Source organism: Rattus norvegicus, chromosome 1, assembly GCF_021556685.1.
Source record: "Rattus norvegicus strain SHRSP/BbbUtx chromosome 1, alternate assembly SHRSP_T2T, whole genome shotgun sequence".
Lineage (NCBI taxonomy): Eukaryota > Metazoa > Chordata > Mammalia > Rodentia > Muridae > Rattus > Rattus norvegicus.
Window position 1 is genome coordinate 112,306,853 of NC_141534.1, and position 144,179 is coordinate 112,451,031.

General features: G+C 40.6%; 2 protein-coding genes and 1 pseudogene across 7 annotated transcripts in view; all 3 read left to right on the plus strand.

Annotated features, from left to right (window-relative positions):
* The first annotated feature begins 9,289 nt into the window (after positions 1-9,289).
* On the plus strand, positions 9,290-108,391 carry Ano5 (anoctamin 5). 6 transcript variants are annotated; one of them, NM_001432248.1, is given in 22 exon segments: positions 10,330-10,560; positions 17,195-17,238; positions 31,918-31,971; positions 35,958-35,999; positions 38,065-38,178; positions 54,845-54,913; positions 55,142-55,426; positions 61,446-61,559; positions 64,360-64,472; positions 74,064-74,198; positions 74,865-74,970; positions 75,121-75,181; positions 83,903-84,054; positions 86,194-86,268; positions 88,165-88,387; positions 89,968-90,137; positions 92,874-92,971; positions 96,649-96,779; positions 98,219-98,424; positions 100,480-100,658; positions 102,482-102,587; positions 105,288-108,391. In NM_001432248.1, coding segments are annotated over 22 exon segments (2,712 nt in total). In that variant the 5' UTR covers positions 10,330-10,544; the 3' UTR covers positions 105,507-108,391.
* Csde1-ps1 (cold shock domain containing E1, pseudogene 1) lies at positions 51,606-52,920 on the plus strand (annotated as a pseudogene).
* Positions 108,392-135,181: 26,790 nt separating the features above from the next.
* Slc17a6 (solute carrier family 17 member 6) overlaps positions 135,182-144,179 on the plus strand; it is a 40,054-nt gene continuing 31,056 nt past the window's right edge. The window contains 3 exon segments of the mRNA NM_053427.1: positions 135,182-135,729; positions 138,460-138,712; positions 140,056-140,174. Of these exon segments, the coding sequence (NP_445879.1) occupies positions 135,644-135,729; positions 138,460-138,712; positions 140,056-140,174 (458 nt within the window). The 5' untranslated portion in view covers positions 135,182-135,643.

Sequence of the window (144,179 nt, forward strand, 5' to 3'; positions counted from 1 at the left end):
TGTTATTACTAGAAATTGTAAAATACAGTATCAGACAAATACACATTTATTGCATTGACTGTATGTAGCATTGGATCAGGTTTATAATAAAATGGAGATAAAAAAAAACATGGTGAGAGTATTGGTGTGGAAATACTTGCTTTTCTTTAGAAAGCAATTTGGTCTCTTCGTTTTGGGTCTTTGTTTTGTTTTGTTTTTTAAGGAAAAAGGAAGATGTGAAGTTGGGGTGGACCTGGGAGGGCTTAGGGGGAAAATTTTGGAGTTGAACATAAACAAAGCATATTATATGAATGTCCCAGAGAATAAAACATTATATTAAAGTAGAAAGATGACCCTTTATAATCATATCTGCATTAAATTTACACATAATATGATTGTAAAGATTTTCTTAAAACTTCATAGTCCTGAAGAACAAAGGCTATTTTATAATTTTATTGTATCTTACAGCTTGATTATAAAGTAATAGTAAAGTTAATTTGATCTTGTAAACAAAAGGAAGCTATGCGCTCAGCTTTCTCCCTTCTTACTATCATCTACTTGCTAACAATGTGTCCTTTATATTCTTGTTGCCCTGGATCATAAGAGAAGCAATGGATGGATGAACTGAAGTCCACCGATGCTGTTTCTTACTTTGAGCCTCTATCCTCTGCTTTGGATCCCAGGAGTCACTTACAGACATCCCCATTGTGTTCTTGATATGCCCTGCTCCTTTTTAACGACTTTAAGTAGCTACATTACTGAAAAGGACTTTTTTGTATGAGATAATTACAGCTGATTATGAAAGTAGCTTAATGGAAAGGCTAAAGTAAAGATCTTTGTGTGTTTGTTAGTGTATTATAAAGTGACTCCAAATAGAAACCTATTTCCTGCCTTTTTTTTTTTACAATGTTTAAAAGATTTCAGGGTGTTGGTAATGGCGTGTATTTACTCATTTTGTGTCTGTGTCTGTGTTTGTGTGGAAGAGGTATACATACACAGTGCGTGCATTCTTTCCTTTCCCTGTGTGGTTCTGAGGGCTTGAACTCGGGCCATGGGGCTGGGCGGCAAGCGCCTTTACGAGATGAGCCATCTCATGTGCCTTGATGTTTTTGAAAATAAAAACATCTGCAATCCAATGTATAAAATAAATATCCATGATTTACTGGTACAAATAAATCATGGGATGGATGATTCAGCAACAAGAGACGATTTTCCTATGCAGAAGAATTCTCAATAACTTATGTAGTTAATTAGTCTTGAGGAGGTGGAACATGGCTTCTGAGACCAAGGTTAGGCTATGTATTTTAACTTTCTTCCAAGCACTATGAAAAATGTGGAATTAAAGCAGCTGTGACCCTCACAGGATTAAGCTACTAGCATTCTCTTGTATAAGTGGAGAGGAGGTTAGTAGGTGATAGATGAAGCCCTTACCCTCCCCCACAAGTATTTAAGCAAAGAAAGGAGGGAGAGACACAGGGCATATATTTGTAGACTATTGCCCTTCTTTTTTTCTAAACAACAAAGCAAAAATTATGTTCATATTTTCAAAGCCTCAGAGATAAACATCCCCACAATCATACCAAGTAAAGCCTTGGCACACAGAGGTGTCTGAACTCATCTTGGCACCTGGAGGGCACTCATGCATGACAATTTCAATCACTCATAGCAAATTCTCCCTCCCTGTCTCTCTCTGCCTTTCCTTATGGACCCCACCTTCCTACCATCATCCTTTATTTTTTCTCGTCTGATCTGATAGTCTGAGCATCTTTATAAGAGTCAAATTTACCCCCACAATAGTAAAGTATGGTTTTTACAAGCACGCCTCTGAGCCAATTTTAAGCATCTTATCTATAAAATGGGAACAACACTAAAAGTGAGGCCTTTCTCATATTTCACACCCTTATAGAACGGTTAAGACAGACAGCAAAAGGCTTTAAGCTGTGCTTCCTAGAGACACTCATGACAGCCATTCTGCCTGTAGATGTTGCCAAGGAAGTATGGAGGTCCTTGATGGGATGATTGGGTTACCATCTAGAGGCGTTGATCAGTTTTGCTCTCTCTCCTTCAGCTAAAGAATTTAAAGTGGGGAGGGGAGTGGAGGGGGAGTGGAAGGGGGTGAGGGGGGTTGTTCAGCCCAACAGGTAGTGCTGGAGAAGCCGTGAACACAGCAAACAGGAGCAGAAAGAATCAACATTTGAAAAAATGATTTTATTGGGGTTGAGGATGCAGCCGGCTCACAGAGAAAAAGACCCCACACATAGATCAAAGATGCAAGAGGAAAGCCAGCTTCTTCCTGAGGTCTAGGGTTTGCCTTTGTGGTTGTTGTTTGCTTGTTTTAAGTCTTTGAAGGGTTTTCCTCCCCTAATTTAGGGTTGGTCAGCTTGAAAAAAGACAGAATGGCTAATTAACCTACAATTACTTCATACATGGCTGATTAACCCACAATTATTTCACACATATCTCCTGAGAGGGCCTTGAACTTGCTGAGCCAGTGCATCCGCATGGTGGTGCTACTGAATGGAGCAAAGGCCCGAAGGCCTGTGTTTTGAGCCGCTAACCTTTTGTCTCAGGTCAGGAGGGCTTAGGAGAAGCCAGTCAATTTGGGTGTTGGCCATCTTTATTATCTAGTCATGGTCCTTTCCCTGTCCATCTGTCTACCGGGGACTTTTAACACTTCGCTCTCTACTGGAGTGGAATTACAATTACTATGTTGATGTTAGAGTTTTAACTTTCCGTAACCCTCTTTACCTCCTCCTTAGAAAGAGCATCATGATCACTGAGGAAGAGCTGAGGAAACTAAGGCATGGGGAGATTTCCACCTCAATGAGGATGATAAAACTATTCAATGGCAGAGTCTTGAGTTAAACTCTACCCACAAAAAGAAAAAGTGGGTGGGGCTTTCTTTTTTTCTTGGTTCCTCAGGCCTTGCATTGTCCAGTAGTTAAATATAATCATATAAAATTGGTATGCAATGAGTCAAAATTAGTCAAATTTGTTGGAGCAGAGAATGAAGGAATGGCCTCACCTAGGGATCTATCCCATTTGCAGACACCAAACCCAGACTCAAAAAATAAATAAATAAATAAATAAATAAATAAATAAATAAATAAATAAATAAATGGAAAAACAAAGAAAAGACAGATTTGTTAAATTTGGTAATTATCTGCAAAGTTCAACAAGTATGTAGAATTATGTTTGCAGAGGTCATCAAAACTCTTGTTATTTTCTTTGTTTGGTTGGTTTTGTTTGATTTTTTGAGGGGAGGGGAACAATTTTATTAGAGTTTAAAAAGAAAATCCCAAGGCATGCAAAGTGTAAATCCTGGCAGCTTCTGGGAGGAGGTGTGAAACCAAATATATTTCTGTTTCCTAAAACTGATGTATCCTGCCAACCGTGTTTTTTAACCTATGCTGAACTTGTAACCCCATGAAGTATAGTCTGAACACCTGTGATGACTCCCTTCCACAGGATGTGCTGGTGTACTTATGCCCCTTCAAGAAGCCTTGAACCTTGAGTCCCCCACTTATCTGTCTAGGTGCTAATGGCCAATTATCTCAACAGCTGTTTTCTATCAACGCTAATCTTCCCCACAGAAGGGACCTCAAAAGTCAGTGAGGGGCTGCTCTCTGAATCTCCAACTTAGGTGGGGGTTGGGAGTTAGACATCTGGCCAGGCCCTTGTACACTTCTAAATACAGCTTGCTGTACTCAGACAGCAATGGGAATGGTTTTGCTCACATCAAACAGAGGAAGATGAAGAGAAGGAAGAGAAAAATCTATGACATTCACAAACAGTCCTATGGTGAAAGGGGGATTAACAAGTGCAAATATCGTCATAGGCAAAGGAGAAAGCCCAAAGTGTCTGAGAATGTATGCTGAGGCTTTGGTAAGTATTCAAAAGAGGGAAAAAAGATAAAAACAGTTAAAAGGAAAATTTAAGCTTTCCTTTGTAATCTAGAAAAGAAGGTAGGTTTAACCATTAGCATGAGTGCAGCCCCAAACATGGAAGGCACTTGAAGGCTTCCAGGAAAAGATGGATGCCCTGTTTCACCACAGAGATAGTCATTTATTCCTCCCATCTCTTAAGCTTGGCTTACAGTGAATCAGCCTCCCTGTGAAGTGGTTTCTTAGGCGAGTGATTAGCAGGCCCAACTAGGTCAACTCTTCTGTCTTTCTGAAGTATGGAATGCCAAGTCTCCAATCAGACCAGAGAAGTAGCTTCTCTATAGTGGTCTTCAAGCGTTCACCAAGGATACCGAAATACTTTTTCCTCTGAGAGGTAACACTGTAATTGTTTAGGAGACGGGCTGAAACTGAAGAATAGACATCACCTATTTTCAATTTGAAAACTCCACAGGCCTATTCAGTGCTAAAGCTGTTCCCCTGACAAATTTGGATCTAGACTGGAGTCGCGCTCTCATCCTCATGTCTAGCCTCCAGGTACGATGTCATTTAGGAGGGCATAAGAAACCAGAGCTCCTCAGAAACTTTTGTCCCTATTCCTTGTTTTTTTTTTACCCATCTATTTATTTTCCCAAACTCACAACATTTTGCTCTTATTAACACTAATTTGGATAAAATACCAATGACAGTCAGGATTTCACCATGTCTTCTGTGCTCTTGGGTGATGACTATCTTGTTAGGTCATTAAGCAGAAACTTTGAGGAAGGAAGAGGAGGCAAAACACTGGAGGGAGTCCCCTGACTGGTGACTGACTTTTCAACATGGTGCCCTGTGCTTGTTGTGCTGGGAAACAGCAAGTGGCTGGCTGAAATTATTGCAAAGGGGGCGTACTGTGGCAGGAATTGTTATCTTTGTTCTTATTGGCTAAAAGTTCTCCCCGCCCATGCAAGTAAGGGTATGTAGCCCCCCGACCTGAGATCAAGCTTGTAGAAGTGTCTGGCATCACAGAAGTAGATACGGATGAGTTCAGAGTAGAAGCAGATTGTACTGATGTTAAAGCCTCTCTCTTCACTGTCTTTGAAGATGTCTGTTTTAGGACAAGTCTGGATTAGAGCTCTGCCCTCTTTGTCAAGTGACTATATAATTCAGTCAGGTGGTCTCCTGTTCTCATGTTGGGTGGGCTCCTGTTCTCTATGAGAGACCATGTTTTTTTTACAAAGAACAATATGGTCAAAGGGACTAGATAAAGAATTTGATTAGCAACAATTCTCTCCTTAAAGTATGGAATTTCTGGGTTCGGTCCCCAGCTCCGAAAAAAAAAGAAAAAAGAAAAAGAAGAAGAAAAAAAGTATGGAATTTCAAGCCACAGCTGACTCAATTACAAGTGTGCCCAACATTTGGAGAAATCAAACATGTTCCTGACACTTTAGATGCCCCTGGAAAATTCCACTGAGTAGAACACACATGTGAAGATTTATTTAGGATAGATAAACCCTAGACAGCCACTGAATAACTAAGCTCTTTAATTTCACTTATTTGCTGTCATTTACTGAAATTGCATATAAATTATAAACCTTGAAAATGGGATAACTTTAAACATATTTTATAAGTATTCTAATCAATTTCATTATACATGAAATATAAGTTTTCACTAACTTAAAGCTGCTACATTTTCTTCAAGGTTGATGTTTTTGAAACTCAAGTTTCAAGAACACATTTGGGATTTTAATAGTAACTGTATTTGGGGAAAGAGAATTGGCTAACAGTTTATTTGAATCCAAGCATGAGGTCATCTCTTGATGGGCATTTACTGTTTCTCTGAGGCTCTAACTACATTGCCACAGTACTAATCACTTGAATGCTGAGTTAATGACACACCAATCAATATGACAGTCCACTGTACAATAAGAATTGGTTCCAATATTCTAAGCAGTGTTTGCCTTGATACTTTTATGTGTCATGTACTTAACTTTTTAAGTTCGGAGTCCTTTGGATTTGTACCATGGGTGGTGGAAGCAGGACATACTGACAAAATCAATCATCTTCCAAAAATAAAGGTATTAGGAGTAAAAAGTTACAGCATCTCCTCGATAATAGCAAATGCAACAGAATGAAGACATCCTATGTTTTATTCATTTTTAAATGTGTACACACATGGGTGCAGGTACCCACCCTCCCTAAAAAAAAAAAAAATAAAATAAAACAGAATAGAGCTTTAGAGCTCTTGGAACTGGAGGAACATGTTGGGGTCTGGAATCACCACTCAAACCATACAAACACTGATGTCAGTTAAGCAAGAATAGTTTACTGAATGTACAACTAAACACTGGTTGTCCAAATTCACAAGAAGGAAAAACCTAATTGTGGCACCAGTCTGTCCTCAGGGCAGGCTTTTTATATGCAAAACAGGTTCAAAAGTTAGAAGGCAAGCAGTGAAGTGGTTGAACATTTTTGGCTAACTAGACAAAGTTTTATCAGCTATCCTTTAAGCTGATTGGTCCCGAGTAAGTTAAGGGCTGGTGGAGTGGGGAGTCTCAGAACATTGAGATAACAGGTTACAAGTGATTCAGTCATAGCTTTTTGTCTTATTGGTAACTTCTCTAGTGTCAGCTATGGATAATTACTTCTGGGACGTAGAGTCTGAGACCTGAATTTGATTTCACCTTATGAGCAAAATGGAGTCTGAATATAAAATGGCTACAGTTACCTTAAAAGAATAGGGACTCAACATTACAGATGGTTATGAGCCATCTGACATTAACGCTGGAAACGGAACTTAAGTCCTCTTCATGAGCAGTAAGAACTCTTAACCACCAGACTGCCCAGACAACTCAGATAAGATAAGGCATAAATTATGGTTTTAACTCACAGAACAACCTCATGACAGATAGATTGTTTTCTTCCTCTTATGGGTAATGGAGCTGCCACTCAGAAAGGTTAAGTGGCACAAAGACTTACAGGTAGTTTGTCATTGGCTCCACTGAACCATAAATTGTTGGGACCTCTGTAATCATTTTCATTAGAAGAAGAAAGAAAGTCAACCAGCAGAGATTAAACAGCTGCAGAAATGTGGGAGCAAGGTTGACCCCAGGGTGCTTTCCAAAGTGCCCACTGCCACTTCAAACTAGATGAAATCATTGTTAATAAACAACAAGTGAGGCATTTTAAGAAAAATGACAAGAAAAAAATCATTAGTCTAGATAGACTTTTTGAAATTTTTTGTTTTTATAACTTTAAAAAAATTGTAATTTTCAAGTTTTTGACAAAACCAGAATGGATTGTTTTTGTTAAATTTCAAACCCAAATCTGGGACAAATGGCTAAGGCCTATTTAACATGTCAAAGAGGACCTGGCCTTGAGGTTCTCCCAGCATCCCTCAGTCTCTGTTACAGGGAATGCCTGGTATACTGGCCCTCTACACTGAGTTCTTTGGCCCAGAGCCTGGGCTGTTCTTCCCTATAAAATCCAGACATTTTGGTTAACAGCTCTTTTTGTATCTCTGGCTTCCTGGCCACTGCACCCCTTCCCCTTCTCTCTTCTCCCCCTCCCCTTTCCTCTCCCCTCTCCCCTTCTCCCCACACCACCCAGCTCACGCTGGTCATGTCTACTCTGGATTCTCCTAGGTGTCTCTGCCTCTGGCTACTCTCTACCTAAATAAACGTTCTCCTTCACCATATCTAGGAGCAGTCATGTCCTATCTTTTCCTTTCCTTTTATTTCTTTTTATTTTCCATTCCATTCTTCCTCTAAACAGTGATGTTAAGATGATGACTTGAGCCAATAGGCTCTCCTGAACCTAGTTTCTTTCTTTTTTTAAAAACAAAACAAAACAAATCCTCCCTTCACAGCATTGTAAATCTGCAGAGCTCCTTTAGCCTTCCTGCAGGGCTCCAATTCTGAAATGTATTTTGAGGATGCACTGGTAACTTTAGCCTGGACTTCTCCAGTCACAGAGCCTGAGATGAGACCCACTGAAAGAAGACTGGTGAGATAAATCAGAACCGGGGAGGATCAGACAGGACCAGAGAGAAAGCTGATGGAAGAGCATGCTGTGGACTGGGGCTAGTTACTGGCCACCCTGGACTTCCAAGTACTCAGGTACTGCTGATTGTACCACGCTCCCTTGGTCCCCACACTCAAGGGTCAGCCTGTAACTCCTATCCCAACTACCAAGGGGTCTTAGAAGTTGTTCTTGGTTACCGCCCTACATTCAGTTCCTTGTCCATGAGATGATCTGGGATCCCTTTCCTGAAGTAGGTGGAGCTTTCATAGCAGCTCTCTACTTTATTTCCATTTGCTTTGTCTTTTCTGCTATGATGGAGAAAACCCTACCAGCTCATTGAAAGCCTGTCTTCTCCCAGTGGCTTTTTCTCAGGGTGGTTTATCTTAGGAAAATAAATTGATAGGACAAATAACAACAACATGGTGTAAAGGTCAACCTTGAGTGACAGCTTGACTGGATTTAGAATTACCTGTGGGTGTTTCTGGACCAATGTTGCCAGAGTTAACGGAAGCTTGCCAAGGATGTCAGTGAAGAAGAATTTAACCATTCTGTAGGAGTTATAATTACAGGCAAGCACATCTATCGTTCACCTGATGCACCTCCACTCTTTAGATACAATATGATTTCAAAATACATCCAGGAGAGAATTGTTCCTCACTCTTGAATCACTTGGCCACATGGTGTGCGAGAATTCAGTGGGAAAAATAATATCTCAACAGCGTAAAGAAGCAGCGACCGCAGGTGCATAGCAAAACCATAGCAGTCCTGGAATCTCTAAAAGGTGATTCTTGGTTTCAGGACGTTCCCGAGAAACATGCAGCAGCCACGCCACCAAGACGCGCCAAGTTTTCTTTGATCAACTGCTTAATTCTCAAATGATCCCCAATCTAGCCCTAGACAGTGTCATGACCCCTGTACTTGATAGGTGTTCTGCTCAGGTGTCCAACCACCTCACCTTCAGTCTATCACTCAACAATTAACCCTTCAGCAATTCCTATCTCCTAATTACTGTGTGGTTCCCAGCATGCTCATGGAGTGCTTCCCGCATACCCTAGAAGGTACTATTCTCATCGAATGTAAAAGATGTTTCTTACCCATTCACAATTATAGGCTATTTCCATTTCCACTATCACATGCATCATGAGTATACATGAAACTATCTCATATATTCAACTTTGAAGGAACAGAGACTGACTCTTAATTTTGGCCCCGGTGTCTACCCCATTGTAAAAAAATGCTCCTAATTCATCATCCAGGAAGTGTACATTAAACAACTAATAAAAACCAAAAAAAAAAAAAAAAAAAAACAAGCCAAGAGTCTTCTGGAACCCTGGAGAAGACCTACGTCACGCTCAAGTTCTTAAAGGGAGAGAGATGCTTTAAGGGAAGTGGATTTTATTATCACCGGACAGAAAATAACCCCCAACTGGGAAGAAGGTTTTGTCCTAGCTGGCTTCACTTTGAGTGGAGGGCCAGGCAATCCAGGGGAACCAGACTTACTAGTAGGCTGAGGCTGCCTACCAGAGGGGATGTGAGGAAAAAGGTTGGAAATGGTGAACTGTGGGTACCTGCCTTGAGTGGGTAGACCGGTTGAAACAGGAAGCTCTAAGCCTGTTAGGTATGGAGCTGGGGAATCAAGAGGGAAGGAAGCCTGGAGACTCCGAGGAATCCGCCAGGGCTGGGGTTCCTAGGAATGCTGATATGGTACAAGAACCAGAAGTTCCAGAAGATGTAGCTGTGGGGGGAGCCCCTGAAGAGGCCACAAGGAGGGTGGAGGGGCCTGGAGTCTCCCCGAATGTGCACATATTAAGTGACCCAGAGGGGGCAAGAAGAGTCTTCAGGTATGTAGACAGTGGGAAAATCTCTGAGGAGGACCAAATGGAAAACGCGGAGGAGAGAAGAGAAACAGTGGAGACAATACTGCAAGTCCAGGAGTCCGAAACTGGGGAGGAATCTGAGGTGTCTGAAAAGATCAGTGAGGAGATCCCTGAGGGGAGCTCACCAGCAAGGCCAAAGAAGAGGAAGTATGGCCAGCACAGCCTGGAGGAGCAACTGGGCTGGCAGCAAGATCAGAGAAGGGATTTAGGCCAGCCTAGCCAGGGTGAGGAGCAGTACTTAGAGCCCAGTGTGGAGGGGACAGAGCAGGGCTCTCACTCAAAGACAATGAAGCCCAAGAGTTTAACTGCCAGTCTGCTGAAACGCCGCAAGAGTCAGGGCAAGTACCGCCTGGAGAGGAAGCCCAGCTTGCTGAACCGACCTGAGTCTTCAGCTCCGGGCACCTTGTCCTCGGCTCCTGGCCCGTCCATGGCGCCTCGCCAGTCCCTGACACCTCTCCCGTCCCTGGCACTTCGCTCGACCCTAGCTCACCGCGCGGACTTTGCTTTACGCTCCTCCCAGCCTCCCCGGGTGTCACTACCGTTTCGGGCGTCTGTGGTGCCTCCGGTGCCTCTGGGTCTGGAGTCGCACAATTCGGGCACCTTGAGGAAGGAGAGCTCCGGCTACATACTGGAGTCGGATCAGAAAAGCAGGCGGCAGACCATACGCTTCAGCCTCCTCCCCAAGTCATCTCGCCGCCTGTCACAGCGGTCCGCAGGCACCTGTGTCTCGCTCATCAGTGCTTACAACGAGCTGGCAAAGCTGGGCGACCCCGACCTGCTGGAGATGGTGGAGCAGGAAGGTAAGACGGCAGGCTGGCGCTGAGCAGGCGCTTGAACCTTCTTCGCGCGGGGTTTCTGGAGGACGTTGGCAGCTGTAGGTTTCTGTCCCGGGAAAGTTCTTAGTGTGGTGAGACCCGCGCTGCGCCATTCCTGCCAGGCAGGCGATGGGTGACATTCTGTGCCCCGCGATGCATCTGCGCTCCAGGGACCTGCAACCTGTGACTCCCTAGGATTTCCCGGCACCTGTCTCAGACCCTACTGACCCCGAATAATTAGCCTGGTGTGGGTCCCTGGGTCGGGAATTCTGCTCCTGAAAGGTGGATTTTTCCAAGGATAGCCTGAACAGATGGACAGATGGCGACCCTCCAGTTAGGAGCTGGCCCTGAGGTCTTCCTGTCAGCACTTTATAGACCTTCAGACATGTTTTGATGTGGTGATTATGGGGTCAGCTCTTGGGGACACTGTTTATGGTGTGTGTGTGTGTGTGTGTGTGTGTGTGTGTGTGTGTGTGTGTGTGTGCATGCGTGCAATATAGCTTTAAGGTTTGCACTGATCTATATTCTGTCTACTTAACATAGTTTAGTTAAAACTCCCCACCCCCAACATACAGTCTTCCTGCTGGATTTCAAGCCTCAGTTCTCTTAGTGATTCTGGGCATGGAGGGTGTTTGCCTCACCCCAGCTCCTGTTATTTAGATATAAATGGTATTTGGGAATTGGAAAAGGGGAAGGTAAGATCTTCCACTTTGTACCCCAGACAAGCATTGAATTCAAGGCAGAACTTCTATCTTGGACTGAGCACTGAGGTTAGAAGCATGAGCCCCTGGCTCCGTTAAAATAAAAAATCACCGGAGGAATCAAGTGTAGTCTTACTATTCAGCCTTAAAGGAACCAAGAATGTCATTGTCTCCCCCCCCCCTTTATTTTTCTTTTTGAAACAGAGCCTCACACTGTACACTAGGCTGGCCTCAAGCACACAGAAATCTTCCTGCCTCTGCTTCCTAAGTGTTAGGATTTGTGGCTTGGGCCACTATCATGCTTCACTTCTCTCTTCCCTTTTAAAAACGGCTTTTTATTGAAACATATCTGCATCCAATGAAAGTCAGCAGCTAAGTGTAAAGTGATTGGTTTCTGTGTACTAACAAAGTTTTGTGACCATCTCTATAGGGTCATTTTACATCATCTTCCTCATGTCCGTTAATAGTCCTCCATGTAGCCATTCTCCACTTTTAGCCACAGGCAGCTGCACCTTTTGTCTCTGTAGATTTCCTTAGCTCAGATATTGAAGAAAGTAGAGCCACAAAGTTCATGGTCTGTTGGAACTGGCTTCTGTCTTGGCATGTTCTGAAGTTCAGTCACATATCGCACCATCCCTTTTATTTGACATGTATGTATGCCATAGCCATCTACTTCTCAAACCCTGGCCGTAAAGTGGATTTCCCACCTTGAACAATACAGCAATGAGCATTCATTTGAAAGTTATTGTTTAAACACTGGTTTTCAATTTTCTTTATCACAGAATATCATGAAACACAAAGTCACTCTGCATTGAATACTTTACAAAGTGACCTCAGTGTTTTCTAAGCATCTGTCCAGTTTTTGATCTAGTGGCTTCTATTTCTTCTTTGAAAGAAATATAAAGCATATATATTTATATATTGATATTTTCTGAGTAATAAAGAAAATATTTCATTGCATCCACATGGAGACAAACTATTTGCAGTTTTCAGGCATCTGCATCTCAATGCAATTAAGCCTCAGGGTGGGCCTAATTACTAGAAACTATTTGGTTACTAACCCTTTGGCATGAGGACAAGTGTAGCTTCTGTCTCCCCAGGAATTTCAGAACATTCCTGAAACTAATCTCTTTTCATGGCAGATGCCATTGCGATGTGTTTGCTCATGTAATCACTGCTACTCCTCCGAATTGGATGGCAGAGGGAGAAATTGATGGGAAGACTGGTTTCTGCATCCCGTCCATATCTCTGGACCTGAAAGCATGGCATTCCAGAAAGCAGGGACTTGGCAGGAGAGATCCCTGGACAACTTTTGTAACTAGAAGTAAAATCAGAATGTCCCCTGATTTGCTGTACTGGCGTGACTGCCGACTTGTTTTAGTTTCTTTTTTATTGTTATGAAGAGACACCACAGCCAAGGTAATTTACACAAGAAAATGTTTACTGGGGCTTACAGTTTGGGGGAAGGGTGTTAGAGTCCATGGTTATCAGAGGAGGAAACATGTTAATAAACATGACACTGGAGCAGGAGCTGAGAGCTCACATCCTGACGCCCCCCCCCAACTTAATGCAGAGAGAGGGGGAAGAGGAAGGAGAGAGCTAAATGGAAACAATGGTGTGATCTTTTGAAGCCTCAGAGTTCAGGCCTAATAGCATACTTCTCCCAACAGGGCTACGGGTCTTTAATCCTTCCCAAACAGTTCCACGAAACTGTCAACAAGTATTCAAGTATATGAGCCTGCGGGGGCCATTCTTAGCTCAACTCTCACACTGTTGTTTATGCTTCTGTGACGGCTGTTGACAAGCTGGAGATAGGGGAATGTGGGGGCGGGGGCAATGAAGTAGATTATAAGTTTAGCACCGGAAATGGAAGTTTTAAAAGTTGAATGTAAAGTCATACTTTTATAACTACATTAAATGGCATTTCTAATCAGACCACCTGCCCCTTAGTCATGAGGATATTTGAGCTCTCATGCAGTGGTTCCTGTTCTCAACAGGAATACATTCTAAGGAATCTCGCCTTAGGTCATTTCAAGAGTCCGAGTGCTAGAGCTTCCTCCTGCACACCAGGGCACATTACAAAGATGAGAGCGCTAGCCTGTCTATGGACTGATATTAACGGGAACACTATTTATGACGGCACATGGCTGTGTTTTATTTTGTGATGCTGGTAAGAGTGTAATGAGAGATGACCTCTTGGCAAACGCAGGGACTATTTTGGGCACTAGTTTTGCAAGAGTGCGTGTTCTTGGTAGGGTGATTGCCATGAAAACTGGTAGCTCATTCCGTGCTGGCTTTAGCTTGTGGCATATAAATGGTGATTCTCTTTGGTGGATAGTACCACTCTTCATATCTCTGGTTTCTCATCTATAGCAAGTCACCAGTGGTGGAGGAATCCCAAAGAGCTAATTTGTAGCTGGCTCCAAGCTTGGTCTCCTCAGGCCCCTTGGTTGGTTTTGTTTTTTGGTTTGTCCGTCTGTCTTTCTTTCTTTCTTTCTCTCAAAAGATTTATTTTTGTTTATTTTCAAATGTCTTTTTGGATTTCTTTATTTTACTTTATATGTATGAGTGCTGTGCCTGTGTGTATGCGTACCACATGCTTACATGACGCCTGCCCTCAGTAACCAGAAGAGGGCATTGTATCCCCTGGTACTGGCACTAGAGATGGTTGTGAACATCCATGTGAGTGCTAGGAATGGAACCTGATCCTCTACAAGAGCAATACATACTCTCAACTGAAGACCCGTCTCTCCAGCTCCTTATTTTTATCTTTATTCATGTGTCTGTGTAACTGCCATGTGTGTGCAGGTGCCTGGAGAGTTCAGAAAAGGGCCTTGGATTCCTGGGAGTTGGGATAACAAGCATTGATGAGCTGCCTGATATGGGTGCTGGGAATGGATCCTTGGTCCACTGGAAGAGCACTGTTCACTTTGAATCCCTGAGCCCTCAAGCCCTCATTACAGCCCCAGTTCTCTTCTTTGGTATGTAAGTTAGTCTGAGATGTGAGCATTTGTGTGTGAGACAGTACTGAGTCAGCTAGGCTGAGCAAGTTGTGGCAGTTCAATTCTCCTTTCCAGCTTTGCTCCAGACTACTACCTCATGAGGACTTTTCTGGGTGTTTAATCCTCTTCTGAGTAGAAATATCGAGAAGGATAGGTTTCTTATCTAACACACACAGACACACACACACACATGGTTCACCCCAGGGAAGGAAAGGCCAGAGATTAAAGGTTAAAGTGTGAGAGGAGGATAGCAGGGTTCATGGGAGGCTAGGGAACTTCTAATATCTTTTGTCAGAACTTTGAAATCCATTGTGTCAAGTTTAGATTAGTGTTTGAATGTGTTTATTCTGCCCTGTTGAGTGTTAAACAAAGCAAAAGAAGCAGATGAAGGAAGGTTTCCTGTTTGGAGTACTCACCTTTCTCTTCTTAAAAATAGACCCTAAAGTGCTCTGTGGCTCTTGATTAGGATGTGTAACAACTCTGTGATAAGGGTTCAATTGGTATATTGTATTGTCCTTTGCTGTATTTATGACCATCTTTGCCATAAATACATAAATAAAGAAAAGAAAACCTTCCTGAGCTGGTGTTCCCTGGTACAGTGACTTGAGAGATAAACACATATTGCTGACAGTCTTGAGTCTGACCTCTTATCTTAATACTTGTTCATTGATTTTGTGTTGCTTTAATGAAATGTCTGATAGTGGTATTTTTGAGGAGGAGAGTGGTATTTAGCTTATGGGTTTGGAGCTGAAGACTGAAACGTGCAGCTTGGAGGCTTTGTGACTATGTCACATGTGATTGTGACAGATATTATTGCAGAAATGTATGTCACAGAACATTTTATGGTAAGAGACAATGCCAGAAAGACTTGTGGGCATGATGCTCCCTTATTCTGACAGCTCGTTCTGCTAAGGGATGACTGAGACCCCTCTAGATTTAAATTAACTATTTTAGAATTAAACATAACTATTTAGAATTAAAATAACCCCAAATGTGATGCCTGAAATGGCCCCGTTAAGTGTGACTAGGCTCTTACCTTTCCCTCTCAATATCACTACACTAGGAGCCAGACGTCCAGCATGTGGAACGCTGAAAGATACACTCAAGGTACATCCAAAACATAACACAATGTCAGGTTAGACTAATCATACTTCGTTTCACTCACAAATACAATGAGAACTGCTTAGGGGACATTGTTGAATTTTGAGCTACTTTTTGAGGCAGTATTTACTGGTAAAACCCTTGCAGCATGAATACATGTATGTTATATGCCTTTCAAAGCTCTTTTGATTTCTGTTCTTTTTTTTTTTTGCATGAAAAAGTCCACACTTAGGAAATCTAAATGACACAGCCGTCATTGGTTAATTGTCATAATATGCTTGTAAGTGTGAAAGTTAAGTGCCCTTAAGAGCACCTCCCACAAAACAAAGATAAGAACATGAAAATAATCATCAAACTTTCATTCTGTCACTGAAATTTAACCCAAAAATTTTATACAGATTTGGAGAAAAATGAATTAGGAATATAGCATACCTTACTGATAGCGACAACATCCACAAGGATCTTATACACACACACACACACACACACACACACACACACACACACACACACATCCGTTCATTTAACGCTCTCACATCTTAGGAGATAGAAATGGCATGACATTATTGATGTATCAGCTGATGGCTTTGTGTTCATGCTGTTCTCTTGCAAGGGAAGCTATGGATGTTGAGTTTGTTTGCCACAATGCATGACATCCCTGAGTATATATACACCCACCATTTACTTGTAAGGAATACATTGTGAAGGACAAGTGGGAACCTGCAAGTGCAACTAATACTAAAGCCTGTTATCTTTTCATGTCATGCATACACTTTTAATTTCTAAATTAGTCAGTAGAAGAGATGCACATTTATAACTAACAATAAAGAATAACTATCACCACATACTGAAATAAAGCTGTGTGAATGTGGACTGTCTCTTTCCCTCATAATGTTTAATGCTATTGTTCTCAGCCTTCTAAGAGTATAAACACCATTGACTTGCACAACCAGAGAAGATATTGGATCTTCCTAAGTCACTGTCAACTGTGGGGTTTTATGAGTTGTACTGTTTCCTGAATTGTGGAAAATCCACAAAGCTGGTACTTTTATATTTTCTACATTACCAGAATATATGCCAATGCTTCCTGAGGTTATGTTTGTTGGAGATGGTCTGTAAGTAGAAACAACATTTTATATCATTCCTATGGGGTGATTTATCCAAAAACATATTGTTGTATAGGAAGTTTTTGACTTGAGAGACATTTCTCTGTGTATTTTCAAGTTGAAGTCCTTAGAGATTAAGAATCAATTCCACATGTAACAATCTTCAGTGGCAGCAACTTCCTGTGAATGTGTGTACATCTTACTAAACACCTGACCATTATAAGGTTATCTGGGTGCTTAGAGCGTGATTTTGTGTGCTGCAAAAGTTAAGCATCTGGTAAATACAGAAAATAATATGATCACACACACACACACATACACACACACACATACACACACACACAAATATATATAGACAGAGAGAGAGAGAGAGAGAGAGAGAGAGAGAGAGAGAGAGAGAGCACATAAGTAAATGTCCATGGTTCTCACCAGATGATCTTTTGGAGGAGTTTGGCTCTGGCTTGATGAATGTGTTAATCAGAGTTACATTTGCTTCTTAGTGACTGACATTATGATTTTTATTATCATCAGTTTTTTAGAGAGAAACATAACAGACTTTGGAGGCTGATTTAAAAAGATTAGTTCATGGAAGCTCTTATAGTATTCTTTTTCTTTTAATTTTGTTGGTTTCTTAAATGCCTGTTTATTCCTCTGTAGAGTTTTAAACAAGACCAGTCAGCATGATAGATTTTTTTCTTATTTCTTCTAGGCTTAAAAGTTAAAGAAATAGACTATGCTCTCCAAAGGAGTGAGGTAAGTTGAATGTTTGTGTATTAGCTTCATGATATACATAAAGTGTAAAAGATCAAGTCAAGTTTAGCACCTCAGACCTGTAGCTTCCTCAGATTCTCGATATCTGCTCAGATAATATACTGTCCTCTCTGTTCTCTGACTTGCTCATCTCATATTGTAAGACAAATTACATGCCTCATTTACTATTGGATATAAGATGAAGTTTCTTTTGCAGTAGGTGATTAATCCTACCCAAAATGCCCTGTGGCAATGGCTTGCTTTCCTTACTACCTGCCCCAATGTTCTGAGTTCCCAAATGAAAGACACACACACACACACACACACACACACACACACACACACACACACGGCCTTCTATTTAAATATGCTTTAAACATCTCACTGACTGGGCCATTCCTAAACTTCCATGTTGCTAACACCACCAACTCTGATACATCTGTGTTATTACTTACTATAAATCTGTATTACATCTTTGCTACCCTAGATCCAATTGGGGGGGGGGGTCCTGAGGCCCCTCTTCCTTGGCTCTTACATGATTAGTATGCTCTCTCTTCTACAGCTCTCAAGCCTGGATTTTATTCCTTTCCCAGCATGGCAATTCAGCTCCTTCTTCTCTCTCATTCCCCTTGCCTACAAATCCTAAAGTCATGCCTCTGTTTTTTTACCCAGCCATTGGTCACCAACAACTTCATTTACCAATCAGAACCAACTAAGGGCAGGGACCCTTAGCATCTTACATGTGGATTCCCGTGCAATTTTGGCAACTCAAATAATATAATGCAAGCATTAGACCAAATCCATAACATTTCTCCCCTTTTGTTCATTAAAAAGGCCCTTTCTCTGAGATACACAAGTAACATGGTTATAACAGTTATGTAAACTGTAAAGTATGATATACACTAAAAATATCCAGTCCATATATTTTGTCAATTTAGGTACAATATTCTAACTCTTATCCTAACTTAAAAGGGTTTACAATTCTATACCTGAATTATGTTTTGATTTTTTTACTCCCATTTCCATGAGGAAATAATCCTTTCAAATTGATCGATTTCCTTAATGCTTAACCACTTCAGTTTAATTATGAGATTATAACTAGTCTTCAACACCATCAGAGATTTGAGGATGAATTAAATATTACCTGAATATATGAGAAGCACAAAATCATAGCTTCCAAAACTTGAACAATTTGCAGAAACAGCTGAGTACCTTATTCCTAAAAGCATCTGCCTTCAGCATTCTGCCCCAGAACCATCTAACAGACCTTTAAAAATGCAGGAATGATGAAGGACTAGCTTACTTAACTCTGTCTTGGCAGAGCTAAGCTGTCAACTATCCACATCATGGTGTGTCCTTTCCTGGACAGTACTTTTTGTTTGTAGATAAATTAGGGCAATTCTTGCTCAGTGACTACCTTGCCACAACTGGAGCAACTCTATATGGAGGTTATGATGCTCAATATCTTCTTGGAAACATGAAGTAGGTACTGTCAGGAGCAGACAGGTCCTAGTCAAAATCTAATAATAATGAAAGGATTATAAATGCCATATTTTGTGGATTTCTGATGCTTGTGAAAACTACTATCCATATAAAGTGAATCTGAACTATTAAACCTTGACTAGTCTTAGCTATTTCTCTTTGAATAATATTGAAAACATTTTGTTATAATTAAATCAGAATCTAATGTAACCAATGCAAGAAATTATAACTTCGGGGTATTTCAAGTTGACAACTTCAAGGTTGTTGTGCTCTGCCAGATGATCACAGACATACAAAGGGCCACAGCACTGCAGGGTACGTGGAAGACAGAACCCAACTGTACTGAAGACCCCGTGAAACTAAATGACATTCAGAACTGAATAAGAAACAAACAACAGAACAACTATTCAGATCCAGGTCTAATTGCAAAGCACATATACATACCTCAGTGGATGCATAACCTGGCTTAAGAGGTTAAAAGAATCTAGAAAGGACAACCCAAATCCTTTGGGGGACTCTTAGAAGTGCAGACAAGCCTGAGAGTTGAGAGGAGACAACTACTTCTGCTCACATTCCTGGCCCAAGAGGAACCTGCCTAGTGCCCTCTGTGCCCTCTAGATACAGGAATCTAGGAGCAGTCAGGTTCCTAGTCAGGAGGTTTCTGCCTGCACCTAGAGCTGAACCAGTCCAACAGTTCTCTGCACCCAGATTTTTTTGTAAGTAAGCAAGTCTACAGGAGTGCTGACACCGAGGCCACTGTCAGAGACAGCGAGACAAGCTAACACCAGAAACAACCTGATGACAAGAGGCAAGTGCAGGAACCAATGCAAAAGAAACCAAGACTAGTCTTGGCATCATCAGAGCCCAGTTCTCCCATCAAAGCAAGTACTGGATATCCAAACACACTGGAAAAGCAAGATTTGGATTTAAAAATCACATCTCATGATGATCATAAAGGACTTTAAAAAGGACATAAATAGCTCTCTTAAAGAAATACAGGACAACACAGATAAACAAGTACAAACCGTTAAAGAAGAAACACAAAAATCCCTTAAATACTCACAGGAAAACACAACCAAACAGGTGAAGGAATTGAACAAAACCATCCAAGATTTAGAGATGGAAGTAGAAACAATAAGGAAATCACAAAGGGAAACAACCTGGAAATAGAAAAATCTAGGAAAGAGATCAGTAGTCATAGACACAAACATCACCAACAGAATACAAGAAATAGAAGAGAGAATCTCAAGAGCAGAAGATACAATAGAAGACATTGAAACAAAAAACAAAGATAGAAGTTTTGGAAAAGCAAAAACTTCTAACCCAAAACATCCAGGAAATCCAGGACAAAATGAGAAGGTCAAACCTAAGGATAATAAATATAGAAGTGAATGAAGACTCCTAAGCTTAACGAGCCAATAAATGTCTTCAACAAAAATATAAAAGAAAACTTCCCTAACCTAAAGAAAGAGATGTCCACTAAAACACAAGAACCTACAGAACTCAAAATAGATTGGACCAGGAAGAAATTCCTTCTATCATATAATAGTAAAAACACCAATACACACACACAAAAACAACACATATTATGAACAGTAAAGGGGAAAAGGTCAAGTAACATATAAAGGCAGACCTATCGGAATTACACCAGACTTCACACCAGAGACTCTGAATGCCAGAAGATCCTGGGCAGATATTATCAGACCCTAAGAGAACACATCAAAACAATCATCCATTATGATCAAGTAGGCTTCATCCCAGGGATACAGGGATGGTTCAATATACAGAAATCCCTCAAAGTAATCTACTATGTAAACAAATTCAAAGAAGAAAAACCACATGATCATCTCATTAGATGCTGAGAAAGCATTTGACAAAAGTCAATACCCCTTCATGTTAAAAGTCTTGGAAAGATCAGGAATTCAAGACTCATACCTAAACATAGTAAAAGCAATATACAGCAAATCAATAGTTAAAATCAAACTAAATGGAAAGAAACTTGAAGCAATCCCACTAAAATCAGGGACGAGACAAGGTTGACCACTCTCTCCCTACTTATTCAATATAATACTTGAAGTCTTAGCCATAGCAATCAAACAACAAAAGGAGGTCAAAGGGATACAAATTGGAAAAGAAGAAGTCAAAATATCACTATTTGCAGATGATATGATAGTATACTTAAGTGACTTAAACCTGATAAACAACTTCAGCAAAGTGGCTGGGTATAAAATTAACTCAAACAAACCAGTAGCCTTCTTCTACTCAAAGGATAAACAGGCTGAGAAAGAAAGTATGGAAACGACACCTTTCACAATAGTCACAAATAACATAAAATACCTTGGTGTGACTCTAACCAAGCAAGTGAAAGATCTGTATGACAAGAACTTCAAGTCTCTGAAGAAGGAAATTGAAGAAGATCTCAGCAGATGGAAAGATTTCCAATGTTCATGAATTGACGGATTAATACAGTAAAAATGGCCATTTTGGAAAAAGCAACTTACATATTCAATGCAATCCCCATCAAAATTCTAATTCCATTCTTCATAGAGATAGAAAGAACACTTGCAAATTCATTTGGAATAATAAAAACCCAGGATAGTAGAAACTATCCTCTACAATAAAAGAACTTCTGGGGGAATCACCGTTCCTGACTTCAAGCTGTATTACAGAGCAATAATGAAAAAATTGCATGGTATTGGTACAGAGACAGGCAGGTAGATCAATGGGATAGAATTGAAGACCCAGAAATGAACCCACACACCTATCATCACTTGATTTTTGACAAAGGATCTGCATGTAGAAGAAGGCAAATCAACCAATTCTTCTGCTCTGTACAAAGCTTAAGTCCAAGTGGATCAAGGACCTCCACATAAAACCAGATACACTTAAACTAAAGGAAGAAAAAGTGGGGAAGAGCCTCAAGCACATGGACACTGGGGAAAATTTCCTGAACAAAACACCAATGGCTTATGCTCTAAAATCAACAAATGGGACCTCATAAAACTGGAAACTTTTGTAAAACAATGGACACTTTCATTAGGACAAAACTACAACCAACAGATTGAGAAAAGATCTTAACCAATCCTATATCCGATAGAGGGCTAGTATCCAATATATACTCAAGAAGTTAGGATCCAGAGAGCTAAATAACCCTATTAAGAATGGTGTACAGAGCTAAACAAAGAATTCACAGCTGAGGAGTATCAAATGGCTGAGAAGCACAGAAAGAAATGTTCAACATCCTTAGTCATCAGGGAAATGCAAACCATAAAAACCCCCTGAGATTCCACCTCACACCAGTCAGAATGACTAAGATCAAAAACACAGATGACAACAGATACTGGCGTGGATGTGGAGAAAGAGGAATACTCCTCCATTGTTGGTGGGATTGCAAGCTGGTACAACCTCTCTGTAAATCAATCTTGAGGTTCCTCAGAAAATTGGACATTTTACTACATGAAGACCCAGCCATACCACTCATGGGCATATACCCAGATGATGCTTCAACACACAACAAAGACACATACTCTACTATGTTCATAGTAGCTTTATTTATAGTAGCCAGAAGCTGGAAAGAACTCAGATGTCCCTCAAAAAAGGAATGGATACAGAAACATGTACATGTGGTACATCTGTACAGTGGAGTACTACTCAGCTATCAAAAACAATGACTTCATGAAATTCATAGACAAATGTAATGAACTAGAAAACATCATCCTGAGTGAGGTAACTCAATCACAAAAAATACACATGGTATGCACTAAGTGGATATTAGCCCAAATGCTCTAATTACCCAAGACACAATCCATAGACCACATGAAGCTCAAGAAGAAAGCTGGCCAAAGTGTGGATGCTTCAGTCTTTCTTAAAAGAGGGAACAAAAATATTCATAGGAATATGAAGACAAAGTTTTGAGCAGAGACTTAAGGAATGGCCATTCAGAGCCTGCCCCACCTGGGGATCAAGCCCATATATATACAGTCACCAAACCTAGACAATATTGACTAAGCCAAGAAGTGCATGCTGACAGGAGCCTGATATAGCTGTCTCCTGAGAGGCTCAGCCAGAGCATGTCAGATACAGAGGTGAATGTTAACAGCAAACCACTGACCTTAGAACTGGCTCCCATTGGAGAAGTTCGAGAATGGATTGAAGGAGCTGAAGGGGCTTATAACCCCATAAGAACAATAATGCCAACCAACCAGTGCTCCCAGGGACTAAACCACTACCTAAAGAGCACACATGGACAGACCCATGGCTCCAGTTGCATATGTAGCAGAGGATGGCCATGTTGGGCACCAATGGGAGGAGAAACTCTTGTTCTGCCAAGACTGGACCCTCCAATGTATGGGAATGTCAGGACAGGGAGGTAGGCAAGGGGGTGGTTGGGGAGGGGCAACACTCTTCTAGAAGAAGGGGCAGGGGATGAGATAAGGGGTTGATAGGAAACTGGGAAAGGGAATAACATTTAAAATATAAATAAAAAATATCCAATTTTAAAAAATAAAGGAAATGTTATAAAAAAGAAATTATAACTTCAATTTTATATCAAATATAAAGACTTCTACCAATATAAGATTTTGGGTATACAATGCTTTAAGAATAATTTTAGTAATCTATCCCATATATTTTATTTCTTATAATATTACTCTTATCTTCCTTTCTCCCCCTTCAACCTCCTTCTTTTTATCTATGAAAGAAAGGATAGAGAAGAGGAAGGGGAAGACAGAAATCTCCAAGTCTGAGCTCTCTATTTAGTTTCTTCCTTGTTCAAAATTATGAGCATTTCCAAATTTTCCCTTAAGATGACAATCTATCTGAAATTTACAAACAACCATAACCAGATGCTCAAACCCAAGAAATCGGGATGACTAATCGTTATGGCTTCTTACTGCTGAATTGGGGCTATGAGTTATTTTTTAAGGAGTGAGGCAGGGTAGGAAAATTGGAGCAAAAATAGTTAGACTTAAGAATGCTAGTTTTATCATGTATTATCCAGTCTCTGTGTGCCTAGAAGGCTCATAGCTTGACTGAAGTTCTGACTGGATCTGTCTGAAAGGCTGGATGAAGTGAGTTTATCAGGAATCAGCAGGTGTTCCTGAAGCTGTTCTAGAATCAAGTCTCTGGAAATAGCATCTTCAGGAGGCAGGGAGCTGGAACAGCTGGTCGTTTCAGTGTCCCAAACATGAATCTTGTCAGAGCTGCACATTCTGCAATGTATGAATCTTACATCCAAAATTTTAGTACTATTTAGATATTCATATAGATTGCATGAAGTGCAAAGTTCAGACGAAGATGAAATTTTTGGCTTCTTGTTTGATCAGCTGTCGTTTTTTATGGGTTAATTTGATCAATAATCAATTGTAATAAATCTTTATTCATGCCATGTAAAGGATGGCATAATGAATCTTAAGAATTCCATAACCAACAAGATTTATTGTCTAATTTTAGCTGAAGCTTTTGCTAGTGACATTTTTATGTCTAAGTCAGATACATTACTGTTCCCATGTGGAGGAATCAGCAAATCACGTTGCCTGTCTTGTTTGATCTTCTCCGATTTTTCTTTTCTGCCTTTAGCCAAGATCTTCAGGGGGTCTTCCCTACCATATCTGACTCATATTACTTTGAAATAGATACAAAGCTTTTTTTTCTCTCCTATTAACACAAATACAGAGTCTCTCCCCTGAAATAGCATGTCTTTGTTCCAGCAACCAAAACCATCAAAAGTAAAGACTGACTCAGTTGAGCAGCCCCCTTTCTCTTTAGGCCTGTTCTATTTGTCCTTTTTCCCAGAGGATTTTTAATACCATAACCACCAAACTTATAACCACACATATTTTGATAATTAAAACAATTCAAAGCAATTAAAGCCATCTAAACAATTATTATCCATTGAGACAGTACTCCTTCACTATCCCCTGCCTTGTTCTTACATGATTAAGTCTTAAGGAATTCAAAGCCTAAATTTCTCCTATCTGTCCTGACCAACATGAAATCAAAAGGCCTCAACTTATTTATTCACCTACATATACTTAATTTCTGTCTTCTGTGGATATTAATATCTTTGTGAATATATATGGACATATATGTATATTCACCTTTCTCTTTATAAGAGTTTATTAATATAAAGCCATCTAAACAATTATTACTATCCACTGAAACAGTGCCCCTTCACTAACCTCTGCCTTGTTCTTGCACAATTAATAGTGAGATTAAGGCCTAAATTTATTTATTCATCTATATATCCCTAAATTCTCCCTGTGTGTGTATACACACATATATGTATACATATATTACATGTACACATATATTATAAATATCCACTATATAACTTGAATTAGCATCCTTTCAATTAAATTCCCTTCTACTTACAGAATAAGCTTATTTCCAGGCTACTAACTTGTCATATCAGGCTAAGCAGTCCCAGAATTCCCGTGGAGCTTATGTTCAAAGAGCCAGCTGCCTGCCCTGGCATAGACTTTCTCAAATTTCCTTTAAAGCATTATTCTCCCTTCTATCCTTAAAAACAAATCAATCAATTTTCATTCATTCTCCCCTCTTTCCTTAAAACAATGCAAGCTCCTTTATTCCTATCTTATTCAGACCTGATCTCTTCAGTCTGTTTTATCTCAGAAGGAGTTTTCAGCATCTGTGACTCAAGCCCAGCTCAATCCTTAGCCCACCACCCACATCCCTGGGTTGACCTGGGTGTGTCCTAGTCTCAAGCCACAAATCGCAGAATTATACATGCCAGTTCCACACACCTTTTGTTCTAGTTCCAAACCTGTGAGACTTGGGGAGGAACCACAGGGCTCAGCTCATCTTGGCTTGGCTGAGAAACCGACTTGCTCCATCTCCTAATCTTACAGCATGTCATGTACTGTCCATTTGGGAATTTCCAATTAATTTTTATTTTTTAGATCCAATTGGTAAGATATAATTGCCCATTTAAACATACAAAGCCAGGTACCATCCATCCCTTAGGAACATTGATAACAACCTGTAAATACACAGAGCAGAATCTTAACATCACCTGCCATGGCTTCTCCCCTCTCTCCTCTCTCCTGTCTCCCTTTCTTTCTGTCTCCTCCTCTTCCTTCAAACTTCTCTCCCACCCATCCTTCCTTCTCCTCCAATGACAGGCCTCCTTCTAGCCTGTACCTGCCCCTCACCTGTTCTTTACAAATTCAATGGAGAGGTGGTTCTGGTGAAGTCACCTGATTCCTGAGCATGTGACTAGGCAGCTGTCCTTGGGGCAGTGGAATTAGCATCAAAATACAGATAACTTCAGGGCAAACCACATTTCCGTCTTTTTGTCCAGTTAAAAAGCCTTTTCACTTATATATAAATTACGTACAATTATTACCATTCTACAATTTATAAAGCATATGATATTTTCAACACCTAGTCCATCACTATATCAGTTAAACAGAACCTTTAGTTATTCATTCCAGCTTAAGAAAGGCTTAAAATCTATATTATATCTTGACTAGCTTGTATACTATCTGATAACTATCCAATACAATATGTATATTCAGAGTTATACAGCCTGATAGGCTATGAGATTATAATCAGTCTTCAACCCCGTCAGAAATCTGGGAAATGACCAAATATCTATACACATAGGAAGCCTAACACGGCTTCCAGAACTGAGAGGTTGTAGAGACAAATCTCCTGTATCACAGTCCCCTGTTAGCAACATGTGAGCGCAAGTATTCAGCCTTCTGGCCCAAAATCAACTGACAGACTCTTGAAATGCAGATTTTGAAGGGCTGATCACTCTGTCTTGGCAGAGTTTATCAGTCAACTATTCTGCATAATGTGTCCTTTTCTGGACAGTATTAGTCTGCAGATGAAACAGGCAGTTTTGTCTAGTGGCTGCCTAGCCACAAGTATTGCCTCATCTGGAGGTAGAGATGTTCAAATTCTTCATTAAATTCACCAAAGGGGAACTGTTAGGAGCAGATATGTCTCAACAAAAGATAAATAACTTTAAATCTCAAATTTTGTGGATTTCTGACGTTTTTGAAAACCATCCACCTATATAAGACAATCTGTACTGTTGTCTTTATATCTTAATAATATCTTGAAAGTTCTCTCACAAACTCAGAGCCACGACTTTGCTATTTGAACCTTAACTCACAGATGTAATCAAATCAGAAGTTTGTAATGACAACAATAGAAGGACTGACTCTAAACCTTGTACATTTAAACTTTTTTGACAAAGAAATTCTATACCAAAACAATGATTTAAGCTTAGTTACCAAATGAGATTATGACTGTACAATTCAATCTAGCTAACTCCTCCCTGTTAAATTACAACCATTTCTAAATTCCTCATAAAAACAACTTTAGAATAACCACTTTTAGCCCTCCCAAAGTCCAGGGAATTGGGGCGACGACTCCTCCATAACTTCTTCAAGCTATACATGGGCGTTGAAGATATCCTTAGGGGAAAGGGTTAGGAAGAATGAACTGCTGTAGCAGGATGTGTCCTGACTGGACCCAGCTGAATGTCCTTGAGACCAGGAATCCAAGTAGGCACACTCTGCAAAATACAACTCTCAAGACAAAAGTTTAGAATCGAGATATCTTTTCGTTTGATTCTCTTGAATAAAATTTTCAGGGAGTCTACCTCTATCAAATCTGATCATTATGACTCTGTGAGGTTTCCAGAGCCTAATCACACTTTTTAAAAACACAAAGACAAAATCTTTCTCCCAAAATACTGTGTTCCTTAGTCTGAAACCAGAAAAGCTTGTATCTCGCACTCTCTCCCAGAGTAATAATATAACCATAAAACTCAAAGTCACACCCATTATGAAGATTAAACATTTTTTTTAAAAAGGAAGCAAGCTAAACAATGAGCCTGATAGGCTTTTGTACTCTATGATAGCAGGAAATGAACCCAAAATTCCCGTGGAGCCCAAGTTAAGAGACTTTGAGCTTCCTGTTGTGGTTATCAAAAGTAACCACAAACCCTCACTAGCCTGCATCGAGAGCCATATGGCTTTAGCAGGGTAATTCATGAGACAAACCAAATACTTTCTATCAATTAGGAAATCTAACTAGGATTCCAACCCAAAATTCCCGTGGAGCCCACGTTAAAAAGAATATGAGTATTCTGAAAGACTTTCTAAACAACTTTCTTTAAAAAGCAGCTTTTAATCTCTAACTCTCTCAATTGCCATTACTTATTACACAGCAGGGGACTGACAGCCTGCTGGGCCAGGCTACTTCCCCTTTTCTTTGTTTGAATTTCCGCCCTTAAGATACCACATGACTTAACATGGTGCTGGCCTCTTCTTACTTAGAAAATAAAAACTTTCTCTCAACTCTTAGGATTACTAGTGGATTCTTGCCCAACATTGATTCGCCATCTGTTATTGTAAAAATATAAAAATAAAAAAGTAACGGTGTCTTTTACCCTGCTAGGTCTGCACCGCGGTACCCCAAGATATCTGCTAGATATCTTGGCAGAAACACATCCCAGCCCCACACTTTCCTACACTCAAACCCTCACATAAAAGAACACACAACACAATAATCTTAGATCCAATTGGTAAGATATAATTGCCCACTTAAACATACAAAGCCCGGTACCATCCATCCCTTAGGAACATTGATAACAACCTGTAAATACACAGAGCAGAATCTTAACATCACCTGCCATGGCTTCTCCCCTCTCTCCTCTCTCCTGTCTCCCTTTCTCTCCTAATTAATTTTTAATAGTAAGTTCAAGCCTAACAAATTGGATGCTACTTGTTGCAGTAGGCAATTAATACTACTCAAATTGCCTCAGCAGCAGCAATGCTCTGAGTTCCTGAATGAAAGACACACACACACACACACACACACACACACACACACACACACACACACACACACACACACTTCTATTTTAATATGCTTTAAATAACTCAATGGTTGGGCCATTCCCAAACTTTCACCTTGCTAACGCCTCCCGTCCAATATTCCTGAGTTATTACTTAACTAAAATCCATATTCCACCTTTGCTACCCTAGACCCAATTTGGGGGAGGAGGCTGAGGGATGCTCTTCCTCAGCTTTTGTGTCATTTGTATGTTCTCTCTTCTGCAGCTCTCAAGCCTGGATTTTATTCCTTTCCCAGCATAGTGATATTTGTCCTTCTTTTCTCTTGGTCCCCTTGTCCTCAAGTCCTAAAGTCCCACCTTTATCTCCCTGCCCAGTCATTGGCCTCTGGTACCTTAATTTACCAGTTAGAACCAATTAGGGACAGAGACCTTCAGCATCTTACATGTGAATTCTCATGTAATTCTGGGAACCTAAATAACATAATGCAAGTGTTAGAGCAAATCCACAAGAAGTTTCTATCAAGAAAACTGTAGGGCAATGCCAAGGCATCGAGGTTGGATTAGGTGGATGGGAGTGGGAGCATCCTCATAGAAGCAGAGGGAGGGGGAGGGGATATGGGAGAGGAGGGGAAAGGGATAACATTTGAAATGTAAATAAATAAAATATCCAAGAAAAACAAAATTCAAAAATAAATAAATAAACAAACAAATAAATAAATTGTTTGGCCATTGGTCAATTGATTGATTTAAGAGTCCCACAAGTTCTAAAGTTACTTTAAAAACTAAACAGTGAGCAACAAGAAAATATGGTCTTATTAGAGAGCAAGCATAAGTTTGAACTGATCTTGAGGTTTCCTGTACAATAACTTTAATTGTGCTGATATTCGATCTGCAGGGCAATAACTTTCAACCAGTCATGGTGGGGATGTATAATGCTGCTTTGTGTATGACATCTGCTTATGTAATAGTTGTTCATATGGAATATGTTCCTATCAAGGGCTATGTATGGTTCACATGACTCTAGAGGGAGGAAAATTGCTGAACTAAAACAATGAAATCAAATATAGTTGGTCTCTGAATCTGCGAGTCCCAAATTTGTGTAGTCAGTCAACAGCACTTTGGAGGGAGGAAACATGACATTGTCCTACAATGGCATGTTATATACTTATTTGTTATATCCAAATGCATATGGATGGAATTACACAAAGCCAGAAGAGTATACTAGTGCTTCATATGTTTGGAGCCTTCAGTCTCTATGGTGACTTGTGGATTCTGTGAATGAATGAGGCTGCATGTTGTTACTTGTAGAAGTTTGTGAGATCCACCCACTTAGTACTGTTGTTCCTCTTTGTACCACTTTACTTGGTTGCTCAGTAACTGGACTCTGTGAAGAAGGCACACAACATATGAATGGCATGTCCCTGTTGAGGGAAACATAGGCTTGACCATAGTAAGAATTCTTATGCATAACAGGTCTTTGACAAGGGAAACATTGAGATACTCAGCAAAGAGTTGTAAAAAGAGAAAGAAAGAAATTATAGCAGTTTCTGTTTCAAGGAGAAGACATAAATGTAGGTTTGAGGGCCCAGTCAGAACAAGCTATCTTTTTCCTAAGGTGGAAAATAGTCAAGTTCCCTGCCACGTTCTCTTGAGAACACTACTGCGTGGTTCCTTCAGTTGTTTCATGGTTAGCACAACCAAGCTTTGTGTGTGATGATAGAGTGCAAGTGTTACAGGGCCCTGGCTCAAGGAAGGACAAATTAAATTCCTTTGTTATTTGCATGGTGAAAATGTAGCTTCAACATTTATTTATTTATTTATTTATTTACAATTTTTAAAAAGTTCCTTTTGTTTCTATTAAAGTGTGTGTGTGTGTGTGTGTGTGTGTGTGTGTGTGTGTGTGTGTGTTTCAGGTGCCCATGGAGGCCAGAAAAAAGTGTAGGAGCTACAGGTGATGCTCAGAACCAAACTCAGGTCATCCAAAATAACAGCAATCACTCTTTACCTCAGATATCAATCTATCTATCTATCTATCTATCTGTCTGTCTGTCTGTCTGTCTGTCTGTCTGTCTGTCTGTCTGTCTATCTATCATCTATCTATGTATCATCTATCTATCATCTACCTATCAATCATCTATCTATCCTCATCTATCTATCTATCATCTATCTACCTATCTATCATCTGTCTATCTATCATCTATCATCTATCATCTGTCTATCTATCATCTATCATCTATCTATCATCTATCTATCTATGTCTCAGTCATATTTGTGGAGACTGACATTTTGGAATTGTCTGATAGGTTAGTTTTATTTGACATCGTGTTCTATTTTGATGAGCACGTTTGATTCATCAGTGGAACTTAAGTCAGATGAAGTAGTTTGAGTACACCTGTGCTCAGCACCACCTTCATCCTCACTAAGAAGGCAGAGAGGTTGAAGTTTCTAGCACATTCCACTGTGTAAGCTCTTCAGCCTAAAGGATATTCTGGAAAGCTCCTGAAGTATCCTTAATCCATCATTACTGTTTCTCAAGACTGATTTGCCTAGAACCCACCAGTCATTGTGAGATGTTGGATGTGATGCTCCCAAAAGGAGATAACTGAGTATCTTATGTGATATGGACCTCAGATCATTTTCATTAGGTGGAGCCATTCCTGATACCATTCCCAGAAATTCAGAAAATGAGCAGGTGAGACCTTAGTAGCCAGTTCTGTAGTGTGTGGCTCACTGAATAACAAGTGGATTGGAAGCCCATGTTCAAGAGAGAAGAAATGCTTTAGTTGCTAGTAGCTTGTATATATCATATAAATGCAGGGATTTTTCTTCAATTGTTTATTTTTTTTAAAAAAATGGTATGTCATCTCCAAAGCTACAGATTTTAGTAATTTCAAGCCAATGCCAAGAAGCATGAAATATCTAGTCAATGATGTGTATTCCATGTTGGTTCTGTTCAGAGACCTTACGATACCAGATGTCCTGGTCACTTTACTGTAGTATAGAAGTTTTTAACCATTTCACCTGTTGCAGATTGCCCTGTGACTTAGTAAAACTTTCTTTAGAACTCCCTCTCTGTCCCTTTTCCTTTCTCTATCTCTCCCCTCTCTTTTCTTCTTCCCCTCCTCACACAGACACACGCACAGATACACACATGTATGCATGCATGCATATCATACACGGAACTTCAAGTACCATTTCAGACGGGGAGATGGAGTTCAGGTTTCTTGGCTTCATGGTGTAGTAGTCTAGAGAAAGAATCTTGCTGTTCTCGCTTTGGAGACATCAGTGATATGATTGCTCTAGTTGAGCCATCCTTAACAGTACTGTATCTCCCTCTCCCTCACCCTGCCTTTTACTATTGACAGAGCCTGGGCGGCAAAGAGACCAGCTTCCTCATCCCTGAAGACTCACAGCCACTGGTAAGCAGTGAATTGTACTTCTCTTCTTTGGCAGACAGACCCAAGTGACCTTCCATGGCCTGAACTGGGGATACTGTTACCTACATCTCAGGTTCCTCAGTTTGGTGTCTGAGAATGCATTACTTTTGAAAAAAAATTTGCTTATTTAATAAAAATATTACATCAGACATGGTAATGAGAATGGCGTATAGAAGTTGCATTTAAAGAATTGCCAGTTTTGCTGAGGCTTCTTCAAGATTCCTCTGTGCTTATGAGGAGACTCCTAGACTTGAACCCTCAGCCTTCTTACTCCATTACAATATGCTTCACTATGAATTCACGATTAAGAAGAATCATAATTTAAACTTAGAAATTAAACTTGGATCTAATTCACAACTTATTAAACTTTAAGTTTTATTAAGTTTAGATTTTTTTTATTTGAGTAAATAACGTTACTGTTTGGAGAGACAGGAAATGGAGTTCGAGTGTCTTCATTTTCCTCTGACATTGTCTTTGAGGGTCCACGGTTGTGTTTAACAGCCATGTCTACTCTGTGTCTCTCTGTTGAGACAACTCTGAGTATCTTTCTCATATCCAGTGGCCTCTAAGGTTGATATTGGCCTTTTCACTGTGTAGAATGCACCTCAGTTGTGCAATTCCTAATGTGTTATTTCTTATGACTCAAATTGGAGATGGAGGAAAGAGAAAGTGTCACTTGATTTGCATCATGTCCTGGGCCAATTGTTAAGCTTTAGCCTTGATTATTAGCTTAAAATAAGTTTTACTGTAGTAGTCTCTGGGTCGTTAATCAGTGTATGTGTAAGGATGAAGGGTCGTCTTTAATCTTAACAGTAGATGATAGTAATTTTTTTAAATGTCAATAACAGTTCCAGAAATAGCACCCATGGGGCATTTAGAAAAATGTTCTACCATTAAGCCACATTCCCCTTCCCTGGAATTTGTCTGTGGGAGACCTTTTTCTTTCTTTCCTTTCCCTCCTTCTGCATTACCTCCAAGATGTTTATTTTATGTCTTGTGTCATAAACTCAGTAGTACTCTATTCTGTTGCATTAGAGAATTGTTTTAGTGAAGTCTCTATAACTTGGACACACCCTGTTGTATTTTCTTTTATTTTTAGTATTTTTTTATTTTTAATACTACAGGATATTGTTCATCTTGTACATTTCCTGCTTAAGCTCTAGAATGAAACACTTCTCTAAAGAACTGTTGTTTTCATTACAACTGATTATCTCATAGTTAAATCTGTATCTGTCGAGATCCTTTTAGTCATATTCAAGAAAGAATAATTTGCAGAGCATTTGTACAGAGTGCCATAAATGTGGGAGAGTCTCAACAGCCTTGAATCCAGTACTGCCCATGGAACTAGGGAATGGGGAGAGAGGAGTACTGTTTCTGAAATCCAAAAGGAGAAAATCAAGTACATAAGACCTCTTGAATTTGAACATAGAAAGGTGGGCAGGCTTGGAGAAAAGTATTCTGGTTTTTGGTTTATTTTATTTTTCTAAAATAACTGTAAAATATCTTTAAATTCCAGTTTCCCTTCGTTTTTCTTTAACATACCTTTTGTATTCTATTTAAGCAATATTTTCTTGCATCCATGTAAGGGACAACTTTTCCGATTTTATTCAGCAAAACAGCATTTATTTGTGTTTAGTCTATGATCCATCTGGGGTCAACTTTCATCACCTCAGAGAACCTGAGGCTCACCACACCACCCGTAACTATTCTCATGTCTCTTAGTGAATCTGTAGTCAATCCAGGGAAATCATCTATGAATAACAGTAGTCCTCAGATCTCACTAGAGATCAGGAAAATCAAAGTACAGAGGGAAATAACTTCAGAGCAGCAGAAGAATGTGGTTTAAGCAATGACTGATATCCACCATGCACCAATGAGTTAAGAGCAGTTACTCCTCTCTGCACACATCAATGTTCATTACATCCAAAAACAGCCAGCCATTGAAATGCAAAGCGAAGCAGTCTGTTAACCATGCTTCTATCAAGACACATAGCAAACCCCAAGGTTATCATTATGAGTATGAGAACCTTGCCTACCTAGCAGCATGGTGTGCTGACATACACCCGTAATCCCAGGTCTTAGTTTCACGCAGTCTTAGGGTATGCTGGCATGAAACACCATAACACAAAAGAAAAGTTAAAGCGGAAAGGGTTTATTTGGCTTACACTTCCATAGCAATGTTCATCATCAAAGGATATCAGGACAGGGACTCTTACAGGGAAGGGACCTGGAGGCAGGAGTCAATTGATGCAGAGATTATGGAGAGGTCCTACTTGCTCAGCCTGCTTCCTTATAGAATGCAGGACCACCAGCCTGGAAGTGGCATCATCCACAATGGGCTGGGTCCTCCCCTATCGGTCATTAATTAAGAAAATACTCGATAGGCTTGCCTACAGCCCGGTCTTAGGGAGTCTCAGTTAAGGTTCCATCACTTCAGGTAACTCCCTAGCTTATGTCAACTTGACGTAGTAACACTGGCCTGCACACACACCAGCATCACTAGATGCTTAGGCCTTACCAGCATTGAAGCAAACTTCCTGTGAGTTGCTGAGTTCCTTTAATGATAATTTATGTGATCATTTACCCTTTCATTTTTATCAAATATGAGTGATGCGGGCCTTTTGATGCCATAGGTTTGATTTTTTTTTCTTAAAGTCTTATCTCTGAAAAGATTAAATAGAGGGGCTTCTGCCTGCTAAGCAAATGCTGAACCAGAGATCTCTTTCAGATACTTTTCAAACTTCCTGATAACTCCAGGTCACTTCCTTAGTGTCTTAAATGGTAACAAAAGATTGAAGACAATTCATTATTTCAGTACTTGAATGATATGTCCTTCCCCACCCCCAAACTCCTTGGCATTTGGGGAAGTTGGATAATATTTAAAATTAAGCCCTGTGAAAACTTTTTCTTTCTTGCTCTTTTGTAGACAGTCTTGCTTTGTGTCCTGGATGGTTTGGAATACTCAGTCCTCCTGCCTCAGCCCTGCTGGGATTATGGATGTGTGTCAGCACACCATGCTGCTATGCAAATTTCCCATACTATCAGTCACCCATAATGATAACCTTGAGGTTGTCTATGTGTCTTCTTTTTTTTTTTTTTTTTTTTGGAGCTGGGGACCGAACCCAGGGGCTTGCACTTGCTAGGCAAGCGCTCTACCACTGAGCTAAATCCCCAACCCCGGCTATGTGTCTTAATAGAAGCATGTTTGACAGACTGCTTCCCTTTGCATTTCTGTTATTATTGAATTTTGTTCCCCATGTGTTTTCTCCCTCATCTTAATTCTAAATGTATTTTAACAGTTGACTTTATAAAGGATTTATAAGATGAAGTTTTTTTTTCTTTTTCATCCCTTTTCTTCCAAGTTCTTTCCCTTCCTTCGTGTTTGATTCCTCTGCTAGACAACTTTCAATGTTGTATACACATATTGAAGGTCCGTGTTGTACAAGGGTTAGCATTGTCAGTCCTTGAAGGATGAAGGGGTTCATGGGACAAACATAAGTAGAAGTGGAAAGTTTTCCAGGTTCCCTGAAGCACAGCAGCAGTGGGTAAGATGTCAGAGAAACTCACCGGACGCAGGCCACCTTAGGGCAGGCATCTACACTGCCTGTTTTAATGTCATAGTGATTTGAAATAGTTAATGCTGGGCTTATTGTGTTTAGTAATAGCCTGGTATTAAGGCAATGTCAGTATTTCTCTGAGTCAGTAGCGTCTTAGCATCACTGCCTGCTCTAGTTTGACCTCCACACCATGAAGCCAGGGCTTGCTATGATAAAACTCCTTCTGGTAGGTGGTGATCATACCTCAAGGAAGCAAACCCCTCCTCTAAGGGAACAGCAGCCTTGCTCTGAGGCTGAAATGTCTCAGCATAGCCATCCACCACAGAGCATAGCTTGTTCATTCATGGATCTGTGTATTAGAATCTTGAACCCTGAGCAGGAGTTGGTGACTCTCCATCGGTTGCTTCACAGCCCGAGAAGCGGTTCAATTTGTTCCTGAGGAGGCGTCTTATGGTAAAACAGCACTGGCTGCTGATGCTTATGCCTGAATGTCTTTCCTCACAGCTTGAGGGGTTTCTGTACCACGAATGTTATCCACACTGGGGGATTTGCTCACTAATTCCAAGTGCCCGGGCAGTTGGCATTTAACCATGGTGATTCTCATTCTGTTTCACGTGATGAGTCTATTTCCTAAAAACATGCGTGCAAACTTATGTACGCACGACAATGTAAATAGATTCAGAGGCTCTGAACCACTAGGAATGTAAGTCATAGTAAGTTAGATGCCACCCATGTATTGCTTTGTAGCAACTAGGCTTCTCATGCATCATATACATTATATACATACACATCACATGCATATACATGTGTTTTCTTCATATCATGATTTCAGTAAAAATCAAAACATGGTGTATTTCAATAACATCCAGATGTCTGTAACAAAAGTGAATGGAGTTTTCTGCACCATTTTGCACAGATCAATTTCTGTTAAGAATCAGAGACTGGAGCTGGAAAGATGTGTCCATATTTAAAAGAATTGGTGACTCTTCCAGAGGACCTAGTTTGATATCTGCAACGCTTGGTGGCTCACAACCATCTGTAATTCTAGTCCTAAGAGAATCCTAGGGTTAGCTTTTGTAAACTGTCCTAAAATCATCAATGATTTCTTTTAAAGGTTCTATGGTACAAAACACGGTTGTTGCAGAACTAGAGAAGCATGGGTGTTATTTCATTTTCTGACTTTTTCCTTTGATTATATGCAGGCTAATTATGTCTCTCTAGCCAACAGGCTTCCATACATTTTGGTAGATTTTATCAACTATGTTAATTTTGTAAGGATATACAATAGTGGTAGTGATTATTTTATTTATTTTCCTTTCATAAAAACTGGTTTATAGTCAAAGTATAGCAGCTTGACTTTTTTCAGATTTTTTTTACAACCCTTAAAAAAGAGAGAAGACTGTGGGTCTTTTTCTGAGTTGGAGTATCCTGACAAGTAGTCTGATCTCCCTAGATATTTTCATCTCTGTCTACATTTTCCCACTTTTCTCCTCACATGCCTTGAAAGCCTCTTCCTCCTCCACCATAGTTGGCCAGAAACCCAGAGGTAAATAGCATCACTGTGTTGACAGACCACACACCATGTACGAGATTTCTGTCCTGTTTGTGCTGGCTGAGCACCATCTGTCCTTTTTATGGGGATGCTCAGCTGTGCTGGCAGGTGCAGGTCAGCACAGGGATGGCAGAAGATGCAGGTAACCTGCTAGGAAGAATCCAGAGTGACCTAGCTCCCGGCCGCAGGAAGCAGCTGGGAGACAACCCAGTGATATCACTAACCAACCATTACATGACGCCATGCTCACACAGGGCTGTTCTAAGTACAAAGTATTACACCTTTCATATCAGTGGTGAGGAATACAGTATCAAATGTGAAGTCTCTTTTCCCCCTGCAATGCTCAGTATGTTATATTGAGAAAATCCATAGAACTATAAAGAAAACGTGGGTTGTCACTCACTTGAGACACTGATGACAGACACTTGTCGGACTTAGCCATGGTGAGGTCAGCTGGCCGACTACCTGCTTCTGCTTCTTCTTTTGACCATTGTAACCACTAACAGTTTGTGTTCATACAAACAGACTCCATTACTCGGCATGCAACTAGTTGTGCCCTGGAAAGAAGTGTGTGATAATGGAGAATACTAATTAGTGCTGTGTTTTATTAAAACCGCATCTTTCTGCCTGAATGTGTGTTTTTAGTTTCAGTGTATAAGTGTGTTCATCTTACAATTTGGCATAGCTGCAGCATTTGTACAACAGCCCATGGTTATTTTGTTTAACCATGCAATCACTCTGTCTCCTTTAGTCCCTCCTGACTATGTATCATTTAATCCTCTGTGGGATTTTACTTTGTAAAGGGGCCCAATTTCTGTTATGACTTGCGCTGACTTTCTATGTTAAGTGTGGGGAGAAAAAAAAAAAAGATGTGGTGGACCAATTCTAGCTAACTGCCTTTGTGTTTCCGCTCTTGGAGAATAAAAAGTGCCGTGAAATCTTGTCATGTGTGTGTGTCTTCTGCAGTTTCAGAGGAGCGAACAAAGCAAAGACTCAGTCTTCTTCAGAGATGGAATCCGGCAGATTGACTTCGTCCTGTCCTACGTGGAAGATGTAAAGAAAGACGGAGAGCTGAAGGCAGTGAGTGTTGGTCTGAGAGACGTGGGGACATAACAAGATGACTATGCTAGAGACAGAGTTGGCTAAGAGCATCCTGACCGCACAGCCTGAAGTTAACATTTGTCTTCTGAATGCTTTGGAGATGATGCCAGTGACAAGTTCTTTCTCCTCCCCTCCCCTTTCTTCTTTCCCACCCTTTACGCCCTTCTCTCCCACTTCTCTCCCCACGCGACTGATCTCTACCTCATACACCATGCTTTAGATATCAGGTGTGATCCCACAAATAGAAAGTATATCTCTGAATCTGGTCCGGGGCTTCCAGCCTTTAATTCAGTTCCGCATGTGCTGGCGTTCCCCCAACCATAAAAAGACCTTGTTACTACTTCCTAACTGTAGTTTTGCTATTGTTATGAACTGTCATGTAACTATGTAATATTCAGGGCACCTGACATGGCACCTCCTTAGGGGAGTTACAGCCCACAGGTTGAGAACAGCTGATCTAGTGCATGCTGTTGCCACCTTCAGAGTGTTCAGCAAATCTAGTGAAAAACAGCCTTTGTGCCAAGCTCTCTCTAATCCTGACTCCCCCGCTCATTACTTTCTCTCTTTATTATTTTTGCTTTACTTCCTCTAAGACCACAAGGTAGGTTCCCATTCCATCCTCAGGGGCCCAGAATGCCAGTGAAGTGTGAGCAGTGCCCAGTAAGGAGCCGCTGTTTGAAAGAGTGAATGAGGGAGTTGATCTACACGTGTAAGGATTTATGCGTGTGCACATATGTGTGCAGGTGTTTGTTCACAGGCTGAACTGTTACACAGATAATAACTTGAAAACTGAATGTTATCTATGAAGCTGAACGTCCTTAGTTTGTACCTGTCTACCTTGTTCCAGTAACTATCCACTAACACCTCTAAATTCATAGACAGCAGCCATCTTTTTATCTCTTCCTATCTTCTGTGGATGTTCCACCCACACCAGACCCTTCCTTGAGGATTTTGCTTCTCATTGTCCTCTTCCTTTTAAGGAGGGGCAGTACAGGCTGAGTACTTTGTTGACTTTACTCTTCCTTTCTTGTTTCTAAAATGCCCGAGTATAGAATATCATCAAATTGGCCTTGTCATTTATTCAACCCCAGTTCTTCTTGTCTCTTCTACCCTTAGCCCTGACTCACCCTCACATCACTCTCTCTTCTCCTTTCTGCTCTCTCGTCACTGCTCCTTTCTGATGACCTGTGAGCACAGCACATGTGTAAGTGCTCAAATCTTTCTTGCCCATACCCTTTTTTTGTTTAATCACATACAAACCAGAAAAGATACATATACTATATTGCCATAATTTTCCTTTCTTATTTTCTCCCCCTTTTCTTCCTCCCTCCCTCCCTCATTTCCTTCTCTCCTTCCTTCTGTAAAATGTTTCCATTAGCATATATTGGTTATAGCAACTGAGGCATTCTATACATGCTTCGATCATGTACCATGTTTCCTTCTCTGTCTTGCACAACTTTAATGTTTACCCCCTTTACTTTCACGGCCCTCTCCAACTCCACAGGCAATACTTGTTTTGTTAGTCTGGCTTCTTTCCCTTAACATGCTAATTGATATCCAGTTATTTTCATGCAAAGGCCATAATTTCACTCTTCCCCATTTTGTATAGACCACATTTTTTTTCCCAGAGGCCAACTCTGACAATGAATTCAGGCATCCAAGGAGGAGACGTGGGGTCAGTGACTAAAGTAAATCAGGCACACACTCAGACATACCTGGTGGATAAAGAAAGCGTCCAACAACTATATCTGTTCTCCCACAGCTCATGTACCCCAGTAAAATCTTCCAAGCAGTATAAAAATCACAATATGGCTACATTTTAATTTTATTTAAGTGATTGATTACATGTCCATTTCCCCCAAATTATACTTATTGCCAAAAACCAGTTTAATTAAAACAAACTCTTTGTGTACTACACGCAAAGGTCCATGCACCCTACCCTAACCACAGTGTTCATCTCTACATATAAAGGAATAGCCAAATCTTAGTTCCTGTCTTGCTTGACTAACATATTAGTCAGGGTTCTCTAGAGTATCAGAACTTACAGAATGAATCTATTTTTCTATATACAGAGAAAAGGGATTTATTAGAATCACTTACAGGCTAGGATCGAACTAACTCTGTAAGGGTCCATGATTGATACCCCAAACTCAAATAGTATAAATGCAAAGAGTGTTTTATTCTGCAGAAGCCCAGAATGGTGGGGTCTCCCATTACCAAAATAGAGAGACCTAGAAGTGAGCTCACAGGCCCGATTTAAAATGCATTAGGAGGATTCTAGATTAGGTGGCCTGTATCTTAATCTTTTGAGTCCTTCTCTAGGGACATTCCAGAACCATTACTGGGATGTAGGGGCCGGAAACTGTTGCTGGGGAAGTCTGGAAACTGCTGCTGGGGAAGTCTGGAAACTGCTGCTGACCCACTGTCCTTGTCTCAGGCCAGGTGGCAGGGCAGCTTCTGATGGCAGGGCAGTTTCTGACTCGATGTCTGAAGTCCTGGGTTTTTTTCTAGTAACTGACTAATCTGGGCTTGATTGGGCTTGTCCAATTCTTAGAGACAGTCTCCTGAACTGCCAATTTGAAGCCTTTCATGGAATCAGCTTAACCTCAACTCAACAATGTCAGTCTATGAATGGGAATCCTAAGAATTCAGAAGTTGTTCAGTCCACAAAGTTTGGATGTCCCAGTTGGTTTTAAGTAGACACTGGAACTCAGAAAAAGTAGGCTCTTCTGAGTAGCAAGGAATGACTTGCTAGCCAGGCCAGAGCAAGCAGGCAAAAAGCAAAATTTTCCTCCTTCCATGTCCTTACATAGGCTGCTAGCAGAAGGTAGAGCCCAGATGAGAGTTGTGTCTTTCTGACTCAACAGTGATATCAAAGGTGTGTGTCTTCCCACCTGAGAGGTCTGAACTAGAAATGGATTCACTCACTTCAAACGGAGAAAAACCAAAACAAACTGTCTTACTGGTGTTTTGTACATTTCTGGATTGCAGTTCATTCCTGTTTCATCAAGTTAAAAACCAAAAAGCCATCACAACTAGTCGGCATTTGGTGGAGTTAGTTCTCTTCTCTGCCCTGTGCCATCTTTTCTTTCTTTCTGGAACTCGATATCCTCAAGAATATTCTACCCTTTCGCTAGCTTCTCCTTATCTATCTGTCTTTCTCCTTTGTCCTTTGCGATGACTTTGACATGAGGCACAGTTCTCAACCTCTTCTTCCTCTTCCTTTTCTTCCTCCTCCTCCTTCCTTTTTCCCTTAACTTAGGTTGGCTGCTTTGACAGTAACATTTTTGTCTCACAGCTTTAAATCAGCAACCTTCCTTCCTAGTCCATAATTCTCTCCAAGAGTACATAACTCAGTGAGTATCCACATCTCAGTGTGAACTTTACCAACGTCTAAAACCTAAGAGTTACACCATTACACTGCGCCCCCCAAAGCCTGACTCATCTCTAAATGTACTCACCCATAGTTATTCACCATAAATTCTAACAACTACAAAAAGGATAGAGTCGGATGGAGAAGCTAAGAACATGTGCTGCCCTTGCAGAAAACCTGAATTCAGTTCAACACAGGAGTCATTGCACAACTGCCTGTCACTCCAGTGCACTGCTGCCCTCTGCAGGCCTCTGCGCTGACCTATACAAACACAAGTACACAACATAAATATTTCAGCATATGTCAATAGTAAGTTACATGGAAACTGGACATACACTATTATTCATTGTTTATTTTAAAGATCTATTGGAAGAAACCCTTTCACACCTAAGATTTTTTTCCCTCACCTAAAGTTTCTATTCTGTTTTTCATTTACTTTCCATCTCATGTGAACAACCACCGTTGCACATCTCTTATTTCCAGTTGCACATTTAAAATGTATTTCTTAACCTTATATCCCAATCTCAGCCCCACTTCCCTCCCTTCCTCCCAGTCCCATCCTCACATACTCTTCCTCAAACTACCCCCGTCCTCCTTAGAGAAGAGGAAGCCCCCATGGTTAACAACCCACCCTAGCACATAAAGTTGCATCAAGACTGAACACGTCCTCTTTCACTGAGGCCAGGTAAGACAGCCCAGCTAGGGGAATGGGGTTCAAAGGGAGGCAATAGAGTCAGAGGTAGCCCCAGATCCAATTGTTAGGGGACCCACACGAAGAACAAGTTACATATCTACTACTAGTATGTAGGGGCCTGTAACCAGCGCAAGTATATCTTTCATTACTCATAAGTCCTAACTTTGCAATAGATTGACTGAAATACTTTTATCATTAACTATAAGACAGTGAAACTTAATGTTTCTTTCCATATTGTGTTAATTTTAAAATTATGTGAGTTCATAGTTATATGAGTGCATAACTGATAAAAATCATCGATTTATTTTAAAATATGACAAGAAAAGCCATAACATGAGAAGTGAGTATATAATAAATGTATTGGTTGTTGACGTACAGGCGCTTAGTAATGTTTTCTTCATTTTTGGGTGAGTACAATCATTCCTAGAACCAAAGGGTTCAGGTTCAATCATGTTCTTTTATTCTTATGATTTTGGTGCAAAGTAAGGTGATTTGTATCAAGAGGTTGGAGATATTGAATTACAGATTTATTGAAACTCCTGAGTTTTATGAAAAATAAAAACAGGAAAGAAATAAGTGGACAGGTGGCCCAGTGGTTAAGAGCACAGGTTGCTCTTGCACAGACCCTCAGATTGGTTCCCACTGCACACATGTGACTCACGACTGTCCATAATTCTAGCTCCAAGAGATCAAATGGCATTGCACACATGTGGTGTACTGACACACATGCAGGCAAGACATTCATAAACATAAAATAAAAATGAATGAAATTTTTAGCATGTCTAAAATAATTTCATTAATTACAAACCATTAATGTTTAAAATAATGCTTAATGGTCTGCCATTCATTTTTAACTCTGCTGTCAGTTCGGCAGAACTCTGGGGATTTATTATTCTTTAACTTGCACTTTGCGACTAAAGACTAATTCACACTGTTGGTGCTGAATAAAGCATTTTAAATTATCCTCTATTACTACTGTGTTCTTTAATTTGTAGGATGTCTTTTTTCTTTTTCTTTTCTTTTTTCTTTTTTTCCCCCATCTTTATTAAATTGGGTATTTCTTATTTACACTTCAAATGTTATTCCCTTTCCCGGTTTCTAGGCCAACATCCCCCTAACCCCTCCTGCTCCCCTTCTCGATGGGTGTTCCCCTCTCCACCCTCCCCCCATTACCGTCCTCCTCCTAAGAATCCCGTTCACTGGGGGTCCAGCCTTGGCAGGACCAAGGGCTTCCCCTTCCACTGGTGCTCTTACTAGGATATTCATTGCTACCTATGAGGTTGGAGTCCAGGGTCAGTCCATGTATAGTCTTTGGGTAGTGGCTTAATCCCTGGAAGCTCTGGTTGGTTGGCATTGTTTTTCATACGGGGCCTCAAGCCCCTTCAGCTCTTTCATTCCTTCCTCTGATTCTTTAAACAGGGGCCCCATTCTCAGTTCAGTGGTTTGCTACTGGCTTTTGCCTATGTATTTGCTGTATTCTGGCTGTGTCTCTCAGGAGAGATCTACATCCGGTTCCTGTCGGCCTGCACTTCTTTGCTTCATCCATCTTATCTACTTTGGTGGCTGTATATGTATGGGCCACATGTGGGGCAGGCTCTGAATGGGCGTTCCTTCAGCCTTTGTTCTAAACTTTGTCCCCCTATTCCCTCCCAAGGGTATTCTTGTCCCCCTTTTAAAGAAGGAGTGAAGCATTCACATTTTGGTCATCCTTCTTGAGTTTCACCTGTTCTATGCATCTAGGGTAATTTAAGAATTTGGGCTAATAGCCACTTATCAATGAGGGCATACCATGTGTGTTTTTCTGTGATTGGGTTACCTCACTCAGGATATTTTCCAGTTCCATGCATTTGCCTATGAATTTCATAAAGTCATTGTTTTTGATAGCTGAGTAGTATTCCATTGTGTAGATGTACCATATTTTCTGTATCCATTCCTCTGTTGAAGGGCATCTGGGTTCTTTCCAGCTTCTGGCTATTATAAATAAGCCTGCTATGAACATAGTGGAGCATGTGTCTTTGTTATATGTTGGGCCATCTTTTGGGTATATGTCCAAGAGAGGTATAGCTGGGTCCTCAGGTAGTTCAATGTCCAATTTTCTGAGGAACCTCCAGACTGATTTCCAGAATGGTTGTACTAGTCTGCAATCCCACCAACAATGGAGGAGTGTTCCTCTTTCTCCACATCCTCGCCAGCATCTGTTGTCACCTGAGTTTTTGATCTTAGCCATTCTCACTGGTGTGAGGTGAAATCTCAGGGTTGTTTTGATTTGCATTTCCCTTATGACTAAAGATGTTGAACATTTCTTTAGGTGTTTCTCAGCCATTTGGCATTCCTCAGCTATGAATTCTTTGTTTAGCTCTGAACCCCATTTTTTTTCGGAGCTGGGGACCGAACCCAGGGCCTTGCGGTTGCTAGGCAAGCGCTCTACCACTGAGCTAAATCCCCAACCCCTGAACCCCATTTTTAATAGGGTTATTTGTCTCCCTGCGGTCTAACTTCTTGAGTTCTTTGTATTTTGGATATAAACCCTCTATCTGTTGTAGGATTGGTAAAGATCTTTTCCCGATCTTTTGGTCACCATTTTATCCTAACAACAGTGTCCTTTGCTTTACAGAAGCTTTGTAGTTTTATGAGATCCCGTTTGTTGATTCTTGATCTTAGAGCATAAGCCATTGGTGTTTTGTTCAGGAAATTTTCTCCAGTGCCCATGTGTTCAAGATGCTTCCCCACATTTTCTTCTATTAGTTTGAGTGTATCTGATTTGATGTGGAGATTCTTGATTCACTTGAACTTAAGCTTTGTAGAGGGTGATAAGAATGGATCAATCTGCATTCTTCTACATGTTGACCTCCAGTTGAACCAGCACCATTTTCTGAAAATGCTATCTTTTTTCCATTGGATGGTTTTGGCTTCTTTGTCAAAAATCAAGTGACCTCCTGGTTGCTGCTGCCCCAGAGAGCTCGTGGGCAGCACCCCGTGAGAGAACTTGAGCCTCGGGACCACAGGTAAGACCAACTTTTCTGCTGCAAGAAACCTGCCTGGTGAACTCGGGACACACAGAGGCAGAATTCCTCTAGGACCAGGCACTTCCTGTGTTTACCTGGAGCCCCAAACCCACGGATCCCGGCCCGCAGCAGCTCTCTGCTCCCAGACCCCGTGGGAGAGAGACCTCACCGCCTGATCAGGTGGGCACTCCTGAGGCTGCAGAGCGGAAGAGACCACCAACACTACCCACCCCTGCCCACATCCCTGGCCCAAGAGGAAACTGTATAAGGCCTCTGGGTTCCTGTGGGGGAGGGCCCAGGAGTGGCAGGACCCCTGAGCCTGAGACACCGCCGGAACCTGAAGGAAACAGACCGGATAAACAGTTCTCTGCACCCAAATCCCGTGGGAGGGAGAGCTAAACCTTCAGAGAGGCAGACACGCCTGGGAAACCAGAAGAGACTGCACCCTGCACACATCTTGGACGCCAGAGGAAAACACCAAACACCATCTAGAACCCTGGTGCATGGAAGCTCCCGGAAAGGGCAGCACAGATCTTCCTTGTTGCTGCTGCAGCAGAGAGCTCATGGGCAGCACCCCGAGAGTGAACTTGAGCCTCGGGACCACAGGTAAGAGCAACTTTTCTGCTGCAAGAAAGCTGCCTGGTGAACTCAAGACACAGGCCCACAGGAACAACTGAAGACCTGTAGAGAGGAAAAACTACACGCCCGAAAGCAGAACACTCTGTCCCATAACTGGCTGAAAGAAAACAGGAAAACAGGTCTACAGCACTCCTGACACACAGGCTTATAGGACAGTCTAACCACTGTCAGAAATAGCAGAACAAAGTAACACTAGAGATAATCTGATGGCGAGAGGCAAGCGCAGGAACCCAAGCAACAGAAACCAAGACTACATGGCATCATCGGAGCCCAATTCTCCCACCAAAGCAAACACGGAATATCCAAACACACCAGAAAAGCAAGATCTAGTTTCAAAATCATATTTGATCATGATGCTGGAGGACTTCAAGAAAGACGTGAAGAACTCCCTTAGAGAACAAGTAGAAGCCTACAGAGAGGAATCACAAAAATCCCTGAAAGAATTACAGGAAAACACAATCAAACAGGTGAAGGAATTGAAAATGGAAATAGAAACAATAAAGAAAGCACAAAGGGAGGCAACACTGGATATAGAAAACCAAAGGAAGAGGCAAGGAGCTTTAATACAAGCATCACCAACAGAATACAAGACATAGAAGAGAGAATCTCAGCAGCAGAAGTTTCCATAGAAATCATCTACACAACTGTCAAAGATAATGTAAAACAGAAAAAGCTACTGGTCCAAGACATACAGAAAATCTAGGACACAATGAGAAGATCAAACCTAAGGATGATAGGTATAGAAGAAAGTGAAGACTCCCAACTCAAAGGACCAGTAAATATCTTCAACAAAATCATAGAAGAAAACTTCCCTAACCTAAAAAAAGAGATACCCATAGGCATACAAGAAGCCTACAGAACTCCAAATAGATTGGACCAGAAAAGAAACACCTCCCGTCACATAATAGTCAAAACACCAAACGCACAAAATGAAGAAAGAATATTAAAAGCAGTAAGGGAAAAAGGTCAAGTAACATATAAAGGCAGACCTATCAGAATCACACCAGACTTTTCGCCAGAAACTATGAAGGCCAGAAGATCCTGGACTGATGTCATACAGACCCTAAGAGAACACAAATGCCAGCCCAGGTTACTGTATCCTGCAAAACTCTCAATTAACATAGATGGAGAAACCAAGATATTCCATGACAAAACAAATTTACACAATATCTTTCTACAAATCCAGCACTACAAAGGATAATAAATGTTAAAGCCCAACATAAGGAGGCAAGCTATACCCTAGAAGAAGCAAGAAACTAATCGTCTTGGCAACAAAACAAAGAGAAGAAAAGCACACAAACATAACCTCACATCCAAATATGAATATAACAGGAAGCAATAATCACTATTCCTTAATATCTCTCAACATCAATGGCCTCAACTCCCCAATAAAAAGAAATAGATTAACAAACTGTATATGCAACGAGGACCCTGCATTCTGCTGCCTACAGGAAACACACCTCAGAGACAAAGACAGACACTACCTCAGAGTAAAAGGCTGGAAAACAACTTTCCAAGCAAATGGTCTGAAGAAGCAAGCTGGAGTAGCCATTCTAATATCGAATAAAATCAATTTTCAACTAAAAGTCATCAAAAAAGATAAGGAAGGACACTTCATATTCAACAAAGGAAAAATCCACCAAGATGAAATCTCAATCCTAAATATCTGTGCCCCAAATACAAGGGCACCTACATACGTAAAAGAAACCTTACTAAAGTTCAAAACACACATTGCACCTCACACAATAATAGTAGGAGATTTCAACACCCCACTCTCATCAATGGACAGATCATGGAAACAGAAATTAAACAGAGACACAGGGAGACTAAGAGAAGTCATATATCAAATGGATTTAACAGATATTTATAGAACATTCTATCCTAAAGCAAAAGGATATACCTTCTTCTCAGCTCCTCATGGTACTTTCTCCAAAATTGACCATATAATTGGTCAAAAAACGGGCCTCAACATGTACAGAAAGATAGAAATGATCCCATGTGTGCTCTCAGACAACCACGGCCTAAAACTGGTCTTCAAGAACAATAAGGGAAGAATGCCCACATACACGTGGAAATTGAACAATGCTCTATTCAATGATAACCTGGTCAAGGAAGAAATAAAGAAAGAAATTAAAGACTTTTTAGAATTTAATGAAAATGAAGGTACAACATACCCAAACTTATGGGACACAATGAAAGCTGTGCTAAGAGGAAAACTCATAGCGCTGAGTGCCTGCAGAAAGAAACAGGAAAGAGCATATGTCAGCAGCTTGACAGCACACCTAAAAGCTCTAGAACAAAAAGAAGCAAATACACCCAGGAGGAGTAGAAGGCAGGAAATAATCAAACTCAGAGCTGGAATCAACCAAGTAGAAACAAAAAGGACCATAGAAAGAATCAATAGAACCAAAAGTTGGTTCTTTGAGAAAATCAACAAGATAGATAAACCCTTAGCCAGACTAACGAGAGGACACAGAGAGTGTGTCCAAATTAACAAAATCAGAAATGAAAAGGGAGACATAACTACAGATTCAGAGGAAATTCAAAAAATCATTAGATCTTACCATAAAAGCCTATATTCACCAAAACTTGAAAATCTGCAGGAAATGGACAATTTCCTAGACAGATACCAGGTACCGAAGTTAAATCAGGAACAGATAAACCAGTTAAACAACCCCATAACTCCTAAGGAAGAAGTCAAAATATCACTATTTGCAGATGATATGATAGTATATTCAAGTGATCCCAAAAGTTACACCAGAGAGCTACTAAAGCTGATAAACAACTTCAGCAAAGTGGCTGGGTATAAAATTAACTCAAATAAATCAGTAGCCTTCCTCTACACAAAAGAGAAACAAGCCGAGAAAGAAATTAGGGAAACAACACCCTTCATAATAGACCCAAATAATATAAAGTACCTTGGTGTGACTTTAACCAAGCAAGTAAAAGATTTGTACAATAAGAACTTCAAGACTCTGAAGAAAGAAATTGAAGAAGACCTCAGAAGATAGAAAGATCTCCCATGCTCATGGATTGGCAGGATTAATATAGTAAAAATGGCCATTTACCAAAAGCGATCTACAGATTCAATGCAATCCCCATCAAAATACCAATCCAATTCTTCAAAGAGCTAGACAGAACAATTTGCAAATTCATCTGGAATAACAAAAAACCCAGGATAGCTAAAACTATCCTCAACAATAAAAGGACTTCAGGGGGAATCACTATCCCTGAACTCAAGCAGTATTACAGAGCAATAGTGATAAAAACTGCATGGTATTGGTACAGAGAGAGACAGATAGACCAATGGAACAGAATTGAAGACCCAGAAATGAACCCACACACCTATGGGCACTTGATTTTTGACAAAGGAGCCAAAACAATCGATGTAAAAAAAGATAGCATTTTCAGCAAATGGTGCTGGTTCAACTGGAGGTCAACATGTAGAAGAATGCAGATCGATCCATGCTTATCACCCTGTACAAAGCTTAAGTCCAAGTGGATCAAGGACCTCCATATCAAACCAGACACACTCAAACTAATAGAAGAAAAACTAGGGAAGCATCCAGAACACATGGGCACTGGAAAAAAATTTCCTGAACAAAACACCAATGGCTTATGCTCTAAGATCAAGAATCGACAAATGGGATCTCATAAAACTGCAAAGCTTCTGTAAGGCAAAGGACTCTGTGGTTAGGACAAAACGGCAACCAACAGATTGGGAAAAGATCTTTACCAATCCTACAACAGATAGAGGCCTTATATCCAAAATATACAAAGAACTCAAGAAGTTAGACCGCAGGGAGAAAAATAACCCTATTAAAAAATGGGGCTCAGAGGTGATCAAAGAATTCACAGCTGAGGAATGCTGAATGGCCGAGAAACACCTAAAGAAATGTTCAATATCTTTAGTTATAAGGGAAATGCAAATCAAAACAACCCTGAGATTTCACCTCACATCAGTGAGAATGGCTAAGATCAAAAACTCATGTGACAGCAGATGCTGGAGAGGATGTGGAGAAAGAGGAACACTCCTCTATTGTTGGTGGGGTTGCAGACTGATACAACCATTCTGGAAATCAGTCTGGAGGTTCCTCAGAAAATTGGACATTGAACTGCCTGAAGATCCAGCTGTATCTCTCTTGGGCATATACCCAAAAGATGCCCCAACATATAAAAAAGACACGTGCTCCACTATGTTCATCGCAGCCTTATTTATAATAGCTAGAAGCTGGAAAGAACCCAGATGCCCTTCAACAGAGGAATGGATACAGAAAATGTGGTACGTCTACACAATGGAATATTACTCAGCTATCAAAAACAATGACTTTATGAAATTTGTAGGCAAATGGTTGGAACTGGAAAATATCATCCTGAGTGAGGTAACCCAATCACAGAAAAACACACATGGTATGCACTCATTGATAAGTGGCTATTAGCCCAAATGCTTGAATTACCCTATATGCCTAGAACAAATGAAACTCAAGACGGATGATCAAAATGTGAATGCTTCACTCTTCTTTAAAAGGGGAACAAGAATACCCGTGGCAGGGAATAGAGAGGCAAAGATTAAAACAGACACAGAAGGAACACCCATTCAGAGCCTGCCCCACATGTGGCCCATACATATACAGCCATCCAATTAGACAAGATAGATGAAGCAAAGAAGTGCAGGCCGACAGGAGCCAGATGTAGATCGCTCCTGAGAGACACAGCCAGAATACAGCAAATACAGAGGGGAATGCCAGCAGCAAACCACTAAACTGAGAATAGGACCCCCGTTGAAGGCATCAGAGAAAGAACTGGAAGAACTTCAAGGGGCTCGAGACCCCATATGTACAACAATGCCAAGCAACCAGAGCTTCCAGGGACTAAGCCACTACCTAAAGACTACATGGACTGACCCTGGACTCTGACCTCATAGGTAGCAATGAATATCCTAGTAAGAACAGCAGTGGAAGGGGAAGCCCTGGGTCCTGCTAAGACTGAACCCCCAGTGAACTAGATTGTTGTGGGGAGGGCGGCAATGGGGGGGATGATGGGGATGGGAACACCCATACAGAAGGGGAGGGGGAGGGATTAGGGGCATGTTTGCCCGGAAACCGGGAAAGGGAATAAAACTCGAAATGTATATAAGAAATACTCAAGTTAATAAAAAAATTATTGAAATAAAAAAAAAGAAATGTAGTTAAGTAAAGATTGCTGAGGGGAAGGGTGTTCACAATCACAGACCCTTTTATGTTAGCATTAGACGTGGAAAGGTCATATGTGGCAGTTAGTCTCTGCTACTTTGTGGATTCTATTTATTTCCTACCCTTGATCTCTCTAGTTTCACCTCCTATCACTAGATAGGAGAGAAAGAATAATAGAGAAGAAAGGAGAGAGAGAGAGAGAGAGAGAGAGAGAGACAGAGAGAGAGAGAGAGACAGAGACAGAGAGAGACAGAGAGACAGAGAGACAGAGAGACAGAGAGAGACAGAGAGACTATGGCTATTATCAAACCACAAACTTTCCAAGAAACAACAACCATCCACCATGTCTCCTGCCTCTCAAGGCTCTTGAATTTATGTACTCTCTGAAAAGTTCCCAGAATTGGAAAAGTCACACAATTATAGAAAGTATCTGCAGCTTGTACAACCATGCTTCTTCTAGAGCATGAGGCAAAGCATAGATATTGTGGACAGCCTGAAACAACCCCACACCCCTATCCATGGAATTAAAACAAAAGACTTGTTCTTACAATATTAGGATTAAAAAACTTCCCAAGGACATGGTTTTATTCCATTCCCATTCAGATCATCATTTCCTGGGCACCATAGAAACAGAAGCCACTTTTTCCAATCCTAAAATGACAAGCCCAAATAAAGGCCAAGACAAGGAGGCAGAAGATGGTATTATTGCTTATGATGACTGTGGGGTGAAACTGACTATTGCTTTTCAAGCCAAGGATGTGGAAGGATCTACTTCTCCTCAAATAGGAGATAAGGTTGAATTTGGTATTAGTGACAAACAGAGAGATGGACAGCAGATAGCAACTTGTGTGAAACTGAGATCATGATCCTAACTCCAACAGGCTCTTGGGTTTTGTGGCAACTCTGAAAGATAATTTTGGATTTCTTGAAATAGTTAATCATGATAAGGAAATATTTTTCCATTATAGTGAGTTCTCTCATGATGTTAATCACCTGGACCTGGGAGACATGGCTTGTCCAATGGCAAAGGCAACAAAGTCAGTGCTAAGAACCTAAAACAAAGCTCACTCAGTGAATGGATTACTGAGGAAGCTAATCATACCGCCTACCCTGGTGAAGTCATTTGTCCTCTGAGAGGTGTTGATGCGTCACAGATTTAGTACCAAGGAATAACTGAGATTGTGGAGGAGGGGGATATGAAGGGTGAAGTGCATCCTTTTGGTGTAGTTGGTATGGCTGACAAAGGGGATTGCCTGCAGAAAGGGGAGAGTATCAAGTTCCAGTTGTGTGCACAAACTATGGCCTACAACATCACACCTCTTCATAGGGATACTGTGGAGTGTGTGAAAGACCAGTTTGACTTTATTAACTATGAAGTAGGAGATAGCCAGAAGCTCTTTTTCCATGTAAAGTTCAGGATGGCATTGAGCTACAGGCAAGAGATGAGGTGGAATTCTCTCTGATCCTTACTGAGTGCTCTGGGAAATGCAGAACCTGGGATATTTGGTGAGTCTGTGAAGACCCCAAAGCTCCTTGACCTGATTGGTTGGTCAGTTGCTTAAAGAACATCTCCCTGGATGATGCCAGTGCTACACATTTAATGGTTCTTCATCCACCAAAGGGACCAGATAGCTCAATGGGACTTGGGGCAGAAAGAAAGATCTGTCAAACTGGCGTCTTTGACTAATCACATCCACAGAACACATCATTAATACACTATGGTCAAGTTGAGGGGATTCTGGTGAAGGGTTCTGAATATCTTCCTCTTCATCCCTCCCAAAATGTGGAATACTTATTCTATTGAACTAATACACAAGTTTTAACACCTTCTTCTTGTCATGGTTAAAGAAAAAAATAAATAAATGTAAGAAACCATTTTAAAATTATGCACAGTTGCAGCCTAGAAAACTTAAGGTAGCGCCTTATAGTGTCGATTCAGGAGCTTCATTTGGTGCATTTAATGCAAATGGTAATTGATAATTCCACTTGGTCTGTGTAGGTGAGCAACATAGACTGTTACTTTGTTGACCCTATGAAATTGTGCATACTAGTCAGTGTATACTCTACCTTCATGACTTAACATCCAGCTGCATTCTTTTCCTTCTTCTCCCCTCTGTTCATTATGCTTTAATTCTGAGGACCATATGAAGGTAGAATATATTACCTTCAAACGTGGCAAAAATTGATATAGTGAATGGTTTTCTTAAGTTGATGGCCAAATGTTAAAATGTTATTTTCGTCTCATTTATAAATCTTGTCACAATCCACTTTATGAAGTTTGATTACAATTCAGTAAAAATTATCTTCCAGAGTAGGAGAGTAGGTTTTTTTTTCTTCCTGGGATGGGGTAAATAACTTTACTAGTATTATTAGTATGTATGATGCAGAACTTCATGCAAATGAAGTGTGCCAGCAGTGTGATAATTGAAACACACTCAAACAAAAGATGAATGCACAAAATTGCTTCTAGAACCCAGTTTCTTTTACTGATTTTAAAAACAAAATGAAAATTAATAAAAAAGTTGTGCCTGAAATGAGTCCTGTTTTTGCTAGTTTGTTTGTTTGTTGTTTGTTGTTTGTTCATAAGTAACCCTGTTTCCAGTGCCTGTTGAATACATGCACGTAGTCTCTGGTGTAGCTTCTGTTCAACTTTGCATCATGCAATGGATTGGCCTGATTTCTCAGCCTTCCTCTTGAATTGGCCCTAAACAGGGTTCCCGGCAAGTAGAGTGAAGACTTTTTGTCTAAAGGTGACAAGGGTCAGCTCAGGGGTTGTGGCCATTGTTGCTTGAGGTTTGGAACTCTGGGTAAAGAGATTGTTGATCTTTGTAAACACACAACCTTTTTCCTTTCTCCGGTTTTATGTTAATGGTGAACTGATTTTTGAGGAAAAGAAAAAACCAAAATTCCAGAATTCTCAAAAATGTCCCTACAGACACACTAAAGTGATTCATTATAAAATTTGCCAGAACCTCAAGGTCAAGGTACATATTAATCATAAGTGACTAAGAACAGCCTAGTGAAGCCGTTTGTAGTTCAGACCACCTCCTGAAAGTTTTCACATTTGAATCACAATGACAGCTGGAAGAAGTTTTGCCCATCAATGTTTTGTCTCAATCCTACAGTAATTAGTATTTGCAGTCATGACCTGTATTTAATCTTAACCTTTCTTTAAGTGAAAGCCCACTTGTTATTCAAGAGCAAAAGCTGTGATGAGGTTCAGGCCTGTAATGGCATTAGCATTAATCTTGGTGTGTGTGTGTGTGTGTGTGTGTGTGTGTGTGTGTGTGTGTGTGTGTGTGTGTGTGTGTGTGCGCTTGTCTGGCCACAAGGTCTTCTCATACTTTTAAATCATTCAGTAAAACTGAACATATCTTCAAATAGAGCCTGTGTTTTAGAGACTTGGTATTTTGGATTTCCAGAGTTTTGTCAATTATGCTATAAGTCAAAAGCAGTCCATGGCCTGAAGTAGAAATGTCTTGTAGGGTACTTTTATAAACAACTATAGAAGGTCCTAGAACCCTCTGGAAGCACAACAATGTATCCTCACTCTGCCTATCCCTTACTAAGCCATCACCAAGGTTAGCCAGACCTGTCAGTTAACATAGTGTTGGACTGGCACTATGCTACCAGCAAACACAAAGGGCGGGGCCTGCATTGCCAACTAACACAGAAGGTCAGGCTGGCACTTTCCACTGACACAGAACACCAGAATCACCCTCTTCATTTGTTTCCACTGCAGGAAAGAAGACAAACGTTTGAACAAAATCTCAGAAAAACAGGTCTTGAGTTGGAAATAGAAGACAAAATGGTAATTGTAGTTGATAAATTGTTCAAGGATCTTATTTTAAGTGGGTTTTTCTCCTACCTGTGTATTTGGTTGGAAGGATGTTGGGTTTGGAGCATTACAAATGGAATAAATTGAAATTTTATTTTCATTTTTGAAGTTTCATGAGATTTGCCAAAATTTTTCATTTTTGAGATTTTATAAGATTTGTCTTCTTTAATCATTTCTTTCACTCTGTCTCTTCCTATGCAGAATTCTGAAGATGGGAAAACCTATTTTGTGAAGATCCACGCTCCGTGGGAAGTCCTGGTCACTTATGCTGAAGTGCTGGGAATCAAGATGCCTATTAAGTTGAGTGACATCCCACGGCCAAAGTACTCACCCCTGTCTTACATGCTTGGACCTGTGAAGCTCCCATTGGGCGTGAAGTACCCCAAACCTGAGTATTTCACTGCCCAGTTCAGCAGACATCGTCAGGAGCTCTTCCTCATCGAAGATGAGGCCACTTTCTTTCCATCCTCAACAAGGAACAGAATTGTAAGTAGTGAAGGCCATAGGCACCCCTCTCCATGTATAGTGGGTATGACTCTGGTCTTTGGGTTTGTACATGCTCAATGCTAAGCATTGGGGCTCTTCCTAGGCATAATATAATTATCTGATAGTACCTTGCTTGACTGAAAGCCTGTTAGAGCTACCTTTAACTTGTTAAGCTCTCTACTTCTTGTTTAAGAACAGGTTGCCGATTGTAAAAACAGTAGTGCAAGAAGCATTACCTAATCTCAGAACAGCCTCTCACTGACAGCTCAAAGTTTTGAGTTTTATATCACCATTGTAATTAAATTTCATGATCTTAAAATTGGGTTTTATAAGTTTAAAGTCAGAGGATATTGATCACTTTAATTCAGTTTGAATATTTTATTTTCTTTAAATGTAGATAGACATCAAGGAATCTCAAACATTTTCTTCCCTATTAATATCATCTTCAGCCCTATCAGTTTATTTCTTCTCCATCTAGGATTTGTAAATTGCTGACCAAAAACTCCACAAGCTCTTGTTTCCTTGTGTTAGGTTGGAAGAAAACATATATTTCTTATATTACCCAGAGAATTCGGGGAATTCATCTGTAGGAAACTTTGAATGGGTTTTAATACACAGCAAATGTTCAGTCAGAATTAGCTGTCATTATTATTGGTCATCTGACTTCAGAAGAAAAAAAATGGTCCCATATTGGTCTTGCACTTTGAAACCTCCGTGTGTTTGTTTTTACTAATTCCACCATCTGGTTTCCAACCACTCCAGACATGTTCTCCACACATTATCCCTTTGTAAGTAGAAGAGATGAATTATCTACTTTGTGGTTCTTAAGCCAATTTTTTTATCTAAATTCACAGAAAGAGTGAGCAAAATGTAGGTTCTATAACTTTGGCACAAAAATATGAAAAAAATGTTTTGCCTTCCCACCGAGATTAAATGATAAATACCAGTATATCAGACACCTTTTGGGGAATAAGAGACCCACTGCTACATCAGGCCTGTTTACAAGCTGTAATGCTGCTGTTTCCTAAATCACACAACTTCTCTGGAAGCAGAGATCTTGCTACTCTTCTGTGCTGACAAGAAATGAGGATGCTGCCCATCAGCAGAGTGCCAGCCTATCACATACAAAGCCCTGGATTTGGCCTTCATCCCACCTTCCAAAAAGCAGTGACCCTTAAGATAGACCAGGATGCTGATCAGCATAGGGAGGTCATTGCTATTTCATCTCATCCATTGCTTCTTTGTCACATCGTAAACCTTGCCAGTGTGTTTTCTAAGGTATAAAAAGCATCATGCTCACTATTTAGAAGATGGATGTAGAAGGAGTCCCTTCCTTCCAGTCTGATCCAGAACATTTTAAACTGGGTATGAACTTAATGGCGAAAATAACAGAGCACACACTTTGAAGCAACTTCCCAAACACCACTCACTCCAAACTTCATAGCATGAACTTATACATGCAAACATGTGATACATATATATAATGTCCAATCTAGAATTTCTGCATGACATATATGTATACACACACTAAATACATAGGTGAATGCCAGCAGAAAACCACTGAACTGAGAATGGGACCTCCGTTGAAGGAATCAGAGAAAGGACTGAAAGAGCTTGAAGGGGCTCGAGACCCCATATGAACAACAATGCCAAGCAACCAGAGCTTCCAGGGACTAAGCCACTACCTAAAGACTATACATGGACTGACCCTGGACTCTGACCTCATAGGTAGCAATGAATATCCTAGTAAGAGCACCATTGGAAGGGGAAGCCCTGGGTCCTGCTAAGACTGAACCCCCAGTAAACGTGATTGTTGGTGGAAGAGTGGTAATGGGGGGGAGGATAGGGAGGGGTTAGGGGGATGTTGGCCTGGAAACTGGGAAATGGAATAACAATTGAAATGTAAATAAGAAATGCCCAAGTTAATAAAGATGGAGAAAAAAATACACAATCAATGTTGACAGTTTGACTATGGAGATATTATCCAGAAAGAATGTTGAATGAAATTTATTTTTACTTATGTTTTTGATATTTGAACATCTTAATGCTTGAATTTATTTTAAATTTTATTATACAACAAATAGTTTTGAAACAAAATAAAAAAAGAAACAGGAGAGAGTTTTTAACATGAGTGAAATGCATTTAGCCATCCCTATGGGTGGAAAATGTATACATCAGCCTGAGTTTTAAAATGAATGTTTGATTAATGAATCTGCACTGAGAAAGAAACAGATAGGAAATTTTGTTTCACCTTGGTTGTAAGGCTTGCCACAAAGGCAGAGCTTGTTCTCAGAACACACTCAAAGGGAGAGCTCCAGCCTCCTTTCCATCTGTGGTGGGTACACTCTATTGCTGACCTACAGGTTTGCACCAGTTGACTTTGACTCACAGGCACCAAGTTTCTTGATTATTACTGGAACCCTATCTAGAGAGGAGCTCTATAGACAGCATTTTTCCAGCTGTAGACACCTCGTTTCTATTTCTATGTATCTTTAATGCGTCTGTTAGAATCTTTTACAAACATCACAAATAGACCTGTGTAAGACAGTGAACTTGCTGGCCCTAGTGCTCCAAACTTGAGATTCTAGCCCTTCAAAGGCTGCAGAAGATTGTCATAAGTTCTAGACCAACCTGGACTACACAAGAAATCCCAGGCAAGCCTAAGCAATCAAGTTAAGGTCCTATATCAAAAATAAATAGGTAAATAAATAAAACATCATAACAATAATCATACACCAAAAAAATGGAGAAGCAGAGAATACTAGATATATTTTGACCCTTAACTAGCATTTCCCCATCTCTCTGGCATTCCCTAGGCCCCTCTTCCCTGAGACAAAACACCATGGGAATTGGCCCCGGCATACAATGGTCACAGTGACCTCTGTGTGATCAATCAGAGTCCCTCAAATTTGAATCAAAAGACAGAAGTGAGAAAGCCTTATAAGAAAGTTATCCACTTGGACTTAAGCTTGGTACAGGGCAGTAAGAATGGACTGACATGTTGACCTCCAGTTGAACCAGCACCATTTGTTGAAAATGCTGTCTTTTTTCCACTGGATGGTTTTCGCTCCTTTGTCAAAGATTAAGTGAACAAAGGTGTGTGGTTTCACTTTTTGGTCTTCAATTCTATTCCACTGATCTACCTACCTGTCTCTATGCCAGTATCATACAGTTTTTTTTATCACTATTGCTCTGTAATACTTCTTGAGGTCAGGCATGGTGATTCCCCCAGAAGTTCTTTTATGGTTGAGGATAGGTTTTGCTATCCTGTTTTTTTTTTTGTTATTCCAAATGAATTTGCAAATTGCTCTTTCTAACTCTATGATGAACTGAGTTGGAATTTTGATGGGGATTGCATTGAATCTGTAGATTACTTTGGGCAAAATGGCCATTTTTTATATACAGCCCCCAAAACTAGATAATATTGATGAAGTCAAGAAATACAGCCCCCAAAACTAGATAATATTGATGAAGTCAAGAAATGCACGCTGACAGAAGCTTGATATAGCTGTCTCCTGAGAGGCTCAGCCAGAGCATGTCAAATACAGAGGCAAATGCTAGCAGCAAACCATTGACCTGAGAATGGGGTCCCCTTTGGTGGAATGAGAGAAAGGATTGAAGGAACAAAAGGGGCTTGCAACCCTATAAGAACAACAATACCAACCAACCAGAGCTCCCAGGGACTAAACCACTACCCAAAGAGTACACATGGACTGACCCATGGCTCCAGCTGCATATGTAGCACAGGATGGCCTTCTTTGGCACCAATGGGAGGAGAAACCCTTGGTCCTGCCAAAGCTGGACACTCCCCACCCATGCAGGGGAATGACAGGGTGGGAAGGGTGTGTGGTTGGGGAGGGGGAGCGCCCTCATAGAAGAAGGGGAGGGAGGTGGGATAGGAGACTAATGGCCGGGAAACCAGGAAAGGAAATAACATTTGAAATGTAAATTAAAAATATCCTATTGAAAGAAAAAAGGTATGTGAAATGCTGCGAATGGCTAGAAACTAAGCCACCTGTGCCAGTCAGTCAAACGCTCATGATTCTTTCAGAAAGTTGGAAGTGTATTGTAGTTGACATACATCCATTAAGCTGTCCTGTCAGCCTTGTTGCTGAACATTTCATGTATAGAAAATCAAACCTAACACAGAGATAGACTCTTCCCTCAGTCTATGAACCCAGAGCAGGGGGAAGCTGCTGCAGAAGAGCTTGAAGCCTGTGAAGATGGCGTCTTGAGGGTTACGGGAAGAAGGTGTCCCCTGTACACCTTCCCCACATGGGAGAAGAAGCAGCTTTTCACATAGAAGCTGCAGCTTGATGCCCAGTAGATCTGGATGAGGGGACACATTGATGAGAGCATCCAACAGTTACAAGAGGCTCACCTGGGTTTTTGTTTAGACTTCTGTTCCTCTCAAAGGAGAAGAAATTTGTAAGCGAGCCTTTTCTTAAAGAATGTCTTCAGAAAAGAAAAGTATGATAATGGGTTCCTTTATGGCATGGGAGAAAGTTCAGTTCTTTTGGACCTGTGAGCTGATGTTCATGTTTCTCACTTTGTCATGACTTTATAGGAACAGGCCAGTATGCTCCGTACACATTCCTGGTTTGCCTCATGAATGGTTAGCAAAGCTGTATCACCTGTCAGAACTAGCGTGATGGCTAATTCTACACACCTGATTGTGTTTCTCCACCCCCCCCCCCGCACAGGAATCTGACCATAGGCTACTCTGATCCCTAGTGAATAGAAGCGTGCGTGGCAGCTCCTCATTGCACAGAAACCCCCTGGACATTCCTTTCCTCTCCCTACCAGGAAACAGTCCTCGCTGCCTTCCCAATAGGTGCAGATCTGTCTAGGTTCATATGACATTGTCCTGGCTGCCTGCCCCCCACAATAATCTTTCTGAATAATGTCATTCATAGCCAAGTCCAGGTTTCTTTGACAATATGATGTATAACTTGCTACCACTCTACTGCATATCCCAATATATGTTAGATTAGATTTTCTACTTTGTTAGTGCCCAAGGCAGAGTTCTTACCTTGGTGACTGTTTCCTAAGGTAATAATTCAGATCACATGAAACACGTTTTTTTATCATTGATTCATAATCATCAAGTTATGTTAGCAGGGCTGAATATTAAGTGCCCTTAAGACAGATGGCCAGAGTGGATGAGGACAAAAGACAATCTCCACCATAGGCAGAGAGTCTTCGAGAGATGAAATACAGAAGAAGATGGCTGGGCAGTGTGTCTAACGCAATGTCTGGAGGACCAAATTTAGCAAGCTGGAAAAGTAGACATTCGGAAAAGCTGCTGGAGGGCAGAGCAGAATAGATTGATTAAAAGTACAATCACAGGGAACACCAAAGAGGAGTGGGTAGAGGTGACAGGAAAGCAGGAGAAGACACACAACCAACTTAAGTTAATAAATGTAGCAAGTTAATGTGAGACCAAAGGCATATATATCACCAGAGTGATTGGCTGAAGACATATCAATAGTAGCCTTACCACATATCAGTTTGGGCCCCCATTTCTCTGTTAGTAATGGTACTTGAAATGCTTGTTCTAGTAAAGAGTCATGGGACACAAGATTCTCAAAGAACTCTGAGACAAAAAGAAGAAAAATAAATGATAATTTATCCAACCGTGGCCTCCAGTAAGGCAATGGGGTATGGTCAGAATCTACAGATGAAAAGTACCTGCCAATTCTATATGAGTCTTCAACCTATATCTTCTTGCAGTCCCAAAATACAAGCATTCTCCAGTAGTCAGAACCCACATCCATTCAGAATAGATGCTGTTCTCTTTTGGTTTTCATAGTGTGGAAAAGCATGAAATTCCACGAGGTGCTGAGGTCTCTTTATCCTTAGCTTATAGGTCTGGTGAGCTGAGTCCCTGCATTCTTGCCTCACAGAGTTGATGCACAGAGGTCCATGCCTATTTACCTTGCAGGTTTACCGTATTCTGTCCCTGCATTCGTACCTCATAGAGTTAATGTACTGAAGTCCATGTATACTTACCCCGCAGGTTTACTATATTCTGTCACGATGCCCTTTTGGAGAAGAAGAGGGAAAGAAAAAGATTGGGATTGAAAGACTGCTGAACACGAACACTTATTTATCTGCCTACCCGCTCCATGATGTGCGTATCAGAGACCTCATAATACAGGGCCCATTTCCTCTCACAGTCAGAGATTGCCTCCCTGGGGGTGGAATAATTATCTACTTTCTTTCCATTTTCTTGTGAATTACTTAATTCTCCTTTGCAATGGGAAAATTTCCAGATTCCCTTCCAGCCTGAGAACTGCAAGGCTAAGGTACACTCAAGGACTCTTCATTTCTTTCTTTTATCATTTTTCTTTTTCTTTTCTGTTTTCTTTTATGTAACTGACACAGGAAAAGCCTGTATTTAAGATTATGGGAAATTAATTGCTCATAGGAAGCAATGTACAGGTTAGAACACCTTGCCTGCTATCACATGACTGGTTACCAGCAAAGAACTTGTCCTAGTACACAAGACAGATAAAAACATATTTTGATGATCTAGCATGAACGTCCCTTTTTGTTTGCACCTTTAAAGCCCCCAACATGTCATAGCCAGGTAGATCTGATTCCAGGACAGCCTGGAACAGAGAAGGGGTGGGAGTAGACAGGATACAATTACACTGATAAAAGAATTAGAAAATCATCTTCAGCACAGTCAATTACTACAAGGCCATTCAAGGATATTCTCACATGGCCCCCATTCTTGATCTGTAAAATAGACTTCACCTACTTCAGCTTCACTAATCCTAAGGTTGGATACAGGGAAGCCTGGTCACTACATTTTCAGCTTGGAATCATTCAGCTCACGAGCTTCTTTCTCATAGTTTTCAACCTGTGCTTGTGTCCAAGGCAGCAACATGGCTGGGCAATGGGGACCTGCTGGGGTGGGTGAGCCGCCCAGCCCAGGACAGAAAGCCACACCAACATTTCAAATGGAATCTGTTTAACAGTCAATTATATTTGCACATTATATTTTCTTTAGGGTCAATTTCAAAAACAGGGTGGCATATTACTCAGAAATTTTATCATGTCTTTTCTTGTTGATTGTGAATTTTTTAAAGAATAAATGCACTCATTTATCCACCAAATGGAGGACACATGGAAAGCATTTTGCAGGGTATTACTTTCCCACAACAATGAATCCAAGCTCAGAGGTCATGGATTCCCTAGAAACAAGGCACAATGGGTGCTGAGGATGTCAGTCATTAAAAGTATTTTTACCAACAACCAAAACTCCAAAGATTTTTTTTGGAGGGGGATTGATAACTTACTGTACAGAAATATGGAGCCCTATTTGTTTCTCAGAGAAGTGACTGGATGTTGAGTCCAGTTGAGTCCAGTTAGTCAAACCTGAAAACGGCTTGGCTACCTGGGGCTTTCTGGAGAAACACTTGCATTTCAGTGGTTAAGTGCATTCCACTTCCCTGCAGCTTAGTGGTAGCAATCATGGGATTGGAGATGTCTATTCACTGCATTGAGACCATCATTTGGATGGCATTGCTCCTGTTTCAACAGCACTCTGTCCTAGCTGTAAAAGACTTATATATGATTTGTTTTCTGCAAGAAACGCATCTCTCAGTGCAGAGAAGAAACAAATGTTTCCATTGGAACAAATGGGAAGCCCTTTTCTCTATTTTTGAGTGCTGACGGTTTGACAGTTACACTGCTGAAGTGATGTTTTATCTATTTTTATTTTATTGACAATAGGTTTTTATACACTATATTCTGATTATGGCTTCCTCTCCCCAAAGTCCTCTGACATCCTTCCTATCTCTCCTCCCATCTGAGTCCCCAGCCTTTCCATCTCTTGAATTAGGAGTGATTTTTAAAAGCCTGTAGCCAAACCTCACATGGCTTAAACTGCAACGGACCAATCAGTACTGTGAACTATGACTTTAAGATGGTCCTGCAAGAATGACGGTGACCTGTTTCTTGTAGGTCACAGTACCAATTTCATATAAGAACTTCCCCCTTTCAAGTGGCACGTGATCCTTTAGTGAAAGGGTAGAGAAGGATATTCTTTAATACCTCCACCCCAAGCTGTCCACAGTCTTCATCCTGTGGATGAAGAACTGTGTGAGGATTACAGATTCAAGGCACTGATTAGTGGGCTGATAGCAAAGAAGGATCTGGTTAGGTTAGTACACATTTTGCTAGGCATTCCTAGCCACTCTTTCATTACAGAGGTGACTTTTTGTCTTCTGTAAAGTGATCTTTTGAAGACTGAGGATCTTTGATCATATATTTACCTGTAGGGTAGCCTCCTACTCTGGTCCCAGGGTATTTTCATCTGAACATCCAGACTCTCAGCACAGTCTTCGTAATTCACTGGGAATGAATGGCACCAAGTTGTCTTTAGAGGGAGTGGGCCTTCACCATCTTTGATATCTGTTTTGAATGAACATTTTAAAGTGATGAATTTTCTTTTATGTGTTTTTTTTTTAAACTAGTGTTTTAAGCCCAACCCAAGTGCTACCCTGAGGACACTGTCTTTAAGTTTTATTTCTCAAACGACAGTCATGTTGCCTACAGAACAACAAAAAGCTTGAGTTAGCATGATATAAAATGTCATAACTCACCATAATTTTCATTTGCACTGAACGAGAAGCTGAGTACTCGCTCCTCACTGCCTTAGAAGTTTTCATGTTCACATGATTTTTAATAGGTTAAATAGTTACTTGTGTAAGTGACTCTTTGCTTTCTAGACCAACTTAATAAATCACTGTGACTGCGGTTTTGATAACTGTAGTAAATGGTTTTTAAGTAGAAAATGAATCAGAAGTCTATCAGTAAATGATGGTATGAGCTTTGCCCATTGACCACCTGTCCAGAGCGCTCCTCTTCCCTCTTAATCATTGGTGTCTGTTTCTCTTCTTACTCTCTTTGACCGTGAGCAGGGCCAGTATTGGAGGCCATCAAAAACTTCTCGAATCAATGAAAGGTACGTCCTTTGCAAGAACTGGGCTCGATTTTCCTACTTTTACAAGGAGCAACCTTTTGATTTGATTCGGTAAGTTCATTCAGCACTGTGACCCTTAAAACCAATCATATGGTCTTTGTTCACAGATTTCCAGCAGGCTACTATGTTCACTGCTCTTGTTGCTCACTATATTTCTCAGCCTTTCTTTACTGTTATTTGTTCATTTGGAAGCAGATAGTTGTTGCCATCATCTAGGAGAGGAAGGTTGAAGCATAGCCATCAAGTGTCAGAACCTAGCACTTAGATAGGCCGGAACAGCCTAATTCTTGTCTCATACAAGAGGCATACACTTGGTCAGGATGCTAAAATGCTATGTAGGTCATTGTGAACCTGGAAATGATGCTTTCTTTTCCTTTGAAAATTCAATGTGATTACATTTTAGTTTTAGTACCTATGCTAATTTTGTTTTACTTCCAGAGTAGAAGTTAGAGTACAAGAGAAACTGACATGTGAATATATTGGTGTGTTGATTTCAAGAGATCTGTAAAGTTCTTGGTTCTACAATCTTAATATTTTTAAAACACACATACAATCAATGTGCACTAAATAACAGACATGAAGGATGTATGTAGATGTTTTAAAATTATCTTATAACATTTTTGTGTATTTGAAATTGTTTCCAAATGAGTATTATCATAAAATAGGGAACTTATAAGTAGACTCATGGATAACAATGACTTGATTTTCAGCTGAGAAGCCTATGTAGGAAAAGAAGCTGGCGCAAGTGGATGATCATGTTCAAGATGTGTATCTGGACTGTTTCTGGTGCAACAAATATAAATTTAGATAGATAAGAGAACAGGTGTCAGAGTGGAATTCTCAGATCAGACACAGCACACAAGATAAGGAGTGCATTTTATTAAAGACATAGTATGGCACATCAAAAACTATGTACAATAACCATATCAATGAAAGACATTTATCTCGAGTATAGGAGGGACTCATGTGGTAATGAAGAAATTGACAAATGTGTATAACAAGTACTTCACCAGAGAGTTATGCTTACAGATGACAGCAGCCCATGAGGAACCTATTCATAGTTATCCACAGGGAAATAGAAACACAATGTCATTGAGGTGGCACCACACTTCTACTAGCCAATGCAAAATCAAGAGCCACACAAGAAGCCATCTTTCAGCCAAGCAGAAAGCCATTTCAAATCCCAAACTCCCTTGGTGGGAATATATCGTTGTTTTTTTTTTTTTTTTTTTTTTTTTGGTTTTGGTTTTTTTTTTTTTTTTTTTTTTTTTTTTTTTTTGTTCTTTTTTTCGGAGCTGGGGACCGAACCCAGGGCCTTGCGCTTCCTAGGCAAGCGCTCTACCACTGAGCTAAATCCCCAACCCCTGTATCGTTGTTTCTTATGAAGTCAAATGCCTTCTTTTTGAATAACCTAGCAGTTCTGCCCACAAGTATTTATCCAGGAAAAATGAATTATCTGTCCATGGAGACATCATCATTTGAATATTCAAAGCAACTTAGATGATAATATAAAGATTCGGAACAATGAGGCATCTAAGAAGTGGTATCGTATAAATAAGTCACATATTCATATAGAAACTATGTGAGATCCTGTGCCAAAATAACTCAGAAACTGGGATCAGCAGTTAAGAACAACTGCTGTTTTATTTGAGGACACAAGTTTGGTTTTGAGAACACAGGTTTGGTTTCGATCACTCACATCTGAGTGGAGTTCAGCAAATGACCACCTCTAACTTCAGCTGAGGATGTCCAATGCCTCCTTCTGGCCTCCATGAGTATTTCACTCTTGTGTGTGTGTGTGTGTGTGTGTGTGTGTGTGTGTGTGTGTGTGTGTGTGTGTGTCTGTGTGCATAATTAGAAATTGGGCTAATGAATGTCTCAGAAAACCAAACAGAACAAAAAATGAAATGAATGGGAAGGAAACTAGGGTGGAGGTAAAGTTGAGATGAAGATTAGAGAAAGGGATGGTAATAATGAGAATGCACATTTACATGTATGAAATTCTCAAAGAAGAACAATGATAACAAACAGATAAAAAGCAAGATGAGGGGCATTGTGCAACCTAGTATTAGGACACTCACTTAGTATAGAGTTTGCATATGCACGAAGGTTTAATTGTTAGCTTGTACTTTTAAATTTATTCATCAAGTTCAAAGTTTAGTAAAAGTACTTTGCATGTGTAGTGGTTTAAATAGACTTGGCCCACATAGACTTATGTGTTTGAATCCATGGACATGAGGAATGGCATTATTAGGATGAGCAGATTTATTTAGGAGAAGGTATAGCCTTGTTGGAGTAGGTTTGTGACTATGTAGGTGAGCTTTGAGGTCTCCTATGCTCAGAATCCACCCAGTACAGAAGAAAGCCTCATCCTGGCTGCCTGAAAAGTACTTTTTTCTCCTGGCTGCCTTCAGATTAAGATGTAAAACCCTCAGTTCCCCCAGCACCATGTCTGCCTGCATGCTGTGATGCTTGCCACAAAGAAGATGATAGAATAAATCTTTGAAACTATATGCCAGCACCAATGAAATATTTGGCTTTATAGGAATTGCCTTGGTCATGGTGTCTCTTCAACAGCAATAAAACCTTAAGACAGAAGTTGGTACCAGGAATTGGGTATTACTGTGATCAGCCTGACCATGTTTTTGTGTGGAGGAATGTTGACTTGGGGACTTTTGATTTGGAAAGAAGTAGAATGCTTTAAGCAGGGCTTAATAAGCCATCCTTGTAGAAGTCTGAAAAACATTAATGCTGAGGGAGATTTGAACTCTGGGGGCCTGGCTCTAGAGGCTTTAGAGAAGAGTCTTATTTTATTACCTAGAGATTGTTCTTGTGATATTTTGGTGAAGAACTTTGCTGCTTTTTACCCTTGTCTGGAGTCTGTCCTTAGGTTAAATTGAAGGTATTTAGATTAATCACATCGAGGAAGGAAATATCAAAGCAGCCTAACATAGATTCTGTCTTGTGGTTCACTCTTATAAAAAGTATTTTGATCAGGTGAAGCAGAATGAGAAAGAAAAAATACAAAGTGTATGTTTGAAGATTAAAGAAGAACCAGGAAGAAGAATGGAGTTAAATTCTGTGTTTAAGGAGATAAAACAGATTAAGGGAGAGATGACCTTGAACCAGATCCCACCTAGGCTGATACAGAGCAAGTTTCAGGTAAAGAAAATCTTAGGTCCAGGTGTGATAGTACATGTTTAATCCAAGAACTTGGGAGAAAGAGACACAATGATCTCTGAATAAGATGTAATAGAAGAGGGAGGCCATGTTCTAGCCACCACAAACAGGAGAACTTGGCAGCTTTAGCCAAACTGCTCTAGCTTTAGAGTCAAGAATAAAAGGGCTTACTGGGACAATTTATGGTGGTTAGCTGGAGCTAAGGAAACAATGGTGACTAAGAAGGCCCGGCATCACTGAGGTGAAATCTGGGAAGTGTTTCCTGGGAGCATAAAGAAGCTGTGTTCCAGAGATAGCTGAGGTTGTACTTTGTGCTACCGCTGGACTTGGTAAGTTGTCAGAGTCACTCAGGTGGTACTAGTATTGAAGGCATGAAGGGGTCATAGAGACCAGCTGAGGCTTGACATTGCGAGAGCCCAGGAAAGGCCATTAGGGAAGGTGCAACCTCAGTGGTAGTTGAAGGCTGCTAGGACTAAACAAGTCATGCAATGAAGTTGAGGCTTGGCACCATGAAGAGAATCTATTGAGAGGATATTGTCGAAATATCCTAATTGCAGCAAAAGACTCCAGTGTATTTGAGATGCTGGTATCATGGAATGACCACCAAGAACAGCAGCAGCAGTAGAGTGGAGTCAATCAGAGCCTAGAGTGCTACAGAGGGCAGAACTTGAGAAGTGATCCAAATCTTTTGGAAGAACCCAGAAGATTGTGTGTAGATCCTAGATATTGGAACAAGAAGCTATGAAGTTGAAGTTCCTTGGAGACCCCAAGATGTTAGACGTATCAGAGTAGTGGTTACCTTACAAGAACAACTGCTAACAGGGAGTAGAACCAGCCCAAGAGAAGCAAGTTTGTTGCTGTCAACAAAGAGGAAAGGAGTTGGACATCGGACATGGAGATGCAGAGTTTGGAGTTTGCCCAGCTGGTTTTTGGTTTTATCTTGGTCTAGTATTTCCTCACTATGCCGTTTTGTGATCGTAATGTATGTCCTGTGATTTAGGATGTATATAATCTGCCTTTTTAATTTTGATTTTATAGGGGATTACAGTTAAGAGATTACATGAATCTGTGAAGAGACTTTAAACTCTAAACTTTTGAAGATTTTTGAGACTGTGAATAGGCTTTGGAGCCTTTTGAAATTGGAATACATTCATTTTGCATTTATTATAACTACAAGCCTATGGGGGCCAGGGAGTGGAATGTGGTACTTTGAATAGGATTGAGCACCATAGATTCATATTTTGAACGCTTGGCCAAAGGGACTGGCATAATTAGAAAGCAGGTCCTTAATGGAGGAGGTGTGACCTTGTTGGAAGAAGTGTGTCATGGTATGGGTGGTCTTTGAAGTCGCCTATGCTCAGGCTCTGCCCACTATGAAAGAGAGCCTCTTCCTGGATGCCTTTGAAATACAGTCTCCCTCTGACTGCCTTTGGACAATGGTCTTCTCTTGACTGCCTTCAGATCAACATGTAGAACTCTCAGTTCCTCAAGCACCGGGTCTGCCTGCATGCTGCCATGTGTCCCACCATGACAATAATTGAAGAAACCTCTGAAACTATAAGCTAACCTCAATTAAATTTTAGCCTTTAGAAGCATTGTCTTTTTCATAGTGTCTCTTCTCAGCAATAAGGACCTACATGAGAGAATATGCTTCCTTATTCCATAAATATAATTTCCATTTGATCCCATTTAGGAAATGGCTCAGCAATTTCCCACATTGAGACTATTTTAATAATAATTATACTCCTTCAGGCCTCTTAGCTTCTTAATAGTAAGGAGTATCATTCTTGAAATTTGAAAGGGAGATAAAAGTAGCCATTTAAAAACTATGTATAACACTCAAACTAATGGAAGAAAAAGTGGGGAAGCATCTCGAACACATGGGCACTGGAGAAAATTTCCTGAACAAAACACCAATGTCTTATGCTCTAAGATCAAGAATCGACAAATGGAATCTCATAAAACTGCAAAGCTTCTGTAAGGCAAAGGACACTGTGGTTAGGACAAATCGGCAACCAACAGATTGGGAAAAGATCTTTACCAATCCTACAACTGATAGAGGGCTTATATCCAAAATATACTAAGAACTCAAGAAGTTAGACTGCAAGGAGACAAATAACCCTATTTAAAAAATGGAGGGGGGGTGGGGATTTAGCTCAGTGGTAGAGTGTTTGCCTAGGAAGCGCAAGGCCCTGGGTTCGGTCCCCAGCTCCGAAAAAAGAACCAAAAAAATGGGGTTCAGAGCTAAACAAAGAATTCACAGCTGAGGAATGCTGAATGGCTGAGAAACACCTAAAAAAAATGTTCAATATCTTTAGTCATAAGGGATATGCAAATCAAAACAACCCTGAGATTCCACCTCACACCAGTGAGAATGGCTAAGAACAAAAACTCAGGTGACAGCAAATGCTGGTGAGGATGTGGAGAAAGAGGAACACTCCTCCATTGTTGGTGGGATTGCAGACTAGTACAACCATTCTGGAAATCAGTCTGGAGGTTCCTCAGAAAATTGGACATTGAACTACCTGAGGACCCAGCTATACCTCTCTTGGGCTTTTACCCAAACGATGCCCCAACATATAACAAAGACACATGCTCCTCTATGTTCATAGCAGCCTTATTTATAATAGCCAGAAGCTGGAAAGAACCCAGATGCCCTTCAACAGAAGAATGGATACAGAAAATGTGGTACATCTACACAATGGAATATTACTCAGCTATCAAAAACAATGACTTTATGAAATTCATAGGCAAATGCATGGAACTGGAAAATATCCTGAGTGAGGTAACCCAATCACAGAAAAACACACATGGTATGCACTCATTGATAAGTGGCTATTAGTCCAAATGCTTAAGTTACCCTAGATGCATAGAACAGGTGAAACTCAAGAAGGATTACCAAAATGCGAATGCTTCACTCCTTCTTTAAAAGGGGAACAAGAATACCCTTGGGAGGGAATAGGGGGGCAAAGTTTAGAACAAAGGCTGAAGGAACGCCCATTCAGAGCCTGCCCCACATGTGACCCATACATATACAGCCACCAAACTAGATAAGATGAATGAAGCAAATAAGTGCAGGCTGACAGGAACTGGATGTAGATCTCTCCTTAGAGACACAGCCAGAATACAGCAAATACATAGGCGAAAGCCAGCAGCAAACCACTGAACTGAGAACGGGACCCTCGTTGAAGAAATCAGAGAAAGGACTGAAAGAGCTTGAAGGGGTTCGAGACCCCATATGAACAACAATGCCAACCAACCAGAGCTTCCAGGGATTAAGCCACTACCCAAAGACTATACATGGACTGACCCTGGACTCTGACCTCATAAGTAGCAATGAATATCCTAGTAAGAGCACCAGTGGAAGGGGAAGCCCTTGGTCCTGCCAAGACTGAACCCCCAGTGAATGTGATTGTTGTGTGGTGGGCGGTAATGGGGGGAGGATGGGGAGGGGAACACCCATATAGAAGGGGAGGGGGATGTTGGCCCGGAAACCGGGAAAGGGAATAACAATCGAAATGTAAAGAAGAAACACCCAAGTTAATAAAGATGGGAAAAAAATGACTTTTAACAACATCCTGCTATATTCACAGATCAGTCTCTTGCTTAGCCATCATCCTCCCACAGTAGATGAGAACAAATACCAACTCACAACTGGACAATCCGAAATATCTTTACACATTCAGTCCTAAATGGGATGTCTCCATCAAATCTCTCACCTCAAGGCGCAGAGAACACTACAGAAGAGGAAACAAAAATATTTTAGGAATCAGAAGCAATGGAGGACACCAAGGAAACAAGAGTTTCTAACCAGAGTAGGACAGATGTATATTTAAACTCATGAAGACTATGGCACATGCACAGGGCTTAGATAGGTCTGTGCCAGATGGAATCCAAGTTTTGAGAGGGAAAGTAGATACAAGCTCTCATCCCTAACCCAGAAGCCATATTCAATTGATGATCACTGACAAAGGAATAATTAGTTTTCTCCAACAGAGTCTCACTTGGTACATGTGATAGTTTCTATATGCTTGCCCCATGGAATGGAACTATTTGAAGGTGTGGCCCTGTTGGAGTAGGTGTGTCACTGTATGGTCATGGGCTTTAAGACCCTCATTTAGCTGCCTGGAAGCCAGTATTCTGCTAGCAGCCTTCAGATGAAGATGTAGAATTCTCAGCTCCTCCTGTACCCTGTGAGTCTGGATGCTGCCATGCTCCCACCTTGATGATAATAGACTGAACCTCTGAACCCTTAAGGCAGCCCCTCTTACGTGTTGTCCTTATAAGAGTTGCCTTGGCCATGGTATTTGTTCACAGCAGTAAAACCCTAACACAGTATACAAAGCACACTTAAGGCAGGCCCCATATCCTATAAAAGATGGACAACACAAGACAAGCTCTACGGTACGTTAGGAGATTTTTAGCCTCACAATAATGTGTCAGTATTTTCATTACTTATTTATTCATATTTTAACCTTACAGATATTTTGCTTATATATTATACTTTTTTTATTTTGTTTTGGTGAGTTTTCTGTGTGAATGTGTGAATGTGTGAAACACATTTGCATGTGTTTCTTGTGCTTTTTCTTTGCCCTCTTTTTTCCTGTTTACTTTGTCCCTTTCTGATTTGTCTATTTTTATTTTTCTCATGTTATTGTTATTGTTATTATTATTATTATTATTATTATTATTATTATTATTATTATTATTTAGATGCCTGTTTGTATTCTAGAGAGAGAGTTGGTGTATTTGAGTGCATAGGGATGTTGACACAATCTGGGAATTGGAAGAGGGGAACCATAATCAGAATGTTCTATGAGAGAAAACCATCAATTTCCAATAAAATAAAATGGAGAAAAAGAAAAATGGAATTCCAAAGAAGGAAAATAAACCAAAGAAACAAAACACTAAGTTTTCAAGATGTCCATTTTCCTCATAAATTCCTGAGGACACGTGTACCGGTGGCAGCAGGGCACTTGCTATGCCTCCTAAAATGGATACTGTAAACTTTTGAATGGCTAAGCACAGCATATTAAAAACGAAAATATTTAGTACTTAGATATAATGCAGGGGAGGCTGAAGCAGGAGGTTTGCTGAGAGTCCAATGTTAGTCTAGGTTACAGAGTGAGACTATCTCAAAAAAAAAAGGAAATACAGGGGAAAAGGAGGAAGGGGATTAGCGTCTTTTTGCTAAGGTAATTTTTTTTTTAGTATTATGGAATGTTTTTTGTTTCTTAGTAAAACCGCAGAGAGATGCAGGTTCATTCACAAGTACTGTGGGGAAGCTGTCAGCAGCAGATAGCTTGGGGAGTGTGATGACAGTGTAGGAGAATGTAAATCAAAGCTTCATAAACGTCTACCCACACTGGAGAGAAAACAAGACACACAGAAAGACACCTATTGAATCACAAAGGTTTCAAAAGCTGAAGAACTAAAATGGGGCACGAGAAGGCTGTTTAAAATCCGTTTAAAATGCTCTCCGTGCAAGGTGAGCATTGTGCCCTGTTGGTTTGCTGATTCACCGCTGCCCACTCCCAGGGCAAACTTGAAAACTGCAGGTCTCTATAGTTCTATACTTCTCCAAGTATTAAGTTGCAAACTCTCAGACCCTCAAAGAGATCAAATCTGCCCATGTCAGAAGCCTTTGGAAGAACACAGAACTGGTGCTGAGTTATCTGAGGCAGGGAGAGTGCCTCTCAGCTCCCTGAGGGTTAATTCTGCCAATGAGAACAAACAGGTCTGGTGAGCCACACTGCAGACTTTTCCACCTGAGGGCCACTGCACCATCCACTTCAACTGTGGAAAAGAGTCAAGACAAACGTTCACTTCAATTGCTCAAATTATGTATGCCACTTTAATGTGCCAATGGCTATCAGTTACATTTCTTCATATGATACCTTGACATTTATCTATTATCCAATAACTTAAAACACTTGAAAGCTTAAAATTCAAAAGTTCTCAATGTGTTATTATTTAGCATTTAAATTCTATTTTAGTGGCTTTCTTCTTACATGGGCTATTTCTTTTTTCTTCTTTAATTTATTTTTTAAATTGGATATTTTATTTATTTACATTTCAAACGCCATCCCCTTTTCCAGTTTCCCCCTCCAGAAACCCCTATCCCATCATCCCTCCCTCTGCTTCTATGAGGATGCTTCCCCCACCCACCCATCTACTTCTGCCTCCCAGCCCTGACATTCTTGGTCAAGCCTTTCCCGGACCAAGGGCCTTTCCCCATGGATGGCCCACAAGGCCATCCTCTGCAACATATGTATCTGGAGCCATGGATCCCCCCACCATGTGTTGTGTTTGGTTGGTGGTTTAGTCCCTGGGAGCTCTGGAGTTCTGGTTGGTTGATATTGTTTTAAGCACTACTGCTGTGAACTTTGCCTGCCAGAGTGGATCCAATGCCGTGTGGCTCCCGGTTTTCTCCCAACTTCTGATTTTGACTCTCTACCACAGGAATTATTATGGAGAAAAAATCGGTATCTATTTTGTATTTCTCGGGTATTACACAGAAATGCTGTTGTTTGCGGCTCTGGTTGGCTTAGCCTGCTTCATCTACGGCTTGTTATCAATGGAAAGTAACCAAACTAGGTGAGCACAAGAGACTCGCTCTCACAGAGACTGCCTTTGTGTCAGCTTTTGCACCCTCCTTATTTTCTCCCCATTTTACCTCAAAATGTATCCTGTGGCAGCAGGTAGCACTCTCCTTGCCGGGGACTTTATGGAAACTGCCCTTTTATTGTTTTGGTTTTAACATCATTTGTTCTTTTATTGCTTGAAAAATTCGTACATGGTTTGACAAAATCCACCCCTATCTCTTCTTCTGGCTATTTTGCCATATTTCTTCCCTATTCCCTGTGTTCATTTTGAAACGCATGAATTCAGTTGGTGCTGACCTCATGTGCATGCATGTAGGACCATGTACTGAAGCATGTGGCCTCTCAGGGACCACATCCCCAAAGAAAACTGACTCTTCATTCCCCAGTACTGGTTGTTAATAACTCTTCAACTAAGGGTAGGACCTCATGGTCCCTCATCCCCGATCCAGCCTGGGATGTTATCTGGCTTGATCTTGCTCAGGTCTTCTACAAAAGGCTAGAACTCCATTTCCTAGAAAACGTCTTAAGTCACTATAGAAACATTTTCTTCATTCCCGTGTTTGTTGTGAATCGAAGTTTATTAAGCAGTCTGGGTAGAGTTGGTTAGATTTTTTTTCACTTTAAACTACATCGCTTTCTATCTGGCTTCTCTGGGTAGCATTGAAATCTGTGACCCTAACATTGGCGGTCAGATGATCATGTGCCCACTCTGTGATGAAGTGTGTGACTACTGGAGACTTAACACCACGTGTTTGCATTCAAAGGTAAGTATGCAATGTGGGAGGGGATGAAGAGCGGAACCTCCTCCCTGTGGGGATGTGTTTTATATTAAGTGTGTTTTATGGTGGTGTTATTAAGTATATTTTTATGGTGGTGTTATTAAGTGTGTTTTTATGGTGGTGTTGCTTTTACAGTTCTCCCATCTGTTTGATAATGAGTCGACTGTGTTCTTTGCGATCTTCATGGGGATCTGGGGTGAGTACAAGGTCTCCAAAAGAGTTTCCATTGTATTACGTGACCTTTCATGAACTTATCCCATTGTGTCTAATCTGTTGTATAAATTGGGAAATTGGTGGTTTGTTTTCATTTTAGGACTAGAAACAGCTCTAGAATAAATTTTTGCTCTTTTCACGACAAGATCTCATAAAGTACAGACTGGCCTTGAATTCTCTGTGTGGCTAAAAGTGACCTCAAACTTCTGATCCTCCTGCCTCTGCCACCTAAATTATAGGATTACGGCTGTCTGCCATCACACCAAGATTATGTGGCTTTAGGGATAGAACCCAGGGACTAGTGCACACTAGGCCAGCACTCTATACATTGAGCTATGTCCACAGCTCCTGAAACAAATGTCTTTTTTTTTTTTTTTTTTTTTTTTGCAATCAGCAAGAGGGTTTATTGTCTGGATACACAGGTACCTGCGGGCGTCTCAGTCAGGTCAGAAGGACTGGCGCGCCCAGCAAGACCGGGGACGGGTTTTTACAGGGTTCTGGGGAGCAGAAGCAGGCATACAGAAGCAGATGCATGGTTACCAGGACTTGATTGGTGGATTCAAATGAGGCGTGGATGCATGGTTATGCAGCAGAAGAGTACGTGCAGGCTGGGGCGTCCGGAATGTCAGGGGCTAGGGGATTATCCCTTCCTGCCAGATGGCCTATGAGTCAGCACTGATAACTCGAGCTGGTTCCTGCATTCCTTTTTCCTTATCTTTATGGTCTGTTAGTCTTAACGGTGGGGCAGGCCCCAGAGGGCCTGGGCGTGCCTGGGCTCGCCCGGGCCTGTTTTAGCTCTGAGTCTGTGAATCTTAAGACTTACTTTTTACTTTTATAGTTGTGGACCTTAAGCTCGTATAATTTTCCTTTTAAGGGGGGGTCTTTCATTCCCCCATTTTCTTTTAACATTGAGTAAAATCTTTTACTCAACTTGATTAGGGAATCTCTGTTTCCTGTTGTTTCAACCTTTTGTATTGCTGGGTTAATACAAGAGTCTGGATAACAGAGAGCCTATCTTTCATAAACTGTACCAACCTATTTAAGATGCAGGGGCCAAAAAGGAGGATTAGAAGAAGAATGATTAGGGGTCCCATCAAGGTGGACAGCAGGGTAGCGAACCAAGGGGATCGATTAAACCACCCCTCGAACCACCCTTGTTGGGAATCAAACAACTTTTGTCTCTAGGCTAAGCGTTCTCAGAGCTTATCTATATTATCTCTTACTATTCCTGTCTGATCTGCATAGAAACAACATTCTTCTTTCAGTGTAGCACACAGACTCCTTCTTTAAGGAATATCAGGTCTAATCTTCTCCTATTTTGAAGGACTACCTCGGAGAGGGAGGTTAGGTATTCTTGGAGGTCAGCTAAAAAGTCTTTTTCACTCTTTTTATATCTGAGTCAATGGCAGTTCTGAATTCTCTATAAGCCTTGCATTGCAGGGCAACAGCAGATGTCCTTGTGCTGCCCTTGCACAAGATAGCCTTAAATAATTCTCAACTCTCTTTTGTGTCTTACTAAGTTTTTAGCATCAGGATTCCAATCTGGACACTATCTAAACCTACACAGCAAGATCATGACTAGCTTTTAGAACTTCTAAACTTATACAGATTGTGATCCCTGAGGCACAGTTCCAAGAAGTGTTAGGAGTACTAACATATGTAATGTTACATCATTTGCAATAGAAATCAAGCCTATCCCCTCACCTATCTCGATGGTGAAAAGCTCTCAGGGAGAACTTTCCCTCGGGATGGAGACCCTCCAACTCCAAAGACCAGACCGAGACACCACAGGATGCAATCAGCAAGAGGATTTGGTTTATTGTCGGGATACACAGGCACAGGCACCTGCGGGCGCTTCAGTCACTCGGGGGACTGGCGCGCCCCACGGAACCAAGGATGGGCTTTTATAGGATTTTGGGGAGCAGAAGCAAGCATACAGAAGCAGATGCATGGTTACAGGGATATAATTGGTGGATTCTAATATGGCAAGGGTTTAGCCCGGGGGCAAGTTTCCTAGCTACCTTCCTGAAACATAACGGCTGACTCGGCCCCCCAAGGGTTCAGCCCGGGGGCAAGTTTCCTAGCTACCTTCTTGGAACATAACGACTGACTCGGCCCCCCACCAGGGTGTGGGACCTCTCCCGGGGCTTTTTTTTTCATTGTCAGGTGCTCAACCGAAGTCGTCCTGTTGCCAGGCCTTCAACCAAACACATCCTGCTTGGCAGCCGCTGTGTACTCAGTGTTCTAACCTTTCCCTGAACCAGTCATCTTAAGTACAGCCTTGCAAAATGGCGTTACTGCTGCTAAGCTGGGGTCTTTCATTCCCCCATTTTTTTTTTTTTGCTAACTTTGAGTGAAATCTTTCACTCGACTTGGTCAAGAAATTTCTGTCTGGTGGGGGCTTATTCCCCCCACTGACTCTAGGCCACAAAAGGGCTAGGAGGAGCCACGTAGGAGTTTTAACTTTAAGGGGTTTGGAGTGCTTGGAGTGCGCTGAACTCTCCATGTCTGGAGTGTAGTGTTGTGATTAGTCAATTCCTCAGACCGGACTGCCTTGACGTGTGGTGCGTGGATCTAAGCCGAGACTCCGTCTACCTTTAGGGCGGTCGGGGTAGTCAGGAGGACGGTGTAGGGTCCTTTCCACCGTGGCTCGAGATTCTTGGTCTGGTGTCTGCGCACCCACACGGTGTCTCCAATCTGGAACGGGTGTGGCACCACCGGATGCTCAAGCTTGTCCTGGTAAGCAGCGGCCAAAGGTCTCCAGACGTCTCTCTCCAGCCCTCAGAGAAGGGCTGTCAGCAAAATCAGCAATGTTTGAATCAAAGAAATGGACAAATGGAGGTGGTGTTCTATATATTATTTTAAAAGGAGTTAGACCAAGGGGGCCCGGGGTATTCCGGGCCCGATATAGAACTAGGGGAAGGAGGGCCACCCAATCCTTTGAGCCAGTTGCAAGCGTAAGTTTGGATAAAGTCTCCTTAATTGTTCTATTCATGTGTTCTACCTGACCTGAACTCTGGGGTCTATAGGCACAATGTAATTTCTAATCAATCCCCAACAATTTGGCCACCAACTGACTTACTTGGGAGACGAAAGCGGGCCCGTTGTCCGACCCCAACGCTTGAGGCATGTCATACCTGGGAAAGATTTCCTCGAGGAGCTTCTTGGTGACCATTTTTGTAGTCTCGTGCTTCGTGGAGAAGGCTTTGACCCATCCTGAGAAGGTGTCTACAAACACTAGGAGATACTTGTATCCATATATACCTGGTTTAATTTCAGTAAAATCAATTTCCCAATGGATGTCGGGACGGTGTCCCCTAGGACGAACTCCTTGTCCAATCATGGTCCTTCCCAGGTTAACCTGAGCGCACGCTTTGCAACTCTCAGTCACCTTTTGTATCGCTTTGTCTCGATTCAAAAAAAACACAGATTTATCTCTTCCCGATCTAGTAAGGTTTTCATCTTCTTAAACCCCAAATGGGTTAATTTGTGTAAAAAGGAGATCAATTCAAAAGTCCTTTGTAGACCCACTGTTTTAGTTGAGGGTGGTAGATGGCCCCCATTTTTTCTAGGAGCTCTATGTCCTCATGGGCATAAACCCAACTGGTTTGTCCCACTGGTGGGGGCGTGGGTTGGTCTGGGCTATTTAAGGGCAAGATTTGTTTGCTCATGGCCGCTTCTCTCGCCGTGGCATCGGCCAGCCGGTTTCTTCGTGCCTCTGGGTTGTGCCCTTTCTGGTGTCCTGGACAATGTATAATACTCAGTCTTTTGGGCAAGAATAGGGCTTCTAAGAGGGCCAGAATTTTAGCCTTATTTTTAATATCTTTATCTTTAGATGTGAGCAGCCCCCCGCCTCCAGTAGATCTCCCCGTGGATGTGTGCCGTGGCAAAGGCATAACGGCTGTCTGTATATACATTTAGCCTCTTACCTTTTGCCATCTTGAGCGCCTGAGTCAAGGCGATGAGTTCAGCCCGTTGTGCGGAGGTACCAGCAGGCAGGGCTTTCGCCCAAATCACTTTGTCCTCCGTAGTGACCGCAGCTCCACATACACAGTCTGCAGATATGCATACACATGGCCTCACCCAGCCATTTCAGCCCATGCAAGCCATTTTGGAGAGCAAATTTCTCATGAGCAAGGGATAGGGGCAGTCAGGGATGACCATGAACTAGTGAGTTACCCGGCCCATGCCAAGGTCCACTGTTCTTCGGGCAGTCCATAAGTATTGTTTGTTGCCAGTAGCCCCCTGTACCCAAGGTCTTTCGCTGGACATTAGTCCATTTGGACATAGGAGCACAGAGTGTTAGGCCCCCCGCATTCACACAACAACTGAGCAGGCTTTCCTTCTATCTTTGTGCATAGCCAGCACTCTAGGACCAAGAGGCTTGCCTTCGGAGCCACTGGAGAGGCCCCTCTTGTTCTTCCTGGGACAGTCCTTGACCCAGGGTCCTTTTTCTTTGCATTAGGCACACTGACCTTTAGCCAGGAATTCTCTTCTGTTGCCAGGTACTGTCTTCCTAGGTTCCCTAATTACTGTGGCCAGTATATGTTCCTCTCTTGTCTTTTATCTCTCTTTAGCTCTCTAACTTCCTCTTTTTTTTTTGTCTCTTTGTTCAACCTTACTTTCTCTGTAACTTATACTAACTCTCAGCAACTTAGCTTAACCCTTCAAATTTCTGTAACTTTCTCTTCATATCTTTTCCTTATCTTAGCCAGATTGGTGGGGCGTTTTCCAGCCCCTCAGAGACCCACCCTTGGAGCCTGGTGGCAGACCTGGAGCACTCCCTACCTTCAGGCATATTGAAGTCAACAGTCAGGAGTGAGGGCCTTCCACCCATGTCTGGAACATTCTTTCTGGCCTCTAGCAGGATTCTGCCTTTCCTCAGTGGTAAAGAAGATCTGTAACAGTTACTAACAAGCATCTCAAATGGGATGGTGGGAAAACAAGAGAATCTTGAGAATAGAGGTCCACTGAAGAGGGCAAATAGCATTTAGTCACACAGCTAAACCAGGAGGCCTTTCTTGGACAAAAAGGCCATTGTCCAAATAAGCACAAGCTTTGTCTATGAAACAGAAAGGTGAGCAGAGAGGCAGCCAATCTGTTATCGACTCTCTCTAGAGTTAGACTTTCCCTCAAGGAGTATCTCTCTTCAGTGTCGGCTTGGTGGCTTTGCCTCTCAAGAGAACCAGCCTCCAAATGACACTAGGCTTCTAGTAACAACTAATAATAAAAGGATGGAGAGATGGTTAGAACCTGGGTGCTAGATACCAAGTGGCTGACAAAAGAATTGTAATGGGTTCACCTGGGACTTTCAGGACCTCAGTAGCAGCCCTTTACCAAACTGTCTCACTTTTAAAGGCCCATAGAAAAGAAGACATTAATCCTGACCTTGGCCACAGCCAAAGCCTGAATTCTAAATTTTGACTGGCAAAACAAAGTTTTTCACAGTTTGTTGTAGATTTTTTTAAACTATTTTAGGGGCTTTTCTGCCCCCCTCCCCCAACCTGGGGCATCTCTCCTTGGGGAGGAGGCTCAAGAGGGAGAGACAAAACTCCCTGGCAGTAAACAATTTCTCTCAAGCAAATTATTTTCAACTTTTAACTTAAGCACCAAGATGACCAAATAAAACTCTTTGACAAACAAAGCAGTTTCATGATTTCAAACACAGTCGTCAGTCCAAGATTTTAAACACAGTAGTCAGTCCAAATTCAAACACAGTCATCAGTCCAAATTCAAACACGAAGCAAAAGCCAAAAAGACACTCGACAATATCACAGAAAACAAACCAGAGAAACAAGACCAAGACAAAGCATCTTATAACCAATTTCCACAGATGCCTGGTACCTTCAGTACCTGGCCCAAACTGCAGCTTAACCTTAGCTGCTTCTGGGATACCAAACACAGAAACAGAACACAAACAACAGACATCAACATGTCCAGAAAACCACAGTCAAGTCACAAAGAAGACAAACAATTCCAACAGTCAAACAAGTAACAGACAGACTCACCACGCGGCTTCGGTACCAAACTGAAACCAAAAATTCAGATGGAGTCACCAAGGGTCTTGGATCCTCTACTCCAATAAAATTCAGACGGAGTCATCGAGGGTCCGGATCCCTCCGAAAACAGACGGAGGCGCCACGGATCCGGATCTCCCTCTCCTCCAACCACCCTTGGAACGTCTTCCAGGGCTTCGGGGGAGAAGTCCAAGCTCGTCAGCTCCTTCTCTGGCCAGCCCAGATAGTCCCCAGATATGAGCCTATTGATCGATCATTCACAGGACAAGACACGACAGACAAGACAAATGTCGGCCAGCTTACCTCCCTGTGGGTGGTCGGTGATCTCTGGGCGGAGGACCTCCGAATCCCGGACGAGCCCCCAAATGAAAGACCCTCAGAGAGAATCTTCCTTCGGGAAGGAGATCCCCAAGCCCAATGACCAGGCCGAGACCACCGGATGCAATCAGCAAGAGGGTTTATTGTCTGGATACACAGGTACCTGCGGGCATCTCAGTCAGCTCAGAAGAATTGGCGCCACAAATATCTTCTTATATTTATACAGCAATCTTCTAAGAGTAATTCTTAGCATATGAATTCACAGACAAAATATATGCGTACAACTTAAAAACTTTGCTATATATGCATATGACTTGCATAAAACTGAGCTTTTATACACATTCTGATTTTATTTTTCAACACTAGAGATGCCAGAAGATTGGCAGGGTCTTTGGTCATATAAAGTTTGATGAATAGGATATCATCTCATTCTGGTTTTAATGTGTACTCTCTTCATCTTGGTGTTTTATATTCACTAATCATTGGACTTCCTTTGCCACTGGGAGCATTTTTCATGCTGTAACTCTTTGCTAGCATTTGTGTATCAAGTAAAGGAATCCTTCCTCCATGTATTGCAGATATTTCTAAACTCGTCATTTACATTTGATCTTTTTTCAGGTCAGGAAAACCTTTATTACATAACCAGGTCATAAGCATTTTTTCTAACTTTCTTAAGATATGTGTTTCTGTAACTCACCTAAGATGTATTGCCACACATGGTTTATGCTAGAAATGCAGTGGTGTCATTTTACTCAGTCTTGTGATTTGTCAGCTTCTCCAGTGTCCACTGTAGGGCAGACAGTGTTCTACATGCAGAGGTTGACATGTCTCCATGCACTGCCTTTATCCCAAAGCAGGTACCCTGACTCCAGCCACTGATCTACCTGACACTTGGAACAAGCATCTTCATGACTTCTAGAAACAGCTCTGGGATAAATTTTGTGCTCAATGCTGTCCTCCCCCAGCCCATTCTCTTTCTCTTTCTCTCTTTTTTGTTTTCTCTTTCTTTCTATTTCTCTTCCTTTCCCCTCCTCCTCCTCCCTCTCTCTGTCTCTGCCTATGTCTGTCTCTCTGTCTCTGTCCCTCTTGTCTCTTTGTCTCTCTCTGTCTTTCTGTCTCTCCCTGTCACTGTCTCCATATCTATCTCTGTCTCTCTCTGTCTCTCTCTCTCTCTTTCTGACACACACACACACACACACACACACACACACACACACATACACACAAAGGATTGAGCCTAGCTCCTTAGGCATACTGGGCAGGATTCTATAATTTCACTTCAACTCTGAACCTTTTTTTTTTTTTTGCTTTTTTATAATGAGTCAGGAATGTTCCAGGCTGGTCTTGAACTCAGTCTAACCAGAGCAGGCCTTTGAACTTGTTTTCTGTTTCAGTCCCTGATCAGCTGAGAGGACAAGCCTGCACCGTCCACCATGGTGTCCAGCAGTTCTCTTTATTGTACTTAAATCTCATTTAAGTTCAGTCTAAAATGCTCAAGCAAAGGGTCTCTATAAATTACAGAAATTCCTTTCCAATGACATTCAAATCTTGAGATCCCTGTGGATTTATGTAATCTCAAGAAACCCATAGAAATCACAACTGTTGTTTGGGTGTTAGGATGGATATTTTCCATTTTCATGTAATATACTTTGCCTAACTGTTTTTCAATTATGTGACTTCTATTGTCCCCACCAATGTTATCTGACTTTCTTTTTTTTTTTTCATAAATGGCACCTTTGACATGAGAGGGTTATAACCATTCGGAGCCTAAGAGTCACCAAATACTGTTTCTAAAATATATACCAATTGTTAGTGCTTAGCTAATGTCAACATGAAATACTATAACTCAATGATGGGGTAGATGATCTGGAAATTTATAGCTTTAACTATTAAGGAATTAACTTGGATTTTCTTAATGAATAATTTCTGTGTTACTACTTAGTGACCCAGCAGTAATTTCTGTGTTACTACTTAGTGACCCAGCAGTAGTCACTGATGAACACAGCATCAAAAACGAATGCTCTTTCCAACTGACAGCACGTGAACTGCTTTGCAAACCAAGTGATTAACAATAGAAGTCAAAGTCCCTGTTTTAAGATTTATTTTTATTATTTTCAATTCTGTGCGCATATGTGCATATAGGCACACGTGTGTGCATGGCATTGTGTGCCCAATAAAGTAAGAAGTGGCCCTGGAGCTGGAGTTAATGGATGTTGCCAACCCTCAGATGTAGATGTTGGGGACTGAACTTACTAGAACAGCAGGCCCTCTAAACTTCAAGCCACTCCTCCAGCCACTAGGGTTGCTGTCTTGCTATTTTTGTTTGCACATCTATTGATGCCTTTACCTGATGCTCTCCTTCCCTGAAGTCACACTGTTTCTGGAGTTTTGGAAACAGCGTCAGGCCAGGCTTGAGTATGAGTGGGATCTGGTGGACTTTGAAGAAGAACAGCAGCAACTCCAGTTGCGGCCTGAATTTGAAGCTATGTGTAAACACAAGAAGATGAATCCTGTGACACAGGTATGGTAGATACAGAGCAGGAATTTACCCTAACTAACCCTCTGAGGTCGGCTGCCCTAGAGTAGTGTTCCATCAGCATACACATGAATTCATAACATTCCTATGTTTTCCATATATATGAAAGTATTGGAAACAGTGACAAATAGAAAACTATAGTTAAACATGGGTGGATCTGCTACCCAACACTGCATCTTCATTTTATAGACAGTGTTTTGTCACATGTACCATCTACATACCATCCTGTCACTAGATTACTTTTAAAGCAATCCAGTATATCAGAACACCGAATAGGTGGTTTTACAGCTAGATGAGAAAGTAGAAGCTAATATGAATGGAAATGAGATAGTGTGTTAAGCTTAAACAGTACTTGTATTAAGATAGGGATTTAAGAGTGAAGATCTTATTTAATCAAATTTTCTTTGCATGGGATTTTTACATTGATTGCTATGGAAATGAGACTTCTTTGGAGCTGAGAAAATTCTAGTTTTCAAATCTTGAACCATCAAACTGGCTATGTATTCTTGACTGAGGCTTCACACTTCACTGTTCCTGTATGAGGGTAGAAAATCCTTTATCTTCAAAAGCCAGAATGTTTGCTACATAGGCTAGAAGTCACTAACTTCTATGAGAAGGATCGTGTACACCACCTCAGAGTCCATGTCCTTTGTACACTCCTCTCCCTTCTTGAGGGCACCATTGCAGTATAACTCCCCAAAATTCTTTCACATGTTAGGAATTAGCCAAATATCTCTTAAATTTTATTGAAATATCATAAAAATGTCCGGCATGTATAAGGCCTAGTTAATCTAGGCATTGTGTGAGTTACTATTTGTCATTGCTGCTGTGATAAAACACCATTGCCAAATGCAACCTGTAAAGAGTTTAGATTTAGGTGACAAAGGGAAAATCCGTAAGGTCAGGAAACATACAGCAGCTAAATCAGGAAGTCTAGAGATCATATTCATCCATATACAGGAAGCAGAGAGAGAGAGAGAGAGAGAGAGAGAGAGAGAGAGAGAGAGAGAGAGGGAGAGAGAGAGAGAGAGAGAGAGAGAGAGAGAGAGAGAGAGAGAGAACAGGAAATAAGACTAGCCTATAGATACTCAAAAGACTCTCAAACTGATGTACTCCCTCCAGCAAGGCTACACCTCCTTAAGGTTCCATACAGTGCCATCAGTTGGAGACTAAGGGTTCAAATGCATGTGCACATTAGCCACATTTCTTTCTCAAATCAGAACAGGTTTTAGAAAAAGACGTTGGATAGAATAATAACACAAAGTGTTTGTTTGTTCCTATTTCCTAGTATAAAAAGACAACAGAGGCAGGCCTCTTAGTTTTACCCAAAATCAACAGAATAAAAGATTGAACTTGGTGTTTCAATATGGGTAAGAATTGTGTATAGATTCTCCCTGGTCCATTTCATTTAGCCTTAATGGAATTGAAATAAAGAAGCAGAAAATTTTCATTTCTGGAGGTAGATTTTAGTGTTTAAGGACAACCAGAACTCTCAGATGTTGGTCTACGTTGATGGTACATGTGTGTGGGTATGTAGTTCTTGGTCCAACCCAAATATTCATAAATGTGGAATCTTGTTTTTTATAGAATTTCATGGTTTTCATGTCTCCTGACATCTTTCCTGTACTGTATTTATTTACTTCATAAATAAAAGTGTTATGTTTGATTATGGCTCAGAATATTAGTTGATCCAATTATTATCTTATATATTAATACCTGTGATGACTGAGGTAGAAGAGTCTAACCTGTTGTTTGGGGCAATAAAAACAGGGACTTCATATTCTATAAAGCAAATAGGGAACATTCCAGATGGAAATAAATTGAGTCCTGTTGTATCTCAGTGGCTAGATTTGGGCCTTCTCTCTTCTCTGTCAGGCCCTTGAGGTTGCTGCGACCCAGGGCTTAGGAGACAGGATACCTAAATCATCTCTCTTACTTTAGATGGAATGTCACTTTAGGTCTGATGGCCTTCTATAGTGGAAGGTGCCACTTCCCATGGGCTATGTGACAAGAGAGCCATCTATGTGGGTTCTACCTTCAGTGTAATCCTTGCTATTCCTACTGTCATTTGGAGACGCAACTGTGAGGACCACATGTTACTTTGTTATTTTTCTAACATTACAGGAGATGGAGCCACATATGCCTCTGTGCCATCGCATCCCCTGGTACTTTGTGTCAGGGACCACAGTGACCTTTGGGGTAAGCAGCATTTTGGAGTCCTTTATCATTTCTATAAACATAGTCATTTATGGACCACAGTTATCTCCACAGCTCTCTGTGCATCAGTTCTCAGATCATTCCTACAATGTTCCATTCTTCCTACATTGCCTATCCCTCTCATACAATGCATGCCGTAATTTGCATAGATTTTTCCTAATATTGAAATTTGTAGAAAGATATGGTGGGGAGCCCTGACTTCACAGCCCTTTCCTGTATGTCTCATTGACTGATACCTTGAAACCAAAGATGAGTGTCACATTCCTCTTGCAGTCTCTGGTTAGTGTTGTCAACATTATTCATTGGCCTTTATTTCCCTTAAAGTATCTATACATGTTACTGAGCAATTGAACTATGAAACTTCACTTTCTTGTTGAAATAAGCAGAATAAAATCTGAAGAAGACAACTTCTGTGTTGAGGAAGTTGCTGGCTTTTCTTTACATCTATAGTTAACACGTTAATTTGCCAATGAGATATTTTCATTTCCTTCCCCTTCCTACTTTGTGTACGATTTACAGCTAGCCTTTAATTTGGGAATTAAATGAGAATTTAATTTAATTTGGGAATTTTAATGAGGGAATGTCAAGTGGAAGTATAAACTATTTAAACTACAAACTAAGTATTGTACTACAAATTAACTGTTGTAGACTGTGGCTTAACTTCTCCAGTGTATAAATAGTATACCGTTAAACGGTTGTTATTAAAATATTTTTATTTCTTGAAAGAGTTGGTTGGCATATATTTTTTAGCTTACATAAGAACTTTTAGAAGAAAAAAATGAATAAAAAGGGGTTACAGATAGGCACCTCAAGCTCAGTTCTGGGAAATTAACAAGGAAGCATGGTCCTAGAATGGTTGTTCTGTTTTAGTTTTTCTACGTATCAGTCAATTTGACTTGCTTTGTCAACTTTATTAGAGTTTCCGAGTCATTGAATTGATATGGAGCCACATTGCTTTGCAAAATACAATGTATATACAATGAGAACTATGTCACTAAAGTCTAGTGTTCTGGCAGATTTTCCCGGAAAAGGAAATTCATTTGTGGCCATATAGTCTCTGGTTCATGATCATTTTTTTTATTTTCTTTACAACCTTAAAAGATAATTTATATTGATAAAAATAATCTAGGTAGATAGATGATAGATAGATAGATAGATAGATAGATAGATAGATAGATAGATAGATAGATAGAGAGACAGATATACAGACAAAGGATAAATGATAGATGATAGATTGACTTCAAAAGCTACATCAAAACATACCAAGCCAGGAGTAAGATTCAGAAATATGGTTGTCATTTGTAAATGCTGTGAGAAAATGAATGAAATAGATGAATGTGTAGTCATCTCTCATATTGCTGTGATGGAGTAACTGACAGAATCAACTAAAGGGAGAAGGAGCTTATTTTTATTTTAGTTCACAGTTCAAAGACATACCCCACCGCAGCAGAGCACATGTGGCAATGGGAGCATGAGGCAGCAGGTCACGTTGTAGCAGAGTCATGAAGCAAAGAGAGATGGATGCTGGGACTCAGTTCATTTTCCCCTTTATATTTCTGCCCAGATATCAGGTCCATAGAGTGGTGTCACCCATAGTTAAAATGGCTCTTTCCACCTCAATTAACTTAATCTAGATAAACCCACCCACAGACACGTCCAGAGCCTGTCTCCCGTCAAGGTGACAACATGTTCCATCAGTTATTCCCTAGTTTATGCTTACCCCATTACCACCAAACAGTTTCCTTTTAACCCTTCTACTTTGTCATGTCCTATCTGTTGCCTCTATGGCAAGAAAAATTACTTTGTCCAAAGAGCTGCTGTGCAAATATAAGAAAATGAGGAAATGGCATATCCAGTGAGTCTCGGTTCTCCCTTCAGATGGCCCTCCTCCTCAGCAGTATGGTGTCCATTATCGTGTACCGCCTATCAGTCTTTGCCATTTTTGCCAGCTTCATGGAAAGTGAAGCCACCCTGCAGAGCGTGAAGCGCTTCTTCACCCCGCAGCTGGCCACTGCTCTCTCTGCATCCTGCCTGAACTGCCTTGTCATCTTGATACTGAATTTTTTTTATGAGAAGATATCTGCCTGGATTACAAAAATGGGTAAGCTGGCCAAATTATGAAGAGTGATTTAGACACAAGTTTCAGTCAGCATTGCACCTCCATATTTGACCCCTATCCCATGTTGTTGGCATCTGAAGTGTGCTCTAAGTAGATCCACAGCTGATTTTTAAGACTCTTTAAGGGCCACATTCAGTCATTTCATAAGGGAAGCAAGAAAACTCTAAAGAGTTCGGGACTCCTTGCTCATTTTTTTTTGAGGGTTCTTATTTTAACATTCCCTGGGTAGAGCTAGCTGAACCCGGATAAGAATCTACACTGCACTAAAATCATGAGATTGTCTGATTTTGTTCTTGAAAGATATTTGCTTCTGGAATTCATTCTGAAATAAGAAAAGAAATAACAAAAGCAAAACACTCATCAGTCCCTCTTACTTGAATCCAGAACATGGTACATGTCTGTTTAGGCAGTAGCTGTTGCAATCTAGATCATTTTCTTGTTGAAGTTTTACAGTTTCTCCTGAAATGGGAGGGTGGTGGAGTTGTAGGTAAAGCAAGGACTTGTTCAAGGAATGCTGCAAAGGGCACCAATGCTGGACAAGTTAGAGGTATACCAGACTAGCCACATAGCAGACAAGGGAATCCCTTCTCACAGCACTCCTTGCTACTACCCAGGCCTTATGTTCCTACCACTGCTCCACACAGAGGCAGGAAGAGCACTGTGCATGCACTGCTTGGAAGGAGTCCTTGAATCATCTTCAAATTTTGAGTTCTTAGTCAAGTTTATATCCTCTGTACAGGAACAAGTGAACAAATCGTAGCAAATGAACTTCTCTTACAGACACCAAGTCATGAATTTCTTTAGTGAAAAGTATTCCTGACTTTCCAAGACATTCTTAATGAATGCAAGTGAGCTTCCTCAAAATGGAAGATTATTGTGTTCTTAAAATTATTTTGTCCTACTTCTGAAAGTGTCATTGGCAGTATCTGGGTGAGCTGTTCTACTGAGACATTATCACCTCATGAAATAAAGTGGTTCCCTTACTCATTGGGCTCCTCACAGTGCTCTAACAGGCTGTGAAGAGAGTTTAATATTTGCTTCTCTTTAGAATTTGTTAAATTACAAACTAAGACTGCATTTTTAACTAAGGAGAAAGAAATCACATGCTATCTCTGCCAGCATTTGCAATCAGAGTTTAGTTTATGAGAGGAAAGTGTAATATAATTAGAACCATCTTAACCCTTGGCGTAAGCTAACCTTGTTTCAACCTGCTTGACCACAGACAAAGGAGAGAGAAGCATGATGGGATTTTTTCTGTAGTGTCTAGCAGTGATAGGGACAGGTACTTCCAGTCCTGTAGACATTCAAATTGCACATTCAGACTGTCCTATTCCTAGAGAAATTCCCACCATTGAAATGTAGTGGTTGCTTCTCAGACTTTCACAACTGTGGGATCAACACAACATGACCAACAGAAAGCTAGCACAAGCACACAACTCTCTAATATTGGTCAATTGAGGTCAGAGTGAAGAGCATTTTCACACATTTTTAAATGGTATGAATAGCATTCTAAGTATAGCATTCAAGGAAATGCATTTATCCTTGATGGTTATTATTGGCAGAAATACCTCGAACTCACCAGGAGTATGAGAGCAGCCTCACTCTGAAGATGTTTCTCTTCCAGTTTGTGAACTATTACTCATCTTGCTTCTATGTGGCCTTCTTTAAAGGGAAATTCGTGGGATATCCTGGAAGGTACACATATATGTTCAACCTATGGAGAAGTGAAGAGGTAAGAACTCTCTTCCAGGTCAAATGTGTGGCCTCAGATAATTAAGACCTGCCTTTCTCTCTACCACTAACTCAGATATTATCAAGTTGTAGAAGTCGATACTGACTCCATTGCTGGGAGCCTGTCTGGCATCTGTTCTCTCTCTCTCTCTCTCTCTCTCTCTCTCTCTCTCTCTCTCTCTCTCTCTCGCTCTCTCTGGATGGCAGCCACTGGGGGTGTAGCATTGGCGGTTTGAGTGGGGACAAAGATTGGTTTTGTGAGAGTAAAAGTAGCTTACTATTAAGAATATTTATTTACCTTCCTAAACTCTCCGTTATTCTGGAGCAAGAAACTGCTGGTTTCAGGCAATTAACATCTGCAGTTTAATGTGTGTGCAGTGTGCAGGGAGGCAGGGGAGGCGGTGAGTAAAGAAGTGATTATTATGGCTCTTTGTTCTTTTCTCCATAAGTCTTTTCACTATTTCACTATTCAGGTAAGAGATTTGGAGTTCCATAACTCCTTGAAAACCAGGAAAAGAATGTCAGGCATGCAGAAAGAAAATCTCTTACATAGGCAATATGCACAGAAACACATACATTCATAGACACACACATTCTGGCTGCCTCTAACCATTTTTCTCATCAATTCCATAAGTTTCCATGTATATTTACACACACACACACACACACACACACACACACACACACACACACGTGGTGAATGAAGATGAAGCAAAAGCCCCCAAGAGCAAGTTTCACTAAGCAAGTTCCAATGCAGAAAAACTCACTTCAGATGAAAGATAATAAACTTTGTTCCTCAGAGGAAAAAAAAGTTTGTTTTTATTGCTAAAAGTAAGAAAAAAAACCTTAAGAAAGAAAGGAAAAAACCTAAGAAAAGAAAAAAAAACTCATCCTCTTTATTTCTGGAAGAAGAAAGGCTCATCTCTTTATTGGTGAAATTAAAAATCCTTTTTCTTTTTATTGCTGAATGAAAGAAATCTTGTCCCTTATCGTCATCATTCTTAGTTGTTATACTTTCTCAGTAGAATAGATCACATGGTTTTCCAAGTGATTTTACAATCCAAAACAAGTTCAGCACCAGTTCAAAACATTAATTCAAGTCAATAAATTGAATGAGGAGTTTCAGCAGGAATGTTTACATGTATTTCCATTAAGACTATTACCTAATTAAACATTCATTATCTGTCACTAGCTTCACAAGTTCTATAAAGGTTTAAAACAATAATTCTTATGTCATAAGTTAGCACAGTTTTGTCCAGATACAAATCATCTGCCTTGTGTCTCATTAATTTTGAAGTTTTGTACAGATAAATCCAGGCAACATTTTATCTTCTGTCCTTGAATTTACAGAAAATTGTACATTCCCAGTTTATTACCTTTAGTTATCAGATAATGGTCTCACAGATAGCCTAGAAGGATTGTTTTTCCTTGATTGTAAATATGTTCGAAGTCTGCTTTCTATCCAAGTGCAATTAGCCTGTGACACATGAAGATTTTCAAAACTCTAATTACAGCTTTCATACTATAGAGAGCTCAAAATTACTTGTATAAATTTAGGAATTCTATAGAATTATTATTAAGAAATATGAAATCATCAATTTGTCTACAATAGCATTCCTACAAGAGAATATATCTTCATTGATCTGCACAAAGTCTGTCCAATAAGGTAGGCTAATACCAAGGAATTATTAGACTAAGTTAATAATGACAGGAAAGACATAACAATAATAAGAATCAATCCTGAAATAAGATCTCTGAAGGCCTTGTTTTACCCACCCCAGCCACAAAAACAATGGACCGTATCTAGAAAGTCACTTGTTAGTTTTTAGCCTATCCTAGATGGCTCCTAACTCTCCATCCATTGATCAATTTTACCATCTGTTTGAGTTTCCTTTGAGCAAAACTTGATATGGAGCCGCTCTTGGCTTCTTTTCCTGTTACTATGATAAAATACCCTGACAAAACCAACTTAAAGGATAAAGGGATTATTTTCTTCTCACAATTCAAGAGAACATCATGGCAGGAAACTCAAGGTACCAGAAACTTAAAGCAGTTGTTCAGATCTCATCCACAGTCAGAAATCAGAGAGCAATGAATGCCTGCTGCTGTTCAATTTCCTTTCTCCATTTATACAATCCAGGATTCCATCTAGGAAATGGTGCCACCCACGGTGGGCAGGTCTTCTAACTGCAATTACTAACATAGACATGATCCTCCATATGTATGTCCAGAGGCTCTTTGCCCAGATGATTCTTCTACACCCTAACAGGTTGACACTTGACACTATCAAAGAGCCTATGTATGGTTTCGCAGTAAATTATAAAGTAAGTAGAATGGGACTTTTATTCCTGAAAGCATTCAGCAAAAGTTCACGAATCAAGGAGGGGCTTTTCTATGGTTCATTAGACATGACCAATGTTTCCCAAACTGCTCACATGAAAATTATGCCACATTTTAACCTAGCCCAGACAGATATAAGGATTCATATTTTTTGTTGGTGGTTTTTTTTTTAAGAAAAGACTATGAAGTATGTATCTCCAACACAGTATACAAATGGACGTGATGCAGCTACACTGGTAAACGGTCTGTAGGACTGGTTGGCTCCTGAATTCCATTTCTGTCTTGCCCAGCCATATTATACCTCTTGGTTGTAACTTCTTGAGTTTCAGATATTCCAGATGTTGCAAAATTCTGTGTCTCCTCTTCCATCTTTGTTTTCTCTCTTGTTTTGGAACAGTGCGGTCCTCCAGGCTGTCTGATAGAGCTGACCACCCAGCTCACCATCATCATGATTGGGAAACAGATTTTTGGAAACATCCATGAAGCCTGTCAACCGTACGTATGACTCACCCATTTGCAAATTTGATTTAAATAGGTACTTGAAAATGGGTGTATTTATTACTGCCATATTATCTTTGTCAGAAAAACATCTAAGCAATCAGAAACAACTCATGTTCAGTTGCCAGTGCAGGATGCCGCCATAATAAAGGCTTTGGTTGTATGGTTGTATTTATTTTATTGCATAGCCATCAAAGCTTTTTTTTTAGTTTTATTTTCAATGACAAATGACACTTGCATATACATATTTACTGAGTGCAATGTGATGTTTCAGTATAGGCTTTTTTTTTTTTGGTCCCCCTTTGAGACAGCACCTCACCATATGGCCCTGGCTGACCTGGAACTCACAATTCACAGAGATCCATCAGCCTGGAGTGCTAAGACTAAAGGCGTGAACCTCACACTGTGTTGAGCTTTTAAATGTGCATTTCTGCTGCTTGAAGTGAAGCCGTAAAGATTTAACTGGGGAATCGACATATTAGATTCTCAGTTGCTTATTCTACATATTGCATATTATACTTTTGTAAATCAAAATTTTAATATAGAATTTGTATTGGTTCTTTGAGAATTGCACATGTGCATATAATGTACTCTAATCCTATTCATATCCTATTCACATCCTATTCACTCTGCTCTTCCTTCAACTCCTCTAAGAGCCACTATGTTCTATCTCACCACCCACTTCTAACTTCCTCTCCTCTCTTTACTTGTCTTTTGCTGTGCTCCATTAGTTCAGTTTATATTGTACGTGTACTAATGAGTATGTGACCATCTACCAGAGGTTAGTCAACCTACCAGGGACCACAGCTTTAAAAAAAAAGATTATCGCCACTCTTCAGAATCTATCAGCCAAGGCTCATGAACACGCACACGCGGGCGAGCGCGCGCACACACACACACACACACACACACACACACACACACACACACACACACTACTTCATGCTGGATGTTGACTGCTTTGAGGTTGTGTTTAATAGCCACAGGGGCTGTGAGTGCATGAGTACATGAGTCTTGTCTTCTTCAAAAGACACTGCTTCACCCTCTTCCAGTTCTTCTAACCTCTGGTTTTTACAGTCTTTCTGCCCTCTCTTACCAGATGGTACCCGAACCCTGGGATGTTGCATTTAATTGTAACTATTACTAAGCATTGAACCTTTGAAGGCTTTTTGTTTGTTTGTATTTTAATCCTTATATTATCTTGTACAGGCATAGAAACACTAGGAAACTTAGGTCATTATAAAAGAATTGCTCCCTACTCCAAAACCACAACAATAATGAACACATTATATACATGTATATTTATGTACATAAATTTATGTGTACATAAATATGCATATACATAACATAAATGTATATATAACTAAAATACCAGCTGATCACCTTCATCAGAAGAATATTTCCGCCAATGAAAAGAGAAAGGATAATAAAGGCCTCAGGCTGTGTGTGGACATGACACTCTTTTAGAAGCAATCTGAAGGCAGGGATTTGATTCTTCCTATTCATTGTATGAAATTGAAAACACATTAATGGATAGAAATGGTGTGTTTCTGGACTGAATAACATAACGTAGTAAAACTGTCTTTTTTCCATATCCTGGCATATGCATAAATGTCATGAAAACATCAATATTATTTTCTGTATAGACAAACAGATTCTAAATATTATGTGGGAGGTTAAGAAGCTAGAGAATAAAGACAGAGTAATTACTCCACTTGATTTTAAAGCTCAGTAAAAATGAAGAGAGTATAGGATTGGTGACAGAGTCATTCTATAGATAATGGGGAGAAATGAAGATGTCAGAAATCTGTGATATGTACAAACATAGCTAATTTATTTAAGGACTGGTTGCAAAAATAATAAATAAGTATATTAACTGATAAAACAAGTAAGCTTTCACTTTAGGAAATGTTGAAGAAAATCAGACATCCATACACAAAATATAAAATTTGATTTGGGGCAAATTTCAGTTATTCAAAAATAGCTTTAAATAGATCATAGGTGAATGATTTTAACAGAATAGAAGTAACTAGTGTAGAATTAAGTGTAATTACCTATGCTGTGGGAATCCAGCAGTCCCTATGGAAAGGAGCTCAGAGAGGATCTGTGGGATTCCTAAGTGTCCCCACCCCCAGACCCTCTGTGTGCCCTCCTATCCTTTCTCCCTCTTTTTGTGTTTCAGATTGGATCTGAGCTATATATAAATAATTATTCTTATTCTTCCTAATACACTAAGCTGAGCAGTCCACATGATAATGTCATTTATCCATTCATCCATCTGCACATATCAACTGTCTCTTTCGGGTCTTATTTTTCATTTATCTGATTAATTAACATGAAAAGATGGCTCTCGGGCTGTGTGTGTTTCCTTTGTAGATGTACACTTGTTCATGCTGTTTGATGCCTTTCCTACCTGGCTGCGTATCTTTTTTTTTTTTTTTAATTTGTAGTAATGCTTCAAAAGCATTAGCAACCAGTTCTTGTTTTCTTCCTCTTTAGGTATTGTGTAGAAAATATGTTTTATCATAAATTTTATCTTTGTTTTGTAGTAATCTCATGAGGTCACTCAGTCATGAGTTACCTGAAGCATCTCTGTGTTTCCATTTGCACTGCAGGATAAATAAATGCCTTCGTGGAGTTACCATGAGGCGGTGCTTGGCCATCTCCCCATCGTCCCCATTGTGACATCCGAAAAATGTTTCCCAATATTGCAAAGCTTCTCTGGCAAAATCACTCTGGTTAGAAGCTACCACTTTAAATGCATAAAAGTGCAGAGTGTAATACATCCCTATTGTCTTGACTCTTTGATAGATTTTGTTTTGGGTTGTTTATTTGTTTTGGAAAACTGTGAATGTGGTTTTTTTTCTTCTACTCCAAAAACGTAGTACCTGAAGGGTCTACCATCCAGCAGCAACACATTCTGTTTAATAACCACAACCCATCGCTTGTTTTATTTCATTGATTTATTTTTTTCATACCTTTCATTTAAATATGACCTTGCAGTTTCTCACTTTGGTTTTTATTTCAAATGCCCTTCACACTGATGAGGACATGTGCCTCCGTTCTGTTGGTCTCTTTTAATCAGATTACGCTAACTTGGTTCTAGGATTATCTGTTAGAAGCAAACTTTGGAAGGTATTTGATACCAAGTGCTTTTGTGTTTAACATTAACTCTATCAACATGTCTGTTGTACTGATTAATTTGCTAGTTAAAAAAAGCAAACTTATTCCTTGGCACAATCCAACACTATTATAATCTACCTTATATGGTATAGAGTCTGGTTGTTTAGTGTCTTGTCATATATTGCACTTACTTAAATCAGCCTCTGCTTTTCCTTTCATGTACATTTTCTGTTAAATCAATTTCTCACTTCTGTAAATGTTTTCTGAGCATTCAGAGGCATGGAGATTGGAAGTTGCCCCAAGCCCTGACCACCCCTCTTAATACGCTCTACTAACCTAACTATTTTTGAGTGAGCAGGTACAGTGGGAGCTGCTTGCCTTCTCTGCACACCACGTGTGGAAAAAAAAAACTATACTAGGTTTTCATTTGGACGATATCTCCTATTGTGCTAGTTAAAGGTACTTAGCCTCTTTTTCTGATAGTCTCCAGACGTAACACACTGGCCCTCTGTCTTCTTTCTTTACATGTCAACGTTTATCCTTTCTGACAGCTTGATTTTTAATTGGTGGAGACGCCGAAGAACCCGGACCCACTCTGAGAAACTGTACAGTCGTTGGGAGCAAGATCATGACCTTCAGGTTTATGGACATCGTGGGCTGTTCTATGAGTACTTGGAAACAGGTAATTTCCAACCATGGTCCTGAAGCACCATCAACACTAATAAAATGAATAGTTTTCATCTCCTGTAAGTTCTTTATGAATGGTGGATGCTTGATATTATTGAATGAAAATGATAGATGGATGGATGGATGGATGGATGGATGACTAGATGGATAAATGCATAGATGCATGGTGGGTATAAGATCCATGTATGTGGACAGATGAATGATGGCAGATATATGAATACTGGGAAATGGAAGGATATGTAATTTTGTGTATGTATAGGTGGGTGGTAGATATATTGATGGACAGGTAGATAGATGGATAAATGAGTAGATGAATAGAGGGCACATACACACATATGGTGGATGGGTATATGGATAGCATAAAGATGGATGAATGAGTTGGTGGGTGAATTAATGGCAGAGATATGTATGGATAGCAAATTAATATATATATGTATATATGGTATATATATAGATAGCAGATTGATGGAAGATACAGGGATGTATATATGTATTGGTGGAAAATAGGATGTTGTTGGATAGATGGGTGGATGGATAAGTGGAGAAAATGGTTCAATTTTTCTTTGTCCTCGTGATTAAACAAAGAAGGCACACTGAGTTGAGATCTTAGATGGCTGGTGCTTAAGCTGCTTGTGTAGTCTGTCACGGGCGCTTATGTTCAAAGGCATCTCCTGCCTTGCCAGAGCTATAGAGGGCAGTTATGTACTTACTATCAAAATCATGGTACAACAAAGGAGACAGTCCAAGACCATTGCGTGATTGCTGTTTGCCGGATATTCTTTATATTTCATCTTAAAGTCCGTCTTTCTAGTAGAAAGCATTTTTATCCTTCATGATAAATCAGCATTACCACAATGTATTTTATACTGTATGGCCTTGGTTAGATTATATTGTATACATCATTGCATAAAGAGATGGGAAATCTTATTTTATGCAGCTTAGGTAGTCACTAAGTAGCTATTACTTTATAGGATGACAAAATGGAATTTTTCTCACTGTATGTTTTGAATGAATGTATATATACAGACAGGAGAGGTTGGTACTGACATAAAGATGTAAAATACTTATAACACAATTAGCTTCTGTGCATTGAAAGCCAAGCACAGTGAGAGTATTGAAAACTCTCACTTTTTCTTTCAGTCATGAGATAATTGGGCAGTGGACTCTGGCTATCATTATTTTTGGTGTTGAAGATAATAAAGCTAAACAGAGTAACTAGTATTGTGGGTGAAGATCTGAGACTGACACCTTGAAAGCCCACACTGCCTCTCCCTCAGGTTTTCTTGATTACTTAAAAAGCAAGGAGGGGTGAATAAGTGTTATCATTCACTTCCTAACAAACCAGCTGAAAAGTGGTGAGTGTACAGGTGGCAGGAACTGGATGAATTGACCTTCTCTCTGCATCATAATGATGGATGACCCGTGTCTCTTTAGTTATGCAGTTTGGGTTTGTCACGCTGTTTGTGGCCTCTTTTCCCCTGGCACCCCTGTTTGCTCTCATGAACAACATCATGGGAATCCGAGTGGATGCCTGGAAACTGACAACTCAGTACAGGAGACCTGTCGCTGCGAAAGCTCACTCCATAGGTGTCTGGCAAGACATTCTTTACGGAATGGCCATCCTTTCTGTTGCAACTAATGTAAGTGTGCCTCTTTCCAGGGGATGACTTTGCATTTGTTTTTGTATTTGTTGGGGCAGAAAAGTATCAATGGTACCTAACTCACGCCTCATTGGCACCAATTTCATCACAATGATGGTTTGGAAGGACAAGCTATCCTAAATGTTATTTTCTAAAAAAAAAAAAAATAGGAATAAAACAGTACTTTCCCCTTGGAATTTCATGATGTTGTTTTCCAGATTGCACCAATCTAGGCAGAAAAATCAATGATAATGGAACATGCTTGAACAATGCAGCCCTGGAGTGATTATACACATATAAACATAAATTTATTTGATTTTTAAAATGACATTTTACAAATACTAGTTTTATAGCCTTCACATTTATCAAAATTATGGGGTCTTTTTTCAAGTGAAGTTTTACTAAGATAATCAAAAGGAGATTTGACAACTGGGAATTGGGATTTATTTTGGAAATAAATATATGAAGGAAACACGGTTGAAATTGTAAAACTTAAATACAATAGGAACATGGAGAAATGAGCTAGAGAAACGTTACAGAAAAATTCTCAGCTGATAATGTTCTTTAAAAACTAAGACAGGAAAACATCCCCTAAACATCTGACTTCAGCTGCCAAACGAAAGCTCAGAGACACAACACATGAATAGAAGCAGTAAAGAGATAAAAATAAAATTAATCATAGTCAACCTAGAAAATAAAAGAATAATATATACAAATACTGCATGAAACAAGAGCTAATTTGTTGGAAAAAATAAACAAAAAGAAAGCTCCAAACCGTGGAAACTGTTAAACACTGCTCTGTGCCAGTTTTTAAAAATCTGTTTGAAATTACCAATTATGAGGAAATAATGTTGGACATATTCAATAAGCAACAGAAATACAAATTATAACTCATTGCCATAGAAGAACAGAAAAGGGTTTTTTATGTTTTTTTAATCTTTTTTATTTAAGAACATGGTTATTTTATTTATTTGCATTTCAAATGTTGTCCCTCTTCCAGGACTCCCCTCCACAAATCCCCCTTCCCATCCCCCTCCCACCTGCCTCTATAATGGTACTCCTCCACCCACTGAGCCACTGGAACCCCACTGCTCTAGCATCCTGTATGCTGGGGCATCTAGCCTCCACAGGACCAAGGGCCTCCCCTCCCATGGATGCCAGATAAGGCCATCCTTTGCTACGTAAGCAGCTGGAGCCATGGATCCCTCCATGTGTGCTCTTTGGTTGGTGGTTCAGTCCCTGGGAGCTCTGGGGGTCTGGTTGGTGGATGCTGTTCTTCCTGTGGGGTTGCAAACCCTGCAGTTCCAGAAAAGGGTTTTTAAATATATACCATTTAAATGCACTGGTGCCAGAGTAGGTAGATGGTTCTAAGTGCATTCATGTGATCTAGAATATACAAACTATTTTTCTGATCATTTTACTTTAAAAAAAAAATAGCAACCCCACAATACGAAGCTCTGGAATTACTTGGAATAAGCTACGATCAAGTGTCAACCCATACTCCTTCCTTTCATTCGTCACCCTGCTATAGACATGCTCAACACACAGACACAAGACACAGCTACACATAAGACATACAGAGAGACACAGTCATGAATACACATGGGTACATCCATACAGACATATACACCTATATGCTCATACACAAAGATTTTAAGAATATATACAGACACACACAAATACACAAATACAAACAGAAATACACACGTAGATACAAAACTACACAGAGATACTGACAAATGAATTACCCTCTCCCCACCTATCTCTCTCCTAGCCCCTTTCTAAGAACAGTGGATGTGTCAATCAGGAACATGAGCCATGGCAAGGCCAAGGACAAAGAACATGCTTTGGAGCAGCAAAGACATATAGGTTCAATTCTTGACTTGACTAATTTGTAGTTATGAAATCTTGAAAGATTAATCCAAGGCTACCCGTGAACCCTTGTGTGTTCTAGAGTGGTGTTTGAGTCATCTCACGTTCATGTGGCTCACAAAAGTGGGTTAGACTTTGAGCACTGGACTAAGCTCATCATCTTTCTCTCCCTTTGTCCATCAGGCCTTCATTGTCTCATTCACATCTGACATCATCCCCCGGTTAGTTTACTTCTATGCCTACTCAAAGAATTCCACAGAGCCCTTGAGTGGATACATCAATAACAGCCTGTCAGTGTTCCTGATAGCTGACTTTCCCAACCACACAGTGCCCATGGAGAAAAAAGACTTCGTCACCTGCAGGTCTTCTTCTGTCTAGGTTTAAGCACTATACTATTAATGTCTTTCTTAAATTGTCTTTTTCCTAATGTGTGCCCTACTGTCTAAAAGATTTACTTGAGACAACACATTTCTTGGGTTGATATCATGTATCAGTTCTGGAATTCACACATTATGCAAGCTGACAGACGGTATAAAAGGAAAGAACATTATGGATAGAGGTCATATTCTTTTTAAATAATTTCGTATTCTTGAATTATACCTGAAAATATTGTTCACTGTCTAGCCCTTGATCCCTGGACATCATTTGTAACAACTTTCTATCAGTCAGTATAGTTAATTAACTGAATTTTACCATTTATTCTCAGAAAACATACTAATAAATGGAGAAATAACAATATATAATATGCAAATTATATATAATTAATGGAGCCAGTTCACTAGCCATCATTTCACTTAAAGGTTTTCTTCAGCATAGAATGTGTGAGGTGGGACATGTTAACTGTTACTACCATACTCAGTGTATCATGTTCTGTGAGGATATTTATACCATAGAATATAAAAATAATTTTCAATACTAGGTGGATTAATAATAGAGATACATAGATGATAAATGACTAATGGAGATATACAAGAAGTTTGATAGATTAATGATAAATAGAAAATAGATGGATAGATAGATACCTACATACATACATATGTGCATACATATATAGGTACATAGATACATAAATTCATAAATATATAGATAATAGACATAGATGTATAGATAGATAAATAATGATGATATATTGATAAATATGGAGATGATAGATGATAGACAGACATAGTAAAGATCAAGAAAAAATATGATAGGGTCATTGATAGATGACAGATAAATAGGCAGATGATATAAATATATGATAAATATAGATATATTCATAGATATATGATAGACACAGATTGATTAGCAGAGATAGTATGTGATATATAGATGTAGAAATATATAAGATACATAGTAGATAAATCATAAATAGATGGTCAATAGATATCAGACAAATAGACAAATGCACACAAGTACAGACAAAGGCCTTTAATCTTAATTGCAACCTCACCCTGAATTCTTCCTTGAGGATGCTGATAAAGCAAGAAAACCATTACAGAACAGTTAGAAAAAACAAAACCACTGATCTACAGCACACTTGGATACTAAGGGATTGTGGCTCAGTGTTCAAGATTGAGATCTCAGTTGTCTGATTGGTATCCTCAGTTTGTAAAAGCTAGACTGAGTTTTAAAGGACATCAGTCTGGCATCAAACAGAGTCTCAGAGTTTGAGTCAGATGGGTCAGATGGGAAGAGGATTTTGACAAAATTCCATGGTCACTTGCTCTCTGCTGAGAGAAGTTTGCATTAGACTAAAGAAGTCCCTCTGGTTTATCTCCAACTAGGGATGTACTGTAGGTAAGAAGCACAAGCCTGGAGCTGTATGAATAGGAAAAGGTTTAACATTATCTGTTATTTTCTTATGATCTGCATTGGTACTCAATCTCCTAAGAGCAACAATCAAAACTTATGCCAAGTCTCTTTATTAAACTTCCCTTAAATACCTGTCTGTCATCCATCTGTCATCTGTCTATCTGTCATCTATATCTATCACCTATCTCCCTATTTATTACAGATTATCTATCTCTCTACCTACATGTCTACTTGTTTATCTACCTATCATCTATCAACTATCATCTGTATCCTAGATTGACAATCTCTCCATTATCTGTCTATCATCTATCATATTTATCTACAATTGATCATCTCTCTATACCTAGATGTCCACCTACGTATGGTTCACTTTGTTCTTTTTCCTTTTTAGGTACAGAGATTATAGGTACCCTCCTGATCACAAGGGCAAGTATGGCCATAACATGCAATTCTGGCACGTCCTTGCCGCCAAGATGACCTTCATCATAGTAATGGAAGTAAGCTGACCTGGACTCTCCCCATCTCTTTCTTATCTCTGTCTATTGTGCCCTTCTCCAAAATAGCTGTCTGTGAACACACCTCTCATGGAGAAGTTTGCTTCTTCACCTTTCTCTTAAAGAGATCGTTCGTTGTCGTAAGTTGTAACGTCCTCATGGGAGTTTGTTACTCACATACAATCGGGAAACACTCCTTGGCAACAGCAATATAAAGGCAATAGCAACAAAGTGAGGAAAAGGCTACTTTTTAGAACATGTGCACTGAAGCTCTGTGCCACGACACTCCTAAAGTTGTGTCTACTAATTTTTTATCCTTAATTTTAACTATCTTGAAATCAGTATTCAAACTTTCAACTTTGAAGTACATATTTTAGTGTGAGGCTATAGTTGTAGCCATCTTAGAATGGCATGTCACAAACAAGATCACACTTGACACTATCTTCATATATAAACCATTGTCTTCCTCCTGTCCCTCCAAATAATAGTATATATATATATATGCATATGTATGTGTATGTGCATATGATGTATGTATATGATTTATATGCTTTCCTCTTCTGAAGTACAGAAGTCTCAAAACCCAATAGCTTTGGCTGAGTTAGTAGCCATGCACCCTTGATCTGTATCATTTCAGTTCATCAACAGCCTTTATTAATGTCTTTTAGAGTGACCATTGGTGAATACTGCCACAGAAATGCCAAAGGGACACTTTAGAGCCTGCTGGTACCTGACTTATTCACTAAATAATACAGTTTTGATATTTAATAGCTCTCAACTCCGAAATAATGTATTCATCAGAGTTTCACTTAAGACTTTAATCAAAACTTATATGCTATAACTTTATAAATATTAGTCATGTTTCTTTCATACAATATGCTTCGAAAGTATTTCCCTACTTAGGTTTATGTTCTCTCTCTCTCTCTCTCTCTCTCTCTCTCTCTCTCTCTCTCTCTCTCTCTGACACACACACACACACACACACACACACACACACACACACACACACACACACACCAGTCTTCTAGGAGTAAACTCTTTTCAGCATTCCCCTTGGTTTGCTACCTAATTTTGTTGCATTCATCTTTCAGGAACTCTGTGAAGAAAAATTACAAGTGGTTTGTTTTTGAAGTATTGAATATTGAAACGTTTCCTACAAATGCTACATTAGTGTGTTCTGAAATTAAAAGCCTAAGACTCTTTCCATTAATTTTTTAACCTTAATTTTGACAATCTTGAAAATCCCTTAAGACATTGCTCCATTTTTGTCCAGCTTCTAATAAGTTATGAAGTACAGTGCCATCCCATCTCCTTCATTATTAGTGGCCGTAAAATGAATAAACGATTGGAATTCTGAAGCTTTACAAACAAGTTATTGCCTATTGGACCACATGGTTGTTGCAGATGCTGACTTAATCACCTAGATCTGAAAGCACACTCTTCAACTTCGAAAGTGGAGTGCAAACAAACAAAAACGTCCTTTCAAACACTTCCTTCCTCTGTTGCAACTCTGATACAATGCCAGTCCTGCCTCAAATTTCAGTGGTCATGTTTTCTTACCTGTAAAGAGATAGGACTGTGCCTTGGTTTTCTTTCCTCTTGACTCCTGTTTGTTTTGCCCTTTTTCTTTCTTGATAGACATTTTATTGCACAGTGAATAGGATTGCCCATTCAAGAGTCAGAGGACTAAAAGGATGATATAACACGCTCAGTGTGTGGAGGTAGTGAGCCTATCTTTCATTAGAAACCCATGAAGAGGCAGCATGACCATGGCAACTCTTATAAAGGCAAACACTTAATTGGGACTGGCTTAATGGTTTCAGAGGTTTAGTCCATTATCATCATAGAAGGAAGCATGGCAGCATCCAGGCAGACATAGTGCTGGAGAAAGAGCTGAGAGTCCTATATCTTGATTTGAAGGCAGCCAGGAAGAGACTGTCTTCCAGGCAGCTAGGAGGAAGGTCTCAAAGCCCACCCTTATAGTGACATACTTCTCCCCACAAGGCCATACCTCCTTATAGTGCCACTCCCTGGGCCAAGCATTTTTAAACCACCATGTCCACAAAAGTTCAGTCTGTAGTTCTACTATTCCAGATGGGTCAGTGCCGAAAAGACTTTGAGGCCTGGCTAGTATAAACCAGTGTTGGGTCCTTGTTTTCAATTCTGCCCTACACTAATGTCCACAGAAGGCCCGGCCTCTTCATTCCTGAAAGTGTTCTAATAATCTAAAATAAAATGGCTGCTATGCCTTAGGTTTGCATGTCACACTAAGTAACCAAGTACATGTTTGAGTGTGAGCTTCCCTTTCTAAAGGAAATTGGATTATTTTAGAGGTTTTATTAGGTTCTTATAATGGGACACAGATAAAGTGGAGGGTTTTTAAAAAAAATAGCCATGATCCATTTCTCCAATTGGTTATTTAAATATAAAATAAATATACATTTATTTAATTCCATTGTTTGTGGGAAAGTTACAGGATAAGCCCATGTAAGAGCATGCATATATGGGTACACATAGGTGCGCACGCGCGCACACACACACACACACACACACACACATACAAATATGGTAAACTTGGTGTTTCCTATGTCCAACAGAATCTATCAGTTTCTCAGGGGACCTGTAATGACTCCTTGCCAAATTCTTGTTGATCCTAACAGTATGTCTGATTGGTCTTCCTTTATCTCTTTATCTCTCTCCCAGCACATTGTGTTTCTGTTTAAATTTTTATTGGCCTGGATGATACCAGATGTTCCTAAAGACGTCGCGGAGAAAATCAAACGAGAAAAGTTAATGACTGTCAAAATAATCCATGACTTTGAGCTCAACAAGTTGAAAGAAAACTTGGACGTTGAATATGGTAACATCATGAAGAATATGTCAGTAAACAATAAATCCCTGAAGGCCAAAACTTCAGTCTAATCCACACACAGGTGGAGAAGCTTTATGCACTTTCTCTGTCCACGGTTGCCTCTGCTTTTTGGGCTGGATGCTGGAAGCCATGTAGCCATTTGTTTTTCTTTCCTTCTTTTATTTTTAACTCAGTGTCTTTATGCACTTCAATAGAGACTGGCAGTGTGCTCTCAGAAGAGAATGTAGGCTGGCACCATCCACTGGGTGATTCCAGGACCCTCCGGGGTCCTATAAACAGTTATAGGCGGAGCCTGTGGATTCGGCATACGGGACATCATGGATTGTTGCTACCTAGATGAAACCATGACCTGGGGGACCAGGTGCTCTGTCACTACCCAGGGCAACTGTACATCTCTACCGTCAACTCTTGAGTGTTTCCTGTCTCCCACCAGACAAGAAAAGGATTGTTTCAAAGAGAAAACTAAGCAAAGAGATCCACCAAGTCACAAAACATCTGCTGTTGTAAAATGCACAAATGAAAGCGAAAATCAGAAGTCTTGGGAAATCTCACCTACTAACAAACACTGGGTAAAAATGATAGGAGCAGTGTGCACTTAATGATGTCAGGTGAAAGGTAGCTTCAATCAGAATCCCAGATAGCCTTTCCTAAAAGTTGAATTCCTTTCCCTATGAGACTAAATGAATTTTTATAAAAGAGAGTCAAAAGGCTCTTAAAGGTAGTGTTTCCATTCTGTTGACTGCTTTCAACATCATGGTGGCTGCAGGTCTCGTAAGTGCAGGTATTGTGTGAAGTCAGCGTGTCTTCTTAAGCGTTAAAGAATTCAAGACAACACATAGAGATTAACTCATTTGATTATAAAGTGGAACTTTTTAAATTTCTCTGAAATGCTGATTTTTGCATCATGAAGCCTTTTTGAGCTCTATCCATTTGTAGAAGTTGGGCACAGTTTACAAAATGTGACTCTTTTTGCTCTAAACAAACTCTAAACCTTGTAAGTTTACAGTCTTTTCGTGGGCTACACTGCCCTTCAACATCTAGTGCCTTCTTTCTATGCCCTTGACATATGAACAATTGTCTAAATGACTGTTGATTTGACATGATACAACATTTCAGATGTCAACTTGTCTTCTCTTAGAGAAACTGTCAGTGTTGTGAGCACAGAGTTTATCACCAAAACATAATCAACAACATGAGAAGGTGATAGGTAGGAAAAAGTCTATTTGTTAAATGATCCCTTCCACACTTTTGGCTATGTGGATATACCTCGATTCTTGTCATTGGTTCAGTTAATACGGTACCACACATGTGTCTGCATATAACTTACTACTGGACTGGGAGACATAGTCCAGCTACAGTATAGTCGAATCTTCAGATTTAAATTAGAATTCAGCTATAGAGGAGTATTTTTTAAAATCACATACATACAAAAAATTTGATCACAAGATTTTTTAAAAGTAGTGTTTGCTTACCAATAACACTATTTCACAGCATAGCTGATATCACAGTATTAACTACTGATAGACATTAAGTATCTAAAACTAGGGATTATGGATATTATAAAAATGATAAAAGAGTTAGCACATCACATTATTGACAATGTTGATTTGTCACATACTAGGTAGATTTGGAAACATGTTTGGGTCACTTGAAATTATTTCATAATTGAGAGATAATTTTGTTCTGTGGAGATGGTCAACATAAGACAACCAGTCATCTTGAGGATGATTCTATCCACAGGTGAGGTTCTTGTAGCCTATCAAATCACACTGTCACCACTGTGCTTGTCACACACACAGTGTACATTGCCTTCTTCATGGTGCTATTTTTTTTAAAGGAAGATTGTAGGTCTTCTTTTGTTTTATTTTTGTGGCTTGAAAATATTATGAAGCTAGACTGGGAGATAAGGCCAAAGATGACTTGCAAAGCTGCCCCACACACTGCAGGTTCAAAATCTGCAATGCAAGCACTGAATATCCAGAGTAATGGTAGAAACGAACAAAGCTGGACTTTATCCTACAGCAAACACATCCGAAGCTTTATCTGCATCTTCACTTTCAAGTGCATTGTCAGATACATCACATTGGCCTTGTGATTTCCCACTGAGCACTTTCCTTTGCTTTCATGACTCTGAGAAACTAGAGTCCCTTTCTGGAAAGTCTGTTAGCCAAAATCAGGTGTAGTTTGTTCCAGCAGAATTGCTTCGCTTCCACCACCACATTGGTTGATGTAGCAATGTTAAGCTAGCTGCGACAGACACCTGATGTATGCTGGGCCAGGATGTGTTAATACCTCAATCAAACAGTTAGGCTTCAATGCTAAAGCCCCAAACCGCACAACTCATTTCAAAGTCGTCATCATCTTCATTGATTCTTTTACACAAAACCCAAAATCCTTCACGCCACTTACTTTAGGCATCAAAAGAAGGGGGGCTGTCATTAAATGAAATGGTCTGAATTTGGCAGTGTTTCTGGACTCCTGGATTCCACACCCTCCCCGCCCTTTCATCGTCAAGAGGAAAGACAGATCTGTTTCCTCTGAATATCATGTGGGATTCTTTGGGATACAGCTGTGGGTAAGAATAGACAAATCTCTCCTCACTGCTATGCCAGTTAGTAAGGGTGAAATAATATCTGGAGAAATTCCAGGTTGACAATTAGTGTGTGTCAAAAGAAAGCCTTTACTTGCAGATTGTGTTTGTAGAGTCATTGACTCCGCGCTCCAGCAATAATGGCACTGGCCATTCAAAAAGATAACTCATTACTTCGGACAAACCTCTCATAGTTATTATGTAATTGAATGATGCCATGAAGGGAGGCATTGGATTGCCAGACTTTGGACTCTGCCACAAGGAATCAATAGAACTATCGTGTTACTATTCTTGCAATTTGAATGTACTTTTCTGTATAGTAATTAAAGTATGTCAGTTATTTCAGCACTTTGTAAATGTTAATGACAACGTTTAAAACATAAGGTATAGTGTGGTCTAAACCGTGCGAGATACAAGTGCCCATTCCTCTAAATATGTCATTGGATGCAGGCTGCAGCTCTCCTGATATGAGATGCTGTGTCCTGAGGTTAACTCTGGGTTTACAAGCTTGCTCTTTCCTCCCGCCCTTTTCCCCTCCATTCCACCCCATTCTTGCTTCCATCCTTTTTCTTTGCCTCCCTCCCTCCCTCTCTTTCTCTTTCCTTCCTTCCCTTTTCCTTCCTGTATTTCCTTCTGTTCTCTCCTAAAAGGAGGACGTGGGTATTCAGAAAAAGTGGTCTTTAGTTATAGACTTCAAAAGCCAAATGACTCAGTGAGTAAAGTAGCAAATAATTTCAAATATGTTGACACAAATATCCTTTTCATTTCTCTCCATTTCATTATTTAATAACTTCCCTATACTACAGCTTTTTCCTTCTCCCCGTCTATTTATCCTTCCAAACTTTGAGGGCTTTGTTTTTTAAACCATTTTAGTTCATTTAGTGCTGTCTGTATCAGCTTGAGTTTAGAGCTAATTTCTTAAATGAAGAACTTTTGAGAAGGTTTTTCATGAGATATGTTGTTTTTCAGACACTTCTGAGCACAGCCAGACACAGGGTTAGCTCAGAATGTCACTGTATCACCCTGAAAGGGCAGAGTCAATTAGGAGTAGCTTAATGGGTCTAGAGAAATTGCTGTAAGCACTTTGACAGAGACTGCCAAACAGGCAGCCTGGCCTACCTTGAGTTGCACAAAGTCACTTAGGATCAGGGCAGCCAAGCCTCCACAGCTGCTCTAGTCCTGTCCCTCCTATCACATCCAGAGACTCTCAGTTGGATAGATTTATACCTCTAGTTCCCACTTATTAAAGATATTATATTCACTACATTCAACCAATATACTTTTAAGGCCAGAATGCTCAGAAGTCAAATGATTGCACCACATCCTCAGTACATTATAGGTTGATCATAGGATCATACAGGATGTAAATGATGAAGCAAAATTCTAAATATTATGGGGAAGGCATTTCCTTTGAAATTACAGTCTGGGATAAAATGTGCCATCAGGCATGGGCGTGAAACAGCGGAGCTCCTGAATAGTGAGTGGCCTTGTGTCTTCTATTGCTTATGTCAATCTGCAACCAAGTTCCACTGATGGGAGTGCAGGGCTCAGCAGGAGGGGACATAGGGGAGAAAAGAGAGCAAACAAACTCGGTGGATTGTATGTTCGTCATATCATGCTGATCTTCAAGAATAGTCACAAAAAGAAACCTTAGCTGCTTTGCTGCCATCTGCCATTTTGGCAAGTAAGATCTGGTTACATTTTTCATCTTTGTGACAAAATACCCAACCAATGCATATTACGGAAGGTGGGATTTATTTGGGCTCACTGCCTGAGGATTTGGCTTATCATCATGGGGAAAACATGGCAACAGAGCATGAGGACAGCTGGTTTCATTGCATCTGTAATCAGGAGGCATGAATACTGGTTTATTCAGTTGGGAAATCCAGCCAATATGATGATGCCACACATATCCAAGGAAGGTACCTTCCCGCCCAGCTAAACGTACCTGGAAACACCCAGACGTGTGTTTCTAGTAGCGATTCTAAGACCAGTCGAATTGACAGGATTAACCATCTCAGACCTTATAGGAAAAGATTTCTTGAACAAACAGGCACAGGCCACAGCTATCCCTAAGCTTAGGAAGGTTATAAACCACACAAAAAGCATGTTCAACAAACTAGATGTAGTTTACTTCCATAAAGTGCTCCCAGTAATTGAAAAACAACAACCTCTTCTAACTCACATTCTGAACAACTTAAATGTCTGATCGTGTACAATCTCAAAACCAAACACAACCAATAAACTTCAAAGAACTAAAATCGAATCATTTACCTTTCTTTGTAACATCAACAAAAGGAGTAAATAACATAACCAGGAAATATGCAACAGTTCTTGGACTATCCCACGAGTCAGAAAGCAATGGCAATAAAATGTCTGAGATATTTCAAATTACATATTTTCAAATACATAATATTAGTGTAATGAATTCATTTCATCCGGTGAGTAATTTTTATGGTAAATATGCAGCTACTTTTAGAAATGCAGAAAAGGGGTTGGGGATTTAGCTCAGTGGTAGAGGGCTTGCCTAGCAAGCACAAGGCTTGGTCCTCAGCTCCAAAAAAGAAAAAGGAAAAAAAAAGAAATGCAGAAAAACCATGATAGCATCCTAAGAAGTGGTTATAAAACAATACAAAGGAAAAGACACTGAAAGCAAGGAAAACCAGGAAAAACAGACCCAGAAGACACTCTCCAATCTGGCAGCTTATTGATGCTCTGTCTCTACTAGTCAGCAGTGACAGAGCACAGGTCCAGAAATAATAGAATGGATTTATCTAGACAGTTGTAACCATGAGAAAAGGTGGACAAGAAGTAGGCAAAATAAGTTAAAAACAGAATTAATGCATTCATTGTATGGTATCTACTTGCAGATGTATATTATATTTGAACACATTCTTGCCTGCCTTCCACATTTGTAAATAATGTTTTCTTTGTTTATATTTCATGGAATAATAAAAATATGCAGTTTTTGAAGAAAAATAATTAACCCTGAATATTTGATCAAAAACATCAGAAAATTATAAAGCAGATGACCTGAATGGAACCATTCACTACAAGAAGGGCAAGCAGGGATGTAAGCCCATTGTGTAGTGGATTGGGAGACACAATGGGTGAAAGAAAGCAAAGCTTAGGTGAGCTTCCAACAGATTTAGCATGTATTTGGAGGAAAGATTTAGTATAGAGCCCAGCAAGGACCACAAGTTCTCATGAAATCCCTGAGAAGTCCGTGATGACATGAAGTGTAAGGACAGAGAGGTCGAAAATAAGAGGACAGAAAAGATACAGGAAATAGAAAAATCAATTCCTGTTCACATTATGCAAAGACAGTTACAAGGCAAGATGTAGTACTGTAAACTGAGATTTTGTTAATAAAATGGCAATTATAAGTCTGTATAACTATTTTAAATATGTATTAGCTAATAATACACAGGAATCATATAAGAGAAATAGTTATAGAGGGAGCTAAGCTGTGAGGTTAGTGAACCCACAGCTATGATGGAATCTGCTAGTGTTTTTTCAATGAGTGATTGGCCACACAGAGAGCTGGATACAGCAAGGATGATGGAATATTCAAGCAATTCACTTGAGAGCTGACATGACATCTAATAGTGGCAAAACAGACATTCCTTCCGAGTGTTTGTCGAATAATGTTCAAAAGCATCTTGGACCATACGGCAGGCAAAATTAACGTCACGGGACTGAGCTCTCCAGAGTACTTGCCTCGCTGTAGTGAGTTAAGCTCACTGACAGGAAAGTGTCAGTGGCTTGAAAATGTTTGGAAATGAAACAGGCAACACATTTCTCACCGGCATATGGATGAGAAAAACCCACACGTTAGAAACTACCCCAGAACAGATGGGGAGTCACATTTAGGTGTGGGTGGAAATCAGCTCAACACAGTTTTAACGGAAATACATAATGGCTTTAATCCTCACACTATTGAAAAGGGAAGCAATCAAAACAAAGTTGTTTGTTTGGGGACATTGGTAGGTGTGAATTAGCTACATAAGCCCCAAGAATGGGGGGAAATTATGAGAATTCAGTGAAGTAAAAATCAAAGTCTGAAAAGTAATAACACAAACATTGACTGTTTGAAATGAGTAAAATTGTGGGGGAGAAAGAACAATAACACACTTCCCAATTCAGGAGAAAGAGGGACTGGATCAACTGGAAAAACAACAGGGGTAATAGATACATTTCATGTCTTAAAAACTAAAAACTTCAGTTCAAGAAGTCATTACCTGAGAACATGTAAACCCACACCATAGATAAAGACAGGATTTCGAAAAGAGAAGGTACCTTCAGATTAAGTAAGGAAGTCCTCTGAGTCAAATGTTATAAGATGAAGGGCTTTACAAGTAGGCTAAGCACATAAGTAGGCGTTTCTCAAAGCACATTATGAATGTAGCTAATCAAGCCTGGAAAGGCTACCATCATCATTAGAAATAGAAAGGTGTGACCAGACCACCACAGAGACGCAGAATGAAAGGCACTGAGAGCCAGTCCAGGTTCATCTTTGTTGCTGTGATAAAATACTAGGAACAGAAACAAATTTGACTGTAATGCATTAATTTTGAGTTCAGTTATAGAGAGGCAAAGTCCATGACAAGATGGCTTGACATAGGCTGTATTAGATGGAAAAATGCATTTCTTTATATAGTTTTTGGACAATACTACTGTAAGCCATTCTCACCTGGTCTATATCACCTCCATAGTGTCATCATTACTAGAAGTCTGGAAGAAAAGCCAGGAAACATGCAGTAAAAATTAGGTAGGGACTCAGATAACAGGTTTGTAAGTGTTGGCTTTGGGGGAGTAAGGTAGAGGGTGGAGATTGTCTCTGCGTTCAGCAGATTTCCACTGGGAGCTAGAACTGAAATAGGTCAGCCATCCTGATTTTGAAGGAGTTCCATTACAGGTAGCTGTGACAGCTGCTTTGCCAGGTGAGTTAGAACCCAAGAGGAAGAAAGCATTCTACTCAAGGGATCAAACAAATCAAATAGTAGATGTAAACCAGGAGCACTGTGGGTTCAGACCAGTCACTGTGACATTGGTGAGACTGTGGAATGGTCTCATTTGAAGACTGAGTCTAGGAGCAGGAAGAGATGAGAGCCTTCAGAGGAGCCAGAAGTGGCTGTGAACCAAATGCTGGAACCTAAAGAAGATGATGAGGCCATCCGTCATGGTCAAAGCACAACATGGAAAGACAGTGCCCAAGAAAGAAATTGGTGCATCCCTACAAAGCAAAGCTTGGAGCAAGTAGTAAGGTGAGCATGGATGAAGAAGATGGGGTGCACATGTTAGCCGGGAGCGTGAGTGACATGAAAAGGGTGCCCATCCAATACCAGTACAAGGATGAACGAGGGTAGTTTAGGAAGTCTGAGGAGTGGACTTAAAGAGCTCACACCGATGCAAAGTTGAAGCCTCAAAAAGCTAAAAGTGGGAAGCCACCTTTGCATCTGTGTTGGTGCGGCTAGATTAGAATGAGGGCGTCCTAAGAGAAATAGGAGGATGACTTGGAATGGACAAGTGCATATGTAGGGTTGGTCAGATATGTAAAGACACTGGAAGCAATTGTTGGAGGAGGGAATAGCTATGGAAACAGAAGGGATAAAACGAGAACAAGCAGCGCCACATTCTAATGAAAGTAGGGATAATACAATTCACAGTGTTTCTTAAGTGCAGATTTAACTGTGTATATACACAGGTACACTTGTATATATATGAACTCATAGGCATCAAGACTGAAGCATGTGGTATATAGGACTCTGGGCCATCTTGCTCTGCTATACTGCAAGAAAAGTCTCAAGGGGTAAAAGGTAAAACCACAGGAGTCAGATTGAAAATATGTTCTCAATAAAATGGTAGGTGGATCTGGCAGTGGTGGCATATGCCTTTAATCTCAGCACTCAGAAGGCAGCAGCATGCCAGTCTTTGAGTTCAAGATCACCCTGGTCTACAGAGTGAGTTCTAGGACTGCCAGGGCTGCACAGAGAAACCCTGTTTTGAAAAAAAAATTGTGGCTGAGCATGGAACACGTCTGGATTGAAGAACAACCCACGAAGTAACCGATTCTTAAAGTAATCTTAAAGAGAGGTCCTAGAACAAAGTGCACCGGAGAAAGTTGACAAGTGCAGTATGTGATGATGATCTGATGCTTTGGCTGCTATCATGGCTAAGGGACAAATGAAGTCATGGGATTAAATAGAAACCGTGTGCCATGTCAAGCATCTGACCACGAAGGCTGTAATTTGTGTGAAACCATGTCCTTTTTGGTTGGAAACACACACTGGATTATTTCAAAGGAACAGTAAGTAGTAGTTGGACCCAGTGAACGTGCCTGAGTCTTACTGAGTCAAGAGGCTGAGACCAAGGCATCTTCCTGCCTCATCTCTTCGGTAACTGCTCACGTATCCCAAGACACCAAATTACACATGATCAATACATACAATTTTCATCTTAAATGAAAACAAGAAGAGAAAAACCTAATGATTGCTTACCTAAAAGTAGTGAGTGATGCAATATTAAAGGTTCGAAGATGTAGTTTCCATGTACATTTGTCTGTAGTCTTGAAACTTTTTAATTTAATTTCATTTTATATGTATAGATTTTTGTCTTTGTGTTTGCCATGACACCAACTGTATGCAGTATCCATGTAGGCTAGGAAAAGGTCTCCAGCCACACACTTCATTAAATGTCTGAATGCCATCTCAAGGACAATTGCTTCACATCATTAAAATTTGAGTCAAAGATGCAAGTAATATACTGTCATTTAGGTCATTATTTTCAACTCTGTGTATTTGCAGATTGTCAAGTAGAAGTTGGTTAAGAAGAAAGCTTTTAAACATTCTTCCTATTCAACATGTTTATTACAGACAAGAGCAAAAGGAAGAAACATTATCAATTCCACAAACAAAAGAACCCATATTCACATCTTAATCTATCAATTCGCAGAAAGCATGGATGTCTGAGAACCATGTTAAACAGGACAAAGTTATCAATAATCAGATTGAAAAGATCTCAATTGGTCTAATAACTTGTTTTTCTAATGCCAGTCAGTTGGCAGAGAAAAGAGATGGAGAATCTGCCTGTTAAACTAAGTTTAGGAAACATCACTCTTCTGTGTCTTCTAAATAGAATCTGATTTGAACCATAGATAGATAGATAGATAGATAGATAGATAGATAGATAGATAGATAGATAGATAGATAGAGACAGACAGACAGACAGAAAGGGAGGGAGGGGAGGAGGGAGGGAGAGGGAGGGGGGACAGGGAAGGAAGGAGAGAGGGAGAGAGAGAAAGAGAGAGAGAAGGAGGGAAGGAGGGAGAGAGAGAAGGAGGGAGGGAGGGAGAGAGAGAGAGAGAGAGAGAGAGAGAGAGAGAGAGAGAGAGAGAGAGAAACACAGTTGAGAGCCAGTGATGCCATATACTGAATTATGGGTTATTTTTAACTCTTTTCCCACATGCATTGATGTTTTGTGTACATGTTTGTCATATAAAAGTATTAGATTCCCTAGACCTGGAGATAAACACAGCTGTGATCTGCCATGTGAGTGCTGGGAATTGAACCCAGGTCCTCTGGAAGGGCAGCCAGTGCTCTTAACCACTGAGCCATCATTTCAGCCCCTATTTTAAACTTTTTTTTACTTGGACTTTGAGAATACATTTGTTTTAGAGACAACTTCTGAAATGGAATGGTGACTGCAGTCTCCTTCATGTAATTGTAGATGGGTGAGGGAAGGTTGAATCAGCAGGAAATTCAGTAAGACCTAATTTCCTGGTGTTTGTGTGTCATTTATCTCTGTAAGAGAGACCTGAAGGAATACTCCCAACAAACAAACAAACATCAGTACATACTCTGTACCACCAAACGAGTAACTCCATACAAAAGTTGACCTTAATAATGCCCACTATATTTAGATATACAGATCTGTGAGCTATGGGTAGAAAGTTGATATTAGGCAAATACATGAAATGACCACCACAATTTACTTTTAAATATAATGCAATTCTCTCAAAATTAATATGGAAAATGCTAGAGAGGGTTGTTGTTGAGAAAATCAATTTGATACAGCAGCCATAATGTGTAGTATAACACAAGTCTACAACTGAGTTCCCAATTTAACCCCCACTACAGAGATAAGCAATAGTCTTCTTTTTGGTATTTTGGGGGTGGGTGGGTTGTGGGCTTTTTGTTTTGTTTGGTTTGGTTTGGTTTTTTTTTTTTGTTTGTTTGTTTGTTTGTTTGATTGATTTTTTTTTTTGCAATCTTGCCCTGCTGGCTATGAAGGAAAAATAAAAATTGATTTCCAGTATAACTGGCTCCCAGAAACTAGGATACTAAGCGATTCCTTCACCTGAATAAAAAGTGTGTACTCTTAGGGCAACCCTCCTCATAACATGCTCCTATTGCAAACACGGTGTCCAGGTCTATGAGTTGAGAGAAATATGGGGTGGTTAATGAGGGTGTGTGGGTTAGTTTCAGGGTACATGGGAGCTGCAGTTCACTTCTCTTAGCAAATACCCTTGTGGTTCTGATAAAGCTGCTGCAGCATATTCCTTTTTTTTCTGTTTTGAGACAAATTACAAGGTGTTTCTGTACATTCCTGACTGTCCAAGCTAGCCTTGAACTCACAGAGATGCTCCTGCCTTCGGCTCCGGAGTGCTAATATTAAAGGCGAACGACACCCAGCGTACCTGCAGTGTATTCTTAAACTTGAACTACATAACTCTTACGGAGTGGCAACTGCATTGCACAAGCCAGCTCCACTCCCCTCTGAAGTGTGCTGGCTGCGATCCCTAGGCTTACCTCATGTTCCAGGGTACAGCTTGCTCCTCCTTCCGCTACAATCCTCATTCTTTCACAGCTCATGCCTTGGAGCGCCACACCATATAAGCTGAGTTATACACAGGAATTGAGGGTGAGTCAATATCTCATCTGATCATCTTGACCCACAGCTGGTCAGTGTACCAAAGTGGATGGAGTCTTATGTAGGATCTTACAATTCTCTACTAGATTCCCCCAGCCAGAAAGACAGAGAGGTGCTGCCCTGCCTGATATGGAAATCGCTAAGGCTGTGGGTTTGGTGCTGTGCTTAGGAAGGGTTGTAAGGATTGAAAACTGAACAAGAAATGCAGCAGAGGTCTTCCAATGAAATGTCAGAACTGGAAATTAAAAACAAGCCCTGCTGAGAAGTCTCCTGAGGTTGTATAAAGCTAAACTCAGAATTACTGCTCGGAGAGACAAGCAAAGAGCCTGGTGTGGTCCACTTCATCCTTTACAGACTGAAGATTTCATCAAGGAGTGAAAATCTCACTTCCCAACCTAGCCACGGATGAACTCTGGGTGAGTGTGGCAGAGGGCGCGTGTCAGGACACATGTTGCCTGTGCTGAGGCCTGGGAGAAGGAACTTAAGACCCAGGGCCAGTCAATATGACTTTCCTCTCCTTCTCCTTCATTTTATCTCCATCTTCCACAGCTGTAAGTAGTGAGTTTTCCCCCTTCCCATGCTTTGCTTTTTCTAATCTTAAATCCAGCCCTGTTCAAGCTTTTAGTTTGAACCAAGCTCCCTGCATTGTTCACTGAAAGCACTCTCTGGTGGCTCGGCTGTATGCATCTCTTCATTTGTGAAATTAAGACCTGAATGTGTTTGCTAATGAACTAGTCTTACTGAGCTAAAAAATATGTACCACAGGAATTATCCACTTAAAGCCATTTGGCTATTATAAAGGCATATGATTTAAAGATACATAGACATGGTTTTGCTTGAGCTCAATTTTTATTTCGTTTCTTTGGAGTATATACCTGGAGGCGTGATTGCTCCTTTTTGAGATATATAGCTCAAGGTGGCCTCAGGGTTGTGATCCACCTACCTCAGAATTCTGAATACTATTCAATCACATATAATGAATCTGTGTCAGATGTGAGAAACCATTTCTCAAATCTGTAGTCCTAAAGGAGATGTAAATGATATCTATGCCTTCTTACAAGATCCCAATGACAAACCAAAGTTCATGCTGTAGAATCCATGAGTTTCAAGTATAGAACATGGATTACCCTAGCAGCCATACTGAAAAGTCTTCAGCAAACATGAATGATGACTCCCCCTTCCATTATAGATGGAGGACCTTCCTTTAGCCTTCTCAAATCTAATATACTCTAGTACCTCTCTGAGACCTCTGGGGCCATGTGCAATTGATACCAAGTTCTGTCCAAGTGGCTAGGATGAATGGTTAGACACTCTTTGAGGTGAGAATCCAAAGAGCCTCTCCACTCTTCTGTGAGGGAAAGTCAACAGTCCACAGGTTGGGTGTGACTGATTCTTGTGGACCAGCATAGCCAATCTAAATGAAGATGGTCAAGATGATGTCTGTTTTGTTGGAGGAGAGTGCTACACAACAGCAAAAATGTGTTTTTCACTGCACACATGAGTTCACAACAGCTGTGCACAAAATTGAGACACCCAAAGCCTACATGTAGATAGGGAAGGGAATCATGACATCCCACTCCAGCGGAGAGCCACTGGAGAAGGGAATCAGGTTTCTTGGAGGACTATCCACAGCTCCATCGATGATCCTACACGCAGGTGTATAAAGACAGCATGAAATGAACTCTGGCTTAGAGAGAAGGGAGGGGGAGAAGACAGAGACAGAGAGCACATGGGATTTGGAGTGGAAAGCAGTGCAAGGGATAATGGCGGAATTGTAATATTTTCACCACGCTTTCTTCTTATGACTTTACAGTTTGAGTGTTTGCCTCATTCTTCACGAATTTTGTAGTGTATGAGTCTTTCAATAAGGCTTTGGATACACAAATTAAGTATTTCTGCATTGGATACAGGTATGCTAACATATGAAAAACAAATACAGTTTTTAAAACTGCTCAACACTCGAGACCCCTTATGAACAACTATGCCAAGCAATCAGAGCTTCCAGGGACTAAGCCACTACCTAAAGACTATACATGGACTGACCCTGGACTCTGACCTCATAGGTAGCAATGAATATCCTAGTAAGAGCACCAGTGGAAGGGGAAGCCTTTGGTCCTGCTAAGACTGAACCTCCAGTGAACGTGATTGTTGGGGGGAGGGCAGCAATGGGGGGAGGATGGGGAGGGGAACACCCATAAAGAAGGGGAGGGGGAGGGATTAGGGGGATGTAATGGCCTGTAAACTGGGAAAGGGAATAACACTCGAAATGTAAATAAGAAATACTCAAGTTAATAAAAAAAATTGCTCAACAATATTACCAAGTAGCTATTCTCTAGAAGTAGCTCCCACGGCTGGGATTTCCATCACTGTGGTAATTATTTGTAAAGGCTGCTCACATAGATGTGTGGTGTGTGTTTGCCATTCTGAATTCTGACAAACATTACACAATGAAGGGATGGGATGCAGAAAGTCAGCTGAGAAGTAGACATACCACCAAGAGTCTGTAAGTAGTGAAGGTAGCTTCAGTCCCAGTAATAAATAATAAACTTTACCCCCTTCCCAGCAGACCCCTATTGCAAATGTATGATAGTCAATGGTCCCAAGAGAGTAGGAGATAGCAGGTGGACCATGACATCTACTTTACCATTGCTGCAGATGGATTTCAGGCTGAAGGAAACTTGGCCATAAGCACTGTGCCCTGAGAACAGTATCTTCTCTTGATGAAATATTTTTTCTTCGAACACAGAGGTCACCTTGCATTTTACAGAGTCACTGAGCTGAAGGGAGGAAACAATAAAGTAAGTGAAAAGATCTTCTAAAAGAATAAGCTGACAAGTAGGGTCAAGGCTCATCCCAAGTCACAGGCTTCCCTGTGATGCCCCACTTTTAGTCTGAGAACTTTATCTCTTCGTCATTGCCTACCCTTCACCATTGGTACTGATTTACTGTTTCATTCTTTTCTTCTTCACCCATTTCTTCAGTATTTTATCTATCCTCTCTCGATCATCTAAGCCAGTAAAACCTCATTAACTGAAAACTGTCTTTCCCCCTGTTTGGAAGAGGTTTTTAATAAGGTATCTGACTATCTCTTCTGGGACCAGTTCTGTGGAGTCATAACAGAAACAAGAAATAAACGAAGTGATTCCCAAGTTCCAAGTAACCATGAGCTTCCGTAGAAAGCAGGAAATGCTTCCCAGAAAGTGATGCACAGTAAGCTTTACCATCGTTTTATGTCCAATGTTCACCTTTGACTGTATTCTCACATTTTATCCAGGAACGTATATGATACATGAAAGGATTAGATAGTACTTCACAACACAGAAGAATTAGGATAGATGTGCAAGGAAATGTGGTGTTTGCCTTCCTAGAAGCCATCAACAACACCCTTGGCAGAAAATTACAACGCTGAATACTACTGAGTGGTGAAAAAAATGCAGGTCACCTCATGGCTGCTTAACTCAAGCCAGTATAATTTGAGAGCGCTTAAAAGCTCTTGGCGTTTTTCCTAAAACCATAGCCACTGATGTAAAGCCAGACATTTATTTTCTTGGATTAAAGAGAAATCAGAGACAGGCAATGCTTGGACTTGTCTGTTGCTTCAATGTTGTCTCTGTGTTGGTTGGCTTTTAGTCAATTGGACACAAGCCAGGGTCATCTGAGAAGAGGGTGCCATAGTTGAGACAATGCACCCCTTAAAAACAGATGTACCCCAGTCAGTGGGGCATAGTCTTAATTAGGGATTGATATGGGAGGGTCTGGCCCACTTTGGGTAGTGCCACCTCTGGGCAGGTGGCCCTGAGTTGTGTAAGAAATCAAAACAAGCAAGCCATAGAGAGCAAGTCAACGAGCAGCATGCACTCCTTCATGGCTTCTGCTTTCATTCATACCTCCAGATTCCTGCTCTGATTTCCCTCAGTGGTGGAGGGTGACTAGAGGGTTGTAAGCAAAAATAAACTCTTTTCTCTACAAGGGCAATGTTTTGTTTTACAAAAACAATGAAAATCAACTAATACATCCAGATATAACATAGCTGGTTGTTTCTTTTCACTTGGTTGTCAGTATACATTGATTTCAACATCCATTTTTTTGTTTTGTTTTTTGTTTTATCTTTTATTTTATTTTATTTTTTTCTTTTTGTGTTTTTTTTTTTTTTTTTGAGAAAGGTTTCTCTATGTAGCCTTGGCTGGCCTCGAACTCAGAGATTTTTCCTACAGAGATCTGGAATTTAAAGTATGTGATACCACCACCCCGCTCAGCCTCCTTTTTTATCATTTGATGTCACTTATGACTACGCTAACATCAGGAATTACGAATAGACTAAGGAAGAAAGATAATGTATTGATTAGAGGCATTAGGTGGAAGCTATAGGCTTAAAGGAGTTACTATCTGCCAACTCATGAAGCTACTGGAAACATGGGAGAAAGACCCAAATCTGAGCTTCTGGAAGGAAATACCAACATCCACCACAAACCATAATAACTGTAATAGTATAAACCTTTTCCCACTGTCATCATGAAACACTAAATCCAGGGACCTGTTTCCACTGTGCTATAACATTGGATATTATGTATGCTATAGCGACTTTTATATCTGAAGTGCGTGTTGAACGATAACCCTCATTATGAGGGATAGAGAGGGCCAAAAGGATCTTTAGGAGGCTTTTGGGCTCTGCCCTTGTGAATGTGTTCATCAGTTCATGCAATTAATGGTTAGAAAGTACTAATGTATCTATTGGACAGGTGTCTTCCCACTTCCGTTTCCTAGCCTGCTATGCCCTCAACACAGTCATGGCTCTGCCTTTAAGAAGGCAGCCTTTCAAATTTGGATCAGAACAAACTCTGTTTCTACAATTCTGTGATAGCATGTTTTCATATGGAGAGAAAGTGGACTGGGATGCACTGAAATTTGTTTACTATCAACTGTGCTTCAGGATGTCACCCTACCTGCAGGTAACCAAATGTCCATGACTCTCTGAAATTACAGGGCTTTCCAGGGACACGGCAGTTTCCCTGGTAAATCAGGAATCACCCCCGCAAAAATAAGCAAAAACAAACAAGATGAATCACTAGTCTCTTCTTACCACCGACAAGGAAGCACTACCACTCCCCAGAGCTTAGCACCATATTTCTGAGCTTTTAACAATACTCCATCACCTTTTCCCTAAGTATGTTGACTCATGTGTCTTTTTCGTGAAATATATTTGAAAAGTGAGCTTAGATGGGATGACTTAATTATGTGGTCCTGACGTCTCCCTAGGCATTTCAAAAGGCTGCGGATAACCAAATGCTTAATAAGCATTTTCTCCTAAGAAAGAGGTTACAGTGACAAATTTCTTTGATATTTTCTGTTCCATGAAGCTTTCTCTGCAGTCTAGATTTCCTGCAAAAGCACTTCTGCCCATTTTGGACTTAGAAAGAATCTAGAACTATGGTTTCTGCTCTAATGATGTTAGTCTCTACAGAAAAAAAAAATCAAGAGAGAAGTGAGTTGAGAATATCCCTGGCAGAGTCCACCAACACGGTCAGTTGCAAGAACACTTGCAAATCTGTATGTGTTTCCTACACAAGCAGCGAGTCTTGTTTGCATGGGCACTTTTGTTTTTATTATTTGGGGTTTTTTTACTTGATTTATTGGGCAGAATAAATCTATCTTTCCTTTCTCAGGTGCACTTGCTGAGAATTTCCCACTATCTGAAGTGGAGTCCTCAGTACCTTGACTTGGGTTCCCATAGTAACACAAAGGACAACTTTCCATAATTCTATATAACACTTGTTTCCTCTGTGTTCTGGACATAGCCATTCAATGCCATGTAACACTCAGGTGTTCTTTGTGTGACATATATTGTTCTAGGAAGTCATGCTTATACAGACCATATGAGCCTTACACGAGGTCACCTAGGCTCTCAACTCTGTAAATATCTTGAAAAAGAACAAAAGGAAGGAGACAGTTATAGGAAAAAAGCTGTGACAGAGGACCAGTTTTAGAGTCACTAACCTGTTTCCACCTGAGAGCACTGCTGTGTAGAGCTGAACAGATGCCTGCCCTCTGTAGCTATTCAGGAATCCCCTAGTGTTTTGCCTGTATGTATGTCTGCTGAGTGCTGAGAAGACAGGATTAGACCACCACACTCAACTTTCATGTCTATATAATGAATACTTAGCTCTTCCCCAACTTATAAAACCAGGAAAATGGACCTTGCAGTAATGGTAGACAATGGACATGCATATGCTTGAAAGGATGTATAGATGAATGTGAGCCTCAAAGCTAGCAGGCACACCGGGATCTAGAATGAGAGCCCTGATGGAAACAATGAACTAAAAATGGAAATATGAATGTATGACAGGAACTGGTTCCTAGCCCTTTTCCTGCTTAGCATCCAGAAAGCTGCTTGCCTGTAGTCTAATTCTTTCAGTGAAAATGACTGGAAGGTTTGTATAGAGGTGAAAAGCTCATCAATGAAAGCCAGAAGGCATTCAGCCACTGTTATCCACTGGGTCTGCCTGAAGGGATGCCTGGACAGTATGGTTGAAAAGTTTGATAGGCCAACCTTGCCTTTATCAAAGTGGGTAAAATGAATAGCTAAAAACTACTAGATGTTTGATTTATAAAAAAAGACCCTGGAATAATCTAAAATAATGCAACAATGGGAGATCAGTAGAAATGGAGGTCTAAGGATAAGTCTGAAATGTAGCAACACATTTTAAAGTTTTCCTAAGAATAATATGGAGGTTCAACGAGTGAGGATATCTTAAAATTCAAAAATAGAAACACATAAATCTTAAAAATCAATGAGCCTGAAAAGAAAAATGGAAGCCTGCCAAAAAGTAAAAATCAGGATTAAACATGCCGAAGAGAAAATGATCATTTAAACTGAAGATCAATTTAGTGTGGCTGGTGTCCAACACACAGAACTTTAAGAAAGAATTGGGGGGGACAAAGGGAAGGAAATTATAAAAGATATTGTTATGGTTTGTATATGCTTGGCCCAGGGAGTGGCATGATTAGAAGATGTGGCCCTGTAGGAATAGGTGTGTCACTGTGGGTGTGAGCTATAAGACCTTTATCCTAGCTGCCTGGATGGCAATATTCCGCCAACAGCCTTCAGATGAAGATGTAGGACTCTCAGCTCCTCCTGCACCATGCCTACCTGGACGCTGCCATGCTCCAGCCTTGATGATAATGGACTGAACCTCTGAACCTGTAAGCCAGCCCCAATTAAATGTTGTCCCTATAAGAGTTGCCTTGGTCATGGCCTTTGTTCACAAGAGTAAAACCCTAACTAAGACAGAGATTAATGTGCACATCTGAAATATGAAGGACAGGAAGCAATTTGCCTCAGAATAACAAGCTGAGATTCAAAAAGGAAAGGATCCTTTTAATAGTTTCAGGAATTTTGTGAAACCATTGAGTGTGCCATAAAATCTCAAGAGTCAGAGTAGTGCGAGTTTACTACCAACAACACAGTAGAAAGCAAAGGAAAGAGGCCACAAATTACCAGAAAAAATGCTGAGCTTGGAACTCACAAACAGGGAAACTAAGTGTGAAGGCAGAAAAATAAATCAATTTTCAGATACACAAGTTCCCAATTATTTACGCCCCCCCCCCATTCCCTGTTCCAGAAACTAGCAAAATTGTCATTAAGGAAAGGTGTAGAAAACAGGCTATAAAGAGTTGATTCAAAAGAGAGGTGCATGATCTCCTAGGACTAGCAATGACAAGGGAGTCCAAGGAGGCTGCTGTGTAGCCCAGTGAATGAGTGTTTTGTTTGTATTAAAGCACAAGAGAAGAGCACCCAGAGGTGAGCATCTAGTGGCCCACATGGATTTGAGAGCATCAAGTCTGACCACGCTGGGGAAATCTTCATGTTTTATTGGAGTATTGGAGGATGAGGGCACACAGAAATGGTATGAAATACCAGCAAGCAGAGCATGTCATGAAGCCCAGAGTGAGGAAAACATTGTGTGTGATAGAAGTGACAAGAAAGCAGTCAGCTGTGGTGCTGAGCAGCAAGGGTTTTGGAGGGCTTGAAATTTTAATTCTGCCGTGAAATCATGTGAGCTTGAGAGTGGTTTAGCATTAATTGTTACAGTCAATAGAGTATAGGAAAGAGAAAACATATGTATATAAAAAGAGGAAAAGAAGCAGAGTCAGAGAGAGGAGAGGGGCAGAGAAGAGATTTACGTGCATCTTTCAGAGGAGTGAGTATGGAATCATCAAAAAATTGAAAACCAGCAAAGTGCCGTATGGCTGAGAAACACCTAAAGAAATGTTCAACATCCTCAGTCATCAGGGAAATGCAAATCAAAACAACCCTGAGATTTCACCTCACACCAGTGAGAATGGCTAAGATCAAACTCAGGTGACAGCAAATGCTGGTGAGGATGTGGAGAAAGAGGAACACTCCTCCATTGCTGGTGGGATTGCAGACTGGTACAACCATTCTGGAAATCAGTCTGGAGGTTCCTCAGAAAATTGGACATTGAACTGCCTGAGGACCCAGCTATATCTCTCTTGGGCATATACCCAAAAGATGTTCCAACATATAACAAAGACACATGCTCCACTATGTTCATAGCAGCCTTATTTATAATAGCCAGAGGCTGGAAAGAACCCAGATGCCCTTCAACAGAGGAATGGATACAGAAAATGTGGTACATCTACACAATGGAATATTACTCAGCTATCAAAAACAATGACTTTATGAAATTCATAGGCAAATGGATGAAACTGGAAAATATCATGCTGAGTGAGATAACACAATCACAGAAAAACACACATGGTATGCACTCATTGATAAGTGGATATTAGCCCAAATGCTCGAATTACCCTAGATGCACAGAACACATGAAACTCAAGAAGGATGACCAAAATGCGAGTGCTTCACTCCTTCTTTAAAAGGGGAACAAGAATACCCTTGGCAGGGAATAGGGAGGCAAAGTTTAGAACAGAGGCAGAAGGAACACCCATTCAGAGCCTGCCCCATATGTGGCCCATACATATACAGCCACCAAATTAGATAAGATGGATGAAGCAAAGAAGTGCAGGCCGATAGGAACCGGATGTAGATCGCTCCTGAGAGACACAGCCAGAATACAGCAAATACATAGGCGAATGCCAGAAGCAAACCATTGAACTGAGAACCGGACCCCCGTTGAAGGAATCAGAGAAAGGACTGAAAGAGCTTGAAGGGGCTCAAGACCCCATAAGAACAACAGTGCCAACCAATCAGAGCTTCCAGGGACTCAGCCACTACCCAAAGACTATACATGGACTGACCCTGGGCTCCAACCTCATAGGTAGCAATGAATATCCTAGTAAGATCACCAGTGGAAGGGGAAGCCCTTGGTCCTGCTAAGACTGAACCCCCAGTGAACGTGATTGTTGGGGGGAGGGCGGTAATGGGGGGAGGATGGGGAGGGGAACACCCATAAAGAAGGGGAGGGGGAGGGGCTAGGGGAATGTTGGTCCTGAAACTGGGAAGGGGAATAACAATTGAAATGTAAATAAGAAATACTCAAGTTAAGATGGAAAAAAAAAAAGAAACCAGCAAAGTATAGCTATCATATAACTAACTTAAGTGGTACTTATTCTGTTACACACTGATTTATATTGTACCACACATAAACATATACATATACACAAACACATTTATATATGCTTGTACACACAAAGACACACTCTTATACCTACATACATACACAAACATTCACCTACACATATATAAACATGCACATATAACATACACATTATATATCCACATACACAAGCACACACATATATACATATAGACAGAAAAACAATACACATATACATAGACATACATATACAAGCATACATAATATATACATACATATGTATATGCACACACAGAGAGAGACACACCTACACAAACACATACATAAACACATACATTCATGTTCCCGTATACAAGCACATACACGTATATACATATATGTACATGCATATGCATACAGACACACACACTGTCTTCTACACAAGGTATAACAGGTGTCTCTGGTTTAGTTCAAGTTAATAATAAAAACTAACCAGTAAAATGACCTATCAGGATGCCTTACAAATAAGGGAAATCTAACTCAAATAGAATAAAACACTAATTAAAAGAAGCTCATTTTCTCTGTCCAGTGAGAGATCGCATTTCAGAGTAGCTTGATCAGCCCTCTGCCTCTGCCACTGTATCATAAATGACCAACAGGACTGTCGCACCTTACCAAAATTGTTCTAGTGCACTGCCAGTTACTTCAGTCTTCAAAACTGGCACCTTTGTCCCATGGGCAGATAGTTCTCTAGAAGTGGCATTCCCTATTCATTGTGACTTATTGATGGACGTATTCGTGTTTTTAGGACAAAATCCTGCATAAAATGTTAGCATCCCCGGAAACTTGTTTAACCATCACTTTGAAGCAACTTCTCTTTTAAAGCCAAAGTAATCTTTTTTTAGTTGCCACTAGAGGGCAGCAGCTAAGGAAACATGACCGTTGCTTACCTCTCTAGATATCTTGTTTTTTATTTTTGTTTTTGTTTTTGTTTTGTTTTTTCTTTTTTCCCCATCTTTATTAAATTGGGTATTTCTTATTTACATTTCAAAGGTTATTCCCTTTCCCGGTTTCCAGGCCAACATCCCCTAACTCCTCCCCCTCCCCTTCCCCTCCCCATCCCCCCTCCCACTACCACCCCTCCACACCCCCACCGCCCCAACCCCGTTCACTAGGGGTTCAGTCTTGGCAGGACCAAGGGCTTCCCCTTCCACTGGTGCTCTTACTAGGATATTCATTGCTACCTATGCAGTTGGAGCCCAGGGTCAGTCCATGTATAGTCTTTGGGTAGTGGCTTAGTCCCTGGAAGCTCTGGTTGCTTGGCATTGTTGTTCATATGGGGTTTCAAGACCCTTCAAGCTCTTTCAGTCCTTTCTCTGATTCCTTCAACGGGGGTCCGGTTCTCAGTTCAGTGGTTTGCTTCTGGCATTCGCCTATGTATTTGCTGTATTCTGGCTGTGTCTCTCAGGAGAGATTTACATCCGGTTCCTGTCAGCCTGCACTTCTTTTGTTTTCTCATTTCCAGGTACAGTTAGAGAATGCTTACAGTATGATTTAACATTGTCTCTTCTATAATAAAACAATGTATGTGAATCTTTGGCTTGGGAAACATTATAATAATTATTATAAACTGGGATTGCAGCCCACTCTGCTTTTAATAGTACATTCATTTATTTTATTGGTAGCTTGATTTTTTTTTAGAATTTCATACATGAGTGCTGTATTTACATCTTTACCCCTTCTCTCTGCCTTTGAGCTCTTTATGTGTTCCCCCAACTTATTCTCAAGTTCATGACTTCTTCTTTAATTAATATGTGTGTGTGTGTGTGTGTGTGTGTGTGTGTGTGTGTGTATGATGAACTGTTGTGTGGGGCTGTGTTAAGAAACTGCCAAGTCCATTTAGTGTTTCTCATATGTATGCATATATGTTTAGGGTTGGCCATTTTAGATCAAATAACCTATCAAGGCTCAGCATGGAGAGGACTCTTTCTCTCTTGTGTACCAGCCATTGATACCTATAGTTCTTCATCTAGGAGTGAGGCCTTCTATGATTTACACATCCACACTTGCCTCTCAACAGGTCTCCTTGTTTTTCAGGTCTTGGTAGGTAGCCATATCGGAAGACTTCGTAGATGCAGCTTCGCTTACACGTAGAAGATACTGACTCACAAAGGACATCTTGGTCCTCTGACTCTTACCCTTCCTCTGCTGTGCTTTCCACAGTGCTTCACTACAGTGACATGGGTGTAGGGGTTAAGCTGTAAATGCATCAGTTGCCCACTCTGTAGTCAGTTGCTATAGTAAAAATAGTGCAGAAGGAAGAATGAAACAAAAAACTCTAGGTGTCGACTGATCAGTGGGAGCTTTCGGTAATGTTGGATAACTTCTTTCAGAGAAAATAGTGCCTGTCAGTATGTGAAGTTAATGCATAGTAGAGAAGAAAAGGACACAATAACCCAGGACAGAAAAAGAACAAAATCAGTATAGAGTCCAGAGAGAGGAAAAAAACATGCTCAAACCCCAGCACATTTTTTTGTGTGTAATTTATTCTGTATGTGAATCTGTGAAACACCATAAGCACCAAGCACACACCTCTAATCCCAGAACTCAGGAAACAGAGGCAGGTGGATTTCTGTGAGTTCAAATCTAGCCTGATCTACATAGTGAATTTCTGACCAGCAAAGGCTGCATAACGAAACCTTTTCTCAAAAGAAAAGAAAGCATGAAAGAGAAAGAAAGAGGGGGGAAGAAGGAAGGAGAAAAGGAAAGGAAAGGAAAGGAAAGGAAAGGAAAGGAAAGGAAAGGAAAGGAAAGGAAAGGAAGGGAAAGGAAAGGAAAGGAAAGGAAGGGATAGGAAAGGGAAGGAAGGGATAGGAAAGGGAAGGAAAGGGAGGGGAAGGAAAGATCACATGCCGTGACTATCTCTGCCGTGAGTTCTTTAATAGTGGGAATGTGTTTATTTTATATTTATACAGCATATACTACCTTTTAGCTCTTATTTTTCACAAATCAATGCTTATGTGAGCAGAGCACAACTTTTCCTTTAAGGAGACACTTTTTTAGGATTTCAAAGAGGCCAGCCCATGACTTCAAACTTCTTTTGGAATTTGTCACCAACTCTGGGTAGAGAACGATGACTGACTGGGGAATTCAAACCTGAAAGCCCTTTTCCGGCCTGAAGCACAGTTGTTCTCTGTGTTGTTTCTGGCAGTGGTTTCTGTTTGCTCTAAAACATGGGCTCTTCTGGAGAAAGTAGATTTTCTCTGGAGTACAGAAGGAAAACACAGAAATGAGATTTCTAATTCTTCTTAATCATAATACAGATTGGGTACATACTGAAAGATATGTTTTACATGTGATTACGTATGTATGTTTTCATGCTTAAAATATATAGCTAGGCAAGAATGTATAATCTTTAAAATCATTTTTAATTATGTATATGTGTTTTTGCTTGTGTGTATATATGCATGTGCATGTGGACTCCCGTAGAGGTCAGAAGGTGATGTCAGATCCCTACGTGGATGGTTGTGGGATGCCTAGCGTACGTGCTGGGAACTGAACTCTGAACTCTGGCCCTTTACAGAGCAGCAGGGACTCTACTGAGACATCCTTTCCAGCCCCAAGAATGTATACTTACTTACCACGCCCTGCTTACAGAAAGAGAAAGAGAGAGAGAGAGAGAGAGAGAGAGAGAGAGAGAGAGAGAGAGAGCAGTCAGATGACAGAGAAATCAGAAGAGACTTTATATTAGGCCATAAATCACAGCAACATAGTTTTGTTCTTTACATGGAAATCAAAATGAATTATTTCTTTTATATCTGTCACTCAAAAACATTGTATAATGGTAATTTATTTGAAAAGTCTCTGAGGATAACACCATAAAGTAAAATCAAATAAAGCTTAACTAAAAACTGTCCACTTAAAAACCCTTGATAAGAACAGTGTCAAGATGAATCCTGGAGCTTACTTTGCCTAAACCTGAAAGATGTGTGGGGTTATTACAGTGAACATTTACTTAAGCATCCAGAAGTAAATAAAGCCATACTATCTAGTAGAAAGCATTGGAATATGTTTTTCTCTTTGAGAATATGCACTTTCTGCTGATCTCACTGAACTCAGAGTTTATCATGACCCAGCAAAGGGTGACGCCAAAGAAGGCCCAAAAGTCTACAACAAACAAAATGTTCTATTTCAGATGATTAAAGAATTGATAACTTTGACTTGTGATAGCAAAACCCCCTAGGAAAAATGTATATATTACTTTCAGTATGTTACCTGTCACATACACACACACACACACACACACACACACACAGAGAGAGAGAGAGAGAGAGAGAGAGAGAGAGAGACAGAGAAAGAGAGACAGAGAGAGACAGCGACAGAGACAGAACAAGCAGTCAGACATACACACTGAGAGAGAGCAGTCACAGAGAGCAGTCAGACACATGCTGAGAGAAAGAGACAGAGCAGACAGTCACACACACACACACACACACACACACGGGGGGGGCGATAAGGAGGAGCAGGCACACAGTCAGACACACACCCACAGAAATGTGTACATAACGGTATAAAAAGAAACTCATCTTACAAGAGAACCATAATTTATTCTACTGTTGTGTCAAGTTTGAAACAACACCTCTGTATGTTTAGCTGGCATTTCTAACCCTCAGCATAGTGAAGTTTCTTCAGTGAGATTCTCAAGCTATTAGGAGTCTATAACAGAAATTTAGTAATCACTTTGACAATTGTATATACATTGCCCACAAGAGACTTTATACTTTTAGGAATAAATTTTATTTTAACTGATACCAACAAAAAAAGGATAAGAAAGAAAAAAACATAAACACACAAAAACCAGTAGCTTGTTATATAATTAAGGGTTAAGATTCTTTTTAAACCTTCCACCAGAGGGCAACATTTTCAAGACATTTAAATAATCCTTCCAAGTATTTCCTCACATAAACAAATATAAACTGGCCTCATTGCTGTGGGTAAACCCTTATGTAAATATCAAGGTATCCATGCATATGGTTATTTGAGCAATTACATATAAAATGCCTATCTAGTCGTAAAGATCATAAAGAAAGCAGTAGGTCTATATAAGAAGACAGAATTTTCAAAAAGAAACCTGCTTTTGCCAACTTTTTTTTCCGCTATGTCCTCCCTATTCTATTAACATTAAGCTTAAATATTGAAAACACCTTAGTACTGAAGGAAATAAAGTGAACCGATTCCCATCAATGACAAACAGAAACTGTATGGTTTTTCAAACGGAAGACATGTTAGAGATAACCTACTACAAAGCTTTCTTTGTACCAGTGAGGAAAGGGAAATTTATTCATGTAAAGTCATTGAACCTCTTATGTCAGTAATACAATCTGAGCAACCCCAAACCAGTTGCTCTCGGCTGGCTGCATCCTTTAAGAAGCTGGTGTTCAAAGTGTGATCTAGGCAAAAATGTATCCTGGAAACTTGGTAAGATTGCCTCTCCTGGGGCTCTGCCTGGACCTCTTAATTTATTTTCTATTTTAATAGGATCTCTGTCTTTGGAAAAGTACTCCAACCCATTCTTCTTCCTCATCCTAATTACCAGGTACAAAGTTTACTGCAATCTTTAGACCTCATTCTTCTCTAGACAATGGAAATAAGATTGCCTCTGTTCAGAGAACTTCCAGGGATGAATGAGGTCACCTGAGTGTGAATCATTCATAAGCTGCAATCTGTTATGCACATGAGTTATATGAATGAAACCCTGTTAGGAAAAAGGGTCATGCTTTTGGAGGGAAAGCTGTCTAATGGTGAAAGACAGAAGATGGATGAAATTAGATAAACTATTTATTTATAGAGAAAAAAAGAGATTTCCCCAAAGAAATCAAAGCTTTAACAACTATGTCTAAGTTCTATTCATAATTATTACCATATATTTACCTAAAGATAAATCTAATGAATTTGCTAGGGTCCAAGGAGTTTGTGGTCTGTGTTTGAGATTTTGGATCAAATAAAGAAGGCTGAAGAAAAACTGTTGGGTTGATTAAATGGGTGTACTATGTATGGTGAGACAGAGAGGCAGAGACTTGTGAACCACTGAGTCTCTGGGGGCTGAGTAGCAATTCTCATAATTTTCTGTGCTCAGACTTTCCTTTTATTCATGGCTATGCTTTATCATGACACTGATGGGAATGTTCTCCATGTATCACAAGCTCTCTTTGTACAACCCACCCCCTCCCAGTCTGCTGGGTTGTCATTATATCCTGGGCTTAAGTTTCTTTTAAAATATTAAATTACCTCCTGAAATGCATGCTGCATACTTTTACACAGAGACGGGGCTTCTTATCACATCTACTTTCGTCTGTAATTCTTTCTACTGATATTTATGTGTATCTACCATGTGAGTTGTGAGCTCTTTCAAGGGATTGTTTCCAGACCTAGTACAATTCTCAGCCCTCAACAAATATTTTTAGAGTGAGTAAATCAATATTAGCTCTTGTTTCTATTCAGACACTCAGACTGTTACTGGGAAAGGGAGGGACACTAGATAGCATTTCTCCATGCAGATGAATGCAGTTATTCATTCTAAAAGCAGCATCTTTGTGCCAGAGTACCATGGCATGGGATGTAGATGAATGATGCAGCCATCTTGGTTTTGGGTGGTTTTGACTTCTAGTCAACTGGGATGGGACTCATGAAGAAATGCTTAGTAGAATCATTTTTGCATCATCACCATCATCATCATCATCTCAGACTCAGATATTGAATGTAATTTCCATTCTTACCGAAACATCCACAATGGAAGAATCATTGGTATTTCTAAGTGAATTCACTTCAGAGATTTGAGTAGCTAAAAATTTGTGAACCCTGTATTCTAAAAAATGTCCTTGTGAAACAAGTCTTAAGGGCATTGAAATTTTGTTTGTGATGAAACAATTTGATGAGAGTTCTTTTTTTTCTTCATACCCCATCGCCTATGGAAGCACACACAATTTTCTTGTTTTCTACTGATATTTTTGAAGATGGTTTCCTGGTTTTGTGTGTGTGTGTGTGTGTGTGTGTGTGTGTGTGTGTGTGTGTATTATTCACATAATGCATATGTCCTAAAATAACAAAAACATACTCCTGGTATTTGTGCTTAACCATATTTCCTAATGAAATATAATTTTATAGGAACTGGATTAAACAATTGCAAAAGGATTTTAGCTATTTGTGATTTTCTTCGTCTTTCTATTTTAGGAAATTTTTTCCCCACATATCATTTGAAATAGCCAGAGAACCTTCTTATTTGATTCTGCATGTACCATAAGCCTGGGATGTAATCTAATAGTCCCTCTGTAAAACCCACTCCCCCTGTCGGTTTAGCTAGCATCCAAGGTTTAACCTTGGGGATGTAGCTCAAGGCCACTCTGTTTCATAAGCACTCGCCTGGACTGCATCTGAGAGGGTTGTGGTCCATGTGAAGGGCATTAAGAATTCACATTAATTCAGTGCAGTTTAATTGTTTTCCTTGATGAAATAAGTCCACCGACTTTATACACAACCAAGATGGAAAAACCTCATGCGACCATCTCTCCAAACAAACGGGCAACAGGAACAGCCTCCCTCTTGGGAAAAGGTGTCATAAAGGGGGAAAATAAGATTTAAGTGGATGTAAATATACCGAAGTACATTTTTAAAACATTATCAATTGCTATTTTCTAACAAGCGTAGGTATATGTACAAATTTTACCTGTAATTAGAAACAATTCAGTATTCGTGTGCGTTAGTTAATTAAAGAAGCTTAGAATTCCAACGAATTCTTATCAGGCTGCCTGCCCTTTATTTGGAAGACTGCACTAATATTACAGCTGTCATTTTCTCTCTGTTCCTCCTCCTTCCCCTTCCCACTTCTTTTTTGTCTCCTTCCATTTCTCTCTCTGCATCCTTTCTTGATCATCTTAGGGGTTAAATCAAACACACAAGCAGTATTAATATGCAACCCACAAACATATGCTTTATATCAGAGGGGGGCCAGGTGTTTACCTGGATACCACACACCTAAGGTAGAAGCTTCTGCAATGTTGCTTCCTCGCCATGCTGTCAGAGCTGGTATGCATATGCTGGGCAACGGGTGGCCAAGCAGAGTAACTTGTCAATGTTTAATAAAGCCCTCCTCCCTTGCAGAGCCAAATGCAGCTTTCCTCCTGAGAACTCTGCAGACGATGACATCTCCCCACTTGGTTTCCATAGCATCCGTTCCTGAAGAGCCCTAGAAAGGCCCTTGGTCAGGGCGATCCGCCCAGCTCCCCTAGGAAGTTGGCAAGCTGGTGAGCCAAGAGCAGCGTCCAAGGTTCCCCAAGCTTCCTCTGTCCGTGGTGCTGAAATGCTAAGCTGCGACGCGCGCACGGACGGGAGCGGTCAGGTTTTATGGAAGGTCTCCCCTGACGCTGCCTAAACCACAGCTGTGTGTCTGTTATTCACTCACGTTCGCAAAAAAGCAGCTAACATTCTCAGTCTTAATTCCACTCTGCTACTCTACCGCAGAGCACAATTACGCCGGCGCGATGGGAGGAGACCATGTTAAGGCAGGAAGCTAACAGCAGCCGCTCACCTGATGCCTGGGAAGCTCCCAAGGGTTCTGAGAGCTATGAGCTTTGATCAGCAAAGTCACCATTTTAGACAGTAAGGTTCTTTTGCTTTTTTCCCTTACACAAGGATTCGATGACGTTTTTGGTCAATCTGATTAAAAGACAGCGGATTTGGTTGCGTTAAGACTTCAAAACCGGGAATTTACGTTGTTTTTCGGTGAGGTGACTTCCAGAACGGGGACTCATCAGCACCCGCCCAAATACCACGGCACTGCGCGCGCCCTCGGCCACCGGATCCTCCCCTTCCAATGAGACTTTGTGACTGTGTGTACCAATTCTCCTATTAGGAAACCCGTGGGCTGAATGCAGCTATTCCGTTGTACTCTCTTTCTCGCTCTCCCTCCCCTCTCCAACTCACAGCCTTGCTGAAAAGCTCATCTCTGCTGAGAAGAAAACGTTCTACCTTAACCTATTAAGACTATGCGCAGAACTCGCCTTTCATAGCCATCACAATTTAAATCTGGTAAGGCTGGACACGAGTCTTTACAAGAATGGAGTCGGTAAAACAAAGGATTTTGGCCCCGGGGAAAGAGGGGATAAAGAATTTTGCTGGAAAATCCCTCGGACAGATCTACAGGTAAGAAAAAGCAGCCCCATGCTTACCTGGGCTCACCACGACAGAATCTGCAAAGCCATTTCTGTAAAGCTTGATTACTTAGAAAGATTGTACCATGGTGGAAAAGTCTTTTGTTGTTCATTCCTGAAGCTGGGTTCCACTGGAAACCTGCTTATGAATGCAGGAATGTGGCATTAAGGAACCTGTCTGGTGTGTGTGTGTGTGTGTGTGTGTGTGTGTGTGTGTGTGTGTGTGTGTGTGTGTGTGATTTTGTTTCATTACCTGGGGATTCTCATGTGTTCCGATCCATCTCTTAACCTTCCTTTGCCATTCCAAAATGTTCGTTCAGCACCTGTTCGGAAAGTCTGTCTCTTTTTTTCCCTTATAAATTCCCCAAATAAAATTCCTTTGATCCAAATGAGTGAATAACAAAAGTCAAAACCCTTTTAAAATAAATTCCAAAGACTAATGACAGAAAAGAAATCTAGACCTCAGCTGCAAAAACGTAGTGAAGAACTCTCTAATGGGGAATTCTGTATTGAATGAAGCAGGATCAAAATATATCAATAATTGATAGTTGATGCTTCTCTGTTGAATCTAAAACATTGTGTATGTATTTTTACCTGTTTGCCATTTTTTAGGAGCCAGATTCTTGTGTGGGAAATGTCAGTGTTTTAAGAACCAGAATAGTAAACTACAAAATTATTTGAAAGCAACAGAAAAAATTTAAATGCTATCCTTCTTGTAATTACTACACTAAGCATACTGTACTTTGCATGAAGTCATGTCCTGACAGATGTATTATATCTTTTATTAATACTATTTTTGTCAATGATACATGCAAAATCAATGAGACAGCAAACACAGTAGGAAAATGAATTTTGAAAAAGAATTCATTTTCACATTTGGAAACTGAAGCCTTGGCTATCTATGAGAGTGTAAACAAGATGGCTAATGTATATCATCTCTTTTGTCCAAGGTGATTGGTTCTGGTGGGCTTCAGTAGACACCATCACGCACCTCTGCGGCAAAGGGTGCCGCAGCAAGCGGTCTGCAGACTTGCAGCTGCTTAGAGGCTGCTGTGGGGTAGGGAACTCAGGTGCACAGTTTAACTTTGCAAATTCAGGTATACAAAGTCAAGGCGAAAATGATCAAATTGGTTAAATCTCTTTCTTGCAAGAAAAAGAAAATCACTGCATGTTCCTAGTACTTGGGTTGTATATCTGTGATAAACATACACATAGCATATCAACACTTTAATGACTTAATCTGCAGTAGAATTTGAGAGAATTTGGAAGATAGATTCAAGTTTCTTGGCAGCCATATTCCTTGCTGTACATGCCTTGAATTGATGTTAAAATTCCATAGGCTTCACGTACGCCTCTCTCTCTCTCTCTCTCTCTCTCTCTCTCTCTCTCTCTCTCTCTCTCTGTGTGTGTGTGTGTGTGTGAGAGAGAGAGAGAGAGAGAGAGAGAGAGAGTAACCAATGGTGTGCTATTTAATGGCATGTGCACGATTAATAGTAACTACAAGATGCATTGAGAAAATGTCTATTGTAAGTGAAGACACTATTTAAATATCAAAAATAGCAGTCTTGTTGAAAGATAACTAATACCTTCTACCCTATTCTTTTATAAAAATAGACATTTTATGGATGTGCTAGTGTGAGAGCAGCACCACCATTTATCAAGTCCATTCTATCATTCCAAGTCTCTTCTTTCCCTACTCCCTCAAGGATGAGAGCCTAAAGGGAATTGATTGAGATGAGTCAAATCTTATGATTTTAGAAATGTAATCTTCCTCTTAGAGGTACAGACTGCCCTGTGAGTGCCCCTTGGTAGATCCGGGAATCTCATTTTCTGGGTCTGGAGCCAGGCCAGCGATATTTTTTAGTGTGCTGTAAGTGAGATAGTAATGACGCAAGATTGTGAATGATTAATTATTCATGTTGTAGGAAGGAAGCTGAGGTGTCAGCCATATGCCTTTGTTTCTAACAGGAGTAAAGAGAGGAGGGATTGAGAGAGGGAGAGGAAGAGGGAAGAGGGAGCTGTGGAGGGAGGGAGGGAGGGAGGGAGGGAGGAAGGGAGGGAAAGAGAGAGAGAGGGAGGGGGGAGGGAGTTTTGAGATGACACCCCAATATAGAAGATAGAAGATTGGGAAGTGTTTGGCTGGGTAAGGAAAAACATTGTGCATTTTGTACTCTAGGGTCAAGAGAGGGGAAGGATGGAGACTGTGATCTCCAAGCAGCTGCAGCTCCAAAGAGTTGCCTCTGATCCTGTGAGGTCCCCCTGAAGCCCTTGATAGATTGAGGTGCAGCAAAGGACCCTCAGTATCTTGGAGTACAGCACCATGGAATCAGGATGCCATCCCGCAGAAGGAATTCCTCTCCAAATACTCTCCCTCGCATCCTAATGACCCTAAAAGTTAGGTCCAGCGGACCTGTATGTAAATTGAGACATATAAAAGTGACAGGACGGAGGTTCACTGAGTTAGGCCTGAGCGTAATAAGGGGAAGCCGCTGCTACCAAGGGAGAAGGGTATAGAATTTCACACAATACAAGAGGCCCTACTTCTATCTTGCTCGCACTCTTAACTCTTCAGAATGAATGAACAAGGTCAGAGCCCAACTCCACAGGGCCTAAGGGTTGGGGAAACCAAATGCCCGGCTTAGGGCATCTTTGTTGCCTACACTACGGGGTGGGGTGGGGGGGTGCCTAACCACTGGCGTCCTTTCTCCTTAATATGACGCAGGGTGCTGGAGAAGAAGCAGGATAACCGAGAGACCATCGAGCTGACAGAGGACGGCAAGCCCCTGGAGGTGCCTGAGAAGAAGGCTCCGCTATGCGACTGTACGTGCTTCGGCCTGCCGCGCCGCTACATCATAGCCATCATGAGCGGCCTCGGCTTCTGCATCTCCTTTGGTATCCGCTGTAACCTGGGTGTGGCCATTGTGGACATGGTCAACAACAGCACCATCCACCGGGGTGGCAAAGTTATCAAGGAGGTGGGCATTGACCGAGCTCTAAAGGGAACTCCCAACTCTGACTGACTCGCAGCCACTCACCTGTCTAAGCTCAATTCCCCCACCGAAAGAGGAAGGCTTGCTTGCTGTGTAAGCCTTCCCCAGTCCTGTCATCCCTTTCCCGCTCTGATCCAGGCCTTTCTTCCCTGGTTTGTAAGGCATAAAACACTGTGTGGCTCCCTAGACTTGAGTAAAGAATGACAGCTGGGAACTAGCAAAGTCTGCTAAATCTAAAAAGAAACATTTTCTTTTTAGTGGGACGGCATAACATTATACACTCACCCCGGATTCCTCCAGATTCTCCTGCCCCAATCAGCACTCCCAAAATGTGTTTAGTTATCAGAACAAACAAGCAAGCAAGCAAACAAAAAAACAATCAGAAAGCCTCGCAATTAAATCAGCGTGTATATATTGGGTTTGACTAAGACCTTTGGAAAGTCATAGGACTCAGGCTGCGGGGTAGGGGAGTCCGCCTTCACTAGAGTGCACGCCGCGGTAACTTTACAGAGTGTCTTCCGCAGTGATGCCTCGTGGGCGAAGGTGAGCTGAAGGACTTAACAGTCTTTCCGAGAATGTAATAGAGCTGCTTGATTTGGTCGCAGAATTTGAGAACACTCTGGAGAACCCCCTGATTTTCCCCTAGCCTTCTGGAGCCCAGGATACCCAGGAAATTTTCATTGCAAGAGAGAAAAATCGCAGCCCCAGTTTTCTGGCCAAGACAAAACCTTGGTATTTTACAGTAACTTGCACATTTTGGGCTCCCGTTTCTTGAGAGGCAAACCCGGTATGGCCCAGTGTGGTCTCGGCAGCCAGGGCTTGACATTTATACAGCTCCGAAACAGAACCTTAAGCTGTGCGCCCCGCCCCCGCCATGTAATTTCTCCAAACTAGTGGGAGACTGTCCCTAAACATTTTTGTTTTACCCATTCAGATTTAAGGAAGACACCCTCTCCTAACGCCTCCAACAGTTAAAGGCACTTTAACCAATATTCTTTTTTTGCGAGCCCGAATTCTTAATCCGGGCTTCTAAAATTTCTCCACCAAGTGAGGCGGTCCCAGGTTCACTGACTGCAGTGCAATCCGCACGGAAGCCTGGGAACCCATACTTCATTGTGAACTACAACCCCTTTTTAAAGAGTCCCTCTTGTCAGGAGCAATTGTTATGAAACGAAAATTAAGGCCCTGGCTTCAGTATTGCAAAAAATGTTCTGCGTGTTTAAAGGTCCGTGGCACACCGACCCTCTGAAAGTGAATTGTGTGCATTGACTGTGTCATACCTAACCCCTGACAGGTTGTTTCTTCATGTTTTCCCTCTATTCTTATAGAAAGCCAAGTTTAACTGGGACCCCGAGACTGTGGGGATGATTCACGGGTCGTTCTTCTGGGGCTATATCATCACGCAGATTCCGGGCGGATACATCGCATCGCGACTGGCTGCTAACCGGTAATCAACGAGTGTGGTTGGGTCTCCCCGTTCTTGTTTGTGCGGGGATCTAGACCGCCCTGGGGAATTTGGAAACTCCCTGAGGGCGTTTCCTTGTAGCTGGACACGCCTTCCAGGCCGCACACCTTCCCGCAGTGCCTTCTGTAGCATTGAAAGGGCTCTAGCGCTCCAAGATTTGCGCAAAGGAGTCTGCTACGTTAGGCCATTCTAATCAAGATTGTTAGAGAGGCGGCCCTAGTGCCTTCGAGTAGGGCGGGGAGGTTGCAGGGGTTTGTGTCTGTGTTGGATACTGTGAAGATGGGGCAGCTGTAAGACGCACAACTAGGAAAGAGAGTGCCCGGATAGACGTCCGGCGGTGCGGACCCCGTGAAAGGGCGCGTCAAAGGCTAACCCCTGAGCTAGCCCAGATGGTGTTGTGAGCCTGAAGGATTTGTTTCTATGGACGCAGGCGGGATCTAGGGCTCTCCGGGTGCTATTCCACCTGTTAATGAGCTCTGTGCTTTGGGGGCGGGGGTGAGCCGAGAGGCTCAGCTGCGTCCCTTGGCCTCTGACCACCAGTCCTGCAGCTACGGATGGAACCTACCTCGTAGCCGCAGTTTTCTAGGGATACCCCTCCCCCAAGGTTCTTGTACAGAGACACCCCAAGCATAAAAACAGTGGGTGGCGATACCAAGGAGAAGGGCATGCCTACCTGAGAACAAGAGACATTTGTGTTTGCTTCTTTGAGTGCAGTTTAATGAAAAATAAAAACAGTAAAGCTAATTCTATCTCTGAGTCTGAACGAGGTTCACCATCCATCCCTCCTGACCCCACGGCTAACAGATCCCAAATAAAGACGTGAGGCCTTTCTTCGGACCTCTGATGAGTAACCCCTCCCCTCCTCCGTTACGCCAGCGACTGTTTTTGAGGCTAGAGGGCGACCGGCTCCAGCAGGTCAGCTCCGAGGCCCGGTTTCATCTGTTCTTAGCACTCACCTGCATCCTCAGGCTTGGCTTATCCTCCGCTTCTGCAGGGGGGGGGAGGTTGACAGGTCTCCCTCCAGGCCTCCAGGAGAATTCTTTGAATTTTATCTTGGGCGTTTAGATCTAACATGGGAGATTTCAGGGCGGCTGATCAAAATGCGAAAGGAAGTGCCGTAGAGAGCTTAGGATATCTTTTTCATATTATCTACACCAAGGGGTAAGGGCACCCAGCCCTCGGGCCCAGCAGGTGGCTTGCTTCCGTAAAATAAAAGCCAGTTTATATGGAAGTGATAAAAACATTAACATCGATGACACTTAGTGATTAAGAACACTCAGCCGTATTCTTGGTCTTCGAATCTCTAATAAATGACTTTTTTGTTTTCGTCCCGAAAATTATTGCTTTAAAAGATGCATTTTTCCCAAAGGATGCTTTAAATATACATATATAGAGTATTTTTAAAGGAGGGGGAAATCAACAGAGGATTCACCAGCAAATAATTCCAAATGATATCGAAAATCACAACTCGATGTCATTCATAATCAGGATAGTCTTGCCTTTAAGGGTTGTGATGGCTGAGGACTGCGTGCCAAGAGTTAAACTGCTAACAGGGCTCCTGCCATGAAAGGAGCGCCAAGCACTGCAGTCTTACCTCTTTGTGACAGCGGGGAGTCAAAACACCCCAGATTTTCCAGATTTTTTTTAAAGCTTATCGCGACTTTTGGTGTCCCATTGAACAAGGATGAGCGCCTGACTAGGTAGCTGGGTTGTTTTCTTCAAAGGAACATCTTCAAAGTTTTAGAATTCTAATTTGCACCCAACCTTTTTACCTTTAAACATATTTCCAAAAGAGGATCGATACCTCCAAACATGACATTTTAATTTCTACCAGACTGAGAAATTTGATAAATGGATTAAAGTAACGAGAAAATACAATTTCGAGAGACACACCACAGGTCTCAGAATTTAGATCCCTTTGTTTCACTTTTAGAATATTAAAAAATCGTCTAAACACATATGAGCTTCCTGTGAAAAGTGGGTCAAAGTATGTGGACATTTTCTTTTCTGCTTATAAAAAGTCTTTCTTGCTCAACAGAGGGGAAAACTATGCTAAGGAAAGAGGATCAAAATTATAAATAATTTAGTCACCCAGATGTGTTTGTTTTTAACACGTTTTGGATGTTCAGCTGGTGCTAGAAAATGTACTTAGATTTTGTCCCTGAAAGCTTCCTACACATGAATACCTAAGATTCCTGTAGAATTGATTGGGAGACAAAGAAAATGTCCTGTTAGTTTCTTTTTCCAGAAATAGTAGAAGACGCAGGGCAGGGCAGGTCTCTGCCCTAGAGACTTGCCTGTCCATTCACAGCGCTCATCCTTGTAGGCTGAGATTTCCCTGGGGCAGAATCCAGGGACTTCTCCTCCTCCTCCTCCTCTGTCTTGCTGTGAAGAGGCTCTTAGGAACCCGGTGTGTTTGCCAGGGCTCTTGGGGAGGAAGGAGGTGTGGAAACAGTTCCTAGGGGGAAGAAAGGATCCTAGCTATGCTCTCTGCTGATTTCTCAATGGGAAATAAAAAGCACATTGGACTTTCTCCACTTTCTTGATTAGTCAAGACAGCTTCACTCTTAGTCGGGATCCAGACTCTGGGGTCATTCTATTAATCAAATTATAAGTATTTATCTTTCTTGTTCCTTAAGAGATGTTGCTGAGGGAGACAGGGGAAAAACCCCCAATTCACTAGAATGCTTCCTTTACCCCCTTCCTTAGTTTTTCCTTACGGGGGCAGTAGGCATTATGGGAGGAAGACTAGTCACATCCATGGAAGCACTTATGATGGAATTTGAGAGGAGGATTCCTTTCCAAATCTGTAATGTTTTAAGATGAGGACATATTTAAAACAGTGATTAAAAACGTTGGAGCAGGTTATTTTTCTTTTCAGCAATACAGAACACACATGAGACTCCCAGCAATCTAGTTACCCACACATGTAGAGTGTAGCCCTGTGTTTGCCCTGCATTTGGGCTATTGTAAGGGGATGTGGCAAGAGTTTAATTACAGGAACATAATTGGATTTTTTTTTTTGTTTTTTGTTTTTTAAGACATAACTAAAGAAAGCCAAGGAAATGTAGTGGTTTTATTTCCAATGTATCACAATGTAGCTATACGTTCCAATATTATTTAAACATTTGTTGCAAGTTCCCCAGCTGCTTCTAGCCTCCTGATTTCTTAGTTTACCACACCAACCAGCATGAACACAAGAACTATCTTAGTTTTCTCTTGGTCTAATGCCTTCTTTTCCTAAGAGGTGTGAGTTGCAACAGTCTTATCTGCTGCTTTTCTTGTTTGTTTGTTTGTTTGGATTTTCATGGCGACATTGCTACCATCTTGAATACTACCTGGCCATGATACATATTTGTCTAAAGAAATGAAACAAGACGTTTTAGTCTCCAAACCAAAACCTTATGAGTTCAAAATCCCAAATATGTTACTTAATAATTTGGGGCACAAAAATCTTCCCTCTTTTGCCTTCTTGTTGAAAGCAAAGTGCCTACTTCATTTTGCTCTCCTGATAGCTACATAGAGCCTGCATATGGATATAAGGAAGTGTCTGGAACTATGTAATTATTGGCTTATGTCATGTGTTATTGATACAACCCTAAATTTAAAAATTGAAAGAAAGACTTTATGCTCATGATCTTACTCACCTTAAAATTCACTTCTAGCAAGGTAAATGAATTATTTCTACTGTGATAGTAACATTCATGTTCATGTGCTGTCTTATATTTCTGCTTTAAGAACTAATTTTCAAAACTGAATTTTTACAATTAAATTGTTGTTCACTAAAATTATACAAAGCTCAGTTGAAAGCTTTAAAATAGCTATTTTTAAAATGGAAGTTTTGGCCAAGCATTTAGAGAGTTCTGGGGATCTAGTGTGTGTTCAGATTGAGCTTTAGCCTGGTGAACACACCTGAATAAATTCAAGTTCAAGGTTGGCCTCCTGCTTTGAAAGCTACAGTCACTTCTTCCTTTTCCTGTCCACTAG